At 36.6% G+C, this 144179-nt stretch overlaps 7 protein-coding genes and 2 pseudogenes across 10 annotated transcripts; 4 read left to right on the top strand and 5 right to left on the bottom strand.

The window, feature by feature from the left end:
• The first annotated feature begins 36856 nt into the window (after positions 1 to 36856).
• LOC140858115 (probable protein phosphatase 2C 73) lies at positions 36857 to 40519 on the top strand. The gene is made up of 5 exons (XM_073257700.1): positions 36857 to 37499; positions 38121 to 38411; positions 38833 to 38950; positions 39121 to 39344; positions 40047 to 40519. The coding sequence occupies exons 1-5, from the start codon at positions 37257 to 37259 to the stop codon at positions 40233 to 40235; spliced, it is 1065 nt and encodes a 354-aa protein (XP_073113801.1). The 5' UTR covers positions 36857 to 37256; the 3' UTR covers positions 40236 to 40519.
• Positions 40520 to 62638: 22119 nt separating this feature from the next.
• Positions 62639 to 63175, top strand: LOC140857957 (probable ethylene response sensor 1). The gene has a single exon (XM_073257368.1). The coding sequence runs from the start codon at positions 62639 to 62641 to the stop codon at positions 63173 to 63175; it is 537 nt and encodes a 178-aa protein (XP_073113469.1).
• Positions 63176 to 64452: 1277 nt separating this feature from the next.
• Positions 64453 to 77907, bottom strand: LOC105045137 (probable ethylene response sensor 1). 3 transcript variants are annotated; one of them, XM_019850861.3, is made up of 7 exons: positions 77673 to 77890; positions 71625 to 71723; positions 70489 to 71447; positions 65811 to 66179; positions 65473 to 65733; positions 65089 to 65216; positions 64453 to 64909 (listed from the first exon to the last, which is right to left on the bottom strand). In XM_019850861.3, the coding sequence occupies exons 3-7, from the start codon at positions 71392 to 71394 to the stop codon at positions 64720 to 64722; spliced, it is 1854 nt and encodes a 617-aa protein (XP_019706420.2). In that variant the 5' UTR covers positions 71395 to 71447; positions 71625 to 71723; positions 77673 to 77890; the 3' UTR covers positions 64453 to 64719. The 3 variants fall into 3 exon arrangements, with proteins under 3 accessions (XP_019706420.2, XP_010921594.2, XP_010921595.2); XM_010923292.4 differs by lacking the exon at positions 71625 to 71723 and having other exon boundaries at positions 77673 to 77907; XM_010923293.4 differs by lacking the exon at positions 71625 to 71723 and having other exon boundaries at positions 70489 to 71435.
• Positions 77908 to 82167: 4260 nt separating this feature from the next.
• LOC105045136 (uncharacterized) lies at positions 82168 to 89745 on the top strand. The gene is given in 9 exon segments (XM_073257699.1): positions 82168 to 82541; positions 82544 to 82591; positions 82664 to 82794; positions 82902 to 82979; positions 83090 to 83134; positions 83219 to 83263; positions 83382 to 83433; positions 85040 to 85136; positions 89302 to 89745. Coding segments are annotated over 9 exon segments (912 nt in total). The 5' UTR covers positions 82168 to 82291; the 3' UTR covers positions 89468 to 89745.
• A 1099-nt stretch (positions 89746 to 90844) lies between these two features.
• On the bottom strand, positions 90845 to 102396 carry LOC105045134 (ATP-dependent RNA helicase DEAH13; the record flags this gene model as incomplete). Its single annotated transcript, XM_073257367.1, is given in 13 exon segments — positions 90845 to 92604; positions 92607 to 92976; positions 93089 to 94273; positions 94357 to 94470; positions 98410 to 98640; positions 98786 to 99049; positions 100562 to 100969; positions 101218 to 101278; positions 101442 to 101491; positions 101595 to 101669; positions 101783 to 101855; positions 101997 to 102105; positions 102222 to 102396. Coding segments are annotated over 13 exon segments (4206 nt in total), but the record flags the coding sequence as incomplete, so codon positions are not given.
• A 1779-nt stretch (positions 102397 to 104175) lies between these two features.
• On the bottom strand, positions 104176 to 112092 carry LOC105045133 (uncharacterized). Of its 2 annotated transcripts, none has more exons than XM_010923289.4 (7): positions 111594 to 112092; positions 110463 to 110660; positions 110055 to 110327; positions 108105 to 108207; positions 107333 to 107451; positions 105776 to 105952; positions 104176 to 104982 (listed from the first exon to the last, which is right to left on the bottom strand). In XM_010923289.4, exons 1-7 carry the CDS (start codon positions 111885 to 111887, stop codon positions 104239 to 104241), a joined length of 1908 nt encoding a protein of 635 aa, XP_010921591.3. In that variant the 5' UTR covers positions 111888 to 112092; the 3' UTR covers positions 104176 to 104238. The 2 variants fall into 2 exon arrangements, with proteins under 2 accessions (XP_010921591.3, XP_073113799.1); XM_073257698.1 differs by lacking the exon at positions 111594 to 112092 and adding an exon at positions 110779 to 110899.
• A 3751-nt stretch (positions 112093 to 115843) lies between these two features.
• Positions 115844 to 127291, bottom strand: LOC105045167 (fumarate hydratase 1, mitochondrial-like; annotated as a pseudogene).
• A 10011-nt stretch (positions 127292 to 137302) lies between these two features.
• LOC109504793 (uncharacterized) lies at positions 137303 to 138965 on the bottom strand (annotated as a pseudogene).
• A 2327-nt stretch (positions 138966 to 141292) lies between these two features.
• Positions 141293 to 143246, top strand: LOC105045132 (uncharacterized). The gene is made up of 4 exons (XM_019850566.2): positions 141293 to 141511; positions 141620 to 141671; positions 141801 to 141868; positions 142761 to 143246. The coding sequence occupies exons 1-4, from the start codon at positions 141365 to 141367 to the stop codon at positions 143244 to 143246; spliced, it is 753 nt and encodes a 250-aa protein (XP_019706125.1). The 5' UTR covers positions 141293 to 141364.
• The last annotated feature ends 933 nt before the right edge of the window (positions 143247 to 144179 follow it).

Here is a 144179-nt window from a genome sequence, read left to right as displayed (position 1 = left end):
CATATCAATGTTATGTCAGAAAAATCTTATATCAGAATGATGCTAAAATAAATCTCTAATTAGATCTAATCTAATCAAGAATGTATAAAAATCATACCTCAAATAAAGTCAGGCATCATCATATGTACAAGATTAAAATTCAAGCAAAAATAAAAATCTGATTTTTATCTTTGTGCGGTTAGATCTTCACCACAATCTGATGATCCATGGATATCTTCATAGTCTATTGAAACTGCGATCCGATAATCTGTGGATGTCTTCAATATCTTTTTGAAGTGTATAAGTATTCGATCTCTACAAGTATCTATATGAGACTGATTAGATTAGGAGATCTCGATCTCACAGGGATGCTAGCTCTTTTGCAGAAATCGCTTCTTGGATTATCAAATCTTTTATCTCTTTTGATTCTCTTCTCAAGAAAATCAAAGAGATTTATAGGAGGATGAAGAAATCAGATCTAATTTGATTTTTATTTCTTTTCTCTTCTCAGGAGAAAGAAGAAGATCTGAAGAAAAAGAACAAGAGATCCAATCTCTTTTCTTTTCTTTCCATCCAATTCTTAAACTGATTATGGAGGAGAAGCAATCAAGAGATCAATTTTTTTTTCTTTTTGTCCAACTCTTGGACATCTATGGAGAAGAGGGAGAGAGACAAGGCATGTCTAACTCTTGGATAAAGAAAGTGAGAGGAAGAGATCCCTTAACAACCAACTCTTGGTTGTTAGAAAGAAAGAAGGTGCCCCTTTTTTTTTCTCACGCCCACATCATTCTCATGCCTATGTTGAAAAATATGTCTTAAAGTCAATTGTTTGATGATTGTACTAATTATAAATATATATAAATTGATCAATAATAAAAGTTATTTGATCTTTTTTATCACAAGGTTACATCTTCTAATGAACTTCTTATTGTGATGAAGTCCTTAGGACTACTTTGATCGATAAAGAAGAATTTATCGTGTAGTCCTTAAATTGGTTCATGATCGAACGATATACTATTACTAGGATGATAGCGATATCAAGTGTAGATCGTTGTGTGCTATATGCATTGGTTGTCCTCGTAACCAAATAATGTGGAGACACTGGTATGGCATACAGGTGAGATGTAGGAGTACATTATCACTGAACGTGACCAACTATGGAGTACTCTGCTGTCAAAGGTAGCTTACGAAGGGTACGAGTATAAATATCTCTCCGACCTGAGATCACCACGGTGACTTGCAAGCAACTCACTGTATTTTGATGTCGGACTAACTGAGTTTCTAATTCAATAATGAAAGATTTCTGGGTGTACTCAAATACTTGTCAAGTCGGTGTGTGAGTTAAGATGGGATTGATCCCTCCAAATTAGTAGAAGTTAATGTATCAATGTATTTCAATTTAGCAAAATCTGGGCCTGAATAATCCATGTGATGGATTTGAAAGATTGAAATATAATATGGATGACTTATCCAGAATTGATAGTTAAATTCTAGATCATCTTCGAGCATTAAGGTTAAAGGGATGAATTATACGGTAACCATACACCGATAGGTTCTTGAATATTGCTTCACCATCATTCGATCTATCCAGACATTGGGTCACCATCGCTAGATGGTTATATCGATTGATTTAGAAATTTATTCTTGTGCTACTGACTTAAGTTCGAACCTATGAGGTCATACTTAAAAAAAGTTTCTGACTGATCATATAGCTGATCAACGATTGAGAATCATTCAAGGGCTTAATCATCAATTCGATTGATGATTAACCTTATACAAAAATTATAATAAATTTATTCATAAAGTATTAATAAATTAATAAAAAATTAATTAGTAATTAGATTACTGATTAGGTCAACTTGATTGAGCAAAGAGGATTAAATAAAATCTAATTAAATTCAATTCAATTAGATTTGACCCGATTAGGTTATGAGATGACCTAATCACTGAGGAAGAATTATTTCTGATTTGATCAGAACTTTAGTTCAATCAATTTTTAATTTGATTAAGATTTAATTAAAAATTTATGAACCTAATTAGATTAGATTTTATTTATTTTATTTGAGCTAAATCAGATGTGATTTAATTTGGATTCAAATAAGAAAACCAAGAGTCCATATTGCATTGGACAATTCCTCCCCTTGCGCCATAATTTTTGATGCCATCTTTCTCCACGTATAAATAGTTTTTATGTGATATTTTTTTATACCAAAGAGTCCTTTCCCTTCTTTATCTCACATCCAAATTTAGATAAGATCTGATTTTAAATGGTATATTCAAATCTGATTTGAAATTAGATACCTTAAAGGTAATGTTTGACATTATCTACAACCTCTCCATGCCAACTTATTTTTTTCTCCTTATGTATGCAACATTTTGAGGAGATTTTTTATGGAACATTAGTTGGAGAACTAATTTACTATGAAAAAATATCAAAAAGGGCATCCCATATTTTTTTGAGCATGTTTTGGTATGGAATTGGGAGAAGGTGTAACATATCTTGAAGAGTCCTGGACTCTTCAACCAACCCTATTACATGCCAATAAAAAGGGGTCTATTTCTTACTTTTATATGTGTAAGAGATCAGAGAAGGAGTTCTCCATGTTAAGGGGCTTTGGGGCATAGTTTTTGGCATGAAAAAAAAAGGAGGAGAGTCCTCTCTCTTTGGGTTAGCGCAAAAGCTGAATTCTAGGGTTTCTTCCTTAAGGTTTGAAAAAAAAAATAATAAGAGAAAAAATAGTTTCTTCTTCATATATTTTTTTCAGATCCTCATCTCCTCCAGAAGTCCATCTTCAATCTCTAAAAGGATTCTAAAAATTTGAAGAAAGGATCCAGATCAGCCAAGAAGAAGGTCTTCATATAAGTTAGCACTCCCGAGAAGATCGATCAGATCGGAGCCTCGAGTGAACTTCTGTAGAGACCAAATGCATGTGTGGCTATGAGCAACCAGCAAGAATCATCTTTAACATATCTCTCAGTAGCGACGATCGTCGACCTACACTCAGGTTTCGAGTTCTGAACTCAAATTAGAAGTAGATGTGATCTACTGCTTACATCCATGCATGCAGATTTTATCATGTGATTATTTCAGATTTTATATGCAACATATCATATCATAGATCTTAGAATAGGTTGATTTAATGATCTGATCATATGCATATTAAATTAATATAATTAATCTATTTATTTTTCACTATAATTTATTCAAAAAAATTTTGAAATACATGCATGAAATCACCTACGTTTACCAACAGTGGTATCAGAGCCTAAGTTCGTTATGACATGTTATATATGCATATTAAATCTAAATTTTAATTTTATTTAGATTTTATATATGATATTTTAGATTTAAATTTAATTAATGATAGATCGCACAAACTGATACAAGATTGTCCTGCAGTAGGATTTATCCCTTACAGTGAAAAGGTTGTCCTAGTTTGTGTTGATCCGTGATAAAATTTGATTTTATATATTACAATGATGTTTATGATCTGATTTAGATATGATCTAAGATTATGATCAAATCTGATATAATTTAGATTAGATCTAAATTTAAGCATATGTGATATGTGATTAAATTAGATGATCCGATTAGCAAGTACTTAGATTAGATTAATCACCAGACCGTCTGGTCATAGGAGTAAGAAAGATTTAAAGAACTCTCTTTCTATTCGATGAGGTGCTCTTATGGCATATAGGGGTGTCATGTGATTAAATCCCATGAAAAAGAACACGAAAGGAAGAACTTATTTTTCTGTAAAATCTTAGATCTTAAAACTCTAGGTTTGTTGTACGTGATACAAAGTTATATGAAAAATAAAATAACTAATCTATATGATTAAAATTATTTTAATCATAAAAAAATAAAATCTCGAATCATAAAAGATTTTAGATATGTTCTAAAGGTATTTATGATTAATTTTATTTTAGAATTATGCAAGATTTTTTAGATCTGAAACTTCTTGAATCGTGCTCGCACAATTACAGAGCTGATCCAGTTTTGAACTGAGTTGACCCAGTCCCTTGGTGTGGCTGGCTCAATATTGATTGAGTCGATCCAATTTTAGAATAAAAAATCTTTGCATAAAATTTATTGTAAATTATTTACAAAATAAAAAGGTTGAAATTATTCAAACCTAAACCTAAACTCATGTTCATGCTAAATTTAATTGAGAATTAAATAAAAAATCGATTAGATCTAGAATTATGAATTAAAGATCTAATGTCATTCACATAAAATATGGGGGCATGGGTTAGCTCAAATCAAGTCCTCTTAATTGGGTTAGACCTAAAGTTAGAATCAAAGAGTTAATGGACTATATAAAGAAATTGATTAAATCTAACTAAATATTGAATTAGATTAAATCAAAATTTTTCTAGAATCAATACTATTCTTATAGATGATCAAGTCTATATCTTTGATTAGACCAAATGGACCTTGATTATGGCTCAGTGGTTGAACTCGAGTCATTAGGTTGGTCAAATTGAAACTAATTAACCAATTGGTGCACTACAAGAAAAGAAAGTTTTTGAAATGAATTTAATGACGACGGAAATATTTTCATTGCCAATAAGACTATTTACAATGAAAAATTAAATTCATCGCTAATAATGAAATATTTATGATAAAAATTAGTTTTCATCGTAAATAGTTTTATATTTATGATAAAAAAAATTCATCATAAATATCAATTATTTATGATAAAATTAATCATCATAAATAATAAAATATTTATTTTAATTTCAAACTTTTAAATATTTATGATGAAAATAGTTTCATCATCAATAATATAAGTATTTGTAATGAAAACTTATTTTTCATTACAAATATTAGTTATTTATGATAAAAAAATTTTATCACTAATATTAAAAAAAATAAAAAAATTTAAAAAATTTAAAAATTAAAGATTATTTATGATAAAAATATTACATCATAAATAATAAAGTATTGATGATAAAAATTAAATTTTTATAGTAAATATCTATTATTTATGATGAAAATTTTTCATCGCTAATATGTAAAAAAATAAAAAATTTAAAAATTATAGATTATTTATGATGAAAATATTATATCACAAATACTAGAGTATTAACGATGAAAAGTGATTTTTCTTCGTCAATACTTCATTATTTATGATAAAAAAATTTTATCACTAATATTTGAAAGAAAATAAAAAATTTAAAAAATTTAAAAATTATAAATTATTTATGATGAAAATATTATATCATAAATAATAGAGTATTTATGATAAAAACTAAATTTTTATCATAAATATCAATTATTTACAATGAAAATTTATCATCACTAATATTTGAAAGAAAATAAAAAATTTAAAAATTATATATTATTTATGATGAAAATATTATGTCGTAAATAATAGAGTATTGGCGATGAAAATTAAATTTTCATCACAAATACTTCATTATTTACGATGAAAATTTTTCATCATTAATACATGAAAAAAAATAAAAAATTTTAAAAACTGTAGATTGTTAGTAATGAAAATATTATGTCGTAAATATTTGAGCATTGGTGATGAAAAGCTAGTTTTCATCGCCAATACTCTACTATTTAAAATGAAAAATTTTTATCGCTAATATTTAAAAAAATAAAAAATTTTAAAAAATATAAAAATTATAGATAATTTATGATTAAAATATTACTTCATAAATAACTTAGTGTTTACAATGAAAATATATTTTTCATCATAAATAGTCTATTATTTATGATGAAAAAAATCAAAAGTTGATCATTATTTACGATAATACTTTTTGTTTCTAAGTTTCTCTGAATCTGTCTCATTGCTCAATTTTGCATAAGTTGTTAGTTCTATGGACAGACGAAAGATCACTAAGTATAAAGGCCTTATATCTGTCGAAAAACATAGAAAGAAGATGATATTAGATCTTTATACGTTAAAATATGATCTATAAAAAGGTTATTCACATGGTACTTGATCTTTATACGTTAAAGTATGATACTGGATCTCAATTATTTACGATAAAAAAATTTTATCACTAATATTTAAAAAAAAAATTAAAAATTATTGATTATTTGTGATAAAAATTAAATTTTCATCGTTAATATTTTTAAAAAAATAAAAAATATAAAAATTACAAATTTTTTATGATAAAATGCTAGAAAATATCGTAAATACTTCATTATTTATGATGAAACAGTTTCGTCGCTAATAATTAAAAAAATATAAATTTAAAAAAATAATTTTCGATACTAAAAAAGAATCATTCTCTCAGTATCCAAACTTTGTTGGATGCTGCAATAAAATTTTTCATCCACAATCAAATCAACCGTCTATAAGATCCAGGAGCAAATCACTTTAGAAAATTAAATGCAAGAAATTTAATTCACAAAAAATGTCAACTACCAATTGTATAAAGAATAAAATTTTATCAATTGTTTGATGGACTAAATTGTGTCATATACTTCTAAACTGTATGCAGAAGGCCTTGGCAAGGTCTTTCAGTATTATTTTTCAAGAGTGCATTCACGATCTTAATTGGTATGCGATGATTATTTGATTGTTAGTTAACATCTGCAATGTATCAGTAGAAAAATAATTCTCATCCGACGGTACATGATTACGTAATTTTTTTACATTTATAATTTTTTTATGTATATAGTTTTTGAAAAAAAATTATAAATTAATTATTTATATAAATATTTTTATTAATATTTTATTTTTCATTATGAATATTTTTTTGATGTCATTTTTTGTTGTTAAATTTTTTGGATAGAAAATTTTTTTAGTGAGAAAAATCTAAAATTAAATTTTTATGAAATTGTTATTAGAGAATTTTTTTTGCAAAAATTATTTTTGATGAATAATAAGATTATTAATGACTAAAATTTAGTTTTCATCGTAAATAATTCTTTTACTAAAGAAACTTTTTTGGTGGGAAGGGAATTTTTTTAGCAAAAAAATAAGGGGAATTTTTTTTTGATAGAAATTATTAGCAACAAAAATTGCTTTTCCATCACTAATAATATTATTAGTGATGAATTATTAAAGATAAAATTTTTATCGAAAATAATTTTTTTTTATGGCAAAATTTTTTTATCAGAGAAATTTTTTTGGTGGGAAGAGAATTTTTTTAGCGGGAGAATGGGGGAATTTTTTTTTTGATAAAAATTATTAGCGATAAAAATAGTTTTTCCATCGCTAATAATATTATTGGCGATGAAAATTTTTTTTCATCGTAAATATTTTTTTTGTGGCAAAATTTTTTTATCGGAGAAATTTTTTGGTGGGAAGGAAACTTTTTTAGTGAGAAAATAGAGGAATTTTTTTTTGATAGAAACTATTAGTGATAAAAATTATTTTTCCATCGCTAATAATGTTATTGGCGACGAAAATTTTTTTCGTCAAAAATAATTTTATTTATGACAAAAATTTTTATCAAAAAATTTTTTTTTTGAATTATTAGCGATGAAAATTAGCTTCCGTCACTAATAATGTTATTAGCAATGAAAAATTACGTCGCTAATACTCATGCTTTCAATCTACGTCAAATCGATGTCTCTTCGCATGAATCGCATGAAATCCTTATTTCTTTCCTCTTCTTTCCTTGATCTCTCTCCCTCTCCTTGAGCTCTCCTCTCTCCATGCTCTCCCCTCCATCTCTTCCTACTGAGGAGCCCCTCTCCACCACCATCATCCGCCATCTGACTGCGTTCGCCGACCACGGTGCCTGCCGTCCGCCATCCGCCAGAGGTAAGGTTTTCAATCTTTTTGTTTTTTGTTGATCAGGCCACCAGGGGGCAGAGCCGTCCGCTGGGGGGGTGCTATGGGCCGTCGGTGGTGCCATGGGGCTAGGGAGGGGGTGGGACAGCCGGTGGGGAGGGGGTGGGATCCAAACGGGGACAGGGCTTTATGGGGCCGGAGGGGGGATAGGACCGGAAAGGGGGCGGCCAGGCCACCAGGGGGCGGAGCCATCCACCGAGGGGGGGTGTCGTGGGCCGCCGATGGCGCCATGGGGCTTGGGAGGGGGTGGGACGACTGGCGGGGAGGGGTGGGATCCAAACAGGGGCCGAGGGGATGGGGCCGAAAAGGGGGCGGCCAGTGGTGACGAAGATCGGGCCGAGGAGGGGGTCGGCTGGTGGGGAGGTTGTCGGCCGTCGGGGAGGGGGTCTGGGGTGTAGGCACGCAGGATGGGGCCGGGGGGCAGGATGGGGCCGAGGGGGATGGGGCCGGGGAGGGGCCGGCCGGCGATCGGGGGAGAGAGGGTCAGGGAGGGGGGGCGGCGGGGAGGGGTTTGCATGATGGGGAGGGAGGAAGGGAAGAGAGAAAGGAGGGGAAAAAAGAAAAAAATAAAAGAAAAAAATAAAAGAAAAATAAGAGAAAAATAAAAAATGAGAAAAATAAAAAAAATAAAAAAAATAAAATATTAATCAAATATTTTATTATTTGATTAATAAAAATAAAATCTGAATTATAATCCAAATTAGATCGAGGTTGGGATCCGGATCGAGACCTCGATTCAGATTGGGATCCAGATCGGGATTTGATCCGGACAGTGCAGGGTTTGTGACAGTGCTAGCATCGTGGGAGCAGGGGCTGTGGAGGCCAAGTTCGGGCAGCATGGGGTGTGTGACGGTACCGACGCTAGTGTCGTGGGAGTCGGGTTCACGGGGGTCGAGTTCAGATGCTACGAGATGTGTGACGATACCGACATCGTGGGAGTGGGGCTATGGGAGGTCAAGTCTGAAGCTCATTTAGAAAAAAATTATTTTAAAAAAATATTTTTAGGTAAAAAATATTTTTAGGTAAAAATATTTTTAAAAAAATAAAAAATTATAAAATAATATTTAAGTAAAAAATATTTTAAAAAAAATAAAAAATCATCGAGTCCTCGGGATTAGGTTTCGTATTATTATTTTATGTTAATATTATTTTGCATGCTCAAGTGCTTATAGTTTATTTTATATTTATTGTATAAATTTATTTTATATTTATTGCATGCTCAACTATTTATAGTTTTCGTTATTATTTATTGCATACTCTGACGGAGGTGCAGAGGCAGGCTACTGAGGATTGACAGCTAGCTCATGAGTTGGTTGTACACATCGACGAGCATCAGCAGCTCCAAATCCAGATGATGGAGCAGATGAAGCGGACGATACAGCTGATGAGGTAGCAACAGATCGGTCCGAGCTCTTTCGAGCGCTTTTCTTCCCCAGTCTGTTCTCCTTCTGCAGATGTCGACACTTGACGGCCTCTTTATATAGTTTTTTATTTTTATTTTAAATATTTTATAATTTTAATTTAATATAATATAATAATAAAATTTATTTATGAGTTTATTGTGTAAATTTTTTATTTTTAATTTATAAAAAATATTATAAATATAAATTAAAAATATATATTCATAAATTATTTTTTTTAAAAAATATTTATAAATTATTAGCGATGGAATTATTTCTGACAAAATATTGATCATCAAAAATATTTTACTACGATGAAAAATTGATCATAAATAAAATTTTTAATAAATTTAAAAATATTAAAATTTTATATTAAATTAATAGTAATGAAAATATTTTTGTCGCTAATAAGAACATTTGCGATGAAAATTTTTCATCGCTAATATTTTTAATTTAATTTTTATAAATATTTTTAATTAAATTAGTAGCGATGAAAAATTTTCATCGCAAATGCCCTTATTAGTGACGAAAATATTTTCGTCGCTAAAAATTTTTAAAAATTTAATTTTGAAAGAAAATATTTAATTAAATTAATAATGATAAAAATATTTTTATCGCTATTAATCTATTATTTATTAGTGACATTAAATTTTATCGCAAATATTTTTTTTACGACTAAAATTTTTCATCGTAAATAGTTTTCAAGAAAATAAATTTTTTTAACGACGAAAATTTTTCATCGCAAATAAATGATTATTTATGATGAAATTTTTTTTTCATCGTAAAATATTATCAACGACGTGATTATTGACGATGAAATATTAACGATGAAAATTTCATCGCTAATAACTATTAGCGACGAAAATAGATTATTAGCGATGAAAAATTTTCATCGCTAATAATCTATTTTGTTGTAGTGGTGTCTAAGGTAAGTTCGACATTTCGATCGGTGATTTTTAATTGAAAATGATTTATCTGATCATTTTGATAGTGTCTAAGACAAGCTTAGTAGATCCTCCTACCGATCTCACTTACCTGATCAATTTGGTGGATTATGTCTTGATTAAATCGCTAAGTGATTCGAGTTGACCAATGCCATTAAGGTTGATCAGTATGACTGATCTAGATACCAGTTCAATCAGCATGATCCTAATCTGATTAAATGATTTGGTGAAGTCAGTGAGAGGATTGTAGTCTACTGATTAATCTCTTCTTCTCTTTTCTAAATTAATTAAATTTTTTAAATTATTAGATCCATAAAATGAGCTAGTTATAAAAATAACTGGATCATAGCCTCCCATTAAGGTGAACGGTAATGAGTCCATTATTTCTGATTGATATTACAGACGTCATCCGTTTGGTGTTCTCTCTGAATGATAGAATTATCATTCATCATATGATGACTTTGTTGTACTATCTAATGATGGTTGGATTGACCGAGCCATCTTCGGATCTAATCATTCACTAGTTAGAATAACTGAGTAGGTTCATATTAATGGTTTGATCTAACCGAAACTTTTAGTGGAGACCCATCACCTACTAAAATAAAATCTGAGGCTAAATTAACTACTAAAAATTATTTGGAGAAATAATTGATTGAGAACCTACCCATAGGTGCATATAGGTTGATCGAGCCATCCTCGGACCTATATACATTCTGTGTGAATTCTAATACCCGTTAAGAGATTAAAATAATTTTTTAAATTGAAGGTAGAGACTATCAATTCGTATAAAATAGTTGAAGAACCTTTAAACTAAAGTTCAAATCTTTAAGCTTAATCAATTCATAAATATTGTGGTCTTGTATTTTTCTTTCAATTATGGCTAGCCACCCACCCTTTGTTTTTTGTTGATTTTTCCTATTTTTGCCCAATTTTTTCTTTGCTTCCTTTCTCAAAAGTCTCAATTGGGCCACGTGTCAAGCTCTGATCGCACCAAACTTTTGAAAAGAGTATTTATCATATTTTATAAAATTTAATCTCTCAGTAATCCTCAATTATAACATTGCCCGACAAACAGACAGTTTAGCTTTTTTGTAATTTTTTAAAATTTTTAAGATTTATTTGAATTTTTTTTTGGAGTCCAAATATAAATGGGTCAAAGTTGAAAAAGTACCTTTATATATATATATATTCATTCCTCACTCTTTTGGTCGCTAAACCATTTAGCGCCAAACAAATTCTTTTAAAAAAAAAATGTTAACCTAGCAGCCATGTTTCCTTCTTCTTCTTCTTCTTCTTTTTTTGTGCCTCCTCTCTTTTTTATTTTAAAAGACATGTGAGACCCACCAACAATGAGAAGGATATTCTCACCAAAAAAAAAACAGTGAGAAGGATATAAAGCACTCAGCTTAAAAGAAGCTCGATGGAAACGAATTATTCCTCCCAAACTGTGGACGACTGGGGAAACTGGGTTAAAAGAAAAAAGAAATGGATCAAGGATTTTATTCAGCAATTCAACGCCGTACATCGAGGAAACAAATTCATCATTGTACACTGATGAAACAAAGGTGTAACTCATGCAGACCCCATCATATCGAAATAAAGATCACCTAGACAGGCGTGATCTTGTGCCCCAGACCGCTGACGGGGACCTCGTCCGTCTGTGCCGTCCTAATAAACCTGCGCCAGCCTCAGCCATTAGTTGAATAATTTGATTCTGCCGCGAAAGAGGACATGGCCTGGGAGGCCTATAGTTAACTTCACTTTGAAAGTTTTTCCTCTCGAAGGCTTCTTGGCAGTCAGTGGCATGGCTAGCAATCTCCCTCATGAGCTTGACCACCACCTTGTAATTCCTACTGCTTGCTAAGGTGTCTTCGATCTGCTTGAGCTTTTTCCCAGCCTTCGCGTAATCATCGAGGCACAATGCAAGGTACTCCCTAACCACCAAATCTTGTTGGTCGTAGAATACCTTCTCGATGTAAGCAGTGCCTTCGTCGACCTGAGAGAGCGCGTGCTTGGCGAGTATCTGCGCGAGGGCTCTGGCATTTGCAGCAGTTGTACCTTGAATGGACTTGACAGTGGAGACACAGAATGGGAAGTCGTTTGTTCTCCTGCATGCTCGATTAATCATCGTGTTGGGGTTTGGTAGCCTGGAGTGTCGACAGGAGACAAGAGCAAGAGACGAGAGAATTGTGAAGACAAAGATGAATCTTGATGCCATCTTTGCCTCTCTGCCTCTCTCTCTCTCTGTGCCTCCTTGCCGTGCCCACACCATGCTTCGAGACGAGCTCTTTAAATTGAGGCAGTTATCTTACATTTCATCGTTTGGTCGAAATTGTAGGAATAATCATTGTTGACTAGGAATCGTTCTTCGGTTCTTGAGAGGTAGTTGTCCTCAAATCTCTCTTCTCCACTCCTTTACATGGCTGTCCGCCAAAGGTAAATTCTCCCCCATCGCCTTTTACCAACACATGCAATTGTCAAATCCACAATATTCGCTCACCCTTTCCACGGCCAGCTACATCAAAAGGGCTTATAACCTGAGCTCTCGGCCTATGTCTAGAAATATGGTTTCTTAAAGATGTACATCGCATGCATGAGAAGGACACAATATTGATGGCAGGCAAGACTAGATGTGGAGCTAGGGCTGTAGGATCCTGTTGGGGAACCTATTTTTTTCCCTATAACATGTCATGTTGTGGCTTCCGGGCAAGTCTTTGAGATGCTTGACTTGGGGTTCTCTTTCCACCTACAGATCTATTTAGAAAGCCTTCCCATAGTTCTTTAACCCTTTTTTCATGCTTGATATGAAAAGAAGCTGGTGCACTTGCCCATCTTTTTTTTTTTTTTGTTTGATAAAACGAAGGCAATAAGATGCTTCCCCATTAATATATTAAACTATGTAGGATACGTACATCAAGGATCATAGCAATGGAAGTTTAGTACATCAGCATATGCAAGCGGTAGGGAGAGGCCACGTCCCTTCCTCTTTGTATGGTAACTAGGCCCCGTCCCTTTTTTAAAGGCCATTCCTTCAGAGACTTCATGGGGCCGTCCCATCAACCGAAGTGGGAAGTTGGTCCCTTAATTATTCTCCCTACCACAAGACTTTTTCTCAAGAGGGCCTTTCTCGCGGACGTGTAAACACCTGAGTTCAGTGTTTTCATTGGGGACGCTACCATATTTTGAAAGTTCAGTTTCCGAGCTAGTCTTATACGTTCGCTGTTGCCGCCCACCGCCGTCGAGCCTTTAAACAAAAAAATCACCGCTTTCCCCACTTCTGAGAAGGATCTGACCTCAAGCCTAAACACTCTTTTTCCCTTCAGCCCTAATGCTCCAGTAGCATATGGCTATCAAGCACTCCCACGCTTCTGTTCTTCCCTACGAGCATCATATAACCGCCAATTACTACCCCAAAGGGCTTGCCCATCATTAATTTTGCTCAAAAAAGAAAGGAGATAGATTAAAAAGCATGCATGATATAATAATATTAGAAAATATTCTTCGAGATTCGGTTTACATTGAGCCCACAGTGAAGTCCAGGACGACGAACAAAGTCCAACGAGCTCAAGAACAGTCCAAACGGAGTCCAGATAGTGAAGATACGCGTGAAAGAAGCTCAGAGCAGATTGCACGATGTACGAGACGGCGGCAGTGCAGCCTGCATGGTCCACGGTGGACAGCAGGGTACTGGACGGTCCATCAGGCCACGTGGACCGATCACGCGGTCCACACGTAGTCCATGGGCCATTTTTGCACGATCCAACAATTCTGGACTGAGTCGTTCATGATCAGACATAATCAGAGACTGTATTGTGTGATCAGACGGCTCTGTTGATGGTTCTAAGATTTTATTCGGACTCTGTATCATATGAAAACAGTGTTTTAGAATTTCTGAAGTCTATATAGCTCTGATTGACGAGCCGTTTATTCCGTTGGAGAGCTGGTAATGTCCTGGAGGTGTAGAAAGGCTTCAATGGAGGTTTTAAAGAATTTTTGTGAGCATTTTGGGACTTCCTGTTGAGAGATTCTTGTACAAATATTGAGTGGTGAGTTCCTCTTGTATTAATTTTATTTTATTCTCTCATAATAAAGCTTGCACACCTCGTGGAGGTAGGCTTGAGGTCGATCCATATATTTGTATTGTATTTTTTGTTTTGTTTCTTTATTTCTACTGCACCATGTGATACAGGATCCTGCGCAATAATTGGTATCAAAGTAAGGTGGTATCAGAACATAGGTTGCGGTGGTGGTGATTAAGCTAGAAGATGGAGAAGACAAGCACAATCAAGATGGAGATCAACAGGTTTGACAGAAAGAGCGATTTCTTCTTATGGCAGGCGAGGGGGAAAGACGTGCTCATCCAGCAATGATTGATCGATGCTCTCTTGTGCGAGAAGAAATCGACTACCGTAGAGGTACAGAATTTAGTAATGGAACCTAGTGGACTTCAATATAAGTTCTAAGTTGCTAATACCCCCTATATAACTTTTCTTTGATGTTTGATTAATTCTATAAGGAGAAGTTATCTGCAAAAGAAGGTTGATCAAAGTATATGGTATCCTGATTGTAGGTTCCGATGTGGGACAGTACCTGCTGTGTTAAGTTCATCTGCAATACGGTAAAGATTCTTTAACACAATGATATACATTATTATAAAAAAAAATTATTTATAACTTTGCCGGCATACTGGCTCGTGTTTTATGTGTTAATGAATTGACATTGCATTATTAATGATTAATTAGTATTTAATTATAGATATCATGTTGAATAAAAAAAATCATGATTTAACATAGTTGATAGAATGTGAATGGTATCTAAGTGAGTCAGTCATGTAAAAAATATGATGTATACGTTGGATCAGTCTCGAATTGGGATGTGGCATTACTTTGACTTGCCATGAGCTGAAGCATGACCATAACTAATCTAATATCAAAATTCAAATATAACTTTAATAATATGGATGAGCATAGATGTTGTTTAGATTGATTGACCTTGCAAATATATATATGTATGTATATATGTATGTATGCATGCATGCATGCACATACATACATGCATGCATGCATGCAAAAAGCTCATCTCCCTTGGCCTTAAAGATAGATTGGGGTAATAAATCATTTTACAATCTGGATTATAGGTAAATGAAGCATTAATGCTATCCAATATAATGCAACAATAGGAACTAATTTATAAACTTTGAGAAATCACCACCAAGAAATTAACACAGAAACAAGAAGAATGCCACTATGCCAGGGTCTAGCGTGCAAACATTCATATCCTCTTTCCGATTTTTAAAAGAAAAAAAAAAATCCCTTTGCTCTTTTCCTCCGGCCCCACACCAAACGCAACTCTCTCTCACGACGGACGGCCCATCGGATCTCGCCGTTCTTTCCCCGCTACACGGGGGGACGGACGCGCGACCTTCCAGTTGCCAACGAAGACGACGCCATCACTCGACACCATCCGCGGCTAAGGCTATCCATCTCCATTATAGTCTTCTTCTTCCTCTTCTCCTCCTCCTTCCCTCCCACGTCTCTCCTCCGCCCCCGCGGCAGCGAAACTGGCAACCGAGCTGTGCCCTACAATTGTCTGGTCGGGCTGCTCACGGCCCAGAATGTCGGCCCTTCGTGTTGCGTTGGCGGCCCGGGTTCAACCCGACCTGGCCCGGTCGACGCAAAAGGTTTAACTTTATTTTTTTGGGTTGAGTCTAATCATGAGAGGGGTTTTACGTCCATTTGTGATGTTTGATGTACATTGAATTGAAAAAAGTTGGATATTAAATTTATCTCATGCTTTAGATGACGCTTGGACATACTTATTTGATATGTTTTTCATTTCTGAAAGCATACAGTTTAGTTTTAGTGTTTATCCTTCAAGCAGGTTTCTTTTCTTTTACATGGAAGTGGTTTTCTTGCCACTTTGTATTTTTTCTATTTCTCTGTACATTTGATTTTTTATTAAATAAATTGGGTGACTAATGGTTTAATATCATTATTCTCCATATATTTCCAAAAAAGAAAGCATACAGTCGAATCAAGGACACCATGATCTTTCATTCGATTTTTGCAGGCTAAGATCATCTTTACCAACACAAGGATAGAAGAATATCAATATTCAATTTTAAAGTTCATGACAGATTGTCATGAAATTTGAAATCTCATGATAAGATGGCCTGGTGTGGCACATGGTTCCTGTTCAACATGTTCTACTAGCTGATACAAATTTCGAGTTTTGCATGTCAACAAATCCTCTTGGCATGCAAAAGTTTGCTGAAGCTTTGCAATGAATTCTCTTGGATTGTCCAGGCATTGAATAACTAAATTAAGACTTTTGAGGTTAGGTAGAGATCAAGAACAATGCGGTGACCCATATTGTAGTCACCAAGCTAAGAGGAATAAGTCAGAAAAATCTGTGTTTAAGATGTTGCTGTCATTCAAAGGCAAGTTGTTTTGGAGAGAAAGGGAGCCAACCACATTGAAAAGTTTTTGAACCACGTTGGAAAGCTGTCAGGGGTAAAAGTGTCAGTAACAAAGGATATTGCACTTGCATGATAAGGACATTGTGACTCCAATCCTGTTATTCATTCAAGTACTCCAACAAGTTTCTTATCATTTGGCCCAAAGCATATTATGGTCCTTTCGACAGAGAGTAAAACCTGCTATATGTTGAATTTTGTCACAAAGTTTAAAAAGATCGGAATGAGAAGAAAGCAGAGGGTGAAGGAGACAAGGGAGCCTAGTGCAGACACTTGCATCACCAAAGGCCTCAATTCTAGACGAGCTTCTTGGCAAATAAAGCAAACAATGTTGAACATCTATAGTAGTCTTTTGACGATTATAATTCCATTTCTCTGCGTACCAACCTGAGGAGTCATCAGCATCCTCTTTTTCTTGATTTTACTATAAATATACTTTCTGAGGCTTATGGTTAATTGTCTTCGGAACTTATGATTGGAGAAGGCATTCTTTAAGATCTGTTGATTTCTTAGCTCTACAGGGTATAATAAGTGATCTATACATAGCTTCACTAGGAGAGCATTTAGGAAGTGTTGAATATATATTGAAAACTCTCCTCTTAATATTCTATGTAAGTCATGCTTATCGAAGTATTGAGACATTTTCTATTTGCTTCTCTTGCATCAGAAGATATGGGGCATTTCACAATTGAATGACATTTGGTATCATGCAGCCACAGCAACAAGGACTAATTAGAAGTCATACGCATGATATGTAAGAGGAATAAGTAAAATACAATACATCAAGCCTGCCTAAATCAAGGTAATTAATTGGATTTAATTCATGATTGTTAAAGCAATGGGGAATTTAAATTACTTCCTCCATCCCTTCATTTTATCATATTCGAGTAAATAAAGAGAAAGATCAACGAAAAAACTTAACCAGATGTCATGACAATGTCCCAAAAGTCTCGCCCCTCAAGGAAGAAACAAGTAAAGGAAGAAATTTCCAACTAATGATGAAAAGAGGATCTGGCTTGTTAAAAGGTCTTCAACTCAAGGAAATTGAAGACGATGACTTAGTTTCTAATTTTTTTTTAAAAAAAATTAAGAATGGGCAGAAAGAGCAACCAATATTTCTATATTCAACATACCAAATATTCAGCATTTTAACAACTTAATCCATAAATAAACTCTTGTTTGTAGCTATAGTATGAAAAAGTGATGGATCAGATTGTCAATTCTCGTAAATCCAAAGAATATTAAAGCATTTAGGTTATAGAAATATCTGCTTACAATCAATTGTAGAGGATAATGAGGTGCAGATGGGATTTGTGTGATTAAGCTTAGAGGGGAAAAAACTATTTTTACTTGTATTTCATTTGATCTTAAGGTTATATTAAGTCTAAATTTATGATGTGTATGGATATCTGATCAGTTATTTATGGTGAGAAAAGGACACTAGATGGACAGCTGATGTTTATGATTTATTTCATGGTTTCTTAGGTCGTATTTAAATATTTTGCTGAAAAGCATTGTTCCATGAATAAACTATCTGATTCACTTGGTACCTAAATGATGAGGTTATCCATGTTAAGGAGTATGATAGCATTTGATATTGATGTTTCAACATTCTTCTCATGTTTTATTGACCAATCAAGTGTCATGAACTGAATGGATAAGAAAGCTTATAAAGTTCCTGTTGCAATAAAATCTCATTATCTGTATCAAAAGTGAGGCACAAATCTCTACCAGTGATCAAACAATACGGTATATATTATAGAACAGGGTGGTATGTAGTTGAAACGGGCCAATACTAGAGTGGTCCAAATGAGAACATAAAAAGGCAGTATGGAACAATAAAGGGTTGGTGTGAGATTAATATTGATAGCTTCAGGACTGTACAAGGACAGTTTATCTGTGGAACTATCATGAGGCTTGGTATATGGGATATAGGATATGTACCTAGTGGTATGAAGCTGGTACAGGTGGTAGCTTAGTCTTTGATTTTTCTGAGATTACATATTGTGAATCTTATGTTGATCGCTAGTGGCAATTATGAATGCCCAACATTGGAAAGTGCCAAAACAACTTAAACCTAGTTGAAATGTCTCAATCTGTTACAATAGACATACAAAAGTTCTTTTACTGGTAAATGTTACTGTGATTTAAGAAATGATTATTTGTGCTTTTGTCTATGTGACAGCCATACAATGATCTTGTTTAGCCCAACACATTATCTTTAAAAGTGGACTTACAGTCTGGTTCTTTCAGTTCTGCCTGCAAGTAGCAATGACAAAATTTTTCAAGTTATTGATATATTGCGAATGTTGATAAGAAGTTGACTTGCATTTTTGATTTTCAAGCAATAAGGTTCATGTTAATGCTGAGTGATTCAGAATTCTAGAATCATAACCAGATCTAAATATTTTACTTTGGATGGATTTATCCTTTCATGTTCTCTGCCAATTTTAGTGGTGGCTACAACTGTTGTCAAGATGCACTGTTTTGGATTCTTCTGTAAACCTTCAACCCATTTTTCATTCTTGGATCTTCTAACATATACATTGCAGTTGCATGTATCATTGTTGTCGTTTCTCCACTATTATGATATTATATCCTGAAGTGGTGCAGCTCCTACATCTGTTCCAATGTAGTCATGTCATTAAAGGCAATTGTTGGAAAATGTGAACTGCAAATACTTGCCAGCCACGTAACTTGCTACCTAAATTGCTTGCCTCAGTTGCTATCACTATTCCTTGCTACCATTTTCTTTTATTTATTTTTTTTTTTTGGGAGAAAGACTTCTCCGCAACTTTTATGCTGCATCTTGCCTAGTGGCAGTCTGGGGAGAATCTTTTTTTGATTATTGGCTTTGTGAAATTACATGCTTCAAAATTTAAAATGATAGAAATTGAGGTGAGTGAATCAAAGGGAGCTTAGCAGTCGGACCAATCGAGAGCAGAGACCGAACCGAGTGGTAATGATCAAACAAGATGGGAAAACTATGGGAAAGTTCATATTGTCCAATTATGAGGCTCTGTACCTTGCCTCTCGTTTTCATTTATAAGCGAAAACTATTTAAAAATGTCTACCGGTATCTAGTAAAAAAAAACCTTATAACATTCAGAATGGTTAACCAGCCATTTAAATTGAATTAATGAGATCAACTCTATAATCTTTGGACAATTATCTTTTATTTTAGCACTGAAATTTTGTATGGCTTCTTTGACTATTTTATTTTCACGTTATGAGGTAGTTCATTAATTTTCAGTTTAAATATATGTTCTATAACCTTATCTGACATCTTTAATCAGGTTTTCCATTTGCTGCTGATTATGGTTGTGAGCTTGGTCGATTGCTGGAAAGCAAGGTGCATCTCTTTGAGTTGCTGGAAAGCAAGTCGCAGTCAGGTTTTTCATTAAGTATATACCTTGCATCTGCCCAATCACCATACTTACTGTCTTACCAAAAAAAAAAATCACCGTTCTTACTGTAATTCTAAAATTCTTAGGATATTACCTCAGAAAAGACAAAAATCTATTCAGTCACAAAGGATATCTGGACCTTTTAAGTAAACATTTCTATTCAGTTCTATTGAGTGACTTATAAGGTCAGGGCTTTTCATTATCTTGACAAATCTTGTATGGCATCTCTTCCTTTTCACAAAAAAAAAAGGGAAAAGAAAAAGAAAGAAGAAGAAGAAAAATGGTGGTGGGTGGTGGGGTCCTGGGGATTTCTTTATGTTGGTTGACAAGGATGTATCAGAATCTAGGTCTTGAAATTGGATCCATTTCCCTCGATTAAAGAATTTTAGTTTAGATTCAAATGTAACTCTGTGAATCTATAACCTTGTCCTTTTGTCTTTTAGAACAGAAAGTTGTAATGTTCTACAGTGTTATTCATGTATAGTTAACGCCGTTTATAAAGAAGCATGGACATACTAATGCATTATTGTTGGATATATGCTAGACAGTTTTTTTTTAAATTCAAATATATCTTATTTCTCTATAAGATGATATCCAGTGTGATCTTGAACAATAAAAGCACATAGTTATTGATCCATTTTTACATCGTTACTTTCCTCCTAATATATTAATATGCTCTGTCGAACTTTATCTCCTGTTCACTCATTGGTTGCACTCTCAGATTTTTTAGATGTTCCCCCCGAATTTGTTTCTCAAAGCAATTCCTATATTTTGTCTTTCAATCTAGTGGCCATGATTGACCCTAAAGTATTCATAATCATTAAACAAACCGCGGTCACATATTTGTTCTCGTTTCATGCAAAATCATGTCTCCATATTGACCTTTAGGCTACACTTTAGGCTTTCTTACTACCTTTACCAGCTGAAAGCTGCTCTTCTTTCAGCTCTGTGAATTAATTCTTAATTGCTAATTTCTCATATACATGGAAATGAGACTCTTGAAAGTGGTAGATTAGAAACCTAATCATTCAACTGATCCTTTAGGCTACAAGCATAGAGTGTGGAAACAGCTATTGCAGTAATTACTGATGGGGGTGTCAGCCTCAAGATTGATACCAGCACTTGAGAGATACCAGTTTCCACATTGGCTCTGTCTACCAGTTAATTAGCGAACTCTGCATTTATCCAGATGATGCATGGTTACAAATTTTCCATGAACTTTACTACGTAACCTAGATTTTCTCTATGCTTTCTGCAAGCTTTTACCCTTTTCAAACTTCATTATCAGACTCCTTTTGTTTTCAATTCTCCAGCAATCCTGCAGGCATGTGTTGGAAGGAATGTGGATGGCATTGACCTCATTCTATACCTCCAATCTCTGCAGTTCCCTAGGCAATTTGAATTCAAACTCATGAACTCAAGGGGAAATTAACTCGAACTCCTACAAGAAGATAAGGATCAAGGTTTGGTCATAAGGATGGCTCATGACATGATGCTTGAAATTGGAAGTTATAGAGTGAGCTTCATTTTAAGCTGTGTTTCTGGAACAGCTGACATGGATATGAGTTTTTCTTGTTGAAGTCTTCACTGTTTATTGGCATAATTGACAGCTACATTTGTTCCTTCACTGGTTCTACCCAATCCTTTAGGGCTTGTTTGGTTCGGAGAAGTTGACTCTAGAATAAGAATAGAGCATGAGTGACTCCCATTCTAGCTATTTAGTTGAGGGAGGAGAGTCCCATTCCTATTCTGATTTCAAGAGAAATGAAAATCTTCCAATTCTCCAAAACTCAATCCCTACTCTTTAGTATTTAAATTCCACTCTGATTTTTTGTTCGCGAATCAAACACATCAGGAGATATGACTATTCTGATTTTCATTTCAATTTTGACTCGGGTCGCAAACGAAACATATCCTTATTTGGTCTACATGTTTCTCTTTCGTATTTAATGGCTGACAACTTATTGATGAAGCTAATAGGCATGCTAAATGATCAAAACCACCCATTGAATAGCCATGCATGTTGTCATTCTTCATAAGGCACTGGCATTGGTAATTCTTCATCAACAACATTGGATCGCAGCATGCCGACAAAAGCTATGAAATGCTTCTCCAAGCATTTTCTTGGATTCCTCCTAAAGGAATCGGAACAGAATGACATCCCTCCTTGCTTTTTTTCCCTGTCATTGGGGTCAGACATGCATCATCCTTCGTCGGTGGTGGCTCGTGTGATGTCTCTTTCTCTTTGGCAGATCGGTCATGTGAATCTATGGTGGTTTATTTGTCAACCTGGTCCCCAACCCATATGTTGGTATGTGGATCTGACTCCTCAAAGCAATGTTAGAATACTGTGAGTGCAGATGGATATGGTGGGATCTGGTGCAAGCCCACTTGGCTAACTTTTATGATTGCCAATTCATGATGTGGAGTTCTTATTGGCCCGCGCATTCAGCTCAAGTAATTATAAGCAGCTTTTGGCGACGGGTCTGAAAGATTTTGGAGTTTCTGACTTTCTGAGTCACTTTGTCTGGCGCGTGCTCTCATCTACCACATGCCATGGAATAATTCCAGTGGGTGTTCAGACTTTGGAGTTGGAAACCGGCCTTTCTTTTCTAGCCATGCATGGTTGGTTTTTGGTTTGGGAGGTGCGTCTACTACTTCTGTTAAATGGGATGGCTCTTTCAGAAGGACGCATGATAAGGACATGAAGCATGTGTCTGAAATAGTTTGTACTCAATGAGTTGGTCAGCCAACTGGTAGACCCCCAGCTTAAAAATATTTGATAAATAATAAAAAAGTGAAATAAATAAATAATGACGTAAGCCTATGTGAAGCACCTTTTTTTTTTTTTTTTTTTTGGTACAGTATGTGATGCACTTGATAAAGATGGTATGCATGCTTTAAAAAAAACAAAAAAAAAAAGAGAAATAAAAAACCAGCTGGTGATAAATGATAGATATAAAATGTTAGTATCTTTTGGTAGGCATGAAATTTCAAGCATGCTTGTGATGTGTATTAGAGTACAATGATGCTTTTCTTTTTCTTTTTTTTTTTTTCTGGGCAATTCCTACTTCATGTTTTCTAAATATTATGTATAAAATCTTTTCTTATGCCTATTTGCACATTGAACCAGATAAATCAATTTATTTTTCCAAAGGATCTCGAGTTAGATTGATTTTAGGGATAAAATCGGATCGAATATGAATCGGATATAGATCAGATATCAGTATATCCATATCCATATTTATTTTTTCTGATGAATATAAATACGGATACGGATATTATTCAAATGTAAAAATTCATATCTATATTTATTTTAAACGGATACGGATACAATTCGGATACTGAAAGTATGGATATAATTACAGATATAACTTAGATAACTAAACTCCATGATTATAGAATCAACGGTATTACTAAATAGATGATAAATCAAATCAATAACATATTTATATAGTTGTATTTTTTTAAAAAAATTAATAAATACTATATAAAATTATATGAAATTATATGTCAATTCGGATTTTCGAATATGGATTGGATAATTGTCTATCCATATCCATATCCATATCTATTTTTCTTTGATGGATATAGATATGGATATAAATATTTAGTCGAATCCTTAAATTTCTATCCATATCCGAATTGATTTAGATACAAAAATAGATTCAGACAGATAATATCTATACTACTTTCACCCTTAGTTGATTTTAACAGATGAGTTCACGATTGCGTTTCCCAATATTTGAAGGGACTATTATAAATTTAGGAATGAAATTACTCTATCCCCAGTTTAAGAGGAATCTTCTCCATTCAATTTGAAGAATAAGTTAGAAGGAAACAATATTTCAACACTATGTAAAAATAATTAAAATAATAATACTCAATTCAACTCAACTTAACTAATCTTTAATCCCAAATTAGTTAGGATCTGCTACATAATTCTTTTCCTCCGTTCCACTCTATCAATAAGGACTATTTTTTCTAAAAAATATAGCGATATCAAGTCATTCATTATTGCTTCATCCAATGTAATTTTTAGTCCACCGCAATCCATCTTTCCTTCTACATGCATCAAACTATTCTTTTATATTGATGCATCTCTTGATTTATTTTGTACATGTCTAAACTATTTGAGTTGTTCTTATCTTCAACTGGTGCTATAGCTACTCCCATCTTTCTATAAATGACTTATTATATTATTCCAACGCATCCATCTCAATATTTTCATTCTAATCATACTCATCTTACATATGTTGTATTTTCTAATTACCTAATATCTTGAATCATCAAGCATATCTAATAAAAATTATTAAAAAATAATATGTATTTATAAAATAATTATTAAAAAAAATTGAAGAGAGGAAACGTATCAATCTCTATTCCCATTCTTCCATCCTCTCCGTTCTTCTCCAGATAGATTTGTTGATGATATCACTAGGTGACCAAAATCGGAGCGAACATCGATTTCTTGATGCACGCGGTGACCATGACAAGGCTCCAGTAGTAGGTAACCAGATTGGCCCAGATAATGATCAGGATGCAACTAAAATTAGAGTGGGACAACTTCACAATCTTGATGAGTCTCTTCGCTAGGCTGTCCTCTCAGCCGAGGTGAAGCATGCAGAGATTTTGCCAACTCTTTGCGAAGGCTATATGAGTTTCCTACCGAGATCGCCAACTAACACCTCACCGAACATCACTACAAGAATTTGAGTCTTTCATGATGTTTAAAAATTGAAACATCATAAAAATATAAATTATTTAGCAATGTTATGAAACATCGCTAATGAGATGGATCATGTACGATGTTTGGATAAACATCGTAGATTGTAACATCTTTGTACGATGTTTGAGACTAAAACATCGCGTTTTGACTTAATTTTCCTCATCTTTAATTTGTTAATTTCTCTTATTTTTTTAAGTGCATCTAGTTTTTTTTTTTTTTTTTTTTGCCTATTGTTTACCCCTGCCCCAAAATAATCTCGTGCACCTTTCTTCCCCATGCCCCAAAATAAACCCGCGGTGATCCCTATTCTCCCGATTACACCGCCTCTTACCCTAGCGATGCACGCTGCCCCCTCCTCTTACAGACCGCCTTTCACCACCACCGCCGTTCGCCATCACAGCACCGCCGTTCTCCCAACGCCACCACCTCTCACCCTTACGACGCATGTCGTGGCCGTTCGCCTCCTCTCACAAACTGCCGTTCGCCACCACTGCCGTTCGTCGCCTCTCACAGATTGCCGTTCGCCTCCTCTCACCGACCTCCATTTGTCTCCTCTCACCCACACCATCGCCGTTCAAAGTCACTGACCTCCATTCATCTCCATTCGTCACCGACCTCTGTAGACTATTCGGACTTTCTATCTACCGGCCATTATCGTTTTTCGAGGTCTTGTCTTCTCCCCATCGGCACTTCCATCTTTTTTTAGAAAAGACAGAGCCTTCATCTTCTTCCTCTATCACCGTCGCCGTCGTCGGTCTTCCTATCTTCGTTCATTGCCGTCGCCGTTGCCGGTCTTCCTGTCTTCGCTCGTTGTTCTCATCGTCGTCGCCATCCCTATTGCTTATTCAGGTATTGCTTGTTTCGGTATTGCTCGTCCCTGATCATTTCCCTCAGGTATTGATCGTTCGATCCTTGATAATTTCCCTCAGGTGTGTTTGAATGATTTGGCATCCCTGTCAGAGACTAGCAGAGACTAATTACGATAGCTGTACTTCTATAATCTCATAAGATTGTTATAGAACAGGACTTTTGCAACTGTTATTACATGGATCAAATCCAGTAATAAAGAACCATCTCCTCCTTTTTCATAGCCATGGTTGCCTTATCTCGACAGTCCTTCAAAGCTGTTCATGCATATAGAGATTTTTTTTTAAAATAAAATTTTTAGAGAAATAATATGTATAATGAAGGTTACATCCCTGCTGATTGGTTGGCTTCAAGAAGATCTCCTCGCAGCTAGTTTTCTCGATCAAATCATCTGATCAATAATACCAAAAGAAAAAAAATCAATGGTCCACCTACTACTCGAATGATCAAGCAAGTTTTTTTTTTTTTTAAGGTTTATGCAAGAATTGATGTGCCACAATTATCATTGTGATCCATGCAACACGTAGAATCTCCATGACTATAGGTTGTTTAGGTATCAGTTAAACCTTAAAATTAGATATCTAATTGCTATTTGCACATTAATTATAGTGTTATCATGCAATTGTTATATATACATATCGGAGATAAATTAAAATGGATTATCATTATCATAATATTATATGACCTGTTGTATGACCTTTAGGCTCAAGAATTTGTTTTTTCATATCCTGTAATGCCTGCTTTGTTGCTCTTCTTTTTTTGTCATTTTTTCCTTGCCATTTCTTTTGTAAAGTCATGGTTTAAATGGTACATTTGCTGAAGTTTGTTTGAATTTTAATGATAGGTATTTGTATATAACATGGATAAGCATTTGATGAATTGTGTTAAGTTCTCATGCAAATATATAGAGGGAATCAAATCGTTTATGACTTTTGTGGCTCAAAACAAGGATAAAGATTGTGAAATTTGATGTCTTTATTTACATTGCTTGAATATTTATACGGAGCCTCAAGAGAATGTCTCCGATCATCTATTGAGATTTAGCATAGATTAATTATACACCTGATGGATATATCATGGCGAACGGACAGAATTTCAATTCTTCAATAATTGAAATAAATTTTCATTTGTAGATACAGAAAGTGACGAGTTAGGCAATGACTCAAATGAGGATGATGATAATGATGATGATGGGATAAGAGACTTGCTACGTGATATCGGTAGTTTCTTTAATGATTGTCTTATTGAAAAAATTTTGGGAGCTTCTACAGGTGCTAGCCATTATTGTACCGATACCTTTAATGATTTATTGATAGAAGCTACAGAAGAGTTGTATCCGGAATGTATAAATTTTTTAAAATTATCATTTATTGTAAAGTTACTCCATTTGAAAATATACAACAAATAGAGTAATAAATCTTTTGATATGCTATTGTCATTGCTAAGAGATATCTTGCCTAACGGTCAATCCTTACCAAAGTCTTACTAAGCAGCAAATCGCTTTCTCCGAAACTTGGGCTTGGGTTATGTGCCAGTACATGTATGTAAATATGACTGTCCTCTCTTTTGGAAAGAGCACAAAAATTGTGACCGTTGTCTAAAGAGTGAAACATCGAGATGGATGATTAATGATGGTAAGGCTAAAAAGATCCCTTATAAAGTGTTACGGTATTTTTTTGTTGAAGTTTAAATTGCAATGATTATTTATGCCGAGAAAAATAGCTAAAGAAATGAGATGGCACAAAGATAGACTTAGAAGTGAGAGTAACACCATGATTCATCCATCTGATGGTGAAGTTAGGAAGAGCTTTAATGAACAATATCCAGAGTTTGCTAGAAAACCCCATAATGTGAGGCTTGGCCTAGTAACGGATGGATTCAATCCATTTGACAATATGTCTAATGCCTATAGTATGTAGTCTGTTGTTCTTTTGACATATAATTTACCCCCTTGGATATGTATGGATGAGTCATTCTTTATGCTGTCACTGCTTATTCTGGATCCGAAAGCACCGAATAAAGATATTGATGCCTACTTAAAACCATTAGTAGATAAGTTGAATGAGTTATGGGATAAGAATATTAATATTTTCGATGCTTCATACGGCCAAAGTTTTTGAATGCATACGGTTTTATTATGGACTATTAATGATTTTTCAATCTATGGTAATATTTCTGGATGGGTCACTAAAAGGTATATGGCATATCCTATTTGTAATAAACATATCCCTTCTCGTAAATTGAGAAGCAAGATTGGTTACCTGAGCCATCGATGTTTTCTTCCTCATGACCATGCATGGAGAAAGAGCAAGAGGTTTGATGGCAAGGTGGACTATCGACCCTCACCTGTCTTATCAAATGAAGATGATGTGATGCAACAACTATCTCATTTGAAGAACATAGACTATGGAAAGCATCCTAACAATAAAAAGAGATCGAGATCAGCAGAAGAGTTGAATTAGACAAAAAAGAATATTCTTTTTGAGTTGCTATATTAGTGTAAGTTGAGATTGAGGCATAACCTTGATATCATGCATATTAAAAAAAATATTTGTGACAATATCCTTGGTACCTTGTTAAATCTTGAAGGTAAAATGAAGGATACTATCAAGGCTAGACTCAACTTGGAAGACATGAAAATTCGAAAGAAATTGCACTTGGTAAAGAGAAATGACGGATCCTACATAATTCCTCCTGTATACTACACAATGTCAAACACTGAAAAGAAGAGTTTCTATGAGTTTCTTAAAGGGATAAAGTTTTCGGATGGGTATGCATCTAACATATCTTGATGTGTCAATGTTGAGAAAAAAAAGATTATGGGACTAAAATCCATTATTGTTATGTTCTCCTATAAAGCATTCTTCCTATAGGCATGTGTGAAATTTTGAAGAAGGATGTGACAGCTGTATTGATGGAGTTAGGCAACTTCTTCCATCGAATATATCATCGAACTTTGATTATGAATGACATTGAGAAGATGTGTACAGATATATCCTTGATACTATGCAAACTTGAAATGATTTTTTCATCGATTTTTTTTTATGTGATGGTATATTTGGCTATTCATTTGTCAAATGAAGCCTTGCTAAGTGGACCAGTGGCATATCGATAGATGTATCCAATCGAGAGATATCATAATAACTTCTTTTAGATTCTGAATTCTAAATTTAAATAATTATTTATGTTATATAATTATTCTAAATTTTGAATTTAAGTTTCTTGACTCTCTAAAAAGATTTGTTCGAAATAAAGCTCATCCAAAAGGATCTATTGCTGAGGCATATGTAGTCAAAGAATGCTTGATATTTTATTCTATATACCTTCAAGGTGTCAAGATCCACTTTAATATGGATGAGTGAAATAATGATAAAGCCAATGGCGGTGACATAACAGTGTTTTTTCAACAAGTTAAGATTTTTGGAGCAACTCGGTTTGTTTCCCTACCCAAAGAAGAGCAAAATATGGCTCATTGGTATGTGCTTACCAATTATGAAGAGATGGAGCCTTATTTTGAGTAAATTCTTGCTACCTAAATTTTATTATTAAATATTAGATATAGAAATATGGTACTAAACGATACCTTTTTGTTAGAGAGCATAAGGTTGAGCTAATGGAGCAAAGTTCGTTAAATATTGAAAACAGACATAGAGAATAATTTTCTTTGTGGATAAAGCATCGGGTGAGAATACAAACTCTATGATTTGTGTGCATACATAATGTATTTTTATATATTCAATTAATATAATTTATTTTATATAATGGTATATGGTAACATTATACAGATCAGGCGAAGAAAATAGAATCGAGTCTTTATATGCATTGATATATGGACCTCATATTTTGGTACAAAAGTACTCGAGATGTATTGCAAATGACATGCGATTCCACACTGAAGTTCGTGCTTCCCGTAAAAAGTCATAAAATAGTGGTATTATGGTAAAAGAAAACTATGGAGATGATATCATCGATTTTTTTGGGGTATTAACACATATTATTCAATTAGATTATGTCAAGGGTAAAAGTGTTGTTCTTTTTAAGTGCAAGTGGTATGATTTTGAGTCTAGAAATGCTAATGTCAGGATCGATGGAAATATGCAAAACATAAATGTAACCAGATTATGGTATAAGAATGATCCATTTATTCTTGCAAACCAAGCGAAGCAAGTTTATTATTTATAAGATATGAAACTGGGATAAAACTGGCGTGTTGTGCAAGAATGTCAGCATAAACATGTGTATGACATCCTTATTGGTGCAACAACAGAAGAAGATTCTGATGATGAAGAGGGTCTTGAAATGACTCCTTCAGATATTGAAGAATGTCACATAGAGTCATTAGATAGAGATGATGTCGAATCTGATGTAGTAGAAAATATTTTGTTGAATACAATGCAAGATTTACATGATGAAGTAGAAGAGTTAGCAACAAGGGATAATGAAGATAACGATGATACCTTAGCAGAATATTGCATCAAAGATGATGATCAACAGAATGATGATGACAATGACCATGACAATGATTTATTTTGATTCCCAACTATCCAATGTCATGCAGCAAATTATTATTTCATTGGTGTGGCTGATTTGGAGTTGGTAGGTGCATCTTGCTGGTACAATTCTGACTTTAGCATTGACATTTTTTCTCTTTCTCTAACTATTATTTTCTATGATACAATTATGAGGTTGCGATGATCTTTTTTTGGGGACTCTATAGTGTAAACATGCATAAAAAATTACATATACACATGTATAATGGTAAACTGCCTATACATGTATATAGATTATACAGTGATAAACTAGCTTTAATTTAATGATAAACTGCCTACATGAATATCTTAAAGTTGACCTTAGTTGAGTTAGTTTAAAATCTTGACATTGATTTCATTTAACTATATATTGCAAGTATTCTCATGACATCGGATTATCTAAGAAAAAAAAAATACCAGCAGCCATCGATCCAGATCTACCGCATTCCACTCAGCAGTCATCGATCCAGAGAATGGTCTTGCCGTCATAATTATGGTCAAGATATCAACAGTTTCTTCAGAACTGTAATACCATGACTACACCACCTTCCTCTCAGTTGCCACCAGCTCATATTCCACCAGCTTCTCTGGATCCGATACCATCAAAAGTCACACCTTCAGCTCCATCTCTGGCTGATGTTGCACCCCCTCTATCTAGATACCAGTAGCTTCTTCAAAGTTATGGTATCGTGACTCCACCACCTTCCTCTCAATCACCATCAGCCCATGTTTCATCAGCTTCTCTAGATCCAACATTTGCAGAAGTCACACCTCCTGCTCCACCACCTTCCTCTCAATCGCCATGCGTCTATACACCACCTACCGAGCCAGAGCCCACTGAGCACACACATCCTACCATGGACTTGACTCCTGATGTTAGCTCTATAGGTATGAATCATTATATACCTATTTGTACTCAATATCACCTAAATATTTTTAAATTAACATTCTTATTGTTGCTTGCTTATCTTGTAGGATCCACAAGCATGGGTGGACGAAAGAAAAGAGATTGTACTAGAGGAGTTGGGTTAAGTAAGATAAACAAGGCCCTTAATAAGAAAATGGAGATCAATATCTCAATGAAAGAAGGACGACCCACTAATGCTATTTAATCTGTCAAGCTATCAAATGAGCTTGGTATGATAGCTTGAAATATCTTACCTGTCAAGCCTAAATGGACCAAATTAACAGAGGTGGAGATGCAGATTGCATTTGACAAACTAAAGGTAAGTAAAAATCATTATAGTTGCATTTGTATTCTATGTATATTTGTTAACTAGTATTTAATACTTGTTTGCAGCAAAAACTAGATGTCAAGGGTTTAAGGACGGATGAAGAAGTTTGTGCTAGCATCTCGAAGCTTCTTTCATTGAAGTCAAAAGATCAAAGATATCGACTACATATGCATTACCATAAGCATGGAAAGGACTCAAAGCTAAGTACTATGACCACGACAGAGTGGATAGATCTTTGTACTTACTGGAGCAAAGAAAAGATACATATCAGTATAACTTGCATTATGTTTGCATGTAAATATCTCCTTTAAAGAATCTACTTTTGGTTGACTGGCATAAAGTTTTTTATCTTTTCAGCTAACATGTGAGCATAACAAAAAATCCAAAAATTTTGTCAAGTGCCAAGCAAACACTGGGTCAAAAGTTTTTGTACCTATACGGCATAAAATTGTGAGATATTGTACTTTGACTATGACTAATATCATTTGACATTTAAGTTTCTTGCAATAGTAACTCATCTTTTAAACAGAGTGAGAATGAATTGAATAGAGAAAAGTGTGATCGAATTATGTTGTGGTATCGTACTCATTACACCCCAGGTCATGGTGTTACTCTAGGTAGATGGACAACTCCCAAGTACGAGGCAAAATGGATGAGGATACTATACAAAAATAAAATTATGATTACTGTTTTAAGTGAGCTTAATTTTTATTTTGGAATTAATCATCGTCAAATTTTATTAGAATGAAATAATGCAAGTGCTAGAGCAGTCCATATCCGATGGTCATCCTATGATAGCAGATCAGATATGCAATAAAATTTTGAAGACCAGACCAGATTATATCTATGGTTTGAGAGTTGGACCTTATCCAGAAGAGAAGAGTTTCTCTTTTATGCCGAAGAAGAGACTTCAAAAGGAATTGGAGCAGTCGTAAAAGCATAATCAAGAGATGAAGAATGAGATTGTAGACATTAAGGCACGGATGGAGCGTCAACAAAAAATTTTGAAAGCTTTATATGCATCACAGAATATCTCTTTATCAGATTTTTGACGTAAATTACTTAAGTTATTTTTTTAATATGTCCCTAAATCTTTTTTATAAGTATAATAGAACAATATATATATTTTGTTACTGTAATATAATGGCAATTAATTGATTATATATTTTTTTTGATAGGGATCCCATGACTCAAGAACTTGTGAAGATGTGGTTTTAAGAACATGCATGATAGAGGGGCCTTTTGCGCTTTGGATTGTCGACTTATGAACTCATTTATTTTGTTATAAATAATTGGATAATGAGTTTGTTTGCTTTTGGTTGGAGGTGAATTGTTTACTTTTGATAGAGACATGGCCTCTTGATACTTTTAGTTGGAAATACCATCTCTTTGGATGCCTAGACAATTTAATTTTTGGATTATAAACTTTGTGTATGGATTCATCTTGATTATGAATTGCATGTGAGTTCATACTTTAGTTGTTGAATGATTTGTTGACTGAAAATGAATGATTTACTTGGTATTTAAATATATACCATAAAATATAATATTTTATATAGATTATGATTGAACTATCAATGAAGTAAAACTTGGCCATCGTAAAATATCCTTGTTTTGCAACGTTAGCAAAATCATTCTGCAACATTTGGAAAACATCGTCAAAGATCCTCGTTCATTCCGTGATGTTGGCGCACAATCAGTCACGTTCTGCGATGTTTGTCAGACGTCATGAAAGATATTTGTTACACATGTTAGTAAAATATCGTTCAGCAACCTACGTTTTGCGGCATTTGAGAAATATCGTGAAAGATTTTTGTTCCACGATGTTGGTGAAATGTCGCTCAATCAAACTACGTTTCGCGATGTTTAGGCATACATCGCACTTTTGATGTCTTTTCTATGACGTTTTATGACGAATGTCACGACTGACCATTAGCGATGCGGCTAGCGCAACGATCTTGATAACGTTATGCTAAACGTCGTGAAAAACCTTCAGCGACGTTTTGGAGAACTTTTGACGATATTTTTAAACATCATGGAAAACTTTTTTTCTTGTAATGTATGCATGGCTTCTTGCTCACCTTCATCACCTTGCCCAGTCTATGTTCTTTGTCACCCTCTTCCCCTCCATCATCTTGGTTGCCCTCCTCATTATGTCCACCCAAAACCATCCTCTGTCGAGACCATCACGTTTATTGCAATAGCCCACTCCATCCTCACCCTTAAATGCCCTATATGATACTGCAAGTTTGAGGAGAATCATTGTCAATACTTTCGATGCCAATGCATCAGGGAATAGGTAGAGGATGGCAAACCTATTTATTAGGTGAAAGTAGCTTTAAGCTCCAATTCCATTAACTCTCCGTTGTAGAGTCGATACTACAATAAAAATAATTTTTTATGATAAATTATTTATGACATTTCTTATTATATACCATTAAAATCTTTTTTTACTGTACTTTGATAAAAATACCGCTATCTTTCAATAAATATTTTTTTATAAACAGCACTTTACCATAAATACTGCAATAAATTAATATTTTATGGCATATTACTTAAAATACAAAAATCAAAATTACTATTATGGTATTTAACTAATATGCTAATAAATAATATTATAATTTATAAGATTTTAAAAAAATATCATTAAATCTTAAATTATTAATTTTTATATAGAGCTTGATTTAGTCATATCGATCTCATAAAATATATTATTATACATAAACATATATATACATATATGTATATATATATACATACATATATATATATACATACACGTGTGTATATATATATATATATATATATATATATATATATATATATATATATATATTCTTAGTATTACTTATTTAATGATATGAATGTATATTATTAAGTTAAATAGACTATATCTATATGCTAATAATATAAGTTATAGATTGGTAGTTAAGAGTTTGCTATTCAAATAAGAGATCACTGGTTTGAACCGTCCCTCTAAGATATATAGTTTATTTTTTGATAATTTTTATCATTAAAAAAATGATTGATATTTTTTTAAAAATACTAATAATTAATTACTGAAATTATTTTAAGATAATATAAAAAAATATTATTAAAATATTAATAAAGATATATACTATTCTTTCTTATCAATAATAACATTAAAAAATATTATTAGTAGCCATTTTTATTGTAGTACGAGAAAGGATGATAAACCTACTCCATTGATAGCCGCTTGCTATTAGCCATGCAGCAGTGGCATTATCATCGGATCTATTTTAGAGAGAAGAATAAAGAGAGAGAAATATAAAAATACACGTGATGAGGACAGCAACGTCATAATAATAGGGAGGACCATGGCATCCACGACGTGCGGGTTCTCAAGGGAGAGGCAAACCCTTGAAGAATATATATAGAGTTTGTATATAGTCATTTTCTATCCTAGTTAACCAAGGAACAGGGTTAATACTGACGACCGAAGGGTTGGAGAATATTGCCGTTTTGCAAATAAAAATCGGTTTATCTGGCTCTATTTTTTTTAAATGCAATATTGAAAAAATATTGAACATGAAAATATAAAAACAATTGATTTTTTTTGCATATTTTAAACAATGCAATGCTTTCCATTTTTTGCATAGGTCATTCTTTAATTTTCTACTCGAGAATTTGTTTTTTATTTTTCGCTGGACACCCACTTCAATATTCTGGAAGCGATCTGTTTTATGGACCACCTGACTTTTATCCAGCTGGTCGGCGCCCCCACGAAGGAGGTTAGGTTCTTGGTTGCAGCTGGTCGGCGCCCCCGAAGGAGGTTAGGTTCTTGGTTGCAAATCACCGTGGTACTATTTTAGAAAAGCATATGGCTTGGCTTTTTTTCTTTTTCTTTTCTCTCTCTTTTTTTTTTTTTTTTTTTTAATACTAGCGTCCCATGTTATTGGATTTGAGACTCTCAGTTGTCATGGGACAACTTTTTTTTTTTTTTTCCAAAAGAATCTCCATAATCTTGTTTAAACTAAGTACATTTTAATATTTTCTAAAGGTTGGTGAGCATGGAGAGCGGCTAAGAATTATTTCCTTCTTGTGTTCTTCTTTGCAAAAAATTATTGGACCGTGATGGTTGTGTCTTTGGTAGAAGTTTTGATAGAAATCATTATTTAAAGAGGCTGCTATTCATCATCCGCTAATAATCCTCACTCAATTTATCCGGGATGTGGTAGCTAGAGAATGGTGCCAACTATGGTGGAATCGGTAGTGTTAGTTGGGCCAGCCAGCACTCAATTAATCACCAACTTCCATATCTCTTGATGAATGAAGCAGTGATGATCAGTAGCAAGCGATTTATAACATTTTCATTATTCATATCTTTCCCATAACTTTGAAGTTATTTGATTTTTACATTCTATAACTTACTATTTGCAAGTTATATTTCTAACCAGTTATCTTCCGGTCTACAATAAAAAGACCAACAAGGACCTATGGCGCAGTCAAACTTTTCTGCATTATATACGTCAATGACTTGCTGTCTTTATTCCAGTAACATATTATTGTAAATACTAGGAAATTTACATCCACTAATTTATCGACCATTTTCATGCTATTATTTTATGACCATTTATCTATTTTGCACCTCTAAATCTAGCAAGATCCTCTCAATTCCAATTAGACCTTGCTGGCTACTGTGTCCCTCTTTCTGCAGCCTTTATCATCTATCATCAAGTCCTTCCAAACTAAAAAGAACTCAAGATCATTTTTTTTCTTTTCTTTTTACTATACATATATCTTTTATTTTTTTTTTATTTTTCTTAGTTTACTTAATGCCCTGTAGACAAGTGCGATAGGATATCTTACCCATCTTGCATGATCCAACAATAAGGAACTTTTTGCAGGGAAAGGATCAAGAAGATATAAAAAGTGGAACAAAAATCGCTATCAAGTCCGGCATTAGACGAGAGTGTATAATTTGGGTTGTTTGGTGGGACAGCCATCCAGCAAGCAGAGTCTACAAGTCCGGCAATGTGATATAACCTAATCGATGAACTCGAACCACTCAAACATCAATAACAAAAGGCAAAATTAGTGGCTTGACTTTAACTAAAAACCGAGTGGGTTTTGCAATGATACTCTTTTAAAATATTTTATAAAAAAACTATGAGGTGCTGAGACCATCATTATTGAGAGCCAGAATAACAAATCAGCAAACAAACAGCATGAACCCTAACTATTTCCACAGGCTACCAGCATCACCCAAGATATTATTGGCCTGGCACGTGTGACAGACGAGCTCAGACAAGATCCACATACCCCATCCAGCGTGAAGGACACGCGTGTCACGCTGACTGTCCCCTTCGGTGGGTCCCATTGATCCAATGGTGCAATTCTAACCACACGATCTCCTGATATTTTCCTCCCCGATGGACCGATAAATCAAATGCGCAAACAAGGAGGCATCCGTATCCATATCGTGATACCCACGTGGGCGGAATTTTCTTTCCTAAAATGCCCTTATGTCTCCCCGCGTCTCCACTCCAACCCCCGGGCCATAACGGGTAATTAACCGCCGAGAGATCCCGTCACCGGCACCGTTGAATCCCGCTAGTTTGGCCAACTGGGGTGACGGCACCACCGTGGTAATAAGAAAGTGAAAGGACGTAAGAGTCCACAGGGCGTTAATAATGGAGTAGAAGCAAGTCCGGATTACCATGGAGAGCACGGCAGCAGCTCTCTAGAGATTGCCATGGTTCTCGGCGTCGGATTGGGGCCAAGAAAACCAAATATCTATTCAAAATTTAGCCTTTCTTGAAGCCTCTTCATCACAATTCCTTCAATCCAATATCCAAAACCTTCTCCTTTCCAAAATTTTTACATAAGAAGGGAGATGTGGTTTAAATTGTGAAGTTTGTTAGCTCTTAGCAAGCTAGGTTGTGGTTGGATTTTGTGTTGGGACCAATGCGGCACTTGTCGTCCTTGTTCAATGGATTGGCGAAGTCTCTGTATTCAGGAAGGGGGAAGCTTTCGGGTATCGATTGCGGGAGGGAGGCGGCGGATGAGCTCGCGAGGGAGGCGAAGAAGAACGAGTTGATTCTGAAGTCGTCGGGTACGGTGAAGGGCGAGGGATCGAACAGCTTCGTGTCGGTGTTCTCGCAGAGAGGGGAGAAGGGAGTAAATCAGGATTGTTCTATTGTGTGGGAGGTACTATTTTTATTTTTATCTTTTTTCTATTCTCTCCCTTGTTTAGGATTGTTCAAGTGCTGAATTGGGTCCAGATGTTATGATATGATATTGTTCCTTTTTTTCTTAATCTTGCATGTTATTGTTATTTAGTCTTTGTTTGCCTTAATATAATTAATCTTGATTTCTCCATCACAACACCCAATTGGTCTTTGATCTTCTGAAGGAATCTATACTTATAGAACAACTAGGCAATGGATTTTTCTTCTTTTTTTTTTTCTTTTTTTTAAAAGGATGGAGGAGAAAAATTTAACCAAACATTCATGGATCTTTCTTTTCTCTTTTTGAAACATAAATTTCATAAACGACTTTCAGATAGTAATAGGATTCTGATGGAATTCTGAGCTTATTCTTGTGTTTGGAATAATATAGACTCGACAGAATTGATAAAACCAATGAGTTCTAAGTCTAAGAAAAAAAAGGAATTGTGATGATTTTTGCATGTGGCCTACATTTTTGCTTTTTTGTCAAAATAATATATTACTTTGCTTTGACAATTTCGCTTGTCTTCTTGTTCTTTTTACTGATTTATTATTTGTTTGGATTTCCTTGTTAAATGCTTGGTTTTAATCCTGTTGATAGGAATTTGGATGCCAAGAAGACATGATCTTTTGTGGCATATTTGATGGTCATGGTAGCTGGGGGCATTATGTGGCGAAAGCAGTTCAAAAATCCCTTCCTCCATGTTTGCTTTGTAACTGGCAGGAGGCTCTTGCTCTGGCTGCTCTGGTAGCTGATAAAAAGCTTTGTCAATTTGACATTTGGAAGCAATCCTATCTTAGGACTTGCACTACCGTAGACAAGGAACTTGAGCAGCATCGCAGGCTGGATTCCTTCCATAGCGGAACCACTGCATTGACAATAGTCAAACAAGTAACTACCAATTGTACTTCTATGTATCATACGTAGTTAATTGTTATTATGAAGCAGGTTGTTGGTCTTTCTTGCCCCATGCCTTGGTGTGTGTGTGTGTGTGTGTGTTTTGTATACTATATGACAGCACTGGATTTCCTTGTACAGACAATATGTAGCTGAGTAGTTGTATCATTGACCATTGAGGTATAAGTATTTCCCGACAACTCTTTGCAGGCAGTAGTGCATATTTCCAGATCCTAATTCTGGTATATATTGTATCCCGTTTGATACTAAGTTTCAGAGTTGGTGACATCATATATTCTGTTGGCTGTACATTCAAGATGTAACAAAGATAGTTACTTTTCTGCTTCAGCATGTATCTTGAGCTTATTCAAGTTCAGTTGCACTAGCTTGAAGCTTCTGCCTTATTCTTTGTTAGGGTGAATTCATGGTAATTGCAAATGTTGGTGACTCTCGTGCTGTGTTGGCGACAACTTTAGAAGATGGCAGCTTGGTTCCTTTACAGCTTACTGTTGATTTTAAACCAAATTTGCCTCGTAAGTTTCTAGATCTTTATACATTAACAATGAACACATATGGCTCCATCTTATTTTTCCTAATCTTGGCAGAATGTACAAAACATTCAAACTGATCATTTGCTCTAAAATTATTACATTGTATGTACAATACATCCAAACTGATCTTTAGCTCTATCTTGCTGTCACAGAAGAGGCTGAGCGCATAACTCAGTGCAATGGCCGTGTATTCTGCTTGCATGATGAACCAGGCGTACATAGGTTATGGTTGCCAAATGGTGAAACACCAGGACTGGCGATGTCAAGAGCATTTGGAGACTATTGTGTTAAAGATTTCGGGCTGATTTCTGTGCCTGAAGTGACTCAAAGGAGAATAACCAATAGAGATCGGTTTATTGTGCTTGCAACAGATGGGGTATGTGTAATCAGCATGACAATTCCAGTATGATGAAATTCTGCTGTTCCTTAAGCATCTGTTATACCTAAAATTACTGATGATGCACTAAAACACAATGTATGGGACTTCCTGATCCTGTCATCTTAGTATCTAGAAGAACTCTAAATACAGTTTTTAAACTGATAAACACATGTCTTAAACATCAACACTGGATGTTCCTCTCAGAAAAAAACATCAATAATGGGGGTTTGTTCTCTGTTGCTTTGCCTGTTATCTTCTAATTGTCTCTCTCTAGCTTCTATAGCCTAGAGGTTTGGATGCGTTCTCTCACTTTGCAAAGTAAAGCAGTGGAACTGCCACCTTTCGATTTCCTTTTTTTTTTCCAAAAAAAAAAAAAAAAAAAGCTTGTGGTGGAATGCATAAAGTGGTGTCTTAGAAGCCTTATCTTCATTTTATAATTTTTAAGGTTTCAGCAAATATTATAGTATTAGATATTGTAATTCGTCAACATTCATCTTTTTTATAATAGGTTAAACTTCATCATGCGTTCTTATGCAAAAACTTTAACATCAATATGTTATCTGCCTATGAGCTTTGCATCGTTGCATTCCTATCCATAACATGGCCATATTGGTCGGCTTTATGAGAGAGGACTGTCCAAATCCCATTGATATGGAAGTAGTATTTGTTTTTCTTTCATATGTCAGCCTATTGTTTCAGGTTTGGGATGTTGTTTCCAACCAAGAAGCTGTGCAGATAGTGTCCTCAACCAAGGAAAGAGGAAAATCAGCAAAAAGGCTTGTGGAGTGTGCTGTTCGTGCATGGAAGCGCAAGAGGAGAGGAATAGCAATTGATGACTGTTCAGCTATATGTCTCTTCTTTGATTCTTCACCACCCTCACTTTGTTGATCCTCTGCTATCATCTGATAAAAAGCATTACAAAGATCCATTCCATAGCTTGCTATTTTTGATTCTAATCACTCTTCATATCTCTGATTCTAAAGTTCATGTTACTATGTATATAATTGGGATGAAGCCTATGATGCATTTCTTCTGTCATCCATGATGTTTAGCATCATAAGTTTTCATCCTTTATTCTGTGGCTCAAGTACCACTCTGTAACAGAAATCCTGGATGAATAAAATAGTAAAAATAGAGAAAATTTTAGGTGCTTGAGGTCAACTTGTATTCAACTTATCATCTTGTTTGCGTTATGAGTATTTTACAGAGAATGCAGCTGAAAGCCTAAGGACTTCAATGGCGGTCTTATGCCCTTATTCTTCATTTTGCTTTTCCTTGTTTGTAATGCTAGGCCCTGATCAAGCCTCCGAAATGTTTGATGCATATGTTAGTTTAATTCCTTACTGATTATGTAGAAGACACGAGCATTTGAAATAAGTTCTACAACCCTGGTTTATTAATCACTGATGCATAATTGCTTGAGAGGATGCTAGCTTACAGGCAAACACACGGGAGAAAAGAAAGGATGCTGAAGCATTCGGCCTAATGTGGTTAGATTGGAGGCCTGATATTGAGATGGGCTGAACATTGTGCACTAATTCTCAATTCATAACGAGCACGTATGAGCGCACACGATGTGCTTCGGACATGTGGCAGGCAATAACGGTCCAATCATAATTTTTTGCATGATCGGTCCGATCATAAAAATTTTATCCCTCTCCCTCCTCTCTCCCTTCCTCCTTGTTCTTTGCTTATGCACCTAACATCACACTTCACCCTTTTACCTCTCTGAAGTCCCAATCCCCAGCCTGATCATTTCAGTATATCTGAGTTAGCTGCCAAAAACAGGGGTCTCAACTCTCAAATCACTCCTTTGTATAACCCCGCTGATGTTGCAATGTTTGATCCATGGCATGCCCATGTCTGCTCTTGGTGTGAAGAAGCCCCATGATACAAACCGCCAGACCAACTCCAAGGAAGCCGTCTCTGGAGCATTAAGTATTCCATCGAATAGACGCTGTGCTCCACCACTCTACCGCTCAGAGAGGACGAGATTACTGCATCTGCAGCAGGCCGGGAGGGCGGCGGAGTTCGCCAGAGGAATAATGACCGTCCGAAGATTAGGATAGGATACAGAGTGCGTGGACACGTGTGAGCTTTTGGCCATGCAGATAGATATAAATCTGCTCGTGAACTATTTCCTCCCTCCCGCGACATAAATCATCCATTGAACTACAAAAATCTAGGACTGGCCATTTCATCCGACGTGTTGGATATTGATCCAATTTGAATGGGATGAATTTTATTTAATCCGATTAAAATTCAAGATGGATATAGATTTTATAAAAAAAATCCGAAATAAATTCGGAGTGGATATGAATAATAATATATCCCATCTCCAATATATATATATATATATATATCCAGCAAAATCCAAGCTATTTCTCCTCTCCTTGTATCCCTCCACCGGCACACCTCCGCCCCCGACGATGGACGACCCTCTCCCACTCCTTTCTCTCTCGCTTTTAGACCTCTTCCTCTTCTGCTTCTTCCATCAAGCCCCCGACAACCCCACTACCTTCGCCCTCCACCACCACCCCCTTCTCCCTCAACCCCGATGACAGATGACCCCTTCCCTGCTCCTTCCTCTCTCGCTCTTAGACCTCTTCCTCCTCTTCCGCTTCCTCTGCCAAGGCTCCAACAACCCCACTACCTTCACTACCAGTCTTACAAAGGCCTTCCCCTTCCCTCTCTCTCTCCGACGACCTCCCTACCTCCCCCCTCCCACACCGGCATGCCTTGCTCAACCTCCTACCTAATGGAGACTCCCGAGGATGGAAGAAATAGAGGAAAAGGGTCGAAGGGAATCCTAGCCATTCGGTTCAGTCGCTTCAACCATGCCCCCATCCACTAAAGACTCCTAAGGATGGAAAAAATAGACGAAAATGATTGGGAGGAGGAATCCTAACCTTTCGATTCAGCCACTTAATGCCTCCCACTCGATCAGGACTCTTGAGCAGATATGGGCATTGGACCGTGCCTGGCACGGCACATCCCAGGTCCATCGGGTTGAGGGCTTAATAGGCCATGCCTGGCATGCCCCATTTAAGCAAAACCCTAAGCACAGCCCTAGACCCAGGGACGGCGGGCCATGCCAAGCATGACCCATTGGCTTGTTAGGCCCATGGGCCTGATGGGTCTATTTTTTTATTTTTTTTTTAAGAATCATTGACGGATCGTGCCAGGCACAGTCTGTAACGGTTCCAAACCCCAACAGTCATTTTTTAACCTCCCAACGGTCATTTTTAAAATTTTTGCAATGTTAACACCCCCCCCCCCCAAAACAGCCATAAAATAGCTAGTTTTAGGGGTAATTTGAAAAAATAAAAATATTTGGATTTCTATAAATATCCCTCCTCTTCCATTCTCATCACACCAAATCAATTCTTCTTTCTCTCACTACTACTACTACTTCCCACTTCTAGCAATATTTAATTAGCAATTAGTAATTTAATTTTTAATTTGATTATATGTTCAAATGCTACACAAGAGAAGAATTAGTCCATCTATTGGAGGTTCTTGTTGAGAAGCATAAGAAAAAGCTCACAAATCTCTGCTCTACCTCTACTCAATATTTTCTTGTAGTTAGTTATTATTATTTGCATTCATTATATTTATACATGGCATCTTTTGATGAGAGTTGTTGCGGTAGAAATCCATCTTAAAGTCGGATTGACTGGAGCCCGGTGGCAACTATAGGAATGCGATGGCTGGACGATGGCGACAGGACCTGCAAGAAAAGTCCTTGATTGGAGTTGGCTCCAGTGGAGATCTTCCGACACTCAAGTCAGATCATTGGTACAGATGAGAAGGAGTGAGCATGTTGGAAGAGAAATTTTTTTATACCTTGGGGATCTCTTGTGGGCCTTTATTTATAAGTAGAGGCTGAAGAACCATGAGAAGAAAGAAGAAACAGATGATTCACCTTGACTTATTGGGTGAGATACGCCTGTTATCTTCTTCCTTACATGCTCTATGGCCAGCTGTCATGTCATGGTCATTTGAATTTGAAAAGAGATGCGGGATTTTCAAATCAAGTTGGGCCCGATAAGGGGACCTCGGATCGACCAACGACATGGCTAGTAGGGGTGTCTTTCTGGTGCTGAAAATTAGGATTGACGGTCAAAGTCAAGAGGTTGATAGTGCCACTCAACATGGTTTAGTTGAAAGGTGGGATTGATAAGATCCAAACTTGTTTGGATCTTCCACTTGCATTATGTCTTCAGATAGTACGAAATCACCCCCAACATAAGTCTCCCTACTCCTAAGTTTGAGCTAGAGTTGGTTTGGACGAAAAGAGTATATCAAGTTGAAGCTGTCAAAGACATGAGATGCATGCTTCTGCTTCAATTTGGTCGTTGAGATCTTTAGGCTCTGCTTGTCGAAAAATGAGAGACCTTTGGTCTTCGTCGGCTCTGCTCGCTGAAAAGCGAAGGACCTTTGGTCTTTATTAGCTCTGCTCACTGAAAGACGAGGGCATTCGAGGATCCTTGTAGATTAGTCTCTGCTTCTTAGTCATCGAGATCTTTGATCCAGATGACTTAAAGTTCGTTGGCTCCACTTTACTTATTCGTGGACAAGGAGCATCATTGGGTCGCTGTCATCGTGGCCACCTTCGTCAGGGGGGACAAGGCATCCGGCATCATGACTGCTTCGTCGTTAAGAGAACAGAGTGCCCTTCTCGTGGCTATATTTGTCCAAAGATAAAGCATCTTCGAAGAACTTCTGATTATATTCGTTCGGAGATGAAGTGCCTTTTTTGTGACTATATTCATCCAGAGACGAAGCATCTTTGAGAAACTCTTGGCTATATTCATCTGGAGACGAAGTGCCATTTTCGTGGCTATATTCGTCCAGAGATGGAGCAACTTCAAGGAACTCCTAGCTATATGCATCCTGAAACGAAGTACCCCTCTCATAGCTATATTCATCTAGAGATCAAGTACCTTTAAAGAACTTCTGGCTATATTCGTTCGAAAATAAAGTGCCCTTCTCGTGACTATATTTATCTGGAGATGAAGCACCTTCAAAGAACTCCTGGCTATATTCGTCTAGAGATGAAGCACCTTTCTCATGGCTATATTCATCCGAAGATGAAGTATCTTCGAAGAACTCCTGGCTATATTCATCTAGAGATGAAGCATCCTTCTCGTGGCTATATTCGTCTGGAGATGAAGTACCTTTGAGAAACTCTTGACTATATTCATCTAGAGATGAAGCGCCCTTCTCATGACTATATTCATTCGGAGATGAAGTACCTTCGAAGAACTCTTAGCTATATTTGTCTAGAGATGAAGTACTTTTCTCGTAGCTATATTCATCCAGAGACGAAGTACCTTCGAAGAACTCCTCACTATATTCGTCTGGAGATGAACCACCCTTCTTATGGCTATTTCGTCCAAAGATGAAGCACCCTTCTTATAGCTATATTCATCCGGAGACAAAACACCTTCGAGAAACTCCTGCAGCTTGGCTATAGTCTTCTTTTTCTCGAATGGTTGGACTTTGTAGGCTCCGCTCGACACCTTTTGGTTGTTGTTGTGACCTTCACCCATGGACAAGGAGTGTCATTAGGTCGTTAAGTTGAGGAGCTTGATTTTGCCTCTAGTCGGCCTTCATTGGTTGGTGTCCTTAAATTAATTTACTTTGGCCTCTAGAAGCTCGGCTTTGGAAGGTTGACCTTTAGGAGTTCAACTTTCAGGAGCTCACTTTTGGAGGGTCGATCTTTGGAGGTCGATTTTTGGGTGGTCCACATCGAGAGCTCGACCTTCTCAGATCAATCTTGGGCTTTATCTTGGCATCGAGCTTCGCTCCAACTTTGATCCTTCATCTCAGCTGTCGGTCTTTTGCTTGATAGCCTAATCTTGTTTTGTTCAGATTTGTCTGATGATGACTTCGGTCTTCTGGTGATATTGACCTTTTGAGGCTGATTTTCTGATGGCCCAGGCCTCGGGCTGCCTTTACCTCAACATGGGTGCTCAAGGATCTATTGTCCTACAAAAAGAAAATAGAATAATGGATGGTTCTATCTTGTTCTGTATCTTGGTTCAGCCTTGATTTTGGCCTTTGATTCTGACTTCAGATCAGCTTTGATTTGAACTTCAAATTGACTTTGATTTTGACTTCAAATTAGCCTAATTTTGACTTCAAATTGGCCTAGTTCTAGACTTCGGATTTGTTTGGATCTGGTTTTAGATTGATTTGATTTTAGACTTCAGATTGTCTTTATTTTGACTTTAGATTGGTCTGGATCTGAGCTTCGGATTACCTTCATTTGGACTTTAGATCGGCCTAGATCTGACTTCGGATTGCCTTCATTTTGACTTCGGATTGGCCTAGATCTGGGTTTCGGATCTGGATGCTTGTAGACCTATGGACCTGCAATAAGGAAAGCAAATAAAATTATAGATGAATACTTAGGAGTCTTTTATCGTGAAAGTTTTGTGGGAGTTTTTTCTTCTTAGAGCCTGTTATCCTGGGATATCTTTGATTCTGTTCAGATAGATGAGGAAGTATGAATCCGTCACAATTTAAGGGGTAGAATTCGAGGGATTTTCATAATCTTCTTGTTTAGATTTTAATCCAATCTCCTTCTTCATTTGGATCCTATTCCAGAATTCAAATTTTGAAATAAGGAGGCACGGATCCATCATGATTCGAAAATCAAAGGATTTTCATAACCTTCTTCATTATCTAGATTGCGATCTTCTTCCTCATTTTGAGCCTTATTTGGATGCAGTGATCTCCTTCCTTATTTGGATTATGAGCCCCCCAATTTCAAGCCTGATTAGAATAGTTTGGAGAGTATTGATTGATTCGAAAATAATTAGATCTGATTGATATTGATCGATTTGGAGATGGCCGATCTGGATCTCATTGCCGTCTGACAGATTTGATCATCAGGATCTCAGTAGCATTGGGACAATGCGATAAAGTTTCTATGACTAGATGCTTGCTGCTTCCCATAAATGAGCTTAGATCCTTCTTCTAGCACCAATCTATTGCAACAGAAATCCATCTTAAGATCGGATTGGTTGGAGCCCGATGGCGACTGTAGGACTACAACGGCTGGACGGCAACAGCATAGCCTACAAGAAAAGTTTTCAACTGGAGTTGACTCTGTTAGAGACCCTCCAACACTCAAGTCAGATCTTTGACACCGATGGGAAGGAGTGAGCATGTTAAGAGAGAGATTTCTTCATATTTTGGGGATCCCCTGTGGGCCTTTATTTATAGACAAAGGCTAAAGAGCCCTGAGAAGGAAGAAAAATTAGGTGATTAGTCTTAACTTATTGAGCGAGATATGCCTATTATCTTCTTCCTTATCTGCTCTGTGGTCAGCTGTCATGTTATGATTATTTGAATTTAAAAAAATATATAAAATTTTCAGATCAGATAGGATTCGGCAAGAGGACCTCAGATCGATCGACGGCATGGCTGGCAGGGGTCTCTCTCTGATGCTGAAAACTAGGATCGACAGTCAAAATCGAGATCAATAGCCGAAGTCAAAAGGCTGATAGTACCACTCAAGATGGTTCGATCAAAAGGTAAAATTGGCAAGGTCCGAACTTGTTTGGATCTTCCACTTGCCTTATATCTTCAGGTCGTACGAAATCATCCCCAACAAGAGTCATTTTGGCATTCTCTTTATTTTTTAGGAGGAAGAAACTAATGTTCCTAATCTCTTTGAAACTAATAGCGAAGGTCAAACCTCTTCTCATAAGAAAACTAGCACTGTATGGACTAATTTTGATAGAGTTATGGTTGATAGAGTCTTAAAAGTAAAATATAAAAAATATGTTAAATTATATAGTTGTGCTAGTAGTGAAGAAACTGATCATTTAAAGAGATATCAAGAAAGACATATGATGAGTGATTCTCATCTTCAAAGCATCCTTAATACATAAGGGGATAATCTTATAGGTAATTTTGCATATAACTATAAAAATTAAAAAAAAGCACTCATAAAATGAATAGTTAAGGATGAATTATCTTTTAACTTATATGAGTCTTTTAATTTTGAAGAGTATGTTCAATTAACCCTACAATCTGCTTATAGAGGAATTAGCAGACGTATATTTAAAAGAGTGGATATGACTAATTATTTAGCAATAAAATAAAATTTGATTAAAACTCTCACCGTCCTAAATGCAAAAGTGTCATTAACCTCTAATGTTTGATCAGCATCTGTCGGTAGTAATTATTTTATTACTGTTATTGCTCATTACATTGATAATGATTGACAATTAAATAAATATATTCTTATTTTTTATACTTTTGATTTCTCACATTTTGGACAACAAATCTCTAATGTTATTTATCAAACTACATGTTCATATGATATTAATGATAAAATTATATCCATTACTTTTGATAAAATATCTAATAATAATTCTGCTGTTATATTATTGAAGGACTTATTGCATCCTATTCTAAATAAAAATTTGTTGCATATTAGATGTGCATGTCATATCTTAAATATCTTTGTTCAAGCTGGTTTGGGTATAATTCAAGATGTCATTGCAAAAATTAGAAATGCAGTTTCTTTTATTCATACTTCAAGAGCAAGAATTTAAGAATGTAAGCAACTATATGTGGATCATGGTAAATGTTTTCAAAAATTTAAACTTGATATGGTTCCTTGTTGGAACTCAACATATATCATGATTCATGAGGTATATCCATATAAAAACTTATTAAGTGCATATATTAATGAGTATAGATTAGGCTTTATATTGACCGAAAATGATTGGAATAAAGATAAAATTTTGGAAGATTTTTTGGTTAGTTTTATAATGCCACTAATATTTTTTCTGATGTTTATTATCCAATCTCTTGTTCATATTTACAACAAGCATATATCATTAGCCAATAACTTGTATAATATAGATATGATGATGTTTTAATATCTATTATTGAATAAATAGAATCTAAATAAAATGAGTATTGAGACAAAGTTTGTCCTATGCATAACTTAGCTGCTGTATTTGATCTATATGTTAAATTGAGTGGTGTGCAAATTTTACTTAATGCAGATAATGAAAATATACTTAAAGATCTCGAATTCATCAAAACTGAGGTAGTCTAACTTCTTTATGATATTTATACTTTATATAATGAAAAGGTTTGTGGATCTAGATTGTCCACATCAGCTTCATAAAACTCTACTCTTCTTTTAGTACTTCTCGTTCATCATCTATTTTCTCATTTATTGCACATAAGAAACATACACATGCTTCAAGTTTATCTATACCTTCATCTTTAAGCAGTGAACTTGAATTTTATTTATGAAATGATCTTCAATCTATAAATAATAAAAATCAAATAGAGAGTCTTGATGTGTTAGCTTGATGGAAGAGTGTTAAAAATCAATAACCTGTTATGTCTGTTATTGTACGTGATATTTTAGCTGTGCCAATATCCATAATAGCATCGAAATCTATTTTTAATGCAGATCGATATATTCTTGATTAAAAGAAAGGTAGGATGACTGACGATATAATTGAGATACTTCTCTGTTTCAAAGATTGATTAGATGCCAAGAGAAGACTTCAAGATAAAGATGGATATGATACAATATCCGACGATGATGACACAAACACCACCGATGATCAGTAAGACTTTTATCATTTATTTTTAATTCTTAATTTTTTATAATTATATCATTTACTTTTTAATTATTGAAATGAGTCACCTCTATTTCTTCTTTCTCCCTCATTGTATTCTGGAGGTCAGGCTTAGCCCCCCCTCCCTCATACTATTTTGATTTTTATTAATAAATCGATAGGGGTCGATGCTAAATCTCCTCCCCTCCCTCATTGTATTCTGGAGATCAGGCTTCCTAACCTTTCTTTAATTTATAAAAAAATTTATTTTTTAAATTAAAAAATCATTATCGACTGTGCCAGGCACGGCCCATCTTAAGGGGAACGGGCTAGCATGTGGGTCGAGCCGTATTAAGCCTGTGGGTCATGCCAGCCTAGGCCTTTATGGGTCGTGCTAGGATGTGCTTGTTAGGAAATATGTTTTAAAATTCGGTCCATATTGAGCCCACAGCGAGGTCTAGGACGACGAACGAAGTCCAACAAGCTCAAGAACAATCCAAACGAAGTCTAGACGGCGAAGATACGTGCTAAAGAAGACTTAGAGTGGATGGCACAGCGCACAAGATGGCAGCGGGCCAGTGATGGCCGGCGGCAGTGCGGTCGGGCCCAGCGGAGATGCATGCAAGCGCAGGCTCATAGGGCCCAGCATGTGGGAGAGCCCAGTGCAGGCGTGCGTGCGGGCTGGCCCAGCGCATGCGGGTGCCCAGGCCCAGTACCACTGCACAGTCCACCATGGACCGCAGGGTGCTAGGCGGTCCATGGGGCCGCATGGACCGAACACATGGTCCGCACATGGTCCAGAGGAGTTTTTGTGCGATTTGACGATCCAGATCGTAGTCGGTCATGATCGGACAGCTAGAACTCAATCCGAGCATGATCAGACGTGATCAGAGACTGTTTTGCATGATCGGACGGCTCTGGTGCGAGCCGGTCATGATCGGACGACCACGGGTGATTCTAGGCTTGATTGGGACTTTATTTCTTACTGTAACAATATTTTAGAGTTTCTGGGGTCTATAAAACTCTGATTGACGAGCCGTCAGTTGCGTTAAGAAGTTGGAGACGTCTTGGAGGTGCAAAAAGGCTTCAAGAGATGTTTTAGAGAGCTTTTGTAAGGATTTTAAGAACTTTTTTATTGAGAGACTTTTGTACAAGAGTTGAGTGGTGAGTTCCTCTTGTATTGATTGTATTTTATTCTCTCATAGTGAAGCTTGCATGCCTCGTGGAGGTAAGCTTGAGGTCGATCGACGTATTTGTATTATATTTCTTATTTTATTTTTTTTTTCTTCCTGTTATACTATGTGGTACCGGATCCTGCACAACAATTAGTATCAGAGCAAGGTGGTGCCAGAGCGTAGGTTGCAGCGGTGGTGATTGAGATAGAAGATGGAGAAGACAAACACAATCAAGATGGAGATCAATAGATTTAATGGAAAGAGCAATTTCTCCTTGTGACAAGCGAGGGTGAAAGACGTGCTCATCCAGCAAGGGTTGATCAATGCTCTCTTGTGCGAGGAGAAGCCGACCACCATGGAGGTGCAAGATTGGAGGCAGCTCCAGATGCAGGTGGTGAGTACGATCCACTTGTACCTAGCGGATGAGGTGGTGATCTATGTGCTTGGTGAGACTTCTCCGACGATGCTGTGATCGAAACTCGAAGAGTTGTACATGGCGAAGTCTCTCACCAACACCTTCTTCCTCTAGAGACAGTTCTATAAATCGTGCAGGAGCATCTCAACCACTTCCAAAAGATCCTCATCGATCTTCTCAGTATTGATAAGAAAGTTGAGGAGAAGATAAGGACACTGGTCTTACTAGCATCGCTTTTTCTTCATATGAGTCCTTGGTGACTACTCTTTTAGTGGGAAAGAGCACCATCAAGATGGACCAGTTCACCATAGCGATTCTCCATACCAAGATTCTTAGGAGGGAGAACTCAACTTCGAGCTCAGACGGCAGCTCAGCTTTGATGGTTTCTGGAGGAGTAGGAGGCAGCAGACAAAGTGACAAGAGATCACGATGAGGGCGGTTTAAGTCCAGGATGAGAGATTTGAGCAAAACCAGATGTTACCGGTGTGATGAGTTGGGGCACCTAACCAGAGATTGCCCTCAACTCAAGGATTGGATGAGGGCTACTACAGCGACGATCAGTAGTGAGTCAGAGGATGATATTTTAGAGATATCTAACAAGGTATCTACTTCTTTTCAGTAGTGAATTTTAAATTCTACATGCACCTATCACATATGTTGCAGAGAGAAGTAGTTTGATTTTCTGGAGAGCAGCGAGGGCATTGTTTATCTGTCGGATGGATCGAGCAGTGCGATTGGAGGCATTGGGATGGTCAGTTGAAGGACACATGATGGTGCAGTGAGAGATTGGGGGAGGTCCGATACATATCTGATTTCAGATAGAATCTTATCTCACTGAGTAAACTGAATTCAAGAGGCTACAGGAGGTAGTCGGTGGAGAAATCCTAAAGGTGTTGCACGACGATAGGATTATTCTAGAGAAGAAGAAGAGGATGAGAGGATATTACTATCTGACGGAGAGTCCAATGCGAGGTGGAGCTTCAAGCATCAGAAGAAGCCCAGAGCGAGGTAGAGCTCTAGGTGGAGGTGGATCGAGTACTAGACGGAAGACTCAGGAGGACGAGAGGCGACGTCACCGAGTGAGATTTTTATTGCCGCAAGATGATACCCCGAGCAGATTTTTGGTCAGAGTAGACACAGCCCATAGATAGAGGTGAGATCAAGCGGCCTGGCTCGACTCCTACATTTGTCCATCCATGAGACAGCAAGCATGCCCTAAGGCGTAGGGGTGAGATAGATCACAGGCTCTCAGAGATAGATGGAGATCGAATATCGAGTCGAGGTGGAGATTGTTAGAAAATATGCCTCAAGATTCGATCCACATTAAGCCCACAGTGAGGTCCAGGACGACGAACGGAGTCCAACGAGCCTAAGAACAGTCCAAACAGAGTCCAGACGGTGAAAATACATGCTAAAAAATTTGGAGCGGACTGCATGGTGCACGAGGCGGCGGCGGCCGACAGCGGGCCGACGGCAGTGCAGTCGGGCCCGATGGAGATGCCCACGCAGCCCAGCACGCGGGCAGGCCCAGCATGGGCCGGCCCAACGCGTGTGAGTGCCCAGGCCCAGTGGCCCTGCGCAGTCCACTATGGATCGTGGGGTGCTGGGTGGTCCATGGGGCTGCGTGGACCAAACATGCGGTCCTCATACGATCCAAGAGAGTTTTTGCACAATCCGACAGTTCAGATCGTAATCGATCATGATCGAACAGTTGGAACTCAATCCGACCATGATCAGACATGTTCAAAGGCTATTTTGCATGATCGGACGGCTCTGGTGCTAGCCGGTCACGATCGGACGGCCATGGATGATTCTAGGCTTGATAGAGATTCTATTTCCTAGTGTAACAGTATTTTGGAGTTTTTGGAGTTTGTAAAACTTCGATTAATGAGCCGTCAGTTGCATTGAGAAGCTGGTGATGTTCTAGAGGTGCAGAAAGACTTCAAAAGATATTTTAGAGAGCTTTTTCGAGGATTTTGAGAGTTTTTTATTGAGAGACTCTTATACAAGAGTTGAGTGGTGAGTTCCTCTTGTATTGATTGTGTTTTATTCTCTCATAGTGAAGCTTGCACGCCCCGTGGAGGTAGGCTTAAGACCAATCCACGTATTTGTATAGTGTTTCTTATTTTATTTTTTCTTTCTTCCTGCTGCACCGTGTGGTACCGGATCCTGCACAACAATGCCGAGTGCTGCAAAACCCCCAGCCCAGCCCAGCCCAATCCCCTTAAATGTGCCTTGCCTGATATGGCCCGTTATTGTAGCAAGTGGGCCATGCCTACAGTAATAGGCCATGCCAGGCATGGCCCAATTTATATCGGGCCAGGAAGTGTCATGGGCGATCCGATCCAGTACCCATGTCTACTCCCAAGGATAGAAACAAACATAAAGAAAAAATTAGGGTAACACAAAAGGAAGATAAAAAAAATAAAAGATAAGGCCTTTCCCACATAACTTGATTATTGTTTTTCCTTTTCATTTTTTTTTCTTTTCATTTCATTCTCAGTTTCGAAGATCTATGATTGAGCACCTAAGGGAAATCGAAGATCGACACACCTGAGGGATATCGCAGCACCTAAAGGAGATCAGAGTGAGTTTTTAGGTTTTGAGAGCTTAATCTCAGTAGAAGTGTGGAAATTTTATATGACCCAACCCAATCTAATCCGCATCCTCTGTTTTACCCAACCCAAAATAAATATGATAAGGGTATACGTATGAATTTTTTCATAATATTGGTTGACCCGATCCATTGCCATCTCTATAAAGATCTGATATTCGAATGTCTCTTTGATATTTATAAAAGGACTCTTTTTTGCATATAAAGTTTTGGTGGACTTTATACAATAGTGCACTACCTTATTTAAGGAGCAAACTACCGTTCTATCTCTGAACAAAGCATACATCTTTTGCATAATATTTATATATGATGGACATTTAATGCGCTCATTCTCAAATGAGTCTCCACTCTCCAAAATAGATTTTTTTCGAAGAGAAATTCTTTGTACAACGCAGGTGGTGTAGAAAATCCGACATGGAGTGCACTATCTCATCCGATTGGTCCACGTAGTCATCATTTTTCAATGCGCATTTAATACCTGCAGATCAGTTTTTTCGTTTAAAAATTTTATATGATAAAAATATCTCTATCTTTTAAAAAAAATTATGACATCTTATGGCATAATATAGCCCAGGAAGTCATAATATAGCTTAAGATATCATAATATGAGAGGCATTTTTGTCCAATCATTTTCCAACATGCATTTAATACCTACAGATCGGCTTTTTTGTTTGAAAACTTTGAATGACGAAAATGCTCCTATTCTTTAAAATAATTATAACATCCTGTGCATATTATAGAGCAGGATGTCATCATATGTACATAAAATATCTTAATTTTTTCAAAGGACAGAAGTATTTTTGTCATACAAAATTTTTAAATAAAAAAATCAATCTGAGGTATTAAATATGTATTGAAAAATGGTAACTACTTAGACCAATCGGATGAGGCGGTGCACTCTACGTTAGATTTTTTATACCGCTTGTAGTGCACAAAAAATTTCTCTTTTCTCAAATAGAAATGTTCACCATTTGGACCGCTTGCCTAGCCCGCCTGAGCACGGAGCTTTTTGGGCAAGCTTGCTGGGCCCATCTAGAAAGTAGAGCCAACTCAAGTCTACCCTAACCCAAAATTTATTTGACCCTAATCTTTTATGAGTGCATCCAAGATTTTGTAACCCTAGGGTTAAATCCTAGTTTTTGTTGATATGTAACTTTATAGGAAAATATCTATAGAGTAGTTAATGAAGACTGAAATTGCTGTTTAAAATATTTTTAGTATTTTAAAAAATTAGAAAAAAAGGTATTCAGGAAGCTTGAGGCTTGGCCTAATGGCCGCAGCCGGAGGAAGCATCACTCTTGGTCCTTGAAAGTAGGCTAAAAGCCAGGCCCAGCCGGGCCTCCATAATTTTTTTTATTTTTTAGACACAGTCCGGCTGTACATCCGAATGGGTCTGCTTAGGTGCTACGGGTCAGTAGGTTTTACGTGGCTTTTCTACTGTATGAGAACCTTTTGTACGCATCTGTATAGACCATAGTACAAACATGTTTCTCTTTTGAATTTCAACAAAAATGTGTGAATATTTGCTAGTTATCTGTTAGGGTTTGACGCCTCGAGATTCAGCCTGCATTGAGCTCACAGTGAGGTTCGCGGCGAAAAACGAAGTCCAACGAGACTAAGATCACCTGAAACGAAGCTCGGATGGAGGAGATACGAGTTTTTGAAGTCGGCACGAGATTCGAGGTGGCAGAGGATCGCCGGTGACTGGCGGCGGGCGGCAGCGGCGCGGCCGCAGGCGGCGGCGCGCGGGACGTGCGACCTAGGCCCGAGCGGGACGCGCGACCCACGCGGGCGCGCGGCCCAGGCACGCGCGCGGCCCAGCCGGGTGTGCGGCCCAGGCGCGCGCAGGCCCGCGCACGGGAGCGGACCGGCCCAGGCCAGCGGCCTGCTGGCCCTTTGCCCTGGTCCACCGTGGATCGGGCGGTCCACGGCTGGGCCTGTAGATCGCGTGGGCGTTTCCCACGCGTTTCACGCGGTCCACGGCATTATTCCGTGGACCGGTCGCGATCAGACGGCCCAGAGAGTTTTCGGTGATGATCCGACGGTTCAGGAGGTTGATCTGGCTTGTTTAGGACTCTTAAACCTAATCTAATTATGTTTAAACCCTGTTTAACCCTTAAAAAGGGTCTTGTGACGAACAGTGAAGCGGGTGGTTCGGGTTTCTCACTGTATAGAGCCGTACGAACCTGAGAAGAAAGAGAGAGACGGAAGCGTTGCTGTGAGAGAAGGAGCAGGGCTCCTGGACAGCGGTCGCCAGGTACTTCAGGGGTTCAGGGGGGTCTTCAAGAGAGAGAGAGCTTTTGTGAGGAAAACTTCTAGAGAGAGAGAATTGGGTGTACAAGGATTGAGGGTGAGGTCTCCTCTTGTAAAATTTTTTTTTTCATAGTGAAGTTTGCATGCCCTGTGGAGGCGAGCCCTTTTGTGGCTGATCTACGTATTTTGATTGTTTTTCTTTTTATTTTGTTTCTTCTTTCTTCCTGCTGCATCGTGTGGTACTGAAAAGATCTTGGGAGGTGGTGTCCTGGCCAGACATCCACCCAACAAATGGTATCAGAGCAAGGCAGTACAAGGACGCAGATTGCAGTGGTGGTGAGCAAGACTGAAGATGGGGAAGATAGGAACAATCAAGATGGAGATCAACAAGTTCGATAGTAAGAGCAATTTCTCCTTGTGGCAGGCAAGGGTGAAGGACGTGCTCATCCAACCGGGGTTGATCGAAGCTCTCTTATGCGATGAGAAGCCGACCACCATGGAGGTGCGGGATTGGAAACGACTACAGATGCAGGCGGTGAGTACCATCCGCATGTACCTGACGGATGAGGTGGTGATCCATGTGCTGAGCGAGACTTCTCCGACGATGCTGTGGTCGAAGCTCGAGGAGTTGTACATGGCGAAGTCTCTCACCAACACTCTTTTCTTTTGGAGGCAGTTTTACCAACTGCGGATGACTGAGGGACAGAGCGTGCAGGAGCATCTCAGCCACTTCTAGAAGATCCTCACCGACCTCCTCAGCATTGGCGAGAACATTGAGGAGAAGATCAGGGTGCTGGTTTTGCTGGCATCGCTTCCCCCTTCGTACGAGTCTTTAGTGACTGCTCTTCTAGTGGGGAAGAGCACTATCAAGATGGACGAGGTCACCGCGGCGATACTCCAGAACGAGGTTCTCAGGAGGGAGAACCCAGCTTCGAGCTCAGATGGCGGTAGCTCAGCTTTGGTGGCTTCTGGAAGAGCAGGAGGTGGTAGACGGAGCGACAGGAGATCGCAATGAGGGCGGTCTAAGTCTAGGAGGGACTTGAGCAAAATCAGGTGTTATCGGTATAAGGAGTTAGGGCATCTAGCCAGAGATTGTCCTCAACTGAAAAATCGGACGGTGGCTGCTGTAGCGACGGCCGGCAGCGATTTAGATGGAAATGTCCTGGAGATATCTGACGAGGTATCTACTTCTTCCCAGCAGTGGATATTAGATTCTGCATACCCCTATCATGTATGTTGCAGAGAGGAGCAGCTTGACTCCCTGGAGAACAGTGAGGGCACTGTATATCTGCCGGATGGATCGAGCTGTACGATCAGAGGCATTAGGACGGTCAGCTGGAGGACACATGACGGTGCAGTGAGGAGATTGGGGGAGGTCTGATACATATCCGATTTCAGGCGGAATCTTATCTCACTTAGCAGACTGGATTCGAGAGGCTACAAAACGGTAGCTGGTGGAGGAATCCTGAGGGTGCTACGCGGCGATAGGATTGTGCTGGAGGGGAAGAAGGAGAGCAGAGGACATTATTACCTGGTAGGGAGCCCAGTGCGAGGTGGAGCTTCGGGATCCAGGTGGAGCCCAAAGCGAGGTGGAGCTCCAGGAGGTGGATCGGGCACGAGACAGGAGACTCAGGAGAACGAGAGGCGACGTCGCAAGGTGAGATTCCTATTACCTCAGGACGATGCCCCGAGCAGGTCTCAGGTCAGGAGGAGCACAGCATACGATGGAGATGGGATCGAGCAGCCTGGCTCGACTCCCATGTTTGCCCATCCATGATCAGCAGGCGATTGTCCCAAGGCATGGGAGCGAGGAGATCCAGAAGCTCTCGGAGTTTGGAGGAGGCCGAATATCGAGTCGAGATGGAGATTGTTAGGATTTGATGCCTCGAGATTCAGCCTACATTGAGCCCACAGTGAGGTTCGCGGCAAAAAACGGAGTCCAACGAGATCAAGATCACCTGAAACGGAGTTCGGATGGAGGAGATACGAGCTTTTGAAGTCGGCACGAGATTCGAGGTGGCGGAGGACTGCCGGCGACCGGCGGCGGGTGGCAGCGGCGGGGCCGCAGGCGGCGGCGCGCGGGACGCACGACCCACGCGGGCGGGCAGCCCAGGCACGTGCGCGGCCCAGCCGGGCGCGCGGCCCAGGCGCGCGCAGGCCCGCGCGCAAGAGCGGGCCGGCCCAGGCCAGTGGCCTGCTGGCCCTTTGCCCTGGTCCACGGCTGGGCCTGTGGACCGCGTGGGCGTTTCCCACGCGTTTCATGTGGTCCACGGTACTATTTCATGAACCGATCGTGATCGGACGGCCCAGGGAGTTTCCGGTGACGATCCGACGGTTCAGGAGGTTGATTTGGCTTGTTTAGGACTCTTAAACCTAATCTAATTATGTTTAAACCCTGTTTAACCCTTTAAAAGGGTCCTGTGACGAACAGTGAAGCGGGTGGTTCGGGTTTCTCGTCGTACGAACCCGAGAAGAAAGAGAGAGGCGGAAGCGTTGCTGTGAGAGAAGGAGCAGGGCTCCTGGACAGCGGTCGCCAAGCACTTCAGGGGTTCAGGGGGATCTTCAAGAGAGAGAGAGCTTTTGTGAGGGAAACTTCTAGAGAGAGAGAATTGGGTGTACAAGGGTTGAGGGTGAGGTCTCCTCTTGTAAAATTTTCTTTTTCATAGTGAAGTTTGCATACCCCGTGGAGGCGAGCCCTTTTATGGCTGATCCATGTATTTTGATTGTTTTTCTTTTTGTTTTGTTTCTTCTTTCTTCCTGCTGCATCGCGTGGTACTGAAAAGATCTTGAGAGGTGGTGTCCTGGCCAGACATCCACCCAACATTATCTTCTATCAAAATGGAGAGAAAAGAAAAATGAAGAAAAGGAAATTAAACATTTTGTAGGACAGTCAAAACTCAATTATCTTTTTTCGCAAACTTTTCCATAACTTTTGAACATATATGTTCGTTTATAATGCATAGGGGAGCCAGATATGGATTGATATAGGTATATAATAAGTCAAAGATCTGTCAACCTGCAATCAACCTTTTTATTAAATAAGTTCAAATCGAAATCCAAACTTGATTATTTTATTAAACAGGTAACCTAACACATCATAAAGGGTTGAATCATGATAAACAAGTTAAACGGTGTCTAAACTGAAAAAAAGGTGTGAATGTAATCGATAATACCATGTTAAAATTCAAAAACTTTAACTACTAAGATGCCACTTTGTCTCGAAGGAGAACAAAGACCACGGAGCTATACTATAAACTAAGGGTGGGATAAAGATAAACTGAAGCAACTGTAACATAAGATGAAATAAAAAAGAAGATAATTCTTCGATTGGTGAAAAGCTCTTTTAATAAAATTACATTTTCATGTTTATGCAATTCATTTTTACTCTTTTCGATTTGCACTTATCCTTGATAATTCCAACCATCAGTTCCAGCCATTTTCCTGCTTTCCACACTTTGATAATCACTCACGTTCTATACTATGTTTAATTCTTTCACCAAGTCACTAGTTTAATCTTCATGTGTTACCAGATCTGATTAGCCTCAGGCTCGATACCTAGCATTTACTTTGAATCATTTCCTTCAGTCTACTCGGTCTATCCATGTGGCGCTCATTTGATCAATCTTTTAAGAAAGATTATCAGATGCATATATATCATTATAAATATAACTCATTACATATTTTTCATCCAAAAATACTATTTAGATATAGATAGATATCCCTTAAAATTATCCTACTTCTGCAAAAAATAACTCGTATCCAAGTTAGGTGTTCACATGCAGAAAGCTAGGATAAGATGAGAAAGGATTTGTATGCCTCAATTTTCTTATGTTGACAAGTTGCCATTACAAGATTTTTATTTTTCTATGTCATGGAAACATTTTGCATGTTCCAAGGAAAATACATTCTAAAATAGTTGTGAAAATGATGTGCGCTCAACAAATTAATCATAGACTAATTTTAATTGATTTAACGTATGCATAGACACACTATAAGCATAACTATTAACAAAGCCTTAGGAATACCATATCATAAAATATCCTAACTATTACTAATTGTTTCTTCACATATGAATTTTTGGTCTCAAAGAACTTAATTGACTACTTGTAAAAAAAAAAAGGAAAAAAAAATCAATCGACAAGTTAGAATTTCATAACCATATGTGTAATAACGACACAAATGAGATTAAAATTCATGATGTAATTAACAGAAAAGATGCAGAATTATGTGCAAATATTAACTATATTATAGGTCTTTACATAGTGTTCTCAAAAAAAAAAAAAAAAAAAAAGAGTTGCATTGTAGGTTGTAGAGTGGTCCTACCGGATTAAATCATGTGGGTAAATGTCATGAATTAAAAGATAATAAAAATTATAAAATTATTTATGGCTTCTTTTAAACGTTAAAGAAATGAGTAGAAAAGCATGAAAAATAAGAACCACAATAAAAACTATAATTCAAAGAACAAGCAAGAACCATCAAAAAAAAAGGATAGGAAAAGTACATTTTCCATTAACCTTGTGTCTGCATGCATTTTGTGGAAGAGAAACATGTTCAATTATTAGTGAGCTGTAGGCTGCCAAGTGAATCCATAAGGTATAATAAATGTATAGAAAGACAGGTCTCTACACATCCTCAAATCTACCATAGCCCCGTGAATTCTTTAATATTTTTGGTTGATCATTTCATCTATCTAGAAGCCCTTTAGCCTTACAGGTGGCCTAGCTAAAAACCACTGTATTCTGCCTCTCTTTATCGGGATTCCTGAATGACCAACTCCCGGCCATACATATCCTAGATAATATGGACAACTCTTTCATCCATGATTTTTTATTCTTAACACATCTTTTGGTCATGCACTTCCTCCCGCCTCAGCTCTTTTTTTGGCCATCCCCTCAACTTTCTAGCTAGAAAACCTGTGTTGCGGCCAATATATGCCGCATAATTTTGCTCTTCAAAAGATATCCCATACGAAAAGAATGATTTTTTCTTATATAAATCAGAGTCCTCTTTGACTCACAATCAATATAGAATTAATAGTGCCCTCTCTTCTACACTACAATATAGCCCTTCAGTCACTAGTATATAAGTAAGAGTCCCATAGTCGAAGGGGTGGTCCTCTACCTAATGCGCCACTGTTGCGGCCAAAGGCTCTTGCTTGGTACGTGAGATATTGTCCATTCTGATCCATGGGTCTTACGGTTTTATCCTCTAAAAGACACATCATATAAAAAAGATAATCCATTTCTATATAAACCAGAATCCTCCTTAACTCACAACCTATATGAGACTAATGATGCCCTCTCTTCTACATCACAACACCCTAACTCCCACATTCTCTCGATAAACCTAGGCTTGCTTCACCATTTCATCCTAATATATCATTGACGGGTCCGAATTGTATCTTTGGCGCAAAAGAATGATTGATCATCTTCATAATCCTAACTATTGGATCACATTTTGCATAATTTTCAAAGCATTATATCAGCTTCATGCCATATGCCATGATGGAAAAAAGAGATTCATCATGCTTTGAAAGCTATATAAAACATGATCCAATAGTTGAGATTGCGAAAAATAGATCAACCATTCTTCCATGCGGAACATACAATAGGAGCCCATCATTAACACACTTGTTCCCATTTAACTCAAAAGCCTCTATAAAACACCTCCCAATCCCCCTCACATGCACGAAAAGATGCCAAACCATACAAGCCACAGGAGTTTATACAAGAGTCTTGACTTCATAATTCCCTAACCATTTTCTAGCCTTCTCCCCTTCCTTGGAAACTCTAAAGTCCTACAACCCATAATTTTTTTTCCAGAAAGTCATCAAGTCTTGTAGACTCATTCCCACCTTTGTTCCATCCGAGACCTTTTTTTTTTTTTTTTTTTTTTTTTTTTTTTTGAAGAAAACGGAGAAAGTAAGGTGCTTCCACCATAGATTAATATATTAATATTAGTTAAATAAGATAAGGATGGATATGCACGTCCTATAGACGTACGTGGACTCATCTGTTCATGGGAGAAATAAGATCCCATGCAAAACAACTCGATCGATCTCCTATGACCTGAAGACCGTTAACAAGATACAGACTTTGCTGAAAATATAATAGGACTGAAAATAAACTGCTAAAATCCTTACAGACATTTACAGGACCTGCCAAAGCTTTGTACACTTCTCCCGCTATTCACGCATCAACAATTCACCAAGCCTGCTGCACCTGTTTTCGAATCGCCATTATGGTTTTCATGGAATATTAAGGATATTAATTCTTACCTGTGGAAACTGGAGAAGTAGGCAGGTTTGCTGGTTGAAGCTGCCTCCTTATAATTGTCACTGCATAGTTTTGAGCATGTACCGTCCAGTCTGAAAATAAGGTTGCGATCCGGTTGCTGACTACCCAATGTGAAAAAAGTTACAAATTTAAAAATCCGGCTATTCCTTTCTTTCCAGCTATACCAAAAATCCAGCACTAAGACAGCATCCCAAGCTTGAGACCATTCTGAATCACCTATCTTAGGTCTCCAAATATGCCAGAGGTCATAAATACTACCAGAAAGATTTGTCAGCAGCAAGGTAAACCTATCCAAGATTACAAAACTTCCTTTCCTAGATCCAAGATTTGTCGGAATATGCTTCCAAGTTGAAATACTCCAGAAGCCCACTGCTATAACAGCGTCCCAGGCCTTAGTTACTTGATGGTTTCTAATTTTTGGTCTCCAAATGTGCCAGAGCTTGTAAATACTTTCAGGTAACGGCTGAAAGTTAAAATTGTCGATGAATTTAGACCTAATTTTCCGAGAGAAAACACAACCTAGCATTATATGGTCTAATTTTCTGGATAATTATAACACGAGGGACATGAAGGGGGGCCTTGAACTCCTCTTTTTTGCAGGTTATCAGCTGTAAGTACCTTATTTTGATAGCATAACCAGCAAAAAATTTTTACTTTTTCCGGTAAGGGTGTTTTCCAAACGATTCTGCTGAAGAAGGAAATTTTACCACCATGCATCATGAAGAGATAGCACCTCTTGACTGAGAAGAAACCAGAGGTGTGCCATTTCCACAACCTTTTATCTTTCTGCATCCCAATTTGAAGATGATTCTTCATCATTTGTAAAGACTGGAGTTCACTTGCTGCTGCTGAGCTTAGGGGCTGTCTAAATAGTGCAGCTCAATTAGTTCACTTGCTGCTTCATCCTCGAATTTTGTTGTCTCTGTAGGAATGCAAGGGGAAGCTAGTAATTGCAGTGGTTGCTGGAAGATGGAGGGTTGTGACTGCTTTGAGCCACAATGGCCTGCTGAAGAACTTCTAATTAAATATCAATACATATCAGATTTCTTCATAGCCCTTGCTTATTTCTCTATTCCACTTGAGCTCATTTATTTTGTGAAGAAGTCTTCCTTCTTTCCATATAGAAGGATTCTGGTTCAGTTTGGTCCATTTATTGTCCTTTGTGGAGCAAGCCATCTCATAAACTTGTGGACGTTCACAGTTTACTCAAAAACTGTTGCCATTGTTACGACTGTTGCGAAAATTTCAACTGCTGCCGTGTCCTGTGCAACAGCTCTAATGCTTGTTCGTATCATTCCTGATTTGCTGAGTGTAAAGACAAGAGAGTTGTTTTTGAAGAGCAAAGCTGAAGAACTGGATAGAGAAATGGGCTTGATACGGACACAGGAAGAAACAGGAAGACATGTTAGAATGCTTACGCATGAAATCAGAAGCACACTTGATAGACATCCGAGACCTTTATATTAAACAAGAAACAAATGAGTACTAAGAAAATCAAAACCAAAATACGTCAGTTGAGAGCTTGAGGGAGGTGACCTAAGGATCCATGAGAGATTTTTCTTGGCATCAACATTTTTTTTTAAAAGCTCCAACATTCTTTTCCTTCTTCCTTTCTTGCTTAAAGTCTTTTTTTATTTACTCTCCTTTTTTTACTTGTTCTTATTTTAGTTGCCTTTCTTTACTTGCTTTGGTTTAGTTGAATTCCTACTCTAGACCCAATCACTGGAAATACACCGGATCCAAAGGCAGCTGAAGCTGTCTAGGCTGAGAGAAATGATGCTCGACAGGGAAGGTATAGCCTATTTTTATGACATATACAAATCTTAGAACCTACAAACATGATTTCTTTTTGAATGACTCCAAATGTGTTTAAAAACTATGAAATATAACCCTATAAACTTTTCTGAAAAAATAAAAAGAATACAAACAACCAAATAAATGGACAAGCACACGGCACATTTCAAAACTAGAGTTGGCCTGGGAAGCTGACTCCTCCTCTGGATTGGTGCATTCAACCACAAGATCGATCTCGAAGTTGACTCCGAAAAGCCAACTACCAGGGAGGTCTCCAAGCCGCTCGCGTACACCATTATACGATTCTCCTCGGAATCGCCATTTGGATCAGCCATCCATATTTACAAATCTCTAGACATAATCTTTGATCGAAAATGGAGCGTTCTCCATGGAAAGAAAAGAAGACAAAAGATAGAGCTAGAGATGAAGAGAAGAGCCAAGACAATGATGCGTGTTTCATATTTGCTTGTTGACGGAATTATGTGCGTCTATGTTTGCTGGTATCTGGTATTGCTGTTTTCCGTTGTTTGCCATCCATAAGCTGGTTAATGTTGTATTGATTCATTTAGTCACGTCGCCGTAGAAAGCAGCAATTGGAAACAAGGGAGAGAGCTGTTTTGCTGAGAGCTTTTCCTGAATCTTCAAGATAACTTCGCTTTGGAGATGGTGAACCCATTAGTCCCAGCCAATCGATATCCCACGGATGCAATGGCGGAAATCCCAAATCGTTCAATCAGTCAGCACAAAGAATGACTGATGGAGTCAAGTTCCCATGCACCTTTCCCCAAAGTTTACATAAACGTACACCAATTTGCAATAAAAAGTTCATCATCTTAGCAGACTTCAATCAAGCAGATATATGGAGGTAGTACATAATGCTTAATGACTGGGGGAGTCAACTTCCAAAGCACTTTTCCTTACAAATAAAGTTTATATCAAAATGCACCAAATTTCACTTAAACGTTCAAATATATTATAGCAAGCTTCAATCAAGCCGATAGAAGGATGTTAATATACAGTGCTTCAAATAATAGATACTACCATCAAGTCAGTGTTGGAACCAGCATTTCTACAGTACTACCTTTACTATTGCAAGAGCTGCTCAATTCTCATTTGTGCAACAAAATGTGCTAGCTGAAAGCATCAGAATCATGGATTTCCACATATCACATTGAATTTTATCAAAATTGGTATTGCTAACCAGACATTCAAACCATCTATACACTTTTTTGGTATCGAGCCAGTCCTTTCTCGTCTTTATGACTTGGCCTTGCTTTAGGCACAACTTGTTGCTGAAAACCAATTGGATTTTCACACGTCCCAAGCTTCACGATGAACGTGGCTGTACAACCCTTACCAGCACCTTCACTTTCAAGCCAGATGTGTCCTTCCATAAGACTCACAAATCTGAGAGAACCATTTGGATAAGCAATCACAGGACTCAAAGATACTAGGCTTTTGCACGCTAGTTATAGGTATGATCACTATCTATGAGCCTACAGAAAATTAAACCAAGAAAATGCATGCATTTACTGCAATTTTGATTTCTAGCAACAAATGGAAGCTGGGTTTCATGTGGCTTATACCTCTTGCAAATGGCAAGCCCAAGTCCACTGCCGCTATATCCTTGGTTTTTTCCACTTTGAGCCTGTGCAAATTTGGTAAATAAATGTGCTTTGTCTTGGGGACTGATTCCGCAACCAGTATCCTTAACCTGCAGTATAAAAGATAACAACTTGATTTTAAGAATTTGTTATTGCAAGTAGCTCATATACCAAAAATGTCTATCGAGATGAAGATGCAGTAATTATGCATATATAATATCCTGCATAAACATGAGCTTCGCAGTTAATCCATGCAACAAGATGAATGATAGCTCATAAGATCCATAATAATTTTCCAGAATGTTCCATATTACAGTGGAAACTTTTGATCTCTAGAGGTTCATGGAGTACGGGATATATATTAACCTGAACTTTCAGGTAAAAATGCCGATCACTGGGAACCGGACAGAAGTCAGGAATGTCCCTCAAATATTCTGGCTTGGCAACTGAAGCTGTAAGTGAAATGCGGCCCTCCTTTGTAAATTTAACAGCATTACCAGCAATATTTAAAATAGTCTGCATGAGCCGCTTTTCATCACCAATGGCACACAATGGCAAGTCTGGCGCCAACATCACTGACACTGACAATTTCTTCACAGCTGCAATTGGCTTTATCAAATTCATGACCTACAATTTAATTCATTAAGTAATCAATCGAAGAGACAAGCATATCCTACAAGATACACAGCAAAACTGGCAATTACCTCTCTAAAAACTGCATGAAGATTGAAAGGTCCAATCTCTAACTCAAGGCTTCCATCCTCGAGTTTAGACAGATCTAAAACATCATTGATAAGCGTAGCTAGAAGGTTGCTGCTCTTCAATATGGTTTCTACCATCAATCGTTGTTCAGGAGTGAGCTCAGTTTCGAGAAGCAGGGAAGAAAGAGCAATAATTGCATGCATTGGAGTCCGCATTTCATGGTTCATGACAGCTAGAAAATCATTGCGAGCACGTATGGCCATTTCTGCCTCCCGCCGAGCCAAATCTAAGGCAATATTTTGTTCCATGAGTAAATCACGTGCCCGCATAGATTCTTCCAGAATAGCAGCATGTGAAAGTGCTACCGCTACCTGAATAAAGAAAATTGTACTTAAGATCTTTCCTCATTAAAGGAATCAAACCTTATAGGCGTTCATGCTTGTATGAAACAAACATTGTTAATGACTAAGAAGGAAGACAAATATTTTCTATTACTTGAAAATTGGTTGAAACTCTTTGAAATGGTAAAGGTGATGTCCATTAACTTTCTACTTCACTGAGTTTACCTGGCCCACATAACAAATTTCAAGATTTCAGTCAGACCATTTGGACAAAACATTGGGAAATTACCTATAAGATATGAAGAATCAAGAGATGTTTGGAAAAAAATATCTACATTCAAAATCAGTGACTGACCATTCAAATTTAAAATCAAACTAGTTGAAGATGAATTTCACTACCAAAAAAAAAAAGACTAGAAACCAAAATTCATGTATTTTGATGATATTTAATCTAATCATAAAGTCGGTAGAAAAATGAACAATTCCAATAGTATGATACTATTCCTTACCATGATCTTACCACCAATAGTTTCCTTTGCTAGTTTCCTGAGTGTCGGGAGGGGACCAAGACAGAATGGGATCTGGACGAGATGGGACATTATCTGTCTCAAGTGTCGGGAGATGGTGCATCCCATTCCACAGACAAACCCGAGACAGCCCCATCCAACGAGATTTGAATCTTTGCATTCAATATTCATTTAGGGATCAATTAGGTGCTTGAAGTCCATAATTAGGTTTAAGGTAGCTTTATTTTCTTTCAAAGATTTCATCTCCTAAGTATATTTTCAGGTTTGCTTCTCACACTGTACTTCCAAGGCGTCATAAATGTAGAACTACGAGTGACAATTCCTAGGCTTCGCAAATGGTGGTCTCATCTATTATCATACTGGTAGGCAACCTTCTCTTTAACTTTAATATCAACATCATATAAAACTCTGATTAAACACAGGATTTCAAACCATAATTCAAAGCTATTATGCAATAAGTTTCCAATTTATGATCTTTTGATTGCTAGTTCAATCTGAATCAAATCATGGATCCTAGAAAATTCCAACAGCCTGTCACTTTAGTTACTTTTTAAGAATCATTGAAGCCCCTACATTACTTAGATGGTCTTTCATCCCTCATTTGCTCATATCCCTAAAATTTAAACTCTCTTTCAAAAATCCATGTTGCATTATGATAAGGTAAGAAATTCTGGTACCCGTTGAAAACAGAGTACTCTTTGGTTGTCCTGCATCACAACTATACGAGGTAACAAAAGAAGTTGCAAAGGATCCCAAAGGAAAGTCACAAGAAATGGTTTCCTTCAAGAACATCATTTCTACTTTATCCAATATTCTACCAACTCATCACTGGCTGAATACCATGGCAACCTTCCAATCTTGACGTAAAGAATCCCATTATGCTTACCCAATGAGTCAAGGTACATGCCTTTTTTTTTACCAACCAAGAAAGGCTTCTACCACTGTGTGTTTGGAAATCTTACAATAAAACCCCTTAAGATAGCCAATAATTTGCCCCCATTACAATCTTCAAGAACACTGCCATAACTTAATGGACCCTTATTAAAAGAGATCTCATCAAAATTCCCCTTCCTCCAAGTGTCAACGGACTTTAAACTACCAAATGTACCTTGTCATATAGAAAACGAAAAGAAAATAAAATATAATAAACAAATACCCTCTATATCCTATGATGTATATCATATGGACGCTTCATCATCAAAATACATTCTTTGTATCTTTTTGAGGTACGGTCACCTACTATCAATTGGTATTGCTTATTTTATAGTATCAGATATGTTAAAATTCATATTTGTACATTGTAACACATTTAGACATGCAAAAACTATAGGGCCAAACATTTTAAAACTTGATAATTCTAGGTAGGCAATTATATATCAAGGTCATAGTTCACACCTTCTCACAATGGTCTAAAGAAAACAAATGCAACTTATCAATCTAGTGAACGAACTTCCATAACACAAATAGCCTTTCAGCATTGCAGCCCACCCATTAGCATTTAGAATTTGGAAGAAGGGAGGGGGCCGGTGGGGGGTGGTGGTGGCAAAGTATATCACTCTCCCCATTCAAATGTCTTTTGCATAAACATCATTTCATAACATCAATAACCTTAGAGCCAATTGAATAAAGATAATATTTGCATTTTGCTCATCCACCTATACTGATAATATTTATCCACTCCCTTTTCCTCACCTCCTTTTTCCTTTAATATTCATGATAACTACTTTATCACTACCCAAAAACTAGCTTATGTAATTCATACTTGGAATGAAGATAACCAATTGACTCTCAAGCATGGAATTCCATACCGGCACGAACCGACAGGTACACCCCATATCGAGCCGAACCGACGAAGAATCGGGATGGTTCGATCGAAGAAAACAGTACACCGCAGGAGGAAGAGGGAAAGAGAGAGAGAGATAGATGAGGAGAGGGAGAGAGAGAGAGAGCACAACACCGTCAGATGCCAGCGGTGGCTTGCTATAGCCAACGGTGGCTTGCTATAACCGTCAGAGGGCCGCAGAAGCCTCCGCGGCTCAGTATCGCCCGATAGAACATTTAAAAAAACGAGAAAGAGAGAGGGGGGACGATCGTATTGAAGGAAGGAGTGGATGACGGAGGAGCTGTCGGAGGCGTTAGATGGCCGCCGTGGCCACCAAGCAATGAAAAATGCGTGGACGGAACTATGGCCTTGGAACAGGGGCGGCCGCCCCTATTTATTTGTCAGTTTTTTTTTAAAAGATCGATGAATAGTGAAGTTGGCAATTCGATTTGCCAACTTCCCTTTTTAAGAATTTTTTTAAAAAAATTAAAAATAATGAAGTCAGCAATGGGTTTGATGGCTTCATTCAGTAATGATTTGCCGACTTCACTTAACTGAAGCAGACAAACTCATTGCTGACTTCAGCATAATCTATGTTATTAAAAAAAAATCGTGAAACAAGGAGATCGCCCCAGTTTCATGTCTACGGCACTACAGGCATCGAGTGCGTCAACCGACGGCCATGGCATGGCTCCGGCTAGCCTCTCCAACAACTTCCCCTCTCTCTTTTTCTTTCTCCCCCCTCTGTCTATCTCTCTCTCTCTCTTCCTCCTCCTAGTTCGAATCTTTGGCTCGACGTCGGTTCGCACCGATCCGATCCGATACGGATCCATACAGCCGATCGACCGACATGGGTTCCAATATCAAGTCCATGAACCTTGCTCTCAAGTCTCAATTGCTATCAAACATCACATGAAGATTTATTAAATAATTCTATAAGTTTCTATTTTGTGTGCAACAACCATCCAACCAAACAACTTTATGGTAATTATACTCAACACCTAAATACAAATGCCAGGTAATATTTAAAAGGTCTTACACAAATAAGATATAATGCAGATGGCGTCAATTGCATTAAATATAGTTTGTTTTGAAAGAAGGGGTGGAATATCTCAAGATATTACCCATTTCTTGATGCTGCCCCTTAAGAGAATGGCACCTTCTTAGGAAACTAGAGAAATTTTGATATGCTTTTGTGCTCCTTGGGTACATGGAATATTATATGCATGCACACAAGGTGCAAAGATTTGAGAAATATGGAAGGGGAGCTAAGGATCTTTCTTATTTGAAGAGAGAAATGAAGCTAACTATATGTAACTTTATCATGTATTACTTAAGGACAGCATGAATGTATGTATTGTATTCATATCTATGGGACATTTCAAAAGTAATTGAGCCAGGTCGATAATTTCCACATTGGAAGAAGGTGCCTTGCAGATTCCTGTTTTCATTAATTCAACTACCAAAGCAGTCATGCAAAAGGATTCAATCCATGTGCAACTAAAAATCTAGCTGATACAGTAAACTAGAAGAAACTCTGCATGCTTTCAAGATCCTGATGAACTAGTAGCAAACTATTATATGTTGATCACATGCTATGCAGGTGGTGAAGAGGCAGGCAGAGATGTTAAAAAGGTAGAGATGCAACTCAAGTGTTCAAGTCATAATTAGCAGTGAATAGATATAGAAGAATTCAATCAGCCTGGGCATCTCTAATCTCAAATTAAGATAGCAGGATTTAGTAGTGATTAGAGACAGCAGAATTTACTCAGCCCAGGCATCTCTAATTTCAAACTAAGATGCATAAAATTTCAAAGATAATCATCGCGCAATGAGAAGACTAAACTACATTTGATGAAGACCGGATGCATTTCTGCTTTTAGTAGTAAAAGATGGACACAAATCATGGCAGCCTATTGCTCACTGCTATGAAGATTTACCCATAAAACCAACAAGGATTCATAAAAGAATGCCAAAGTAGGATAAAAACCTGATCAGCAACCACCTCAACAAGCTCCAGTTCATGAATGTGCCATTTTCTTGCACTATCTGATGGGAGCATCAAAACCATCACAGCATAACTTTTTGCAGAAAGCTCTGGCCAATCATTAATTTGGAAATTTGAAAGATGCAAAAGAGGAACTCTCACTGCAGCCACCTCTGGTGGGACATATCTTCCTGCAAGAGGCCGAATCCTTGCCAGTGGGCATGCGTGTGGAATTATTATTGCATGACTGCTACTAAACACTTGATTGACTATAGAATGATTAATTGGTACAGTTGACCCAACTGTAATCTGGTGCCGCAGGGTATGAGAAAGCTGAAGACTTGAACCACTACGTGATGGCATCCAGAGTGCACATTCCTCCAAACCCAAAGTCCTCCCCAACTCCACAAGGGTAGTCTTTAATATAGTATGTCTATCAAGTGTGCTTCTGATTTCATGCGTAAGCATTCTAACATGTCTTCCTGTTTCTTCCTGTGTCCGTATCAAGCCCATTTCTCTATCCAGTTCTTCAGCTTTACTCTTCAAAAACAACTCTCTTGTCTTTACACTCAGCAAATCAGGAATGATATGAACAAGCATTAGAGCTGTTGCACAGGACACAGCGGCAGTTGAAATTTTTGCAACAGTCATAACAATGGCAACAGTTTTTGAGTGAACTGTGAAAGTCCACAAGTTTATGAGATGGGTTGCTCCACAAAGGATGATAAATGCACCAAACTGAACCAGAACCCATCTATATGGAAAGAAGGAAGACTTCTTCACAAAATAAATGAGCTCAAGTGGAATAGAGAAATAAGCAAGGGCTATGAAGAAATCTGATATGTATTGATATTTAATTAGAAGTTCTTCAGCAGGCCATTGTGGCTCAAAGCAGTCACAACCCTCCATCTTCCAGCAACCACTGCAATTACTATCTTGCCCTTACATTCCTACAGAGACAACTATAGTTCAAGATTTAAGTCAATATGGAGCATATGGATGAAGTTTGGTAACTGAATGGTACAGAATATTTGTTAAATTCAACAAGCACAGGCCAAACAGGAAAACAAATGCACTTCAAGCACCAGCATGAACACAAATAAAATTTACTGAAAAATTGAATATTAAAGTCTGCATACCAATTTATAATAATAGGCAGAAGCAAGGGGGACTAGTAAAGCGGTACACTTCCAACCACAGGAGTACAATCCATCATAAAGGAAGCAGCAAGATGGCAACTGCACTGACTAGTAGTCAATTTAAACATATTTTACACAGAAGGAGACCAGAATGATTAAATTAAAGTCTATTTATAAATTCATAGACATATGTTTGCATTCTCTGAAGTTAGAATTTATAGTCAGCACTAACGAAGAATACAAGTGTGGCAAAAGTAGGGGCATAGACAAAATAAAATGTATTATAATTACTGCATTGCTGTTAAGAAGTGGGGTCATGGTCAAAGCAGCAGACTAAGCACTATGCATCCTTGAGGTCCTCCAATGTGGCAAAAGTAGGCTATTTTATCATCACGCAGACATAATAAAATGAATTAAAATTACTGCACTGCTCTTAAGAAATGTGGCCCCATTTGAAGTACCAGCCTGAGCACTACATGACCTTTTCCCACCTAGGTGGCCACTCTGAGACAACTATGTAAAATTGTAAATAAATATTTATCTCCTTTCAACACCCATTTAATGGCAAGTGTAAACCCCTCCCAAGCCCTAAAGTTAGACTGGGAAAAAAAAAAGGCACACACTTTAATATTAGCTGAACATGTCATCATTATGGAATTCATGCCCCTAATAATCATTTTATGAATCAATGCCAGAATGAACAGCACCTGCCAACCGTGTCAAAATGTTCAGATTCAAGTAGGGGTTTTTTTTCAATGTTCCAATTTTCCCGAATTACCCAAAACAGAATGTATGATAGTTGGCTTCCTTTGAGTCTACCTAATGGACCTATTGGGTTATTAGGGACATTTACCGAAAACTAAAGTACAATTATATAGGAAAGGAAGGACCGAAGCAGCAAATTGTAGAATATTAGCAATCCCCCACCTCAAAAAACAAAACAAAAAAACTCACTCCCCCTATATCTATCAAGTTAAATTAAAAGGGAAAATCAATCAGTGCAATCATAATTTCTTAACCCGTAGAGGCACTGAGCCTCCTCGCACCTCTTCAATCCCCCCCAATCCCATAAAAGGACTGTGCCTCTCGAGTTGCACTGCTTGACTTGACTTGTTGGTTTCAAGTCCGTGCAAGATAATTTGGATGAGGATTTGCTTGTTTCAATCCACTTGTAATTAGGTTGGTTTTAAGGGGTTTTCAATCAATCCTATAATCTAAACCAAATAAATCCAACTTAAGCTAGCCAATTAATAGGCAGAATCTCCCATGCCATAAGGGAGGAGCAGCTTTTAACTTTGAATTCCACCTACCACCCTACAAGTATAATTACTAGATTCAACTCAACTCAACTAAGCATTAATGCCAAACTAGTTGGGGTTAGCTACATATATCTTTTTCCTCCATGTTGCTTGCTTTAGGGCCATACCTTCTGAGAGATGTTAGGATATAAGTCCTTCATTTCTACTTCATCCCATGTAAGTTTCAGTCTGTTTTGACTCCTCTTTCCTTCTATATGTATTAAATCACTCCTTCACACTAGCGCCTAGTGCATCCCTTGGTCTATGTTGTATATGTCCAAACCATCTAAATCGTACCTCTCAATTTGTCCTCAATCGGAGCTGCCTCCACCTTTTATGAATGACTTAATTTCTTATTCTATATTTTACAACACATCCATCCCAATATTCTTATTTCAGCCACACTCATCTATTATTACTAAGTACAACTACCAGACTCTTAATAATATAATGTTGATTAGTTGCATTGTTATAAATATATTTCTATTTTAAAATTTAAAAACATTTATATTTTTTGTTATTGACATTCTTATTCTCCTAAAATCAAAATATTTTCCATTGACAAATTCTGCAACTAAAGCATGTAGAAAAATTAGAGCAAGATCAAACGTAGAGATCAGGAAGTATCCATGTTACAAAATGTCACATGGTTGAAGCACTTGAGAAATTTGTATAGCATATTTGCATACGCATATCTATATACAAAACAACATATTTAGTTTAGATTGCAGTGACCCTTGAGCATGTTTGGCCATATAAGTATCGCACATATAGTTTGCATATGATGTTTAACTTTATATAATGTCTTCTCTCAGGATTATATATAAATGTCAGCAAGTAATAGCTACTATAAGGGAAACAGTGTTTATTGTCAGATTTGCTGGTTTCTTGCCAGCGATGGCAGACGAGAGGGGTTAAAACTTCCTGTTCCTCTTCTTTTCTTCCTTTCCTACTTTTGTTTGGAGCCAAACAGGTGATCAAAGTCTTTCCAATAATTCTAGACTTCGACTTATTGATAGGAAGCTAAAGAAATCCCATGAAACCATGTGCAACTGCAGACAGCATTTGGTACCCTGTTGCTACAGTCCACTTGAGAGTAGGTGGGGAGGAAAATAAAGGAGCGGTGGTTTTTGGATAGTACAACATAAAAGATGCTATTAAGTAGCACCTCAAGCCTTCTTCTTATGTTAACCTTTCTGATTCATACTCTGGAGCCCTTGTCGCTGATAAATCATGTCCTAGTTGGTTTTGGACTTAGGGGCAACCGGGCATATGACTCAACATCGAGAGGGCTTTTTTGCTAATGTCCATCCTATTGCCAAGAAAGCCATAAGATTTACATGGGCAACGACACTTCTGAGGACGTGTTAAGAGTTGGTTTTTATCAATTTTAGATGCAAACTTTGATTCTTCCTGGCACATTACTCTCCTAGCATAAAGAGGAATTTAGTTTTGTTTTTAGACTTTGTCTTGTAGGGATGGTTTTGACATCAGAGTTAGCGATTCCAGAGTTGCATTAAGACAAAAAAAAAAATTGTTGCACGGGTAGTCTTTATTTACTTGGACTTGAAAATTTATGTCAATCAAATTGTTCATTTTCTTGTACATTATTATCTGTGAATGATTCTTCTATAATTTATGAATCTTAGCATGCTAGGCTAGGTCATATTAGGAGGAGGGAGGAGGTTTGAAGGGTGGCTAAAGATGAAAAGGTTGGCAAAGGATGGATTTCTAGGATCCTTAAAATAAATAGAATCACCCACCTGGAATATTGCATCTCTGGAAAAGCCACTGAAAACCATTTACTGAAGCTTATAGATCTGGCAAATTATTTAATCTCGTTCATTCAGATATTTGTGGATCTATGAATGTGCAAGATAGAGGAGGTTATCTTTATTTTATCACATTCATGGATGATCTTTTGTAGTTTGGATCTGCCTATCTCATTTTTCACAAGTCTGAGGCTTTAGAGTATTTCAAAAAGTTTAGAGCTGAAGCTGAAGCTGAAAATCAAATTGAGTCAAAAAATTTAAAATTTAAGGACTGATCGAAGACATGAATACACTTCAAGTCTATTTAAGAAATTTTGTGGGCATATAGAGAGAGGTTAATTTACCCTATACACCACAAGAAAATGGCGTTGGTTAGAGAAGAAGGTGTGCTTTATTGGATATGGTGAGATCTATAATGTCACATGCTAACTTGTCTCTAAAATTTTGGAGATGAGCTTTTTATTATTGTTTACATATGAACAGACTTCCTTCTGACTTTGTACCTAAGATACCCTATAAATTATGGACTGGATATCAACCAGAGTTAGCTAACCTGCACCCTTGGGATCTGCTGCTCATGTTCTTATTCCCTCAGCTCATAGATCACAACAAGATTTCAAAACATTAGAATGCACCTTCATTAGGCATCCTTGTTTTCCAATGTGTTCAAAAGGTTATGTGTTGTTTTATAAGTAAATGGAGTTATTTTTGACTTTAAGTACAGAAATGTTGATTTCATTGAGAAGAAATTTCCTAATAGAAAGAAGCCTAAAATGACCATCAAACTTTTTGACTTGCCAAATGATTCTAATGCCAATGAGAATCTAATATTAGTTGTGGATGACAATGAGCATGTTCTACTATAAAATCAATCACTTAGGCAAAGTGCTCTAGAAGATATTTTGAGTTTGTACTCACATAGCTAACAATGATGATGAACCTAAATTATTTTTTGAGGCTTTGAATTCTCCAAATTCAAAAGACTGGATTATTGCCGCAACTGGTTAGATTAGCTCCATGATGAGAAATAAGGTTTGGGAACTTATCAATTTACCCTTTTTAAAAAACATGTATATAATACATAGATTTTAAAAATAAAGAGAGATGATAAGAAAACAGACAAGTTTAAAGCAAGATTAGTCGCAAAACATTTCACATAAATTGAGGGCACATATTTTGACAAAACTTTCTTTCTTGTAACCAGATTTTCTTCTATTTGAATGACCTTGTTTATTGTTTACACCTGGAATTAAGTTGATTCAAATGGATGTTAAAACCATGTTTCTTAATGAATATTTGGATCAAAAAAAATATATATTGTACAGCCCCAAGGTTATGAAGTGAAAGGACAAGAAGAAAATGCTTGTAAACTTTTGAAATCTATCTATAGTTTAAAACAACCCTCTACATAGCAGTACATGAAATTTCATCATGTGATTACCTCTTCTGGTTTTCGTATGAATTTTACAGATCACTGTATTTACTTAAGTAGTCAAAGAGTAGTTTCCACATCCTGTCTTTGTATATTCATGATGTCCTTTTAGGGGAGAGGATCAAATTTCTTTGAGTCAAAATAATGACTTTCTTTAAACTTGAAATAACGAACATGTGTGAGGCAATTTTGCTTGGGGTGTGAAAATAATCTGAAATCAATTAAAAAATTACTTGGATTATCTCAAGACAATTACATTGAAAAGATAATAAATCATAAACTAGGTGGGAAGATTAATCCCTATTCCTGTCATTGTGCGAGGAGAGCTAGTTTTTTAGGTAACTCTTTATGCCTTTATTCACTCTTCACTCTCTTGCAAAACAATATTTGGTGACACTAATTTGGTGTGTAATATCAAAGCAATGTGAGATGCACTAGGTCACATACTGGGAAAGCAGTCATTGTCAAGGTGAAACAAGGTTAGTGCGAGAGGAACATCCCCTGGCCTTTAAGCCATAATGATATGGTCATGCACGTGCACTAGATATCTTATCACCACAAGGGTACATGTTTGATCATGCTTTGCAAATTCTTTGCTAGAAAAAGTAAAGTTTTGTTTTTTTCTGATAGTAGTTTCAAAAATATATATATATACATATTATAAGCAAGTAGTGCACACGTGGACAGGGTTTTACGGCTCTGAGCATAATGTTCGTGTGGTATTGGAGCTGACTCGTTCTGGTGTAGAGAACATGCAAGTCCTGGGCAGGCTTGGTAAGGACAGGGTGTTGCATGCTGGTCGGATGGACATTTGGAATGCTTCTCTTTTCTGAGAAGAGCAGCTTCTATTAGTCTCACCCCTCAGGCTATTGATATAAAACATGATCCTTGTGCTTGAATATCCAAGAATATTGTTTATGCCAAATAGATCGTGCTGTCGATCATGTGGGAGATGTTGGGATAATGATCAGCAAAAATCACCTATTTGGCATGTCCTTATCCTAATTTTATCCCAATCTACCTAATTCTTATCTCCCATTGACACACTATCTTCACATCTACATAATGAGATAACAACCTAGAGTGGTCACACACTAGGACGAGTAACGGGCTTCCATCTCCGGCCTCGGATCGCGAGGAGCGTATAGCATCCTTTTCCTGCACGGTAGAGGAGATAGCGAGAGTAGTGCTCGCTCTTCCCCCTCGCCTATAGTGAATGGCGAAACGTGATGGCGATCTCCAGGTCCCTTCCGCTCCCTATCTCTTAGATTCCCTATCCCAAATTCCAAAGTTGTTCCCAATACCCATCCCACCCATGCATCAAAGCTACCACAAAAAACCACAAAAATAAACAAATAAACGACAAAATGATCCAAACTTTTTGATCCAAGGGAGACCACGAATCCATGTTTTTAGCTCAAGAAAAACGTCATAAAGAAGCGGAATCATAAGTCAATTAGTCAAATCAAACGCGAAAATGAGGAAGACATGAACTCCAAAAGTTCTAATACCAGCAAAAATAAGGATCAAACAGTGAGTGACTTACCTAAATTCGAGGATGAAGCTAAGAAACCAATCCGAGGCGATGGAGGAGCGATTCGGTCTCGACCATGGCGGTGCCGTGGGAGCAGACCCTCGTCGTCTTCACGCGACTCGCTTGGACCAGTGACAAAGAAGAGCAAAGGGAGAGGGAGCCGTCGGAAATCTTTTCGGATCTCTTGGCTCACGAGGTCCGAAAGCGAGAGAGATCCGCTCCGCGTTACTGGCTGAGACTGGCCACTGGAGCGAATAATGAGAAACATCGAATAGAGACGGAGGGGTGGTTTGGTGTGTGACGCAAGCACTGACGTAAGAAGTGGGAAAAGCCAGAAGCTACGTGGAATCTTGACATTGCATTGAGACGTGGCATTCTGTGATTTGCTCTCCTCCGCGAATGAGTTTGTGGCCAGCAGCTTCAGTTCCTCCGAATTCTTGGAGGGGTCGAGACTCGGAAGGGACGTGACGTGGTTGCTTTTTTTTTTTTTTTTTTTTTTTTTTTTTTTTTTTCTTTTGGTTAAAACGTGACATGGTTACTATTTTGTGACGTTGACTCCTGGCGGAGCAATTAGACTATTTTTAATGAGCTGGTGGTTGGAAGTCTTAAGAATTTTGGCTTTACAAGTTGTTTTATAAGTCCTCATGCGAGAGTCCGAGTTTTATCATGCAGTTTCCTTGTGGTCCAGACTGTATTTAGTGGATGATTGGTTGACATAAATATAGTTGAAAAAAAGTGTTAATGCAACAATTTTTTGGACTTGTTTTAGTGTTTTCATTGACATATCGTAAGCATACATCATTGAAGAATGCTTTGCATTTGAGACGTTGCTTTTACAATAAGGATAAGCAAATCCAGCTGGAGAGTCATGGGATACACCTTAGTTGTGAGAAAATGTTACGTCCGAAGGATTTCTAAGACATCATATCACACCCTTTATTTAATTTGGCATTTTGAAGCAAAGAGTCTAGTGGTGGATTTGGATGAACTATGGTTGTGTTTGGAGTGCCAAATAGTTAACCAGAGGTAAATAAAACAAACCAATTGCCCGAAATCAATCCGATAAACTTGGGAAGCAGGTAAAATCATAAAATTTGCAAAAGGGATAGAGCATGGTTCTAAAAGAATGGTATGCAAATATTTCTAGATTTTCTCTAATTTACCATATTTAGCATCCCATTAAACATGCTTGTATTATATGGTGAAATGAAAGAATCAGAAACACAATAAATACTCTCTTTTTCCTTGCACAAGCCCATCATTCATGTAAAAATAATTTTATCTAATATATTACTATGCAACAATCATGATCGATATACATAATTTTAATATTTAAAATATATTTTGCCAGCGAGATTGAAATAGATATGCTTGAATTTATCTACATAACATTTTACAAAAGATTTAATGCATATCTAGATGCCCACAATACGCTACAAAATAAAAGAATCTAAACCTCAAAAAATCTTTTTCAATTCTCCACATAAGCTTTCATACAAAAACAAATATATCTAGAGATGGCAAAATTGATCCGACCCGATGAGTATACACCCTATCCGAACCCAATCAAATCCGAAAAATAGGATTTGACCGGTTTGGATTCGGATTTGGATAAAATCCGAAAACTATAGTACGGATATGGTAGGATATGGTAGTGCTATTTCTATCCGAATCCGATCCGAACCTATGGATATGGTAATACCGAACCCATATCCGAATATATATTATATATATATATATATACACAACACACACACATATATATATACATATACATATAGATATATACATATACATAAATATATATATATATATACATATATATACACACACACACATATACACACACACATATATATGATCTCTCTCTCTTTCTCTCTCTCTCTCTCTCTCTATATATATATATATATAATTATATATATGTATGTATGTATATGTACGCATGTATGTATGTGTGTGTGTTAGAAGTGTGTATGGGCGTATGTATGTATGTATTTATATATTTGATTTATCTTTATATATAAATCTTAAATTTATAGTTAATGTCATAATTATATTAATTTCATCAATTATCGAATTATATTTGTATATTTTTTTCTTCATTCTCATTATCTTTTAGTATCTCAAACTTCTTTTTACTAAATATACCAATTGACTGAGTTAGATCATTATTTAGAGGATGATGTGTTGCCTTGGTCCGATGATTTTGATATTTTGGTATGGTGGAAGCAAAATGGATTAAAATATCCTACATTACAAACTATTGCTAGAGATATACTTGCTATTTCTGTATCCACAGTTGCTTCTGAATCTTCTTTTAATACAAGTGGCAGACTTGTGAGTCCTCATCGAAGCCGACTCCATGCAAAAACAATTGAGGCATTGATGTGTGCTCAAAATTGATTATTAGTTTTTAAAAAAAAGATATATTAAATTTAACATTGTTTATTATTTTGTGTACTTTTCACTATATTAATATGTTTATCTTATTTTGAATCATTGATAGATGGATCATTCGCTACAAATACTTATGATGATGATGGTCATTTGGATTGTTCAGGTAATAATATTTTTACTTTATAATTATTTTTCTTACTTTGTTATATATATTTACTTAATTATATATTAATTTTTTAATTACTTGTTACAGAGCCTACTATTTGTCTTGAATGATTTGTGGAGTTGCAGTCATTTCATGAAATTATTTGGAAGTTTGGTATTCAAGTTCACTACTTTTTTAGCGTTATACTAAATTTTCATGGATGAAATAATGAACTTAATGGTTATGTTAGATTTTGAATGGTAGTTCTATTTCAATATTGATTTATGTAAATTTGGACTTATAAATTATATTCTATGTTGAATTGATAATTTTATTTTGATTAATAATATGCAGAAATTTATTTTGATTGTTTATATGTTCTATGTTTAAATGTAATTCTATTTTTATGTTTGATTTCTATAAATTTGGACTCATAAATTATATTTTATATGAAATTGGTAATTCTATTTTTGATTGATAATATGCATAAAATTATTTTACTTTTTTTTGAGTATAGAATGGACGGGTATGGATTGGGTATAGGGCGGGTATGAGTTGAGTATGAGAAAATGGGTTACCCACGGGTATTCCCGAACCCGTTGGGTATGGAGATGGGTATCTCTTTTCTTACCCGATTGGGTATCGGATAGGGTTTGGGTATAGAGTATTAAGTTCGGATTTGGAGATGGATAGTACGCTACCCGACCCAAACCCTACCTATTGCCATCCCTAAATATATCCTAAACCATTATCATATAAGCAATCACCACAGATCTCAAATGTTGTCATTTTCAATATTAGAGTATTGGTGATGTTGGAGCACTACTACCCAAGTCGTACCAACCCATCGCCCTCACCAATCGTGAGGTATTGTCCACTCTGGAACGGGGCCCAGGCCTTTGACCCGGTTAACACCCCGCCCCTCACGGTTTTGCCCCGCAAAAGGCGCCTCACGTGGGAGAGGGAGGCTGGCAATACTTAAGCAGTAGCCTCTTTTGTAAACTTCCGGTATGAGACTTTCGGGCTCGATGCCCCCGATGCCCATCCACAACAGAAGCCCCTCTGCAAAGGAGGCTACTGCGTGGATAGGGGACGGGTTCCCACAGACGGCGCCACTGTTGGAGCACTACTACCCAAGTCGTACCAACCCATCGCCCCTCACCAATCGTGAGGTATTGTCCGCTCTGGAACGGGGCCCAGGCCTTTGACCCGGTTAACACCCCGCCCCTCACGGTTTTGCCCCGCAAAAGGCGCCTCACGTGGGAGAGGGAGGCTGGCAATACTTAAGCAGTAGCCTCTTTTGTAAACTTCCGGTATGGGACTTTCGGGCTCGATGCCCCCGATGCCCATCCACAACAGGTGATATAGAAGACAGGATATAATTTGTCGATAATTTATTCTAAATGACTAGTACATTGAATTAAGAGGATCATGTAATTATTTTTATATCGAAAACTTGTTACTTGACATCGAATAGATTACTCCACAACCTTCAACACAATGGCATAATGTATGTCTATCAACACACATTTACCATAGATGGATATAAAATTAAAATATTATAAAACCAGTTATTTTCATTTTATACTATAATATATATTATGATCATTTGTTCTATTTATAAGGTGAAAAAACATATTTGTTCATCATTGTAACGACAAAAATCCAGTTTTTTTTTCCAACAATTTTCTATCATACAAAACGCAAACTGAAACAACACATCCGACTCGTAAAATAATGTCCAAATCCTACTGTATCAGCAAAGGTCGTCCTCATCCTCAGCTTTCCATAATGCACCAGATACCCCTTGGAAAAGACAAAATTAGTCAAACAAATACGCTGAAAATATACAACATCCCAACCAACAGCAGGATCGCTTAATAGATTTTTGTAATAGTTTTCTTATTCATGGCCTGCATTATATTATTTCATCAACTGTTTGAGAATCCTTTTGTCGGGTTTTCTTTATGGTGTCCCAATTCCTGCTCTCTTCAGTACCTGGCCAAATTTGTGCGCAGAATCCGCCACGCCCAGAGCCAGTTCCCACCGGGACCACTACGCCCAGAGTGGCAACGGCCAGTGTGACTCAATGCACGCCAACGGTGCTCTCAAATCTTACAGTACCCCAACCCTTGCCGTTAGATCAAGATCCAACGGCCATCGAACGCCTCCAGTCTTTCCCCTCCCCTCCGGCTCCAAGTCGCCGTCCCTACACAGAACCATCCGATCACTGGCGGTGCCCAGACCCCACCGATCGCTCCCCATGGCCTCGCCGGACTGCGCCGCACCCCGCGGTAGCCTCACCGAGCTGAACGACGCCTCAGACTTCGACGCCATCGTCTCCCCGATGGTTATCTCTCCGTCTGCGGCTTTGGCTCCCTCCTCTCCGGTAATCTCACCCTCCTTTTCTTCCTTCCCTTCTATCGCCTTCTAAAACCCTAGCGCCATGAATTGATTCCAGAGAAGAGCGCGAGGAGTACCTTCCCCGATCTCAAGAACTTTAGAGTCGCAGTTCTGCGTGGATTTCGGCGCGTCTTTGCCCACGTCGCCCCCATTTTCTTCGAGCGCGGGATCGCCAAGGAGGAAACAGGGGTTAGAATCGGATCAATTCTAATCAAATCTTTGATTTTTAATATTGGGAGGTTATGAACTGTGGAATTGTTTGTTTTCTTCTAATTGGCGATGTTGGAAGGTTTCAGGAGGTGTCGAGCTTGAGCGTGGAGTCCTGTGAAGGGGAGTCTCTTATAGTTACCGTGTTCGAGATCAGAAAGGAGGAGGTATGGCCGTTCTTTTGCTTGGTTTTTGAGATTTGGACAAAGATTTGAGCTTTTGCTGGTGGAACGTTAAAAAGTTTCAATCTTGCTTACTTCTTGATGGGTCTTTGTAGGTTCGGTCCTTTATTGAGAGGGAGAATGAGTTTAGGTTTTTGGCTGTGAGTTGCTGACTTGCCTACTCTGCTTTAATTTGGTGGTACATTTTATTGCTGCTGATGAGGGTTTTCTTTTTTATTTCGTAGGTGGTTCCTGAAAGTTTGGATGGAATTCCTTTTGCCAATCCAGCTGTGAGTGCTCATGAAGCAATTCACTTGTGGCTGCACTTATTTGTCATCAGTTCTATTAGATCTATACTTTTTTGTGTAACAAGTTGTTGCTTTTGGATTATTCTTGATTTTGATACAGGTGGTGTGTGCACGATACAGTGACGATGAGTATTTTCACATTAGATGCAAAGGTAGTTATTTTTTGCTTTATCACTTGTAATGCATATCATTCTTATAAGCACCGTTAAAAGATAGGGCAATCATTCTAAATTAAAATCATAGTTCCCTTTGGGCGTAGTCTAATATCTACTAATGCTGTATCATGTCTTTTTTTGTCGTCTCCTCAACTAATATATGTCTTTTCTTATCAGCACCTAGTAGACAACTGTTATCATTTTGTTAGTTATTTCATATGAATGCTTCCTAGGCTTGTTCATTATTTTTTTCTGTAAGGCCATTTATCCACCTTGCTTTCCTGAAACTTGTTCCTAGTCGGACTTTAATTGTTGCATTTCTTTGGCCAATGGACAAGAAATATGTGATAAATTTAAAATTCCTGATTCTTTTTGATGGAGGGTGAGTTTTATAGCAACCGTAAAGTTGCTTCATTGTGACCTTAGTATCATGTGTTTGAAACATGGAAACAATCTCTCTACCATGCAGTGGTAAGAAATGTATATTTGACCTTGCCTAGAACCTCATGCACCGAGTCACCTTTTTTTTTTTTGAAAAACTTGTTTTTGATTTTTGAAAGTTGAACATTTTGTTCTATTAAACTCTCTATGTAGACTTGCACTTCGATGTTGGATGGTCTATATTTAGTTATTCCACCAGCTTTCAAGTGGTTTAATAGAAAATATGAAACCATTAGCTGTTTCTTTTGTAGGAAATTATATGAGTTTAACTGGTTGGAATGAGATCATAGAATAACTTGTGGATCATGTGGTGCATTTCACAAACTTCGTTACGCGTATCTTTCCACTTCTTTCAAAAGAATGCATGCTTCATCAATTATTGCAGTGTGGGTGAAGAAATATTAACTTTCTTAGTGATCTTGTGTATTATGGATTTTTTTTTTTTGGAAGATAGAATGTTCTATGAAACCACAATAATTAAAGTGGTGTTATAAGCAAAGAAAGATTTATTAGTCAATTCTGAATCAGTGATTATCATCATCGTCCAAACCTCAGCCACTAAAATGGGTTTGGCTATGGAGCATGACTCTAAGTTGAGAATATGATTATCTATTAGCCTATCCTCAGCCTTGTAAGAGCGACATTAAGCAGGAGAGGGGCCTGCCATGAAACCTAGAAGGCTAGTTGACATTAGAGAGATCTATCTGATGAGTCAAACTTCCTCTCATTCAACCAAGGAGAAATCGTTGACAATTCCACTGTGCTGTGAAAGAGCCTAGGCAATTTGATATGAGAAACCATCTCCTATGCGATGACATCAAGTACGTTTGGCATCTGTTTTGAACCAGTGACTTTTAGAAGACAGGCTACAAAATTAGAAATGTCAAAAAAATGTATTCTTCCCAATCTCATGGTAGCTTATTGTAAGGTTCAATCAAGATGATCTTATGGATTGACTTTCTTGAATTATGCTAAAATGCATCTTCATCTTGTTTTGTTCCTGTACCTCTCAAAATTTATTGTTCATTTTGGTCTTATCCATCATTTGTCAACTCTAAAATTTTAAAATCCTTTTTTCTTTTTCTTTTTTTCATTTTGGATTTCATGGTTCTATTTATATTTTAACAATATCTTTCTTGATGTTACAACCTCCTTTCTGCAGGTAGCAAGGAGACTTTTTTCCAGCATTATGGACGATACAACATCCATAAGATATGGCGGGATGATATTTTACCCTGTCGTGCATATCTTAGACACTGGTCAGTATTGCTGTCTTTATCCTTTTCTTTTTATCATACATGTCTGCAATCAAGCTTGCTGTTACATAAGGCATGATATGTTGCTTTATTCTTTTCTCTTGGTCTAATGCATAATGCTAGGTAAACTTGTTATCAAACTAAACCAAGCACTCTGCATTGTTGTCACAATTATATTGATGGGGCACTTAGTTAATTACCTTAAGCTTGTGAAATAAAGGTAATGCAATTCTATTTGTTAACAAGTTCTGGAATTCAAGATTTTCCCATGGCAAACTATAGCCTTCCATGAATTATGGCGAATAGTGTGAGGTAATGCAACTTTATTCTAAAAATGGGCTTAAGACTCACACGAAATGAGTAGCGAGTGTCAGATAGCAACGCTGCAATCATTTAATGATGTGATGACATAGGATAATAGCCTAGCATAAGCAAAGGCCATAAATTCTCCATCCATATTCCTGCTACAGAGGAAAATGGTGTATTTGCATAAAGAAGTTAATTATATACAAACTAGACTGTCAATTCTAAGCAATCCAAACCTCAAGTGGATCAAAGATTGAGAACTTACATATTTTTGTTGAAGGTGTGTGATTTCCTGAGACTATATTTAGAAGCCCATCAGCTGCTTAGTATATTAGATATGGCATGACAGAATGCATGAGCAAGTTGACAATCAATTAAAGTGTGATTCAATTACTCTTGAAAACTCTAGTTCATATACTATTTGAAAAATGAAAAAGAGTGTGATGCCTAAAGTGGAGGTGTCCAAGGTGGAAATAATCTGTTTCTTTTTTTCAAAATGAAAAGCAAATCACAAGGAAAATTTAGAAGCAAGGATTTAGAAAAAAGTAAGAAGCTGATGATTCCAATTAATTTAATACAAGTTTGAAACTCCAGCATGCAGGCAGAAGAGGGGACACCAGTAGCGCTTTATAGTCATCAAAGATGTGGTAGGACTAATATAATGAGACAGAAAGGAACACTGGATGTTAGCTCACCACACTTCATATGGAGGGTCATACCAGGAGATGCCAAGCTGATAATAGCACTCACCTGCTCATGGCTATGATGTAGAATCCTAGGAAGCTTTGTATTAGTTAAAGCTTTTGTGAAGTTTAATTTGAGTTGGGTGGGGCATGTACCTTGTGAGCCCAGTACAGTAATTAATAAGGCAACCTCAAGTTTAAGTAGTTGGGAGCCCTAATGTCCATCTCATATTGGTATTTAAAATTCTACACAAATGCTGGTATCATAGCCATCGACTTGATTATTTAGTTGATGCAAATGTATCTGCTAGTGTGGTAAGAAGGGCAGCATGTGAAGAGAATGAGAGGGCAGTAGTAGCCTGTATCAACGATGGCTTGAAAATATGCTCAAATCATGCAAGAGAAGCCTTTTTGGACTTTGGACATTAAAGAGCTTGGGTATGGCAACAAACTATATAAGGAGGGCAAAAAGCTGTAACCTTCTTGATATAGTTCACTACAAAAAAGTGAAAAAGGAAACTTTCGTGTTTACTTTGAGTGGTTGCAACTGTTACGAGAATTCAAGCAATATTTGTCTTCACAATTATCTTAGAACTATGGGGCATAGAAGCTCAAATAAGGAGCATGCTGGTGAGCAGCTACCCAGTAATATGATGATTCTTCATCTCAGGAACACTTTCTATTGATATGCTTGGACATCAATACTGAGATATAGTGCAGCAAGGATAACAATATTATGAATCTTAAACAATAGTTACATATGTAATTATTTGATTGGAAGTGTTGATGGGTTTAAACTAGCATGAAGCTTAGCAGGAAATTCCCCTCTTGATGCAAGTTACACAGGATTAGTTACACAGCAGGTGGGCTCAAGTAAAATAGTAGAAATTTATCAAGCCCCAATTCAGGTCATAACACGGCCATATTATCAAGGGGAACTACCTATGATAACACGAAACCAACATTCATAATCTACATACAAATTCATCTCAAATAAAACATAACACAAGGATACAAATCCATCATCCATTATAATCAAATAAATACTTGTTTAGAGTGACTAAATCCAAATTTAAATATCAAAACCCATGACCTCAAATTTATAAAGTCACTAATCTACAAATTCATAGTCAATCAAAGAACCAAAATGCTGCTATAAAATCATCTTGCTAGTACAATCTTCAAAGCCCAAACAATTTTTCATCCCTAGTGATCCTATTGCTCTGGAAAAAGAAAACAAAAGAGATATGGCAACAGTATGGCAACTAATCCTTTCAGAAAACAGTTGGGGAGCATTGAAGCGCTCACATGTTTGAGTTTGCAACATATGGCAACTAAACCCTGCAGAAAACAATACCACAACTAAGGGATCATCGAAGCATTCACATGCGTGGAAATTACCAATTGATAATCCAGTCATTTAATATAGAGTTCTGAACTATCATTACAAGCGAAAAGATGATCCCCATTCTAATATCAGTGAAGAGCGAGGATTCGAAGGTGCACTCATGCAATTATTTGCTGCCATGGGGCAATTGGTCAGTACGTAAGCAATAGCCCCTTCAAGGCACAGGTTGTACTAAATCTTATATATAGTCCAGAATGCTAACAAAGTAAATCCATTTCGAAGATCTCAAATAAACAGTCTGTACAAGACATTCTATCCATGATGCTAGAGTGTAGGTGCTCTTGGAGGTTCCCCAATGGCTTGAGTTTGCATGATAGATCTTCAGGGCAATATATTAATTCTGTGTCACTATTGCTCAGGTGCAGTATCATTCTTTGGTTTAAAAGATTAGGCTCTGTATGCAAATATAGGGGCATGGTCGCAGCAATCTGGGGTCCTGGAAGGGGAAGACTGGGGATAGACCTAATGTTTTGCCTTTTTTTTTTTCCTTTTTTTGTATAAAGTGGTTGCCCAAGGACTCGAACTTGTGCCACTGCACTTATCAGCCTAAGCTTTTTATGATTGCACCAAGATATGGCCCCTACTCTATATACAAATCTTATTTGAAAAATTTTGGGGCTATGAAGCTTGATTAGCAAGTTTTCACTTAATGGGTTGGCAGTTATCTTCTGTTTGTTAATTGATACTGTTATCAGCCTCTCTGTACTTAGGCATTAAAAAAAAAGCATGGTTTGCACATCTCATTATTAGACTTCTAGATGAAAGTTTGACTTTAAGCTATCTGGTGTCTGGCTCATCCAACGAGGTTACGGGTTGAAGTAGATGACCAAGTGTAGGATCCTTATATGCCAAACATGTAGTATTGGTGGTCTACATCATCAAAAAACACACAGCAACATAATTGATTGTAAGACTCATTATGTCTTGCATGTATTAATTAAAAAATTAAGATGTGAAGCATGTTAAGCAAGATTAATGTTACTGGTTCACCCCTGTAGTTTCTAACTTTCTATTTCACTGAATTCAAATTGTAAAACACATGAGTAACCCCTTTAATATTTCTAAATAAATGTGATCTAGCATCATCAAAGTTGTGGTCTCTCCCAAAAGGACTAGCAGTAGGGTTAACCTAATACTTATCAAGCTCCACCTTACTTTCAACTTGTATTAAATCTTAACCTACTGTTGGTATATTTGGTCATTTGCAACAGTAAGTAGGGAATCACTTGCATCAGTGGAAAGGGCATGTTTTTGCAGCTCAGGGTGCTTGATATGAACTAAAAAGCCAACTTTCTCATAACTTAATGAACTAGAAATATGATTCTCATGTACCTCCTAAACGTTCTTTACTTAAAAATACTGTCATGTTTTGCCTTAAGCAGGATCTTATAAGTTCAGGCTCAGAACATAAGCTGTCTCTCAAACTGTTATTGTGACCAGAGAATATTCCTGTTTAACAAATACAGCAATGCCCATTTTCCCTCATTTATGGCTGTATAAAAGTCAATCCACTCAGGATGTAATCTAGGTGCAGTAGTAATAATGAGCTAGCATTCTGACAAGCATTTGCATTAGGTGTCAAGGGGGTCTTATCCACAACATTTTTCTTTTACTATATTATGCAAGCCAGATTCACATGCCTGTGCCTTGTCATTTGGATTCTGCTATATTATGTTATTTGATTTATTCGCCATCATAAAGTGCAATGTTGAGATTGTTTTTGGATTCGGTCATGAATTATATATTCATATAGACTAATGTAAGTCTGCAGTGTTTTGGCAGCCAAAAATCTTGGGGAGGCGGCTTACAATAATTTCTTAGATCACACATTCATTAGTGACCGCAAAACAACCATCCGCCAATACTTGGCCTCAGCTGGATTGGGCATCATGGAAGAAGAACCTCCAGAATCACTCAAGAGTCGTTATGGAGGATGAAGCTGGCAGCTGGAGACATTTCAACAAGCTGAGCTTGTGCTCTCCTCCTGAATAATGCATGCTGGGCCTTGTAGTTCCAATTACAGCTTGGCAATTCTTTACGGTTCAAAATTTAGCACTCAATGTTTTGGGGACGTTATTCATGAAAGGTGGAGGCAAGCACCTGAAGATTGAAAGCACATTAGCAAATTCACCCAAAAAAAAAAAAAATTATATTAGCAAACAATTTATCGGAAAGCTGGACTTGGAAGGCGAAGAATCATAATTTTGGATTTTATAAGAGATGGATATACAGTGATCCAAAACATACTCAAAAGTATTGCAAGTCTTCCTATCTATAAACTATTTGATACTTTATAGATTCATCTTAAGCTTTAAGACCATGGTCCATATTACCGGATTCTTTGATGGTTGATGTGTAATCTTGCTCCTGGGCAGTTGAAGATGGGTATTATACTTTTTGGTTCAAATAATATTGTTCATAGAGGTGCCAATTTACTCTATCCCATTGGGTATTTGATTCAACCATGCTCTAATGGGGTGGGTTTTATTTGATTCGCATCAGATCTAGGATGGGTTCATACTCGATCCAAAAATATATCTTTTCACAAATCCCTTTACTAAGATTAAAAAATAATTTGTATGTAAAAATTAAAAAAAAAAATAGCTTTATTGAATCCGACCCATCCAATCCATCTGTCCAACTCTCCTCGCCACCTTCCGTCCCAGGACTCTTACCTGTCCTGCATCACTCTGGGACAAGTACAAATGACTTATATGTGATCCATTGTCATCCCAAATTATTTAGCACATCCAATCTCTAAAATTTCAGCAACTCTTCGGATCTTGGCAGTTTGGCTTGTCTCTCTAACCTAGTAGTCAACATGAAACGATTATAGGCGTGCATGGATGCAGCCACTCATAAAGATGGTAAGTCCCACATGATATCGCCTTTCATTTTACGCCCCACCCCCACCAAATAAATAAATAAATAAATAAATTCAAAATTGACTGGCATTTGAACCGCACAACAATTACTTTGGTCTACATATCTACCGATGCACAACAAAAGAATCTAGCCAGAACTTCTGGTTGTAAGCAGAGCGATGTGACTGCCAAGCAAGCCATGGTTTATCTCAAAAAAGTTGGATTTACCTGCCGTCCACCGTTTCTGCCTTTTATGTTAACTTGGAAAGGACATGGAGACTGTGACTGTTTGCAGACACGCCGCCTAAAAAAAATTCTTTCTGCCACCGTAGGTAGAAAATTACTACACCAATTTATTGTTCCTCTATCAGTTGAGTTCAAGCATCCAAAATAGCAAGGCATGGTCCACTTTCTGTGATTATTTACGAAGAAAAGCTCACAAATACAATGTATGAAAATGAAAATAGATAAATAAATGAATGTTTATTTTGCTCTAGCGTAGTGATGTCCCTGCTCCTAATGCATTCAGCTTCCTCTTCTATTGTACATTTTGTCACCTGACTGCAGTTACATCAAGACACTACTCCCGCAAAGGAAACATAAAAAGAAAGCCACTGGAGGCCAGATCACTATACAATTTTTTAAGTAAAAGAAAAACCATAAATAAAATCAAATGTCAGTTAAAAGCATTCCAGTCCACGAACTCCGTAAAAGATGTAAGTTCATTCTCCAGCACCTTCAGATCTTGCCTGGCCAACCCAGACAGCCCAGAGAACTCGTAGATTGAAGTCTATGGGTCCACACCAGTTTGTAATACCAATCCAATATAGGTAAATTAAGAGATTGGTGCATGCCCGGAACAACAGGGAACTGCATGCAAGATGGCCCTCAACAAGCTGCAATTTTGGAGGAATGAAAGTTTTAAGAGAATACATAGTTGTGATCGAGCCCGATAGGAATCCCTAACTGGAGGTAGATTGGAGGTACCTACCTATACCCCGTGACAGATGTTTCTGCCTTGGCCTGTGAATACCATGAACTTCCCCAACAGCCCACAAGATTGCGAAAGATTAATAGCTGCCCCAAAAACATGTGGCGTACGTTACATGGAATTCCATATCATTTTACCTTCTTCCTTTCCTTCTTTGCCCTTTTAGGAAAAAGTTCACAGCCCTCAAGAAGAACTTCATGGTGCATTTGTTCCCAGAAATCTCCAAACCGATCATGAAATCTCTCCTGGAACCAGTGTTTAATCTCTGTATGCAAAAACTGAGGATCTTGACTCCAAGCATCTCTCAGCATTGCTCGGCTATCAATTATTCTTGACCCAATCTTTAACCTGCTGAGAAGATCCCCAACCCTTCTTTGCCCCAATGCTTCAGGCCTCAATAAGCAAGATGGTGGCGCAGCCAAGAACATCTGAATGGATCCTAGGCACGGCAATACTTGTCCTTCAAGCAAAGCGCAAGCAAATACAGACATACGAAGGATATCATTCTTGATAGGCAAACTATGCAATGGGAGCTGCCAATTATGTCGGCCAAAAGCAGGGCTGACCCAGCAAAAGACTTGGTCACTTAGAGGCTCATAATAAGGTTTGGGGTCTGTAAGTGGTGCAGAGAAGGTGCAAAGAGAACTAGCATACTTGACAAGCCAGTCTGACTTTACACTGGTCACTCCATGCATATATGGCCTCTTTGTTTGAAGTAGTTCACTGTAAACTAGAAACTCCGGTGCTGATCGAGAAACAGAAGACCAGCGGTGGAGAAACACTGTATCCTTCAAAGCACAAGATTGATAACGAACAGCACGGGCCTTTCGATCATTTTCTGATGATCCTGAAACAGTACGAATACGCTTTGCAACTCTATCTGCCCAACCAGCACATATTGACTGCCCTAAAAGCTCCTCTTCATTCATTAGTAAGGGATGCTTATCGGAACGGATCCTCCAAGAGAGCTCCACATCATCAGCAGTTCCATGATTCCATGCAAATTCTTCACAAAACTTGCTCTGATAAAATATCAGCTGCAGCAGCTGTTTCCTCATCTTGGACATCTCTTCCATTGTTTTCAAGTGAAGCAAGTTTTCTTTGCAGAATTGCACTGAGTTTTCTGCAAGCTCAAACATTTGCAAAGCATATGCAATTGTCAAAGCATCACTACTGGGATTACAAAATCTTGCACGAGCCTCTCTCTCCATTGCTTTTACTTTTTCTGCCTCAGCGTTTCCTCCTGGTCCTTCATTTTCTCAGTATCAGACTTTTCTTGATCCATATCATCATCCCCATGTTTTTCCCCAAACTGCATCAGAAAAGGATTTTGAAAGCTTAAAGCTGATGCAGCAGCAACAGCATATCCTAACACAAAATTTACTCTGGCGTAGCCTTGCTGCTTCCTCAGGATATAAATAACTGTCAGAAGCATGCGGGAATGACGAGGACTCATAGGGTACTGTGCCATTGCCCTCCCCATTGGTGTAAGTCTTCCTTGGCTATCAAGTGCCTCAAGAGCCTTTAAGCAAAGTTCAGCTTCCACCAAAGCTTTGGTATCAGGAGGTGTTGGAAATGGGAAATTTGCAACCTTAGCAACACACAAAGAAACAGAACAATTTAGATTGAAAAACAAATATTCAAGAAAAACAAAAGAAAAAGAAATAAGAAAAACAGGTGGCAAAGTATTGTGCTTTCGAAACCTTATCAATACCCATGAACTTCATGAGGAGGACAACACCATCTACAGGAATCTTGGATATCTCAGGACAGGAAAAATCAGGAAACAGATCATCTTTACTAAAGGCTGCAGATGAGTAGAGGCGGTAACAGTGGCCAGGTCCAGTTCTTCCAGCTCTTCCTGCACGCTGAGCAGCTGATGCCTTGCTTATCCACTGGACTTCAAATGTTGCCATCCCATTGGTGTAATTATAGGTCTTGACCTTTTCTTTCCCAGTGTCGACCACATATTTTATGCCTGGGATGGTCAAAGAAGTCTCGGCCACATTAGTAGCAACAACAACCAGCCGATCTCCATCAGGTGCCTCTTCAAATACACGAAGCTGTGCAGAAGCAGGAAGCATTGCATATAGGGGCAAAACATATAGTGCACCAGCAGAACTAGTTGCAACTTCCATACTTTCTCCCAAACTAGGAGCATCAGGAAGACTTGGTTTCTCTTTGCATTCTTGGTTGGACAAATTTCCAGCTAAAGCCTCGAATGAAGCCTTCAAAGAAGAAAAGCTTTCAACATCATTTAGAAAATCTAACACCAAACCGGTCTTCTCTGGTGCTTCAGACTTGAAAGAATCTTCATCTTCACTATCAACTTCCAGCTCACTCTCCGATTCCGCATTAGATAAATCAGAATCCATATCTGGATTGTTTCCATCGTCCTCATAGGAGCTAAACCTGTCAGTTTGTTGGTCTAATGAATTGCTTCCAATCTCAAATGCTTCATCGATTTCCTTCATATCCACGTCTGAGCTTGCGGTGATTTCATTGTCTGCCTTCCTCATAGAATTTTTTTCTTTTAATTGTTCTGATGCTCTTCGCAACTTTTTACACAAGAACTCCACTTCCCTTTGTCCAGTGACAAATACAAGTATGCCACCTGGTGGAAGTCTCTTGTGAATTGACATGACCTTTTTATAAGCTTGTCCTAAATAATCTTCTTGAGTCCTCTTTGAGAAGTGAACTGTCACAGGGAATTGTCTGACAGGGACCTCTAAAACAGGTGGGGTTTCATGAAATAATTTCCTGTTTGAGACGAAGTCCTCAACTCGCAAGGTAGCACTCATAAGTACAAGCTTTAATTGAGTGATCATATTTTCAGGACTGATTTTTACTCCTGAAAGCATTTTCTCCTGCTGCTCTGAATATAATTTCTGCCAGTACATTCATAAAAATTAACACCATAATTATTTGGCATAAATGAACAGAATTGAGGAAGTTTAAATAAAATTATAACCTGGCGAAGATTTATAATTCGAGAAAGCATTCCAATGAGTATATCTGTGTTCAAGCTCCTCTCATGAGCCTCATCCAGAATAATTACAGAGTATCGCTTTAGTAAAAAATCACTCTGCACAACAGGCAATCAACGGGTATTGTAAATGGAAAATGGCCACTCACTAGACAGTTAATAGAAATGAACTAATATCTAGATGACAAGCATGTATAATCATATATTACCATCAAATCACATGACTGACTCCCGCATCTAAAACATTGCATCAGTCAAGGCATTCTAAACAATATCTGAACTGCTGATGCTCAAAAAAATCAGATGTTCTAATTCAAGGATACTGGTAACTGGTCAACAAGAAATTCTGCACCTGCAGCCAACTCAAAAGCACTTTCCCACTTTTTCTATTCCTCAAAGGAAATAAGAATGATTGTATATTACAAATACACAATCTCCAGCACTATCTAATGGTGTCTGGGACTCTGAGTAACTGAATCCACCTCTCTCCCTCTCTCTCTCTCTCTGTGAGTGTGTGCGCGCACGTGCATGCGTGACATGCAAGCACATGGACAACTTGTATGATTACCAGAAACTGGAAGCACATGTCATTATTTAAAATCAAGTTCAACATCTTAGCTAAAAATTCATCAATACAACGATTTCTTTTTTTTTTTTTTTTTGAGTTGAGGGAGGGCCAACAAGCCAACCCACATACAACAAATACAATTAATTAAGGTAATGGGCTGATAATCAATTCATATCTTTGCCCCTTCCATGGTGGATCAATCTATATAGCAGCACTTTACATGCTTGCAGAAATTCAATTGACAACTCCCACTCCAAAAGCAACCTTCTTAAATTCCACATCTTTTGATCTTTTTGTCCACATCGAACCACGTACCTATAAGCAACCCTAACTAGACTGCATGTATTATTTCTGGAATAACACAATTTGTACCAATACAAATTCTACTGTCTTCTTGTTGTTAAGCCTACTCTAACCTTTACAAAACGCTACCTGTTGTAGTATATTATCACTACTCACTACTTTGCGTGAGAAAAGGTCACTTGGTCACCTTCAAATTCATCATCTCACCCATAAAACCTACATAACATTAAACATCTCCTCTCATGGGAAATTTATTCAACTCGGGACCTTGTCGTTACCACTCAATCACTAAACACCAGACTATACTGCAGAGCAAATTTTTGCAGTTCACATCATGGGTGAACGTTATCTTTTCCACTTCAAGGATCCTTAACTTTTGAATTAACCTGAAGCATGCATGATCTTATGCACATTACCGATCCCACAATTTTTTTTCTAATCATTCTCCAACAGCCCCACAAGTTTACACGTCTTTGCAAATTGAAGCAAAGCCCGTGCAGCTGAACATAAAGTGCAGCATCTAAAATTCTAGAAACCCAAAAATGAAATGCTTTGTAGATTTCTTGCTTATACATCAAGTGGTCCTAAAAAACAATAACTTTAATGACATGGTATAATGTTTAGATTTGGTCTTTCATTACAAGCATCCAGATCAATTTCATTTTGGTTTGTATGTGCTTTAAGATGTATAGATCATGATCATGATTTCTAAATGGCCTACAATATTTTAGAATTACCCTACAACATTGATTTTGTCCATTTTGTGATAACTTGATGCATGGGAAAGACCTCCAAAACACAACCGTATTTACATATTTTTAAATAATATAAATTTAACATTATAAATCATGACCAACACCTTTAAAGGCCCTCAATTGATTGAATATTGATAGGACTGTGACCACTGGACAAAAGGATACTAGATCAACTCGTGTATATGTTTCAGTCATGGATATATGTACGATTGGCCTGGCATAGCACAACAATATATATACTGTCTCAGTGCGCCCCTGATGTGCCATTGGCACAGTATCGACTACATGCTTGTACTTGGCATCTTACAACACCAATGCATGCCAAGCATTAGAATGGCATGACATAGTATGTACCATGCTAGTGCCAGGCCAGCACTCCACCAGCATGATACTTCATCCTTGGTTTGGATACACTTGATTCTGGTTCTAATTTCTCCTAAGATGCGTTGATCATGTTAAACACTCCAGATCATTAATTTGTTTATGACCACCAAGCTCTTCTTTTCCTTCCTTTTCCAAGATCAATAGGTCGCTTTCATTTTTATGACCATATGAACCCTACATAAGAAACCTCTGAAACATTTGATTTTGATTGAAGGCATTTCTAATATTATAGGTCATGCTGAACAGCATGATGTCTGAATTTCAATGGCCCACCATTTATTTTGAACTAACAGGATTCATAACAACCTACTACAACTCTAGCAAAACTACATAAAGACATATTTATATGCAAGTATTTATGCATATGTGTGTGTGTGTGTGTGTGTGTGGTGTGTGGTATTTTGCATTGTGTTTTGTGTGTGTGTGTGTGTATTTGCTCTGAGGTTAAGCCGTCCCTCTATTCAACTGAGCCAAGTTGAGCAAGGTTAAGTCATGGCCTGAGAAAATATACAAATGGGACAAACGAATTTCAGCTATGAAGAGGAAAGTATCTCAGATTAAATTATCAATGCCTAGAAAAAAACCCAAAAACACAAGCCAACACTATGAGCCCAAGCCAATCTTAAAAATAGGTTCAAGTCAACCCCACATTTTTGGTGTTCCAACCAAGGAATGGATGGAAAACAGGCTTGCCAAGTCACATATAAATGATAACATTGAATGAGATTTTCAACAATATAATGCAATGTTATTATTGATTGTAAGGAGTTATATATCATGGCACTAGTACAGCTTTAATAAACACATTTGTCTAGCATTAAATTTAGAGAAATATATGCTAAAGCAAGTGGAAATAATGTGATGCAGGCAAGATGCAACCAGCAAGTACTATGATCAGCTGGACCATACCAAGCTTCTCAGGAGCCAGCGGATTCACAGCTGTTGAAGTCTTCGCCCACAAATCCACTGGCTGCTGCGATGCTTGGCATGGTTCAGCTGGTCATGGCACCTGCTGGCTGCGCCTTGTGCTGCAACATTATGAAGCCACAAAGCTATGGTCATCGTTTCAGAGAGGCATTTCAATTTAGGGGATTATTAGACAATAGAATATCAAAAATTCAGAATAACTGCCACCAACAAGTTATATCCATTAACATGTGATTTTTGAATAGATCAAGGATTTTTCAAATTGGTGCCCATACAGTGCGATCAACGGTCAGCATAGGTGATGGCACATAACATGCTGGGATAACACTGTCATGCTGATTCACAAAAGAAAGGGAGTGTCTTCACACACTCCATGCCTACACAGAAGTGTCATCCTGATTAACATACGAGGCTGTTTTCACATTGTTAGGCTCAGCTCAGTACTGTGCGGTAACAGTGGGTGCAGAGTGCTGGTTCCTTGTCAGAATGGCACTTACGGCCAGTAAATATTGGTAGAAGTGGCTCCTAATCCATGGAATAGACGTAATTTGTGTTTACTGAAGCATATTTCTAGCTGCATATATAATCAGACTAATAGTAATGTTTTTGGCCTTTAAAACATGCTCCCCATCAATATAACAAAATCATTAGTAGTCCCTAATTAGGGACATGTTGTTTGACGACAGACCTTGAATTGGCTGCCCTAATATTCAAGCAGATAATGAGAATGCTTGGTTGTATGCAAACATCATGTGCCTCCTCTCACATTACTCTCATTTCTTTCTCTACTTTTCTTCTCTCTCTCTCTCTCTCTCTCTCTCTCTCTCTCTCACGCACAACTTCTGTTGATACTCCATAATAAATAATTGTTTTTCCTTTTATCTGATGTTTCCTCCCATTTAAACAACATTAAGTAAATCTGATTGCTGCAGAACAGCAAGTGTATGTGTCCATCACATTCTTAATCTCATCCTAAAAGGTTTATATTTTCTAGTGTTACTGTTGGAGACACTATAACATCAGTCAAGGATTACACTGGTGACCAAGAACTTAATTTCATAGAAAATTAAGTATGCATAAGTTGAAGGTTCGGTAAGCAACCTGGACTTCTCGAAGCAAAATGCCATCCGTCATAAATTTGATGGAGCAACTATCTCCTATCATTTTGTCATGCCTAACTTGAAAACCAACTTCTTTTCCAAGACGGATTCCTAATTCAAATGACACTCTCTTGGCAGTGGCAAGAACAGCTACACGCCGTGGTTGGGTAACACCAATGACACCTTTTCTGTCACTATGATTACTCGACCCAAAGCCAGCTTCATACAAGAACTGTAGCATGTCATTGAAACAGAGATCAATAAATAAAAGCAGAATTTGGTGAAACGATATTGCCACAGAAATTAGAGGAGCGATAGTGCCAAAATTTAATTTGTAACTAAGTCTAAAGAGTCTCTAGTGGGAACATGGAGCATACCTGTGGAACCTGAGTAGTTTTACCGCATCCTGTTTCTCCACATAATATTACAATAGAATTCTCATTGATAGCTTCCATTATCTCCTGTTCCATCATAATTATGGGAAGATCTTTCCTTTTCTCCTCAACCTCCAATGGCCTGGATACATGCACTACAATAGGAGCATTCACTTGTTCCTGGACCATGAAATCCAAAGGAACCTTCATGTTTTGATAAATTACTTCCAAATCATCTGCCTTTTTTCCTGGAAGGACAGAAAGAAGCTAACTCATCAGCTAAAAATCAACACAGACATTATCCGCAGAAGCAATATCCTTTTGCATGCAATATGGCTTAAAAATTAGATTGATGTGCCATTTATGATAATACACAACAGTAACAGAGAAAAATTCATCTCAAATTACTTTAACAAAGCATAAATAGTGCTAAAAAAGAGTTTGGTCTTGGTTAGAATTCATATCAAGTTGGTATCACACATCAATGGATTGCTTGAAGAATTAAGTAATTTGGTATAAATGTCCTTACAACATCTATGCAAGAACAATAAGCTTGCAATTTTGTTTTTAAAAAAAAAACCCAGCAGGCCTCCACCAAGGATCAAATTCAAAGTCTTACCTATTACAACTTTTATGCAGGCTTTCAACATTTGTATCAGTGATTGCTGAACCGACCCAAGCCACACAATTCAGCCCCTACCAACCCGAACTGACACCAACCAGGGACGGTTTGATCGTGCAAGTTAGTTCAACTATAAAATCTCCCCCCCCCCCCCCCCCCCCCTTGAGGGCATCTCTCAAAGCTCTCGAAGTGAAGGAACATCTTAGTTCCCTAGCTCTGCTTCTCTCTCTCTCACACACACACACTCGCATACACACAACCGCATCATGGACCTAGCAGCTGAAGGGCTCTGGGTGGAGACACTCCCTCTCCAACCACAAACTTCCCTTCCCCCTCCCCCCTCCCCCTCCCCCTCTCCATGTCTCCTTATCCCTCTCCCCCACTCCCTTTCCCTCTCCCTACTTCAATACACCCCAAAATGGCATGGTATGGATCCATTCAGAGGACCTTGATTTATATTGAGGAAAGTTTACCTTGTGCATGACGCATAAATAATATATTGTCATTTGATGAGGCTCGAGATGCAGTGGATGTCTATGTTCTATGGATATGATTAAGAAGTTATAACAATATCTTATTCAGGGGAAAACTCACATTCAACTTTGTTGAAATATGCAAAATCCCCAAGAAAATATTATGAGACTTTAAGAAAGACTCAGTTATATGAAGAGTAACAGGCTAAGAAGAGGAGATGAGCATAAGGCAAATGTTGTAAATGAATCTGCGATCATGACCTGGCTGACAAATATGAGTAGAAAGGGATGCACCATGGTGGATTTATGAAAAGCACCAACAAAAAAACCACGGAACAAGACATATGATGGTTTAGAATTATACAACATAAGCCACAGATCTATGAAGAATGGAGATGATATTCTGATTTTGATGCAAATGAGCAATTCAAAGATTTTTCAAAAAAAGAGTTGTCATCAAAGATGAAGATTGAAAACAAAACATTGACTTAGACAAACACTTCGGAAAATTAATAAAACATAACTCAAAAAGGCACAAGAAATACTATCAATGACAGACGCTGATAATGTTGCAAAATAAAATAAGAAAAGCACATTAAAAGGATGGTAGATTTAACTTCAACATATGAAAGGTAATAAGAATAATAAGATACCGCTAGTTGTTTAATAAGTCTTGAAACACACCTTTGAATCGGTCTCATGTCCTTTATCACAACTACTTGAAATGAATGCTGACTGTTTCTGATCTTCTACACTGCATGTATCGATCTCCTCATCCGTAACTACCATCGTTGATGGCACCACGTCTTTTCCAATATCCAGAACCACCTGGCTCTTGCTTGTTGCTGCTGAATGGATTCCAACAGACTTGCTATGTTTGCCATCATCTCTTTCCTTACCTTTTGCAGGCAGAACACTATTATCACAACAGACACTGTCTGCATGGCTTTGGTGATCAAGCTTCCCAGTGACTTCATTCTCATCAGAAACATTCTGATTCTTCTTCTTAAATGGTGAAATGTCCTCGGGCACATCTATACCAGCTTTAGAAAGTTGGACAGCTCGTCTGCGTTTTTCCTTCATAGTCTCAGCCTACATTACAATTAATCAATGCAACAAACTAAGTTTTAAAGCCAAGTCGTAACCTAATTATGTAAAATTATTTCCAAATGTCAAAACCAATTTAAGTGTTGCTAATTGAATATTACATACTTGACCAATAGTGCCTGAAGAATGTAGAAGAGACAAACTAAGTTTTAAAGCCAAGTCATAACCTAATTATGTAAAATTATTTCCAATGTCAAAACCAATTTAAGTATTGTTAATTGAATATTACATACTTGACCAATAGTGCCTGAAGAATGTAGAAGAGAATAAGCACCATCCCATATCTTGCATTTCCTGCAGCAAAGCAGAGGCTCATTGAAAAATACCAGAAACAAGTTATCTCAGCAAATGTAATAAAAACACCAGCAGCATTTTTTTTTAAAAAAAAAAAGGATGAAAGACTCGTCCTTCATTTGAAAGCTTCGTCAACAGTTTCACTATAAGCAAATGAACGTACTCTAGAATCTTAATACTTCTAGCTTGCAACAGCTGCTTTTGCTTCTCCTCCTGGAGATATAGAAAAAGAATCAAGGAACAAAACAAACCAACGAGGATAGGTATTTAGAAAAAAAGAATAAAGGAACAAATTCATAATACTCCAAACAGGTACCTCCAACTTTTTTAATTTCCTTTGTTTGCTTTTGCTCAAAACTGGCACTTCCTTGTTCTTATTCTGGTTAGGAGCCTTAACAAGAGATGCAAAAGCTTTTAGAGGAAATCCTACCACCACCCAATTAGAAAACTTTCCACAAAAATTCTTATAATTCTTCTTAAACACTCGATTAGACCTGTCCGTACCTCGCCTTTGTCTTTTGATTTGTTCTTTTTCTTTTCGGGCAAAAGAATGGCATTGCTTCCATCTGCACTGGAACTATAATAGCGAAACAAAACACACAAGTCGCATCAATGAAAACCTTAACAATCTGAATAAGCTTCAGAAGTTCATTATTCAAAGAAACACTCCATACCAATAATAAACCACAAACCAAAGTCCTCAAAGAACAAAACTTACTTCAAACCATCTTGAGTTACTTCCATCCCGAGAAACTGAACGGTCTCACCCAAAGACTGATCATAATCATTAGAATTTGACCTCATTCTCTCCCACGTTATTCCAAAATCTGCACGAAAAGATAACATTTCAGCAATCCCTAATCGAAAAAAAAAAAAACGAAAAAAAAAAACTAGAATCTACTTCACGGAAACAAGATGAGCTGAATCAAATAATTTTGCAGACCAAAAATAGGGCTTATTCTTGCCAGTACAAAAAGAGAGGACAGCAAGAACCACTCATACGATGATTTCTCTTTCTCTTTACGCGGTCTTTTGCTCGTATTCCGATCGTCGGGACGGCAGGTTCCAAAACCCCTAAACCCTAGGTTTTGGAAGAGGAACAACGGAAGAAAGGGGAAAAAGAATTAAGAGGTGGCGTTGGATTAGTCCCACATCGGCTAGGAAAGGTTTTGAGGAGATCGAGGTCGGCGATAAGTAGGGAGGGCAGGGAACGGATCACGTTAACCCGTCCTGTCGGGGGTGAAAGGCGACACGTCAATGATCGTTTAGAGACGGCGGGTCGTGCCGACACCCTACGAAAGCGAACACACTCTCCGGGGGCGAGCGATGCCCACCCTACTTTAGGTGGCGCGTCGCCCGCCAATTTTTGGAAGGACCCTCCCTGAGGGGGCCTGCCTTCACCATGGCAATAAAATAAACGTTGTAATTATTGTCATAATCATGAAGTAAACATTATAATTACTGTCATAATTAAGGTTTTTATGGTTCTCGTGGTAAGGTTTTTCTGCAGTTCGGAGATGCTTTCTACCATGTTTTATCTTGGCCGAAAATGTTAGATTAGTGCTGATGATAATTGTATACTAATTATCATGGATTTTAAAATCTAAGTGGTATCAAATTTGGTATTGAAATTTTTATTTATTGATAATCATGGGTTTTAAAATCCAAGTGGTATCAAATTTGGTATTGAATTTAGTAGCAAATTATATATTGTTCATGGTCCTTAAATGGTACATTGGGTTACCATTTATACCACTTTTACTATATTGTATTATAATGGAACAAGATCGATAAGACTAAAATATAATTTAATATAGTAGAAAACAATAAAAACTTTAAAAAATAGAATCTATTTTTTTTGTTTTTGTATGTGTGTGTGTGTTTTTTTTTTTTTTTGTCCATGCCATAAGCATGTACTTAAAGAATATCCTTATGTATTAGTTTCTTGTATGCATAAATATCCAGTTCTATTTGAATTTAATTTAATTATTTTATTTTTGCACATGCATGGACTTGCATGTATTTTCTATACATGCATGCAATTTTTTATGCATAAATATATGTACATGCTAAAAACCTAATTTTTTATGCATAAATATGTGTACAAGCTAAAAATCTAATTTTTGTATAAGTGAATCTTCACATACATAAAAATCTAATCTTATTTGAATTTAATTTAATAATTTTTTTGGTGTGCATGGAATTGTGTGCTTTTCTTTGTGCATGCATGCAATTTTTTTTGGATACATAAACATATATATGTAAAGAATTTATTTGCATACATAAAAATCTAATTTTATTTGAATCTAATTTAACTAGTTTTTTTGTTCATGCATAGAATTGTACATTTTTTTGTGCATGCGTACAATTTTCTATTGTACGTGAACATGTGCAAAATTTTTTTTATTAACATAACTTTCAAAAACATCTCAATTTTCTGTAACTTTTTCTGTTTCTTCAAAATTTTGGAGAGGTCGAATTTCTCTTTTCTTTCTATTTAATGGGTATATGGATAGAGATTGGGCACATGCAATGATAAAGGATTTGAAGGACTTGTCATGGATTCAGGTAGTAGGTTCATCATTTCATAAAATATGTTCAAGTTATCCTCTTCCTTTTTTTTTTTTCTTTTTCTTTTTTTTTTGAGTCACTAAGCAACATACGAGCCAACGCACAAATGACAAGCTTGGTTGGACCGCTTACTGTAGATGCCTTGGTCAATCCTGATACTCCGAAAGGACTCAGTCATATATGATATCATGTGGGACCCATCCAAGCATGGCTGTGGCACAAGAACACACAGCCATGATAGGAAGGCTAGACCTCTCCAACGCACATCCGAGCTGGATAGGATCCAAACTCCAAAAAGATACAGATGATAGAGATTATAGGAACCGTGAAAGAAATGATGACTGCTTCTATTGCATGCTTATAACAACAAAACATTGTTTTGCCATTTTTTACAGTTCCGGATCTGTACAATCATCCTCCTCCTTGGCAAGCTTGTCAATCAACAGTTCCATTGTCTTCTTGTACATAGGCATATAATGATCATTTATCATAGTCCTGGAAAGCCGGATCTTACTGTATAATTCTCTAGGGGTTTCATAGATACCAACATTGCATTCATCAGGGATGACAGCAACTGGTTCAGCATTCATAGCTGGCAGCGCAACCATGTGCATGATCCTGCCTGGTGGATAGAACTGATGTCCCTCCGAGGCATCCGATGACATGGGTTGCTTGTCGTCTACTGTTTTTAGCATTGCATTTGCCTCTTCAGTTATTTCTTTCATCACAGCAGCTTCTTCTTCCTGAGCTTGAGCATTAGCACCTTCATCCTGCCTGTCAAGCTCCTTTTCCAGGTCAGACCACAACTCGCCTTCAGTCATTTCTTCTGCAGCAGAAACATTGGTTACTTGATCTGCCTGCATTAGCTCCTCTTCCTCTATTTCGTTAAGGTCAGAACCCCTGGATCCGCTGAAGTGCAGCTCATCCACCAATGTGTCTCCGTTGCCATGATCAATCAAAAGAGACTCTGAGTTCCTTCGAGATGCAGCATGAGGTTCCAGGGAAGTTTCCTGTTTAGGGCTTGCAAAGGTACCAACAGCACGGCGACGTGCACCCATGCATGACCAGGAAGAGAATGAGGATCGGCTCCTAGCAACAGCCTGTGCAACATTCTGTGCTTGTTTCATCATCACCTGTGAGTTCAATGTGGGGGGAAGCAGAACACCAACGTCAAATAACAGAAGATCCAATTAAAGGTTCAAATGTTATCTAGCACCAAGCCAGTTTATTCTCTAAAACAAAGTATAAGACTTCAATAAGTTGAGTGGGATTGGTACAAGACCGTTCAAAAGTTTAACCACAAAGGAGTAAGAATTATCAAATACAAATCCTTTCAGGGTGTTATCCAAGGGAGCTCAAGCCAAGAAGAATAACAGAAAATCCTTTCATGGTGCTATCCAAGGGAGCTCAAGCCAGAAAATATATAAATTGATGATAAATACAACTAGCGGAGAAGAATTATCAACACTACATTGGACCAAGTTAATATGTCTATCATCATCAGAAAGTTTTTAGAAAACATGGTATCCGAAGTGGATTGAATGCATTGATTTCCATACCCCAAAAATGAGGCATGAAATAAATAATAAAAAAAGAGCACCATGGTTAAACAACAAAAGAATAACCATATTTAGTAACCATAACCATCAATTTAGATCAGACCTGATGCAATCCCACATAATAAATTCCTACAAACATATATTTTCATAAAACATGAATGATCATTCAACAGAATAACTAAAAATTGCAACGAAGTATTCCTTTATATATTCTTTAACCATGAATCAACTACATAAAGCAGCTAGCACTAACCTAGCAGAAGGCCACCTTTCACAAAGACCTAAGTTTCAAACTCAATTATCTGCTTAATTGACATAATTTTGACTTAGACTATGATCTCTGTAATAGCAAGAAAAATCCTTTTACCTGAGTTTTGCTGGAGACAGGGCGTAAAAATGCACCAGCACCTGCAACCCTAGCTCTCGCACCAGAAATAGATGGTAGATGAGATCCTATAGCAGATGCAGAACGGTAAACAACATTCAAAAATCTTGTGCGCTGCACTTGATCCCTCAGATCATTTAACCACGATGATGCTGTCACCTGAATAAAATAAACAAAAAGTGGATGACGAATTATAATGTGAGAAAGAGAGTCCTGAAATCATTGTGTAAGAGTCAATGTCTAAGAATGCCTGATGAAATTGGATACAGCATAAAGATTCTATTATGTAAAAGATATTAATAGCAGCAAAAAAACATAGTATGGATGAACTTCATACCAAACAAATTTTCTTTTAACTACATCACTGACACACTTGAAGCACAAAATCAGAATCCTCTCAAGGTTTATGCATCAATTATACTGGTGCCATTTATGTGCATCATCACTTTTAATTTTATATCAAATATTCCAGATCTAAACAAAAATACAATTTAAATATTGATCAGAACTAAAAGCAGATCTCACCATGCTTCATATATTTTACATGATGCAAATTCAAAAACCAGGAATGTTGCTGAGCTTCATCCGACCCAAAGCCATCCTATTTTGCTTACAAACTGTGTTTAAATTTAATGAGTTCAGATATGTGATGAGTCTTCAACCAAAATTGCTCCTCCTTTATTTCATATAGTACAAAATAGCCACCCCAGGAGACTCAAATCCAACATACTTTGGAATACACAAACCCATGCATGAACACAGACAGACAACCATGCATGAACACAAATTTAATTTGGGTGAATATTTTTATATGTATTAATAGGTGAATCCTGTTATATTAAAAGATGTACAACTTTAACTTGGGCCTAGTTTCTGCTCAAGCTTCAGCTCAGGTAGAAGAATCTGATGGTCCAGGCTAAGTCCTTATCTGTATTTCAGGCTGGAATCTTACCCTTGACAAATCAAGGGCAAGATCATGCTGCAAGGCAACCAGGCCAATTACAGGCTCTCAACATAACTACTCATAATTTTCATCTTGTAGTTTCCATGACATAGTTAGGACAAATTATCTTGGATTTTAATGGTACCAACATATAAAGGCAGCTTTCACTGAACAATGTCCATCAACCTATAATTGCAGCAGAATTTTTAAATTATCTGTCAAGATTCAAATCATAACATGTAAAAAGAAACTTCTTCAAGCAAGATGAGCTCTACTACAGATTTCTTAAAACTAAAAACAGAGGGCACCATTGATCCACAACATGAAAAACCAGTGATAAGCATGTGGGTGTCATTCGGGGATTAAATGGACATAAAGTGACATAAAATTATCATCTTATGAACAAAGACAACACAATGAGGTTAAAAAGCCCTGGATCAAGTTCCAAATATGTACATTAATTCTCATTAAACTTAAAGTCAACTGAACACAGAAGAAATGAATCAGATTATAAACTACTAAAGCCCGTATGGAATGCAATATGTAGAAAACTCAACTGATAATAAGTCAAGACAAAGAGGAAGACATGGAGGTACCTCAGAGCGAAGATCATCTACAGAAGCAGTTGAAAATGTGGGAACCAGGTCAGAGCCATTAATGACAGTAGTAATGAAGTGCTTGCCTGATTCTGCCAAGTCCCATGTCATGCATGCAGCTGACAAACACCAAATAATACTCAATTAATCTTGACCTTTACAGAATTATAGGTTTTGCAGACACAAAAACTAACTCATGTGAATTTTTATAATAAAAAGAGCCAATGACCTCAAAATCAAACATTGTGAAGAAAACCTCAGCAGAAGCTAAATGAAAATTTTCACAGGTGCATCCAATATATAGAAGCATCAGTAGACATGTGTTCCAGACTTAGGCGATTAATTCACCATAATAACATTATAAACAGTAAACAGGCGCACAAGGGGAAAACAACTGCTTTCCAGTTATTAGTAAAATGAGGCCATAAAGCATAAGAGAAAAGGGAAAAGGTAAAAAATGTGAAAAGGTACTGCCAATAATTCCTTAAAGTACTTATCTAAACTTAGCTAAACCAATACAAAGCTTTCTGGTCCTTTTGGCATGTTCTAGGTTTAAAAAAGTTCTCATAACAAGGTTTTTCAAAACTAAGACAACAGGGTGATATAGTACTCAATAGAATAGCTTCCTGAAGTTTCTAATTGAATGAATGATGATACAAAATTTTGATGAAGAACAAATGCTTAGTTACATGCAATTACACAAAAAACAGATGTATCTATATAAATATGTAATGGATCAAAAAAGCAATGACAGCACTCAGAGGATACATGCCTGGAGCAAATGCAACACAAGTACTTGTAGAAAATTCTTTGTGTTCCCGAAGAATATATGTTAAAAGTGCTGCAGTGCCACCACCCAATGAATGCCCCACAATCTGGCAATTAAAACAAAGAGTAAGATCACTTGACATGCTGTAAATAAAAGCATAAAATCTATAGAGAGCTGTGTGTGCAGAAAAGAATTCTTTACACAAAAGCATCTTTTAGTAATAAGAATACAGGAACTGAAGAAACTTCGTGCCATCCTCATATTTCAACTCATAGTCTACGCAAAAGGTTCTTCCTCATATTTCTCTTAGCATCTTGATTCATAAAATGGTGCTAACTAGGTGGTACTCCAAAGTGATAGCCTCATTAGCTTGCCCTGGCTATATAGTGTGTAATAGGATGCATGAAGAAAATTCCGATTGAATTAAATAGCAGCATTTTGCAAACAGAAATAATTAGGCATTTTAAAATGGTAATTAGAACAGCTACTTTGCATGGATCAGTCTTCTGCAGTAAGCAGCTACAAGGGCATATAAAGAGAATGACTAAATTGAGTGTGTTAAGTGGATGTTTGTCACATCTAGGAAGACCACAGCTCAAATAAATGCTATATTGGAGCCTCAGATATGTCCCCAATAAGAGATGACATCATGAAGGACACTGAGCTATGGACATGGTAATGAAAATTACATCCGCTAGTGAAAGGGTCCGAAAAGTAGAGAGGAAAATTTAAAATGAAATGCAAAAGGTGTAAAGATGGATGCAATGTTGAAAAATTTGTGTAGCATATAAGAGAACCCAAGTAAATGAGAAAACAGTAACTCTAGCTGCCTGTACTTATTACACCTGAAATTGTTTGAAAACGTGGCCATTCATTTCATTTTCCAAATTTGTGATGTGCTCTTATATCATCAATTTATTTGCAAAATAGAAAGCATTCTATTTCATTCTGGTTAAAGGTGCAGCCAAAAAAATCATTACATGATATATGCATCAATGTATAGCTAAAGATGGTCATATAGCTGAAGTTTTCATGACTCGTAGTTCCCACAAATTACATTGTCAAGGTAACCTGAACTCCATTATGTTGCAGTTTATAACATACTTCATGAAAAATCATGGTTAAGAGTAATTGTCTCTCCCCCCCCCCCCCCCCCACCCTCACCACCTCTTTTCTATTTTCATTCCCTAACGAGACCCTGTACTTTTTCCCCTCTCCCTTCTCTCTTTTGTATTTTGTTTCTGTTTGTGCGCTTCTTTTTTATTCCCAAGTTCCTCACTCCCTTCTATTCAACAAAAAGTGGTTGTGGTCATCCTTAGAGCTCTCGCTCCATTCATTTTCTATCAGGATGAGGATGAAGGAACTACGATTAATACCCAAAGTGGAAATTTGCGAATGCAAACAATAGCCAGACATGTTTGGCTTCTGTATTGCACCTCTGAAAAATCATTAAGCCACATAGTGATTCTGAATCTAATCATTGATATGGATCCTACAGGCCCACCCCACTGCTCCCACCCCCCCCCCCACCCAAACCACACACACAAACAAAAAAAAAAAAGGAAATAAAGTAAAAAGGTGTCATAATCCTACATCTTCATAACTCTAGAGTTACCATAGTTATCACTCTTAGAGCATCTAATCAAATAGGTCTTATCTCCCTTCATATTATCTATTCTATGGATATCCTTCTCATTTTCAACCTATTGTACAAAAAATCATTATATTATGCAACAAACACCCCGACATAAATACAATAAATTTTGTCAACCTATAATTATTCATTTAAAATGCTAACAAGATGTATAATCTAATTATAAAAAAATTACTAAATAAATATATAGTTTCTCACAAAGGATTAGAATTCAGGAATATTCCCACCTATGATGAAGTTACAAATTACAGAAGAAAAATCTAGAATTTGAAGTCACAAGGAAATCCAAATAGTTATACCTTGACTTTGTAATCTGGATTCTCGCTAACTGCTTTAAGGAGGCATGCAGTAGTACATCTTGAAATCCAACGGGCTGCAGCAACCATTCCACAGTGTGCATAACCCAAGACTAGTTTGCTAACACCACCCTCATCTAAAACTGAGTGGTGAAAAGGGACCACAGCACCTGTTGCAGCAGTCAGCGTATCTTTGATGCTATGAGTCCCCCGAATTAAAAGAAGAAAACATTTGGAATTTTTATCACATAGAATTGTGAAGGCAGGCTTCAAAAGCTGCATATAATGGAGATAGGAGAAATGACCATAACTCTGATGAAGATAGCTAGAAGTTTGAAATAAATTAACATCTAAGCAGTCATTTTTCCCCAAAAAGAAAATATCTAGCAAAGATATTTAATACTTACGCACCCCCGCCTTAGGCTCTTGAAGAAGAACATCTTCTAGGGCATAGCCTGCAGACTCCAAAAAGACTGGGAATGATTTCTTTGAGAAAAGCATGCACAGGTTCAATAACCTTAGGAGATGAATCAGCTCGGCCATAATTTCAGGGCCTTTGAGTTGTACGCAATTACTGCCAGCATATGTACTTGCAACATGCAGATTGCCCTGAACATGTATGTAATAGGTAACGATGTGATGAAATTTTGCACAAGTAACATCATTCAATTGAAGCAACATCTACTTCAGCAATACATGTTATGCTATAATAAGGTCATGAGTCTACCAAAATAGAATGATGTTCGAGATCTGTGAAGTCACTTAAACGCCAGCTGAGCAATTAACTGTTTGTATGCCATGCAGCAAATAGATTCTTGAGACAAGATGCTGCCAAAAGCGGACTTGCCAATAATAAAATAATTTCTTAGTTTCATGTCTTTTATTTGAATATCAACTAACTTCTCTTTTTTTAAAAAAAAAATTGATAACATAAGAAACTACACCAGTCTTCAACTTAAGAATGTATCCCCACAATGTAGAAAAACTTAATCAAACCACAGTAAAATCCATGAATATGTATTAACAACATGTATAAATTTACACAAAAGAAAATAAGGCGAATTATCTTATAACAACTCAAAAGAAACAACGAACAAGGAAAACCTCATATACATTACGAATTATATCATTGAAGTCGACATCCCATTAAAAACAAATCAATATTATCCATTACAAATTTGGGCTCCCAACTATCACATTACATAAACCAATTTAGCATCTCCTCCTCTTTAGTGCAACTGACATTAAGGACCACAACAATCTACCGTCAAATAATGAACAATCTTTCTAAAGTTCATAAAATTAAGGAATTTAGGTACTGATATAAAAATTTCATTTTTTTCATAATAGTTCCAAATAATATTCAAAATTGTTACTCTCGACATCTAATTCTGTTAAAAACTTAAAATTATTCGTAATGGAACTCCACACAAAAGAATCAGCTCTATCGAAATCAAAAGATTGATTTAAAAAAAAAAAAAAAAAAAGGAGATTATGGACTGATGCAAGAGTCCAAACAGCCAGATCCAAAAGCCTACTTACCTGCCGCCTCATGAGATATTTGATCCCGAAGGCCAAATCCCCGATCGGCCACTTCCCGAGCGTCTCCGAGTAGGTGAACCGGAGCGTCTCCGCCAGCGTCGCCACCGCCTCCCGCCACGTCGCCGGCGGCTGGGCGGGCCCCAGCCGCCGGGAGACCCTTCTCCTCCCCGCCCTCCCCAGCCTCGACACATCCCCGCGGTCCTCCTCCGTCTCCTTCGCCGCCAGACGCCTGCTGAGAACGAAGTACAGCAGCATCGCCATCCCGGCTGCCGTGGCCATCGTTGCCGTGGCCATCGGAATTTCCGCCAGGAATTCCTTCCAAGATCCCGATCGGATATCAAATCAAGAGAAATATTCCCATTTCTTGGAGTTTGGATCCCGAATTTGGGAGTGCGAGAAAGGACATAGTTCTCGAAGCCGTGGGGATTGGAAGTTTGGAAGCTAGCTTACGGGCACTTAATGGAATGAAGCGGCCCTTCCCTTCCAATAATGTCAAGAAAAAAAGTGCTTGCAGAATTACTAACCTGACCTTTAAAGTTAATGGTCTCGCATCTTGCTGCCTTGGGCTTTCTCCATGACCATAAAGACCCTATCTTATTATATTATTATTATAATTATAATATATAAACTTTTTTATCTAGTAAAAAAATATTCAGTTAAACCCTTGTAGATTATTTTACTAGATTGACAATAAATAAGGATGCCAAATTGCTCAGGCGCTGCGTATTTTGTACAACGTTGCAAGATCTGGACTTGAGCTTGAGGCAAGTTTGATTTCTGCTGCCCTAGCGTATTTTGCTAAATTAAGATTTTTATATGAATATAAAAATCCTATCTTTTATGTTGTTATTGCATAAAATTTTATATCTATTAAAAGTTTTTAATTAAGCCTAGTAAGCCAATCCTAATATTAAATTACTTATTATTTCTGATATCAAATAATATTTTAGATCATATGTAACTTAAATAGCAGCGCTTCATGCACCTCACACCCTCTTCTAAAATTTTAGTAATATTTGGCTATTTACACATTAATTTTGGTATCATAGCACTAAATTACAAACTTCAACCAGCCCTGTAAATTGTTTGCTTAATGAGGGAGGTGGGGGAGCGTGACAGCTGGACGCATGGATTTGAGTTGCCAAATCTCAAAGAAATATAAATATTTCTTTAAGCTGCATTACATGGTATAATTGGATTGAAAACTAAAATCTGAATGAGGAAAATAGTATGGCCTCTCCTCCGCCCTCCACCGAAGGCCACATCGCATCATTCTCCACCATAACTCCAACAAGACGCAGCTCAACCTTGCGCGAAGGCCCGCAATTTGTTCTATTTATTAAAAAAAGATGGTCGGTAAATTTTCTGTCTTCTAGTGGCTGGATGCGTGTGGGAACACATCCACTGCACCGAGTACATGACGCACGACGAGCGAGCATCATTCCAAATGATAAGGTCAAAGTTTTGTAACCATAAAAAAACCAAAAAACGTTGGGGGGGGAGCCGCTGAAGCACGACGTGGAAGAAAAGCTCGTAACGCCGTGACGTATCGGGATCTGGTGTCGCATGCAAGCAAGGCCACCTTAGCTTCCTTTCTTTCACTTGCGTTTGGTCCGAGGTTTTGCTCCTGACTAGCGCTATGCATTGAGCTGAAAATTCTATAAAAATCAACCTAACTGGTCAGCATATATCTTCTAAGATTTGTATATAGAACATGGGTATGATTCAGTCCATTCAACAAGATCTCTTTTAGATTATTTGATAGCCACAATATATTCAGATTGTCAATAATTTAAAATGAACTACTGAATTGCTGCATTTGATATATTTTTTTGAATGATAATCGATATTATTTTTTATGAGATAATTTAATTATTTAAAAAAATAATTATTTTTATTTTTTTAATAATATTATAATAAAAAATAAAATTATAGATTTGAGATGATATCACCTTGCAACGATTATTTTTTCCGTGGCCCAGTCCCCGGGCTCACACTCTTCGCCTCGCGCATGAGACCATCGCATCCAGAGAATGATCAGCACCACCAACCCGACCCCCACCATCGATGGTGATCCACATGATTGTCATCCCTACAAACCTCGCGCTAGTGGCACTCCTCCCTCTGTCTAACCTCGATGGGGCCATCACCGACTGCTGCCAAGGCCGCCCCACCGGCCTGTTGTAGAGGCCAATGTTCCAGTGAAGATGGAGGAGTGGAGGTTATGAAGCACAGCATCGGAAGATGGGACTCACCGGCGAGGTGGTTGAACGACATGTTGAATCTCTCCAAAATGCTGCAGTTGTCAACGCTGGAAGGATGAACCCATTAACCCATTCCACGAGAGATCCCATTGGTGATTAACGGAAGCACGGTGAGCTCCATCGAAACTGTCCGATGAGCCGATTCCAACCAAGCTTAAGCTCAGGAGCTTCGAGCACCTGCCAACATCGATGCGGATTTCGCCGTGCAAATTGTTGTCCTCCATCTGATCTTATAGAGATTTTACACCCGGCCACAAATTGAGAATCTTGCCATACAAATTACAGGAACTCGCCAACAAGATTTGGAGCCTTGGCATGCCTCAAATCACCTCCGCATCCGCAACAAGATTTGGAGCCTCGGCACGCCTCAAATCACCCCGGCAGTGGCTGCCGGAGGCAGTTGCCGGAAACATTGAAGAACTCGAGCCTAGGGTAGTGCCCAGATCGGTTGGAATCCCTCCCAATAGATTTTTGCTGCTGAGGTCCATGTAGGTGAGGTTGGCAGCGAGCCAACCTAGAGGGTAGAGGAGGCGGACCTCGTGGAGATAGTGCCGGAGAGTTTCGATGGGAGAGGTCGAAAGTGGTGACCTCACCGGCAATGGAGCAGGTGACACCGCTCTAAGAGCACCAGGGGGCGGGTCGGCAGAGGTGGTGGAGGGGTAGGACCAATCTTGGAGTGAGAATGTGGGTCGACGGAGAGGACTTAAGAGAGAGGAGGGCGAGGAGTGGAATGGGGGCGCTGGCAGCGCGATGGCGAGGAGGAAGGGGGAGGTGGTGGAGATCATAGTAGTGGTGGGGAGGGAGAATTTTATTAGAATATTTTAAAAATTTAATTTCATATTATCATAATTTAATTATCATATCAAATATATCAATTAAAATTTTTATAATTTTATTTTAACATTGCTACATGTATCAAACAGATTAAGAATATTACTAGTCTGATGGCAATCTATTTTGAAGGCAATCCATATTATCTTTCAAGATTGTCTCACACACACCAAATACAATCTCAATCTATTCATATGGGGTGGATAACTAATGTAATGAAATCATTTGTTTTTCCCTATTGAATCAAACTAACCCACTCTTAAAAAATTCTTTTAAGTATTGTCAATATAGGCTTGGCCCAACCTATGTCCTTGTGAAGAGTAATTCTTTATGCACCGTGTGTGGTGTAGTAAAATTGACATGGAGCACCGCCCAATCATATTAGATCACATAACATAATTAATAATGAGATAGATATTTAATGCTGCTTAACTTTTTTCTCGTTAATTTTTTCTAATGAAAATATTCTTTTCCTCGTAAAATCAAAAAAAATAGTATTATTATTTCTTAATGCCTTATATGACTTCTATGCATATACATATATTCTGAATAATATATATGAATTTTTATATTTTTATATGATACTCTATTGGTTATTATAACTTCTTGATGCCTTATATATTTCATGCATCTTTATATGACATTTAAATAATATATATATTTTGTGATGCTTTATATAGCTTTCTGTGAATATATATGATTTTCTGTGAATATATATGATATTTTGAATAATATATATACTTTCTATGTCTTTATATGATATCTAAACAATAAATATCATTCCTGATGCCTTATATAACTTTCTGTGAATATATATGTATTTTGAATAATATATATTATCCTTGAGGCGTAAGTAGTTTTTTAAGATTTTTTTCTCATACTCTGTAACCTTCAATATTTAAATAATAAAAAAATCTCTAACATCTATGTCTATAATTTTTTTTTTATTTACAAGATTTTATATAAATTTTAAATTTATATTAATTTTATTTTCTTCGATTTCTTTTTTATTAGCGTCTTGCTACAACAGCATGCATTTGCATAGCGCATGCTACCCAGTTTTTTACTCAATAGGTGCTATATAGATGGAGCTCAAGGTTCCCTGCCATAAAGTAAAAAAAGCCTGCTTCTGGCCAACGGATAGGAGAATATGTGTTAAAGATTAAGAATCCGCAGTAATGCTTCAAACTTGTTCTCTGCCGTGACAAATGGAAGATTGGTTACCTCAGCTACTGCAGCAGCAATTTTAACATCAAATCTGGAATAATATGGAAAAAAAAAAACAGGGTTAGATTATATCTGACATCACAAAGTAGTACAAATAAGTTGAAGTCTAAAAATATTAGGTAAGTACATTAACTAACATGAAACCAGGGAGAGGAAAGAACAAATCTGAAGAGGAAAGACAGAAGAAAATATACTCAATAGAACCATTTTGGCCAACAAAATACTCAATCTGATAAAAAGAATTAATCTAGTAGAACACAATATTAGGTAAGTTGGCATAGATCAGTTGGTTCCTGAGAAAATTCCGTACATCCCTCAAGCTCAAAACATCCAGAAATGAGCAACAACAGCTCATTTGACACATGACAAGACATGAACATGGCGAGGGGAAAACAAACAAACTGATGCATCATGTCATAAGGTCACCAAATTTGTGAAATTACATGAAACATGAGCGTAGAAAAGGATGCTCTTCAATAAAACATACCCTTTTTTTGAGTTTAACCCAGTTCCAACAGCAGTGCCACCTTGTGCAAGCTGCTTGAAGTGAGAGTTCAAATGAGACTGTGTGCTCAAGAAAAGAATCTATTTTGCACAGACATAAAAAATTAAGTAGCTTACCTGATACATGCGAGGTAGAGTATCTGTTACTCGATCGATGGCACATTTGACCTGCAAACAAAGTTGCACAAATTAATGATTGAATGGCTGATCGTTGATCGAGATAGCTACACTATGCCATAAACAAATTGGAAGCGAATATTCAGCAGAAGAGATATCTGTGTAGCATACCCACTGAACTCTTGGCCTAGATTTAAAGGAGTTGCATCCTGAGTATGTGCCCGCCCAATCTCGACGATGTCAACGGACTGAAAAAACAAGGCAGATAAAGAATAAATCAGGACAGAGTAACATGTCAGAATCCAAAAAAATAAAAAAGGTATTTAATATCCGGTCTCCTTTTTGACACCGCTGTAACGAATAATTCCTGTTGACCAAAACTTTGACTTCCGATCCTTCATTCAGGCTTACTGTAATAGGACGTCCTTTCTAACGCTATTCTATTTTAAAAAATACGCATCTTATCCTTTGACGCCATTTTTCCTCCTTCCTTCATCCCTCTCTTTCTTTCCGCATAAAAGAGTTTCCGGCCAGTGATAGCTCTTCCCCCAGGCAATGGCGGCACCACCGGCGGCAAAGACGACGATCGAAGTAAGAAATAAAGCTTGTCGTCGTAATAGAGGTGGCAGTGGCCGTGGCGGAGCCGACGAGTTAGAGCAAGTTCGCGAGCTCTGGTTCTCCTCGACCAACGGCTCCTTGCTGGAGACAGAGGCCGCCACCTGTTGCTCTCGCCACCCATTGGCAATGGAGGAACCGATGGTAGTGATGGAGATAAGGTTGTGCAAGATCTGTGGGTCTCGAGAATCATGCATGCTGCTGCTTCTCTGCAGGCATTTTTGTGCATGCAACCGCTGCGAGGCCTTCCTCAGTACTTGCCCCTTCTGTGGTTCCGTAAAGGCAGGCGGCGTTGAGATCTTCTCAGACCGAGGAAAGAGGTCGAAACAAAGAAGAATAGAGAGAGGGTCAAAGAGAGCCAGGGTGGAAGAAAATGACATTGCTTTCTATTGCTGGTTTCTACTGTTTGGAGGTTGCTTGAAAGAGAAGGACTCTTTTTTTCTTTTTTATTGATGCTTCGCGTTTTTTTTTTTTTTTTTTTTTGGAGAGAGGGGAGAGAGGGAGAAGGGGCAGGATAGAAAAATCATGATAATGATGGCAGTGGGAGAAAGGATTTTTTTTTTTTTTGGAGAGAGGGGAGAGAGGGAGAAGGTGATGGCAGTGGGCCGGGAGAAAGGAGCTATCACAATCTTGCATTCCGACGGTCCATATCCCACTGTAAACCCCTTTCGACGATCCGGCACTGGGTGTGGCGTACGACCTCCAAGTGAGCGGCATTGCCGTTGCAGGTGCCGGCGGCGGGGATTGCTCCTCGTATCCACTGGGTGAGCCCTTACTGGTTGCACTGCAATGATTCCTTCCTTGCAATGAGATCTATGCGACAGGAGAGGATATCAATGAGTCGGAGCCGGCAGATGCGCTGCTGGATGCCTACTCTTGCAACAAGTTCCGGATGTATGAGTTCAAGTTACTACAGTGCACTCGCATGCGGTCCATGACTAGACAGAGTGTCCCTATGCCCATCCGGGCGAGAAGGCTCGCCAAAGAGACCCTCGGAAGTATCATTACTCTGGCACAGCCTGTCCAGGCTTCCGAAAGGGCCATCACCATCGTTAGTGGCGGTCACGACGGCGGCCATGAGCTTAGAGGATCCATGAACATTCGACCAAGATGGGAGAAAGATGGTGGCCGGAGATTACTATCCGATTAAGAATGAAAAAATTCAGATTTTTCAACTGTAGCGATGACGATGGGCCGACCAGAGAGACAGTCAAGAAATCGAATTCTTGCCATCCTGTCTATACTATTACTGTCCTGTTCATGGTCACTTGTTCACCAAATGGAATGGTCGTTAAATTGACCAAATGGAATGGTCGTTAAATTAATATAGTACACAGTTAACTAACTATGATATATAGTTTAATTAACATGGTACACAATTAAATGAACACTACATATATTTAAATGAACACTGTACACAGTTAAATTAACATGATACACAGTTAAATAAATATGTTAATATGGTACACAGTTAAATGAATAATATACACAGTTAAATGAATGTGGTACATAGTTAACTAACATGGTATATAGTTAAATTAACATGGTACACAGTTAAATAAATACTGCACACAGTTAAATGAACATTGTACATAGTTAAATAAATATGGTACATGGTTAACTAACTATGATATATAGTTAAATAAACATGTTAATATGGTACACAGTTAAATGAGCACTGCATACAGTTAAATAAATAATGTACATAGTTAAATTAACATAGTACACAGTTAACTAAATATGATATATAATTAAATTAATATGGTACATAGTTAAATAAATACTGTATATAATTAAATAAACACTGTACATAATTAAATTAACATGGTACATGGTTAACTAACTATAGTACATAATTAAATAAATATGACACACAGTTAACTAAATATGATATATAATTAAATTAATATGGTACATAGTTAAATGAATACTCCACACAGTTAAATAAATAATGTACACATTAAATTAACATGGTACACAATTAACTAAACATGGTATATAGTTAAATTAACATGGTACGCAGTTAAATAAATACTGCACACAGTTAAATGAATACTGTACACAGTTAAATTAACATGGTATACAGTTAACTAACTATGGTATATAGTTAAATTAATATGATACACAGTTAACTAAATATAGTATACAGTTAAATGAATATGGTATATAGTTAAATGAACACTGCATACAGTTAAATGAATAATGTATACAGTTAACTATATATGATACATAGTTAAATGAATATGGTATATAGTTAAATTAACATGATACACAATTAAATAAATACTGTACAGTTAAATGAACACTACACATAGTTAAATTAACATAGTTACATAATTAACTAACTATGATATACAGTTAAATTAACATGGTACATAATTAAATGAATACTGCATATGATACACAGTTAAATTAACATAGTACATAGTTAAATGAATATTGCATCCAGTTAAATGAATACTATATATAGTTAAATTAATATGGTATACAGTTAAATTAACATAGTACATAATTAATTTACCACTACACATAGTTAAAATAATATAGTATATGGTTAATTTGCTACTGTACACAGTTAAATTAATATGATACACAGTTAACCAAATATAGTATACAGTTAATTTATCACTGTATATAGTGGTTATTGATTAGATAGAAGGCAGGATCGCAAGGTGGTCGAAGGTGGGGTCGCAAGGTGGTCGAAGGCAAGGTTGAGGAGGGCGTCGTCAGCGATGATGGTGGTGGTATATGATTAATTTATTATTGCATATAATTAACTGACTAATTAACATGGTATACAGTTATCTGACCATTGCATATGATTAAATAAATATGATACACAGTTAATTTATCATTATATATAAATAAATAAATATGATGCATAGTTAATTTATTATTGTACATAGTTAACTAGCCACTATATACCGTTAAATTAATATGATACACGGTTAATTTATCACTATACATAATTAACTTACCACTACACAGTTAAATAAACATGAAACACAGTTAACTGGTCACTGCATATAGTTAAATTAATATAGTATACAGTTAATTTATTACTACACACGATTTAATTAATATGGTACACAGTTAATTTACTACTGTACATAGTTAATTTATCACTGTAAATAATTAATTTATTATTATATATAGTTAATTTATCTTTTCAATTAACTTCTCCTGTTTAGGTGTTCTTTTTTTTCGGAAAGAAAGTATGATATTGAATTGGGGGCATTTTGTCTAATGAGGAGTGAAAATTAAAGTTCCATTAAAAATGGACCAAAAGTCACATAAAAAGTCGACAAGACTTAAAATTAAAATTTAGTCAACAAATGGACCGGGCGTTAATTTTCCCCCCAAAAAAAAGGGACAAGGTCATTTGTCCTCAAGAAAAATATAACAGCTTCCCCTTTAATCATAACCATATAAAAATGAAAACAATGAGGAGGTAATGGCTTAAGTATGGAACAATGGGTAGAGTGATAGCCATAAGACTTCAAGACTTGCTATCTGTTAGAATTTTGGGCATCAAAATGGACTGAACCATGGACTCTGAAGTGTAACAGAGATGAGAATGATGGGATGAAAACATGGTAAATGAATGCTAGTGTCACATAAGTAAATTCAGATCTACATAAGAAAATATTGACACAGATTTTATGTTATGCAACTTGCAACTACGTCTAACAAAATGGAAAGATATATTGCAACTAAATATTTCCATCATATTTATCGGGGGAAGATAATAGAAAAATCTCAACGTTGGAGTGAATTAAGTGGACTGTGCAAATGTTTCTGCTTGGTATGAACTCTGAATTGATCTGTACAGCTGCAGCTATGTGCACAACCTGAAAAGGAGCAAGCACATCTCTTGACTCTTGTTAGTATGTAGCCACAAAATAGTCTGCAAGACCCTGGTGTGCTTTATCAATAGATATCACATATTTCGCCAGATATAAACCACTCAAGTCACAAAAGTAATAGGATTTATTAGCATGATATATGAAAAAGTTACATGGTAAAGATGAGCATATGAAACACTAAATAATACTGTGATACATTGTGAGAAGTCCAGAACCATACGTAGTGCACTTAATTTTAATTCACAAAAATCAGATAAAGTATCTTTAGAATTTCAGGAAAGCCTCCCAACAGGCAAATGAACACAAGATGCCTATGTTACATGAACTTTTGGCAATAGCCACACATCTCACAGTGTTAAAGCATGGAACTACAGGAAGTTATAAATCATGTACAACATATAGTTCCCATGAGCACAGTAAATTTTAGTTTAGCGAATATATGCTTGCAGTAGGAAATGTATCATTTGAAGATTGGGCCCTGTTGACATGGTCATTTGGATATACAAACTTTTCACCATGTTCATGGCCAAGAGTCTCAGCTGCTCTATTTGCAGTCACCTGTATATTGAAAACAAGACCATAAGCAATCAGAAAATATAATAAGGAAAACAAACACATGATTGTCAAAAATGTGCATCAATCCACAGAAGAAAAAAACGACATTGTCATGCTGGAAGAAAATGAAAGATTCTATGATAAAACACTAAGTGATGCTCATGGCCTAAAATAAATTAGCAACCATGCATAAAACAAATTGCTGAACACGCACAAAAGTGCACATGGACACACATCATTGAGACATATAGACATCGGCTTTCGCAAGATGGAATTGAACATGATACCATTTTGTTAGGTAATGATAGTATAGAAATGCATGCTAGACAAATTTTTCTGTCACCAACATGCATGCACACACAGCACCAAGGTCAGAGTGATAGGTAGAGAAGATAGCATTAATCTGGAAGCCAGGATTGCAAATACTTACCCTCCAACATTACTCAGTGGCAAGCATTGCTTTAACTTAAGTCTAAAATCCTATGATGATAATATGGGAAAAAATTTACACTGTTGAGTGCAGAAAATAGTCTAGTCTAGAAGAAACCAACGCATGCAACAGCAGAATAACCAAAACCCAGCAGTATACTCTATGGTCAAACTAAAGTAAGCATTACAAATTGGACAATTGATTTACACCATTTTTATATTTATAAAATAAGAGATGAAAAAAAGAAGAAGACAAGTTCACCGATGAATTCAGCAAGTATGGACCGTGTCTTAAGAATTATAAAAGAACCCAATTTGGCCTTTTGTTTTGAAGTTAAGAAATGGACAGCACTGATTTGATCTATGTCAGCAAGCAAAGATGAAAAGTTTACCATGAAAAATAATTAGTTTACTAAAGAGATTCACCCCACAAAATTATAAATCAACATATATTAATCTGGCAACCATCATGTAGCATCATGGGACACCTGTGCCAGAAATGTCCAATTTGAAAGCCACATGGTTGGGTCCACTGATATCACAAGACTGCAAGAAGGTAGGATCATCCATAAAAAACCAAGGACCTCCACTGCTGTAATGGGTGAAAAGCTTTCATGCAGTGGTTTAAGGAGAATTCCTCTTTTGCAGTTAATATGAATTAATACTAACAAGACTCAAATTCTGCTTCTAGTAAGTTATTAGCCCACTAGAATTCCCTTCCAAATACTTTGCAAGGTCATCAAACCTACTAAGACATTAAACTCATTTTTCCATTTTAACACAGAATATTTTTCTTATACTAAAACCACTATGGAAACTACCATCTTTTTTTCACTTGTAAAGCCAAAAATATGTATAGAATTAGAATTAAATTTGCAAACTAATGATACATTCATCGAGAAGTGAGATATTTGGGCCCTTCAATACTAACCTCATTGGCATTCATATTGCTTTGAGTGCCACTACCAGTTTGCCAAATGACAAGTGGGAAATGCTCGTTCAATTTTCCCTCAGAAACCTTCTGGGCAGCTCGCATAATTGCATTCCCAATTGTTGGATAAGTGTGGATAAAGAAAAGATCTAGACCACTAGAATGTTAGGTATGGTTCAAAGACTAAGGATCCGTTTGCTTCACAGGAAGAATTTTACTCCCTTAGATATTTTCCTCAGAAGCTGATGCATGGATATATGATATATAAAAAAGTCATTTTATATATATTTGGTTAACCATAGGAAGTGATATAAGAAACATACTTATACTTACTAGAGTAATTTATGTTTGGTTAAAATCCTTTTTTTTTTAAAAATATTATGCAAAATATCTATTTTGTGCTTAATAAATTGTGTAAAGCACCTATAAAACATCACATGTATAATTTTTAATAGCCATTTTAATTTTTTTTTAATCTAAAAATATTTTTAAATATTTAAAATTATATACTAAAAATAATTGTTAGGTTAATTTTTTAGAGTTCTAGTAATTTTTAATAGTCAATCTTCTTTATATTGTGATAATTTTTAATTATATATTTTAGTAATTTAAGATTAACTATTAAAAGCATCTATTAAGAAGATCATGATGGATCAAGGGCATTTCTGATAAAAATTATCATAATTCTCAATCTATGGGAAAGTAACTTTTCTATGTCCCATATGGGTTTTTCTTTTATATGAAATATGAAAGACTTGTTCTATGGAGAAGCTACTTTTCCATCTCTTTCCTTTGAAACCGCCCATCAAATATGAGGTATTTTTTTATTTTTCAGTTGACCATATTTTTTCTTTTCCTTTTTCTGCAAACCATATAATTTTTAAATTAATTATATTTAGGGAAAAATGGTTATTACTATGCATTATGGGTGTAATTTTTGGGATGCCCTAATACTAGAAGGAAAAAGAGAGACACTATAATAGTGAGTTTCTATGATGTGTATATTTTACAAGATGATAGTGAAGAACATCTAGCTGAATTTTGTTACTCATGTGTTATATAAAAAATAGATATACTCTTATATTAAGATGAATCAATGCCTTGTTCAAAAAAAATGTAGAATCTAAAAAAAGATAATAGTAATCAAAATTTTAAATCTCACATGATAGGATTGTTCTAGTTTCTCTATGAAACAAGACACCCTACTATTCGATCCTAGTTATACATCTAGTAGGTATCCTCGATCTATATACACTTCTTCCTTCGTTTCTTTCATTCTTTTTTCTTCTTTCCTCCCTTCCTTCCTTCTTTTTCCTCTAACTTTTTTCTTTTCTTTTATTTTTCTTTACTTTTTTGTCTCTTCCTATATTTCTTTTTTTCTTTTTCTTCTTCTTTCTATTTTCTTGTTTCCTTCCTTCTTTTCTTTTTCTTCTCCCTCTCTTTCTTTATATGCTTTTTCTTCTTCTTCTTTTTCTTTTCCCTCTATTTCTTTATATACTTTTTTCTTCTTCTTCTTTTCTTTTATGCTTTCTTTTTCTTCATCTTTCCTTTCTTTTTTTCTTGCCTCTTAATTCTTGCCTCCTGCATGGATAGGTTTCAAAGTCCGGACTCCATCTCCCACCCATTTTCTCATAGGAACATGACAAAATGGCCGGGACTCCTGTCCGATTAGGACTTAAAATTTTGATAGTAACAAGTAACATTTTAAGGAAAAGATAGTTTTTAAAGAACATTATAGTGACATCCCTTAAGTTTGACCCATTTACACTTAGGCTCTAAAAGAAAAAAAGTATCAAACGAATCCTAAAACTTTATAAATATTGCAAAGAGCTCCAGTTGTCTATCTCCGTTAGATTACATTATAATGTGAGTGTCATCTGAGAGGTTAAATCTTATAAAATACTATACGTATCTTTTTCAGAATTTCTTGATTTTAGTGCGAAGTAGAGTGAAAGGAAAAAAGAGTCATATGATATATATATGACCATCATCTTCCCTCCATCATTCTCTATCCCTCCTCTCAATAAAACAACAAGAAACATAGATTACCTAATGAGACTTTAAGAAGAACTATAATATTAAAAGAAGAGAAGAAAAGAAAAGGAGTTGGATTCGATGCTTCCTTTAATAAGAAGACAAGGATGATGAGGTAGTGGTGGGGGCAGGGTGCATGTCTTTGATGAGCTCCACAACCTACAGCATGGTGGGCCGCTTCTATGATGACTCGACGATGAAAAGATACTCCATCCCATCCGGAGGTACTCTACTGCCTCCTTCTCCCACTCCAGCCATACCCTTAGCTTGGGGTCCACCGTCTCTATCACCCATCCTCCCTCACTAGCCTTCAGACCCATCCCATCTCCACCTCCACCTTCGACTATTCCTCCTCCCTGTCACCAACTCCATTAACACTACTCCATAGCTATACACATCTCCAATTGCCGATAGCCAGCGGCTGCCGTCGCCACTCATTATGCTCTTAGAACTCATTTATCAGCCAATGGTTTTTCATTACTCTCTTTTTTCCTTCTATATGTTGTATATATCATTATATTTCAAAGGAAAACAAAGAATGAAAAATAAATAGAAGGAAGCAGGAGAGGAGGGAGAACAAGGAGAGAAGAGAAATAGAGGTGCATGGCTTGAATAATGATTGTGATATTTATTATGTCTCTATAATCCATTCTTTCCTTCCATGGGAGAAGCATATCAATCAGCAAGAAAAAGAAGGAGAGAGAAGCTAGAGAGATAGAGGGGAGGAGGGAAGAGAGAGAGAAAGGATAGGGAAGAAGTGTGGAGTGGGAGCAGGTCTATAGGGTATTAATGCGCGAGAGATGAAAGCGATTTTTTGATGTTGGGGACCACTCCCTATTCTTATGCGGTTTTTTTGAAAAGCAAATCCCTGATGGTTAAAAAAACTTAGATATTTTGGTCATTACTTCTTTTCCATTGATACTGTTAAAACGAAGGCAGACAACTAAGACTCTTTGCAATATTTATAAAGTTTTGGGATTTGTTTGAAATTTTTTTCTTTTGGATTCTCAATGTAAATGGATCAAACTTTAAGGGATGTCGCTATAATTTTTTCTGATTTTTAATGCTAATATTGCACATATACTATTACTAAGAAATAAAGCAAAAGATGAAAATATGAATCCAAGATTATTTATGTGAAAACCATAATTATGGGGAAATAAGATTCTTGGGAAGGGACTAGTATGCATTCCACAAGCATATTCAACATATTTTCATATCCCTTCTCCAAACTAATCAAGAAAATGTAGTAAGCCCATCCACATAAATTTGTTGATAGATTAAATCTAACATCTAGAGGTAGCATAATAGAACATATGCCAATTGACTTATCTTGTGATGTTTGGTGGTTGACTTCAACATATCAAAATAGCTAAAAGTTGGCATTGTTCCCTTGCAATGATCTTCTACAACTTGGTTTGTGGGTTGTGGAAAGTTCATCTATGCTACATCTTTGTCCATATATAATAATTTATCTTCTAGATATTTGCTTTTTTTATGCCATGTCACTAAAAGACTTGGTTTTTTAACAACAAATTAACAACAAAATTCTTCCTCACTATAGAATGAACCACCTGTACTATTTGTTTCCTTTTGGATTAGCAATTTTTTTAAAAAATGTACATTAGGTCAATAATATACCAAGAATAGATCAAACTAAGTAACCAAATCTTACCAATAGAAATCCCAAATTACATTAAAAAAAAAAAGTAATCTTGAGGGATATATCTTGATAATTAATAAAAAAATCCACCTTAGTGGCATATTTCTTAAGGATGCCAAACACCCGAATGATCGGCTCGAGCATTTGCTTTCTTCGATCTCCAATATCAAATTACAAGGAAAAGAAAAAAGTAATCTTGAGGGATATATATTGATAATTAATTAAAAATATCCATCTTAGCGATACATTTCTTAAGGATGCCAAACATCCAAATAATCAGCTCAGTATTTGCTCTTTTTGACCTCCAACATCAAAATTCTATAGCATTCTCTGCATCTGAGCCCCTACAATCGAAAACAAATCATCAAAAATGCATAAAAACAAGTGAAATTATCCAAAACATCAAAATAAATATTTAAAATGTAGCATATACTTGAAAAACATCAACAAAATTGATCTACAGGAAATATAAAGGAAACCAAGAACGTAGGACAACCAAGGATCATAGGCATAAACTTGTTGGCGATGATCATGATAGGGCCAAAGGTGTTCCTCTCCTCCCTAAATGCCAGTTGGCATAGCGCCAACTGAAGCATTCCAGCATCCAACATTAATGCCATGTTGGAACTGCCAGTTAACTACTGTGATGCACTAACCATCATCATCTCTCCCAAATCCTATACTTAATTTTAAGAAATAAATATAAAAAAAATTGAGAAGTGTCATAGGTCTGGATTTTCTCCAAGCACACACACAGTACTTGCTAGTTCCCCTTACTAGGAAGAGAATGCTTGAGAGAATACAAAATGGTATTCCACTAGAAAACTCTTACAACATGTATTTAGATAGTTTGGCCTATGAAGCCTCTTCTTTTATGGAGCCAATAAATGGTTAGATAAGGATCCCACCAGCTTTTTTTCTAAGAGCTCGACTTTAACAAATGGTTAGATAAGGATCCACTATCTCTTTCTATAGCTTGGCTACAACAAATGGTTAGAACAAGGATCCCACCAGCTATCTTATTTTCCTGTTAAATCAATAGGCTTCTTAAAATTCTGCAAACTTTGATCCCATTGTGCTTCTTTCAATAGGGAATGGGAATGTTAGAATCTTTCAGATCCTATAACAAGGTTTTATCATACTCTCAAAGAAATGGAGTGAATCTTTTAAGTTTAGATGGTAACTTCACCTTATAGGCCACTTGCCTACCTTAGAATGGAGAATACTATTCATAATGATGAACAAGGCCAATATTGTATAACTTATGGTAGCCTTGTGTTATGAGGGTAATATTTTCACCACCACTAAGTCCCTCATTTTTAAGTCTAACAGCCTTATCCGCTTATATGTTCATCCTCTTGGTAGCCTTATTGAGATGGGAGCATACCACACCTGCTTACTTGTGCCAAGTTTTTACACTTTAAAAGTTGTTAAACTTGATCCTATATAACTAGCTACTGGGGTGTGAGATACTAGTAGTTATCGTCTAGTAGCTACCTTAAATGGGCTCTGATTGATCATCGCACTCTTATGTAGGCTATAGGAGAACTGAGCCACATCAAGCAACTTAGCCCAATCTTGTTGATTTGTAGTCACAAAGTGCCTCAAGTATAGCTCCACTAGTGCATTGACCCTTTTGGTTCACTTGTCAATTTGGATGTGGAAACTAGTGGCGTAGTATAATATTGAGCTCATCAATTTAAAAAGCTTTGTTTAGAAATGTCATGATGAACTATGAGTATGATCATGGATGATTGACCACAGCAACCCCAAGTACTCATCATATGCTTGAAGAACAATCGGGCCATATCCTCCACTGAACAGTCCTTAGGGTTAGGGATAAATGTAGCATATTTGGAGAATTAATCAACCACAATAATAATCGATCCATATTTTTCATATTTATGTAAGGTGATGATGAAGTCCATGCTAACGATTTTCCACCACATTTGCTCGAGAGTAGGAAGTGGTTCTAGCACTCGATTGGAGCTTGAGTCCCTATCTTATCTTGCTGGAAAAAAGACAAGTTTTCACATAGAGTTTCCCCTATTTAGCATTCGGCTTACCATTTAGCAAATCGAATTAACGATCTTCGATGTTGAGAAAAACTAGATCTCTTGATGTAAAGCCAATCGGTTTCTATTAAGAAGTATAATTCCTAGAAAAGCCTACAGACTCAGAAGTTATGAAAGGCATGAAGAACAAAATTCACCTTACGATTTATATCAGTCTACTGGTTGAAACTTTTGTGGTTGCATCGGCCTACTAGCCAAAACTTTAAGATTTCTTAACTAAATATGTAAAATATTATAATTTATTCAGCTTTTAGATCAAATTCATAACCCCTTCGATCTTCTAATGATTTTTTGCATGATATTGAGACCCGTATTATCCATAATTCACATGAGGATCTTTGATCATTCATAACACTTGTTATTTGATAGAATTAGCCCTTATGTTGTCATATTTTCTCCTGGCATATAAGACATACACCATATGGAAAATTCTAGAAACTTCCTTTGATAAGTTTACCTCCAACTCTTATGGTGTAGAACAACATGCTACTTGAAGTAGATCAAATATGCGGGCTCAAGATTTAAAATAAATATCAAACAAAAAATATCTGCAGAGAATTACAAGAAAAAATATTGAGAAAAAAATTGAGAGAGAAAAATAAATTTATTCAAAGAAGAATAAAGATCAAAACCTCACAAAAATGTCTAACAAAAAGTCTTCACACATACAAATAATCTCTCCTCTCTTTTTTCCACTACAATCTTCTACACAGTTTTCTACCATCTTCTACATAGTTCTACTATCTTCTACACTATTCTTCATATATGAATGAGACACCAAAATTTTTTTTAAATAAAAGTATGACCCTTATCTTGACTCAAAAACTAGAAACCCACTAGAATATAAACTTTAACTACCTTTAGAAGGAAATAATTAAATAGAGTAACACTAAGAATAGAATCCTAAAGTCATTAAAACTAATGATCAACTCAAAATGGAATCTGAAATAGATTGAAACTTGACAATGAATCAATACTCTCCTCATTCAAGTCTATATCGATAATGATGAAGTTGTCAATGTCATGAAGCACTATCATATTTATCGCCATCATTGTTGCAGTAACAACAACATGTAACATTTTGTCAAATGAATAATTGAATAATAGAGCTACTTTATTGGCTTGAATAATAATTTTTCGCTGGCTTGTCTTTTTCAATGTATATATCGAAATTGATGATATTCACCAATACTTTCTCTCGGCACCAACCCCACAGTCACAACTCTGAGATCTTTTGAAGCATCCAGTTTATCTCAATGAACATTATGTTGCCAGTCACAATATCTGTGAGCATTGATCATTACCTATATATAAGTAAAATCAAAAATTAAACTTTGATCATATCCACATAAGTTGGGAGCCTTAAGTATCTGCACACAATTGACTTTTATATATAAAATCAAATATTTATGAGTAGAGTCTTCTGATAGCTCAAACTTTAGAATAGCTTTAAAATCATGGGTACCAAAACATAACAAGAATCATATCCACCAAACAAAACTTACTATTCCTTGATCTCCGAAGCTACTTCAAAATCAATAGCTTTTCATCTTCGTAGCTAACTAATTCTCTATAAGAAACATCCAAATCTTGGATAGCATCAAAATAGACTCTTCTATATAATTTGATTCCTCAACATAGATCTCCATAAATAGATTAACTGTAGCATCTTCTAACTCTTCCTGAGTAATTTCAAAATAAATAGATTCTTCAATCATGATCTCTTCTAAACTTGATATGATAGCAATCTGATCAAGCTTTTTTGCTCTAAATTTTCTTGTGACTTGATTTGATTCTCAAGCTGATCAACTTTGTCATATTCTGAGTCTTCAAAATTGATCCAATCTTAATTGATTAAGCTCCTCCTATTTCAGATCTTCATCTTTAAGCTAATGTTATTCTTCTTTGAGATTTTTGGATAAGCCTAAAATCAGAATCCACTCTTTAGATAATTTTTATTTGTGATATCTCAACTTGCATGAATTTGAGTAGACAACCACAAGAATATCCCATACTTTTTTTGTCTCCTTTATATCTTGAATATAGAGAAATTTTTTTTATCAATTGAAATTTAAAAATCCACATTATCTTTCAGAATTTTAAATTCTATTTTCTTCTTGCAATGTCATCCATTGGCATTATCTCTAACTCATCCAAAATATCCTATAAATCTTAGTCTTTCAAATAAGACCTGACAAGGGCCTTCCAATATATATAACAGATATTGTTCAATTTATAAAGTGAAGTGGTAGTAGTAAAAGTAGCCTTATCATGTTGATAAATTAGGTATCTCATAACTAAACCCATTGAAAGGGTTAATAATAATAATGGTCACCACTAAGGTGGTAGCTCAGTTGGTATGGACCGTTAGTTCAACATCCTCATATCTGAGGTTCGAGCCTATAGAATTCGATTAAATGAAGGGTTAATTCTAGATGTATGGACGTGGTCCGTGGGATGCTATCTGGACCCTCTGACGTTTTGGGTAGGTTGGAGTGACGTACTCACCCAATGTGGTGGAGAGTGGCAGAGCTTTAATTATTATCATCATGTATCAAACATTCTCCAATGGAGTAGAAGCCTCATAGTCATGCCCAGAGGGGATAGCTACGTTGGTCACCCCCTACTCCTTTTTTATATAAAAAAAAGTAATAATAATAGTCATGATGATTCACCACTTGAGGCACCAAATAAAAGTCACATGCTTGCATCATTGCATAACGAATTATTGAAAACTCTTTTACTATGTTAAACTACAAACATGAAAACCACCAACAATCAAGTTGCCACTTTAAAAAAAAATTACACTATAAATAAATCTAATTGAAAATGCAAACCACTCAATTACTCTCTAAGCTTATGTCTCTGAACCATATTATAGAACCATAAATATAAATCATCAATCTCAAAATCTTAGCTCTGATAGAGCCACAAATAAATGAGCCATGAATCTCAAACCCTTAACTCTGATATCATGTAATTAAAGACATAAATTTCAAAATCTTTGCTCTAATCCATGTAGAATGGCACGCTGTTTAGAGTAGATCGAACGTGCTAGTCCAAGATCCTAAACAAACATCAAATAAAAAATATTTGCAAAGAATCACAAGAAAAAAATTATGAAAAAAAAATTAAGGAAAAAAATAAATTTATTCAAAGGAGAATAAAGAGTCTCCACATGCACAAATAATCTTCTCTCTCTTTCCTTTCACCATAATCTTCCACATGATTTTCTACCATCTTCTATATGATTCCACTATCTTCCACTCCATTCTCCACATACAAAAGAGACATCAAAGATCTCTTTAAATAGAGCACCATGTGGATGGAGTTGACTCTTATCTTGACTTAGAAACCAAAAATCTGTTAGAATATAAACTTTAACAACCTTTAGAAGAAAATAATCAAATAGAGTGACACTAGGAATAGAATTTTAAAGTCATTCAAACTAATGACTAACTAAAAATAGAATCCTAATTGGATTGAAACTTATAATAAATCTCAATACGTGGTACTCATGGTTGGTACTATGAGGTCATGATAGTTTTGCCCTTCACTCATGTGCAAATGATCAGGAATTATTGTTCGCAAGAATTTGCCTACTTCATGAGTAATTCTTTTGAGTCTTTCCATAGCCGACGATCTCTAGTTTGGCTAGTACTGGCCAAAGCATCTCTTGACAATTTGGTCTACTACAACTTTCTTATTATGACTTCTACAACATCTTAGTTGATAGGTTTGTTGATCTTCATTGTATAATCTACGGTTGTTTCCTCCCAATGAATTGAAGTCTCCAACTCTGATTTTCATGCACCATAGTACTTTCACAAGCTAGCAAATAAGTGATTCGTCCATCACAATGATGGACATGATTGTTTTCACCACATAACTCACTAGAATGTACTATAGCTTTGTGGATTAGCTTTCAACTATAGAAATAAGTCTTTCAAACTATCCACTATGAGGGCCGAAGATACTGCATATCACTCCAAAAGTGACCTTGGTATAGCAGTATAGTGGCCACTTTCTCTAATTTGCTTTGATTAAATCAAATTTAATCTACATAATTTTTGCTTATGGCCATCAGTTAGATTGTTGAGATGTGGTATAAACAACATCATATTAACATATTATATTATTATTATAATATTATTTTATAGAATAAGTGTATATGTATATATATATATATATATATATATATATCATATATCATGTTAATTTTAATACAATTCTATTACTATATATTTTATTAATTATAATCTAATATAATATACTATAATATTAAAATCTAGCTTATCACCAATAATCTGTTTAAGATTCTAAACTCAATGGTGGCAACCAATGATGAGTGCACTCACTACAAGGCTTAACCAGCTTAGAGCACAAGCTAATAAGCACCACCTATGTTTACATTCCTAGAGGCATCTTTCTCTTTCAAGAGGATTGGTAACATTTCAAGCCCAACAAGGTTCTTCACTTAGAATAGAATTGAACCACATACTCCACCACTTGTGGGCCCCTGACAATTCTTTTGAGTTTCATTTTTATGAGTATACTCATCGAGTAGGATACTTAACATGTTAGCTACACATATTGTCTAGTGTTTGTTCATTTGTTGTTTATAACTTAGATTACTAGGAAATCTAATCCCATTTGCTCCCTTAGCTTTCATCATATTATATTATATTATAATAAATTATAGATAACATATAACATAATATGAGATAGACTTGGCTATGCTCAGGTGAAACTCCACTCAAATCCAACAAGGTGCAGATCAATAATAAGGGTCAAATCAAACATTAATAATTTGGGCTATTGAATGTGATATAGTAGCTCTAAATATTCACACACAAAAGGTCTTGTGATTCAGAGACCTCTAGCCTATTTGTGAAGTAATTAAAAAGTTAGAGAGTTTAAATAACATATTTACTCACTTTTTCTCTTGGGATGGGGCAGAATGGAGAATAGGTTTGAATTGATGCACGACATGTCATCAATATTTGAACTAGAAATGATGGATATAAGTGAGTTCTACTATCGTGACCTTCTAGGATTTTTGCTACTAGGATGTCATCTTCTTGGGCAAGAGAGTAGTAACTAAAGAACTACCGATATAAAATTAAAGACTAAAGATAAGCAAAGATAAAAAAATGATAAATAGAATGATAAAATAGAACTTCTTGTATTCAATTGGCAAAGGCCCCTTCTTAAAGTTACAACTTATATTTATATAGATCTTCACTAACTATCAAATAATTGCCCATCCTTATTATTGACACCTCACTTCCAGTTATCGTCTGTCCATCCACTTTATCTTGGCAATTGTTGAAGTCAGTTATGATTGTTCATCCTATTTTTATGTCATGTTCTTTCAATAACCATCCGACATTCTATTCTCAAGTCTTTGCTTTAAACTAAGCCAATGGCTTGAGCCATACAAGTTATATAACTGATCAGTCTTTAAATTTGTATTCTCTCAAATAGGTTGTATACATGATTAATTTATATCTCTCACTTTTTAAGACTCAGCCTACACCTCAAGTGATCATTTGGGCTAGTTCAACCAAATCCATTTAGATGTGGCTCAACCTATCTTGCATGAATCAATCAACTGACTACCATCATTTAACCTCCAAAATTGGACAAGTGTCAAATTTAACTCCAAATATTGGCTTCCATGCTTGTCATGAACCCCCAACCTACTTTTTATTGTCGAAGCAAGTCTCTCATATTACTTGATTCCTGGCATCACTATGTGGCCATCATCCAACCAATCGTTAGGCTTCTACTATGGGCTAAGATGTGGTACAAACCAATAAAAATAACATATTTTTTTGGCCACTTGACACATAACTAAGGATCTCCAAATCATATATTTTTGTATGTAAGTAATTTAAAAATAGTATATCATATTCAATATTTCAAATCTTTGATATAGACCCCCATCATCCAATCTAGACCTGACAAGATTTGAGTAGAGATTTGCTTGCAAGTCTATCTCCTATGGTATTATATAATCATATAAAATAATATGATATGATATGACATATTATTATATAATATAGTACAATATAGTATGATATAATAATATTACAAAATAATTTTATATTAATATAATATTATATGATATGATAAAATATAATAACATAATATAGTATATCATATTATATGTAATAACTTAATAGATTATATTATATTATATCATATTATAGTATAATTTATTATATTATATACTACTATTAACATTATAATATAGCATCAATTCATACAATTGTAGTGTCACTTTCTTTTAATGATTAACTAATATGATGATAACTATGTTATATTGATAAGAGTATTATATAATACTATTATTTATTATCGATCATATATTAAATATATTATATTTATATAATATCATATCATATTATATTATATCATATCATATTATAGTATAATTGTATTGTATTATATAATACTATTAATATTGTAATATAGCATCAATTCATACAATTGCAATGTTACTTTCTTTTATGATTAACTAATATTGATGATTAATATGTTATATTATTTATTATCAAATTTCTATAATAATAATTATATTTTTGTACCTTCATATTAAATTTTATTATTATATTATTTTGGAATTATATATAATATTATTATATTTATTAATATCAAACAAGAATGAAATGATGCATTAGGAAATAATAAAGATTAAATATATATTTTATGTAATTAAATAATAAAAAATCTTAAAAAATATAATATAAAATAAATTATGAACAAAATGTATATAAAATTTTAACCATTTTAATTCCAACATTAATAAATAGACCAGACTCATGGAAAAGATAAATCATTTAATAGAATAATTGAATATTTGTAGTAGGATAAATAAGTGTAAGATATTTGCTACATAAATAGCTAGTAACTTTTATGCTTATCATAGAGCTAAGTAACATCTAGACGTAGATCGATCTTGAACATAATGTCAATTTATAGATTTGATATGTAATATATTAAGCTCCCTGACTGGTCGACCAATCTAGTCCATCGATAGGGTTACTGAGTTACAAATATAAAAACTTTAACCAAGATCTAACCAACATTAATTTAGCTTATAGGACTAGAGTTTGTAGGTTTTATTGATCAAGAAGTTTAAATATTATGCCCAATATTATTTTATAGTTGTAAATCCATGCCCATGATCTATGACCATTTTTTGGGTTATGGATTGAAAAACCATAGTAACCATAAGTATGTTAAATCAAATATTGAATAATATTCAACCAACATCCTTCCCTCATTCATGGGTTTATGAATGTTGCATTAATTTTGCTATCTACCTTTGAAAATTTTATTCACATGGATCAAAGCAATAATAAATGGGTTGAATCAAATATCAAATAATATTCGGCCAATAGCCTATCCTCATTTGTTTTATCTTAACATTTTAATCATCATGTGACATGTCAATTGGCATCAATTTATAGATTTGGGTTGCATTAGTTTGCAATTCACTTAATAACTATTGCTTTGCAAGATTAATTTTTATTTCAATAGTTTCAAATCTCTATATTGCATATCAAGTTTATTTTGTTTATATATATCTAGTTGGATAATGTGTTACTTATTTGTTAATAATTACTGATAATTTGAAGTCATTTACCACTATAGAAATTAAATAAAATAGATGAAATATCTATATTATTTCACATGCTAAATAATTGAAAATTTATTTGCATAAATCATAACATTTATAGCATGATAATTATAAATTATAGAAAACATCATACGACCACCCTCAAGTTTACCTCAATTTTACTTATGCCTTTCAAGTTTAAAACATCTTAATTAGACCCTCCAAATTATCAAAGTATATCAATGTACCCTTCCCTCCATTTAAGTGATAACGTCATTATGTTGCCTTTCGAAAAGATGGAAATACCCATCCCTCCTTTCAAAATCTGTTACGACGCCGACCCTCCCTATTTCAACATCCGTCATTTTGCATCCCTTGCTTCCGACGATTGTTCTCCTATGAGATTCAATGATGATCTCCATCCCATGTAAAACTGTTAAGATGCAGCAATCAAATATACATTTTAGTGAGTGGATAATACCTTTTCTTTAAATCTTTCAGGAGCTCATCAGGAGAATCAGATGTCTCTTTCGATGGATAATACTTTCCATGGATAATATCTTTCAGGAGAACTAGATGTCTCTTGGCGTGCAATTTTCTAAGGCATGATCAGCATTCACGTCTGTATTGTCAATGATTCGATAGGGATGAGACTAGACGAATCTTGTAGCATGTTGTTGTTCCTGTTGGAAGAATATTGTACTCTTCTTGTACCATCCAAGAATGGTCTCCTGTTAATTTGTCCTGTAGAACCAACAAACCTATCCTCTTAAAAAACAGGACCAAATAATCCCTTAGAGAGGAAAGTCCTTTGAAGAACTCTATCGCGAAGTCATCTGATACTGAGTGTTCAGCTAAATTGCACTCTACCTTCTAAAGGTTCCTGTGGGCCAAGCCATCTACTAGAATATCTTAATTCCACATTTTCAGAGTCTAGTCAATTCCTATGAGAATATCGACTATTTGTAGTCTCAACCCTTCATCATTTGTGACCACATCTTGAGACAATTATTTCCCACAACAGTACTCTCATGGGTATCATTTGCATTATTTAGAGAACTATCCACATCAATTATAGCATCATCGCATGCATCATTGTTTGGAACAGAGAGATCAGCTAAGAAAAAGAGTGGGCCCTGGATGACCCCAAACTGATAGCTTTGTTTAACCTGAAACTAATTTAGTCTTAGACAAAATAAAATGAGAGCGCGACCTATCTACAGGGTTTGATGATTGGCTAATAGCAGCTATTGTGCTAGAGTTATTGCTGGCAACTGAATCAATTTGTAGTTCCCACCTTGATCTTCTCCACTTTGTTCACCATCAGAAGAAGTTAATGAAGGCATTTTATTAGGTCCAAAAATCTAAAGCTTCCTACAGCCTTCATGATTTCTTCAGAGATTTTTCTTTTATTTTGTCTGCACAATTATTGTCTTTAGATCTTCCACTTTCTTCTTGCTTCTGAAAATAAAATCAAAATCCAAACTATATCAATTCTCGAAGCTCTTAAAACTTATCATTTTTATAAGAATCTAGAAATTAGGATGCGATACCAACATGATCAAATATCTAGAATGATAGTAACATGTGCAAAAATTGTTAGACAAGACATAAGATCGATAAGCAAACCAATCCAGTTGAATTTACATGGAGTTTATCTTTTACTGAGGTTTCCTGTGTTGACACTTGATAAAATCCACAACTCAATTCACTTACAAAGAAAAATGCATGAGAGAGACGGAGCCTCTTACCTAAATTTAGGTCAAAGAAGAAAGATTTTGATGGATTTATATTGCAAATTTTAGTTTGTAACCTTATTTTTAGCTATTTTACAGTTGCATTTGTATTATGCCTTTCAAAAGCTATCAATAGAATGCTGAATATTTAAATAGAAGTGAAGAATAAGCTTCTCGGGCCATGCGTCTATAATCAAGAGATGAAGACATGATTGGAAGGATTAAATTTTAGTTTTTTGAGAGGATTTATGAATCAATAATATCTTTGCCTGGGATGGTGATGACTGGTGTTGCTTTGTAATTATGGAAGCAATATTTGCTGACGCTGCCTTGCAACATGCTGCAATTATAGATCAAGAACGCTTAGTGGCGTGCATTCATGAATAATAACTAGAAAATATCAATACAACAACAAGGATCGATCTTTGATAATTAATAGATATTTCTTATACCTTTGAAGGATGCTGCAGACAGGGGTGCCCATGATGATGGCCACCTGCTTTAGGCTCTCTGCCTCTCTGCATATCACCTTCTTGGTGTCTGCATATTGTGGTCCGTTTGGGCATAATACTTACTAGAGATGGTGTGGATGAGGTGAAGGGTATCGGCAAGGCGGCAGTGGTGGACAAGGGTCCAGTGGAAGGCGTGCTTGCTGTTGGGGCCATGATCAATGGCGACAAGGAGGTCCCTCCCTTGCCGACGTTCATCAGTCTCCCTCTCCAGCTTCGATTTTGGCACCATCGAAATCAACAACGGCAACACCACCTCCCTCCAGCTGTACTCCTCCACCACCTCCTCCAACGGCTCCATCGATGGATTATTATGAGTATTAGTATGATTACAATTAATCGAGGGGATGGAGAAGAGAGAATTGAGGAGAAGAGAGGAAAGAGATGAAACAAGAGAGAAGAAGACCGGTCAAAAGAGGAAGACTACTTTTCACCAAAGGATAATTATCATTTCAAAAAAATAAGACATCATGTGAGGTCATGTGATAGCATTCCATTAATGGAGATAGACGGAAGGAGCACATTAATACGCTTAGATAATTTAGAGAGTCTAATTGAGACATTTTAAACTTGAGGGGGTGTAAGTAAAATTGACATAAACTTGAGGGGTGTCCGTGTAATTTTTTTTAAATTATAATATCTATAGTAATATATTTTATTTGTATATCATATAGCATATTCGTCAAAACAACAACTCATCTTAAGTTCACAAAAACATCGTGCCCCACTCTTAACTGTAGCAATCAAGCTTTAAATTTCAAGTGCTTTCAATTATCTATACCCATAATATTTCAACCATTTTCATTATAAAAATAAATTAAAAATTGAATGAAAAACAAAAATATCATTTAGCTTAGGCTATTGATCTAATGATAGCCTAATTAATCATGAGAATAATGCAATCCTAATCCCGTCAATCACTTCGATCACCATGACACTGAATTGCATGTAATTTTTTAGGATTTTTTCCATCTCAATTAAGAAGAGTTCCTATATTTTCTAATATAATTAATAACAATCTCTACATGGAGGAAAATATTATCTAAAATAATTAAGAAGCCACATGGTTATATTTCCCACATAGCTTGTGTTTCTGAAATAATTAAGAAGAGTTTTCTTTGCAAGATGAAATTTTTTTCCTCTACATAGTAATATTTCCAACATATTTGATAAATTTAACATGGGTTCCTGAAAAAAATTATCATAATTGTTTCCTAAATAATTAAGAATAGTCTAGTGCATAGTAATATTTCTAATGCCATTTTGCAATATTTTTTTTCTCTACATCATGGCTTCCTAAAATAATTTTTTCCTTATAATGTTTGCCTAAAATGATTAAGAAGAATTTAGCATATGGTGATATTTCTAATTACTTCCTGTACTATTTTTTTTCTATATGGAGACTCTAAATGGATAGCTTCAAACAATTTTTTCTAAAATAATTAAGAAGAGTCCAATGTGTTGTGATATTTCTAACAACTTCCTAAAATAATTTTTTTCTCTATGTCATTGCTTCTTAAAATAATTTTTTTTCATAGTATTTTCTAAAATAATTAAGAAAAGTCCAATGTATAGTGCCATTTCTAATTACTTCTTAAAATATTTTTTCTCCCATAGGAGAATCTAAACAAAGAGCTTGCTGAAATATTTATTTTTTGTTGCATACTCTAAATGGCTTGGTGATATTTCTAACAAATTTATATAACTTTAATATATTTAGGTAATTTTAAATCTAGATAGATTTTTTTTTGATACTATGGACACATTTGCTATGATTTTTTAATTTTTAAATTTCAAAAAAGGTTGAATTTTCTCTCTCCTATACTTTAATTGGTATAGAGATAATATTAAAATCTCAAACTAGTTTTATTTTTTTTTTGTACTTAATAATATTAACCACAAAAGTCAAGAAAATATTTTTTTTTTTTGTGAAGCAAATGAAAAAGCAAGAAGTATCTTTACTCTTCCCAATTTGAATAAGAGTTAAATATTGGGGATTTTTTTTTTAGGGTGGGGTGGGGCGGCGGAGGGGTGGGGTATGGGGAGTGGTAAATTTTGCAAATGAGGAGCAGCAATTTTCTTGGAAAAGATTTTTGGAGGGCTTATTTCTAGTAGAATAAAATTGCTTTTAACATACACCTGTATATGGATATAACATAAAGGATAATTTTGTAATTTTTGCATGAAATTGATATGCTACATCATCTTTGAACCCATCGCACTCGCACTAATCATGGTTCATCATAAGGGGATTATCTATCAAAAGATATGCGTAACTCCATCTAGAGACAATTATGAGTTGAACTTAGGCATAAAAAATATTAAATTTTAAATATGTTCATGACTAAAAATAAATATAATTTAGGCCCAAAGCCCAGGCCATTATCAGTCCTAACTCCCATCATTCAAAATTTAAAATACGAAAAAGGACCCATACTAATGCTTCACAACCTTAGTTGGATTCATTAGTCTAGAGGTAAAGGCTCGCGAGAGGAAAAGAGGAGTGACGATATCAAGAGTAAAGGAACCGAAACTGGCTCACAAGGGGACGCCACGTGTCCAGCCCAACGGTAACTTCTCCGCCTCCGGCTATTTTCCCAGCAAATTCGCCCATCTTTCAAAATCTCTCCCGCAAACCCCGCTCTCTCCTCCTTCAAAACCACAACCCAACCGTCGTCACTCGTCACTACAATATAACAGCAATCCTAAAGCCGAATAGAGAGAAAAAAAACAAAATATATTAGTCCAATTCAAATGAAAAATCCTAGTGGAACTAATTGTTAGCACCATGGGAAGGCAAATGGAAGAGGAATTGGAGTCCAAATCACAGTTAGTCAGGGAGATCTGCTCCATCTCATCCATCTTTGCCTTGTGTCCTCACCATCGACGCTCTTCTCATAAGCCGGTCTTCATTGATTGGTACCTCGTTCTTAGAGTATGCTCCACCTTTTTATTCATTTGATCTCTCTCTCTCTCTCTCTCTCTGCACATTTGATCGGTCAAATTGAGACCCTATAAATTGCTAGGATGGATTTTGGTGTAGGTTGATGAAGATGTGGGGATAGATGTCATCAGGAGGCGATACCGTCAACTGGGTATAATAAAAACTGATATAATCTAAATTTACAATTCTGCAAGCAAAACATATGGTGTTGTTTCTATTTTCAGATGCTAGTTGGTGGGTTTTATTGTTTGGGGTTCATGGACTTTAAGATCTGTTGCAGCATTGCAGCTTCATCCAGACAAGAATAAGCACCCCAAAGCTGATGTTGCATTCAAACTTGTCTCAGAGGTAAATATCTTCATTTTATTATCTTTTTACAGAAGCATATAAATATTGATCCTTTTCTGAATTACTGGGGTATTAGACATTGGGAAGTTGATTGAGATGCGAATGGTTTTGGTTGGGTTGGCACATAAGTCTATAGAACTGAAATGAAAGAGGTGAAGCTTTGATTGAAGTCGCAAATGTGTTCTTTTATTTACCAATTATGTCAGTGATCTGTGCTTCATATGCCCATTTGTTAGAAGACCCTGATCTATTTTATTTGTGCTATGGATATTTTTGAGACCAACCAGGCTTGTGATCCAGTGCTGAATTGCCAACTGGTTTGAGTGGTGACTGTTGGCAGCCTTGCAGAAGTCGCAGAACTTTCAACGCAAGCTTGGTCAGACTCAAAATTTTTGAGAGGCTCCAACATTGAATTACTCTAGCGGATTCAGACAAATGCCAATTCATCATAGAATCTTTGTAGTTTTGGCGAGTGCAATCTGAGTTGGTCCTTTTGAACCAATGGACTACTATAGGAAGATGAGGGTCATTGTCCCTTGGTCCTATATAATTTGCTTTGCTTTCTCAGTTTTAGCCCTCAGTGGAGACACCTTTCATAAGTCTTTAAGTTTACATCAATCAGTTCTTAGCATTCTGACCTTAGTGGCCTTAGAACACATTTTCCAAGGGCAAAGATATGAAGAAGCCATCAGTCTTCCGACATCGCAGTCTCGCCATCATAATGGTGTTTTGCAGCAATAAGTTACCACTTATTGGAAGCATATATTGTTTTCATGCTCCTGAAGTCCTTGAGTTTATTAGAGTCGAGGACTAAACTAGTTATCACATGGGCGGATTTCAATTGCCAAGCACTTTGTCGTTGTGATCTAATGAGAAAAAAAATGATTTGCAGGCACATGCATGTCTTTCTGACAAAACCAAAAGGAAATCCTTTAACTCTGAGAGGTGCAAGAACTTCTGCAAGGAATGCTACAAGAAGTCCCAGCTTATGTCTTCTGGGAACTCGCGCAATTTCCAAAAACATAGAGCCTTTTATCCCACTGAACAACAGGCCAAATCAGATAGGATGATGAACACACTGAAAGAAGTTCAAAACAGACTCCGAGAAGAGTGTGGTGTGATAGAAAATTGTTTAAGAGCAAACAAAGCTTACAGAAAAGAGTTTCCAATCTTCAATCCATCTGAGCAGCTGCTACATTCCCCTGGCTACCCACATTATCAGACTCAGGTGTTTGAAAAACCTATGGACTGCCAGTACTACCACACTGATAATGCTCGAAAGTACTGGGAAAGAGGAGGTCGATGTGAGTCCCCCGTTTATGAGATAAGAACAGAAAATCAATCAATGAGAACAAAGAATTTTGGTTTCAGCTTCTGAATTTTAGATGCACCTTGCTCATTTTCTCTTTGTTTTATCATTCATCTTTCAAGCAATATTTTGTATTTGAAACCCGTCCTCTTATATTGTCATTTTTTGCATCAATGGTTAAATGATGAATGGTTTTCTTGGTCTAACTCATCTCTTTGGATGCATTGAGGTGTTTGTTATAGCTATTTTTTTATGGCAGCATCTTTAGTCATAAGGATGTGTCTAAAAGTAAAACCTCTGAATTTTTTTTTTTTTTTTTGAGTTAATTCTCATAATAGTCATAATAGACTGCTGAGACCAAAGATTCTAAAATAATAATGAAGGAAAATACTAGTCTGTTCTAGTAGACAATATAAGCACATGAATACTTCCTAAAAAATTGTAAGCATATAACAGCAATATAACAAATTTATAAGTATCATGTAAATTATCAGTAATGAACATTGTACTATGAACAAAAAATGGATCTAATATTGCACTTATCAGTCTTCATGGCCGTTATACAGCAAGAGTATAGTGGCCGATTATACATATCAATGATTATTTATATACTTGTGTCCAACAGAAGATAGATGGATTAATTATGGTGCATGTTAGCTGCACGCAGTTATTTGTGTACTGTACTAGAAGTTCTGCTCATCTTACGTAGGAGCCTTAGGGATGAGATTAGATGACCTCAAGCAGGATTAGGTGCCATACCAACTCTGGCCACCATTGTTTTCTAATAAAACTCTCACCACGGCCCAAATGTCAAGGTTCTTCCACCAACCAATCAATCTAAGGACAAAACAATTACCCAAGAAAGACTAAGTAGCTTTCTTCTTGCTGCTTAAGTTATAATGGTGATCGTACCGTACAGAGCTACGATGTTATGTGGAAATTGACTTCTGGATGATAAGAACATAAGATAAATGGAAAAGGAACAACTACAGCCATGGAAAT

The sequence above is a fragment of the Elaeis guineensis genome, chromosome 5 (assembly GCF_000442705.2).
Source record: "Elaeis guineensis isolate ETL-2024a chromosome 5, EG11, whole genome shotgun sequence".
Classification (NCBI taxonomy): Eukaryota; Viridiplantae; Streptophyta; class Magnoliopsida; order Arecales; family Arecaceae; genus Elaeis; species Elaeis guineensis.
The sequence above is the reverse complement of the archived record's forward strand: the minus strand, read 5'-3'. Positions and strand labels throughout refer to the sequence as shown.

Excerpts from the sequence above, each read along its gene's own strand:
- LOC105045137 (XM_010923292.4), bottom strand. The coding sequence starts at position 71,394 with ATGGAGGGTTGTGACTGCTTTGAGCCACAATGGCCTGCTGAAGAACTT. Across the intron at positions 65,217-65,472 it reads ATTTTTACCTGAAAGTTCAG|GTTAAGGATACTGGTTGCGG; the intron begins GTTAATATATAT and ends TTTATACTGCAG. Across the intron at positions 64,910-65,088 it reads GGGCTTGCCATTTGCAAGAG|ATTTGTGAGTCTTATGGAAG; the intron begins GTATAAGCCACA and ends TGGTTCTCTCAG.
- LOC105045133 (XM_010923289.4), bottom strand. The coding sequence starts at position 111,887 with ATGGCCACGGCAACGATGGCCACGGCAGCCGGGATGGCGATGCTGCTG. Across the intron at positions 107,452-108,104 it reads TTGTGTTGCATTTGCTCCAG|CTGCATGCATGACATGGGAC; the intron begins GCATGTATCCTC and ends GGTGTTTGTCAG. Across the intron at positions 104,983-105,775 it reads CTGTCTCCAGCAAAACTCAG|GTGATGATGAAACAAGCACA; the intron begins GTAAAAGGATTT and ends TTGAACTCACAG.
- LOC140858115 (XM_073257700.1), top strand. The coding sequence starts at position 37,257 with ATGCGGCACTTGTCGTCCTTGTTCAATGGATTGGCGAAGTCTCTGTAT. Across the intron at positions 37,500-38,120 it reads ATTGTTCTATTGTGTGGGAG|GAATTTGGATGCCAAGAAGA; the intron begins GTACTATTTTTA and ends TCCTGTTGATAG. Across the intron at positions 39,345-40,046 it reads TTGTGCTTGCAACAGATGGG|GTTTGGGATGTTGTTTCCAA; the intron begins GTATGTGTAATC and ends CTATTGTTTCAG.
- LOC105045132 (XM_019850566.2), top strand. The coding sequence starts at position 141,365 with ATGGGAAGGCAAATGGAAGAGGAATTGGAGTCCAAATCACAGTTAGTC. Across the intron at positions 141,512-141,619 it reads ATTGGTACCTCGTTCTTAGA|GTTGATGAAGATGTGGGGAT; the intron begins GTATGCTCCACC and ends ATTTTGGTGTAG. Across the intron at positions 141,869-142,760 it reads CATTCAAACTTGTCTCAGAG|GCACATGCATGTCTTTCTGA; the intron begins GTAAATATCTTC and ends AATGATTTGCAG.
- LOC140857957 (XM_073257368.1), top strand. The coding sequence starts at position 62,639 with ATGCAAGGGGAAGCTAGTAATTGCAGTGGTTGCTGGAAGATGGAGGGT.